At 31.3% G+C, this 124,454-nt stretch overlaps 9 protein-coding genes and 1 long non-coding RNA gene across 14 annotated transcripts in view; 5 read left to right on the top strand and 5 right to left on the bottom strand.

The window, feature by feature from the left end:
- Positions 1-12,947: 12,947 nt before the first annotated feature.
- On the bottom strand, positions 12,948-18,865 carry LOC108462834 (BRASSINOSTEROID INSENSITIVE 1-associated receptor kinase 1-like). The gene is made up of 11 exons (XM_017762739.2): positions 18,296-18,865; positions 17,656-17,788; positions 17,494-17,565; positions 16,883-17,026; positions 15,827-15,898; positions 15,660-15,731; positions 15,444-15,520; positions 14,931-15,059; positions 14,508-14,849; positions 13,978-14,372; positions 12,948-13,598 (listed from the first exon to the last, which is right to left on the bottom strand). Exons 1-11 carry the CDS (start codon positions 18,372-18,374, stop codon positions 13,281-13,283), a joined length of 1,833 nt encoding a protein of 610 aa, XP_017618228.1. The 5' UTR covers positions 18,375-18,865; the 3' UTR covers positions 12,948-13,280.
- Positions 18,866-42,658: 23,793 nt separating this feature from the next.
- Positions 42,659-46,912, top strand: LOC108462832 (uncharacterized). Of its 3 annotated transcripts, none has more exons than XM_017762735.2 (2): positions 42,659-42,900; positions 44,206-46,912. In XM_017762735.2, exon 2 carries the CDS (start codon positions 44,558-44,560, stop codon positions 46,493-46,495), a length of 1,938 nt encoding a protein of 645 aa, XP_017618224.1. In that variant the 5' UTR covers positions 42,659-42,900; positions 44,206-44,557; the 3' UTR covers positions 46,496-46,912. The 3 variants fall into 3 exon arrangements, with proteins under 3 accessions (XP_017618224.1, XP_017618223.1, XP_052880015.1); XM_017762734.2 differs by having other exon boundaries at positions 42,677-42,933; XM_053024055.1 differs by lacking the exon at positions 42,659-42,900 and adding an exon at positions 42,931-43,034.
- Positions 46,913-48,187: 1,275 nt separating this feature from the next.
- Positions 48,188-52,532, top strand: LOC108462380 (uncharacterized). Its single transcript, XM_053023689.1, has 4 exons — positions 48,188-48,362; positions 49,018-49,423; positions 51,825-51,884; positions 51,994-52,532. Exons 2-4 carry the CDS (start codon positions 49,031-49,033, stop codon positions 52,399-52,401), a joined length of 861 nt encoding a protein of 286 aa, XP_052879649.1. The 5' UTR covers positions 48,188-48,362; positions 49,018-49,030; the 3' UTR covers positions 52,402-52,532.
- A 23,216-nt stretch (positions 52,533-75,748) lies between these two features.
- On the top strand, positions 75,749-77,756 carry LOC108462843 (NAC domain-containing protein 104-like). Its single transcript, XM_017762748.2, has 3 exons — positions 75,749-76,030; positions 76,269-76,558; positions 77,136-77,756. Exons 1-3 carry the CDS (start codon positions 75,862-75,864, stop codon positions 77,277-77,279), a joined length of 603 nt encoding a protein of 200 aa, XP_017618237.1. The 5' UTR covers positions 75,749-75,861; the 3' UTR covers positions 77,280-77,756.
- Positions 77,757-80,847: 3,091 nt separating this feature from the next.
- On the top strand, positions 80,848-83,936 carry LOC108462838 (putative clathrin assembly protein At1g03050). The gene is made up of 2 exons (XM_017762744.2): positions 80,848-81,724; positions 82,550-83,936. The coding sequence occupies exons 1-2, from the start codon at positions 81,073-81,075 to the stop codon at positions 83,623-83,625; spliced, it is 1,728 nt and encodes a 575-aa protein (XP_017618233.2). The 5' UTR covers positions 80,848-81,072; the 3' UTR covers positions 83,626-83,936.
- LOC128286425 (uncharacterized) lies at positions 81,777-82,960 on the bottom strand. Its single transcript, XR_008276983.1, has 3 exons — positions 82,889-82,960; positions 82,464-82,792; positions 81,777-81,824 (listed from the first exon to the last, which is right to left on the bottom strand). It is a non-coding gene; the product is annotated as an uncharacterized LOC128286425 (long non-coding RNA).
- Positions 83,937-84,918: 982 nt separating the features above from the next.
- On the bottom strand, positions 84,919-89,025 carry LOC108462831 (probable galacturonosyltransferase 3). Of its 2 annotated transcripts, none has more exons than XM_017762732.2 (9): positions 88,743-89,025; positions 88,037-88,089; positions 87,895-87,937; positions 87,673-87,720; positions 87,458-87,595; positions 87,056-87,199; positions 86,642-86,979; positions 85,617-86,559; positions 84,919-85,293 (listed from the first exon to the last, which is right to left on the bottom strand). In XM_017762732.2, the coding sequence occupies exons 1-9, from the start codon at positions 88,803-88,805 to the stop codon at positions 85,018-85,020; spliced, it is 2,046 nt and encodes a 681-aa protein (XP_017618221.1). In that variant the 5' UTR covers positions 88,806-89,025; the 3' UTR covers positions 84,919-85,017. The 2 variants fall into 2 exon arrangements, with proteins under 2 accessions (XP_017618221.1, XP_017618222.1); XM_017762733.2 differs by having other exon boundaries at positions 87,458-87,569.
- A 2,985-nt stretch (positions 89,026-92,010) lies between these two features.
- On the bottom strand, positions 92,011-95,745 carry LOC108462841 (probable serine/threonine-protein kinase PIX13). 2 transcript variants are annotated; one of them, XM_017762747.2, is made up of 7 exons: positions 95,385-95,745; positions 95,194-95,277; positions 93,961-94,292; positions 93,375-93,510; positions 93,095-93,237; positions 92,835-92,958; positions 92,011-92,693 (listed from the first exon to the last, which is right to left on the bottom strand). In XM_017762747.2, the coding sequence occupies exons 2-7, from the start codon at positions 95,261-95,263 to the stop codon at positions 92,266-92,268; spliced, it is 1,233 nt and encodes a 410-aa protein (XP_017618236.1). In that variant the 5' UTR covers positions 95,264-95,277; positions 95,385-95,745; the 3' UTR covers positions 92,011-92,265. The 2 variants fall into 2 exon arrangements, with proteins under 2 accessions (XP_017618236.1, XP_052880710.1); XM_053024750.1 differs by having other exon boundaries at positions 95,194-95,745.
- Positions 95,746-104,725: 8,980 nt separating this feature from the next.
- On the bottom strand, positions 104,726-107,604 carry LOC108462840 (amino acid transporter AVT3B-like). Its single transcript, XM_017762746.2, has 3 exons — positions 107,034-107,604; positions 105,141-106,104; positions 104,726-105,029 (listed from the first exon to the last, which is right to left on the bottom strand). Exons 1-2 carry the CDS (start codon positions 107,387-107,389, stop codon positions 105,162-105,164), a joined length of 1,299 nt encoding a protein of 432 aa, XP_017618235.1. The 5' UTR covers positions 107,390-107,604; the 3' UTR covers positions 104,726-105,029; positions 105,141-105,161.
- Positions 107,605-121,974: 14,370 nt separating this feature from the next.
- LOC108462835 (protein NUCLEOLAR COMPLEX ASSOCIATED 4) overlaps positions 121,975-124,454 on the top strand; it is a 6,154-nt gene continuing 3,674 nt past the window's right edge. The window contains exons 1-7 of the mRNA XM_017762740.2: positions 121,975-122,468; positions 122,718-122,810; positions 122,921-122,994; positions 123,338-123,399; positions 123,497-123,548; positions 123,898-123,998; positions 124,212-124,306. Of these exons, the coding sequence (XP_017618229.1) occupies positions 122,106-122,468; positions 122,718-122,810; positions 122,921-122,994; positions 123,338-123,399; positions 123,497-123,548; positions 123,898-123,998; positions 124,212-124,306 (840 nt within the window). The 5' untranslated portion in view covers positions 121,975-122,105. The remainder of the gene's footprint in view (positions 122,469-122,717; positions 122,811-122,920; positions 122,995-123,337; positions 123,400-123,496; positions 123,549-123,897; positions 123,999-124,211; positions 124,307-124,454) is intronic.

Genomic DNA, 124,454 nt, shown 5'->3' with positions numbered 1-124,454 from the left:
TCACCCCTTTTCTTTTAATAAAACTTCATATTTCATCCATTTAATTCTTTAATACAAAAGACATGAAATTCTTATCATGAAACATTTACCTAAACCATTATCATGAAACATTTACCTAACCCATTATCATGGAATATTTACCTAATCCATTATCATGGAACATTTACCTAACCCATTATCAATTTGTATCAATTTGTACCATAAATTATGGATATCAAGTACTCATATTGTCTACAACAACATGATGGCTAGCCACTTCATGTAAAATGGGAGGTTTGTCATGCAAATCCTCCTATTTTGCACTCCTATTTATTTGGCCACTTCAATTTAGCCTATAGCATTTTCAAACATTTTCACATAGGTCCTATTTCATAATTTCACTCCCTTTTCTTATGGAACAAAAATTAACTAAAATTATCGGGTCCTATCTTAAGCTTGGGCCTTCTAGAGGCCCACTAACATAATTAAACCTAAGCCAACATTCACAGGATTCCCAAAAATTGGGGCGTTACAAATTTTTGTATGATCTTAACTTAATGTAAATTCTTGAATGAAGTGGTTGTGAATATAAGTGTTGAGCTATTGTAGTTAATCAAATGAAGTAGTTGGATTGAATGTATATTTTTGAATATGTGCATTGTAGTCTTGAAACTATGTTAGTTGTAATGCTTGTGTTGGCAATGATATATGAGTGTTTATGTACAATTATATTTGGTAATTTTAGTTGAAGCTTGTATGTAAATATTTGGTTTAGGATATGTAATATCTTAGTAATTTGTTTAATTTCTTTTTATTGAGGTACCTCTGAATGGCATATTGGTTAGGCTTAAGATGGATGAAATTTTGATATGAAAAAAATGATTTGAATGTGTTATGAACCTAGGATTTGATCTAGATGTGGTATGCATTGATACCCAAGAATTTGTGTATGAATTGCTTGTTTTAGAGGTTATATATGCTGCACATGGCCTGGGACACAGGCTGCCACACTGCCGTATGTCATTTTATATTTAGGTGTAGGATCCATACGGGCAATCACACGGGCTAGGACATGGCCATATTGCCCAAGTCAATGAGTTACATGATTTGAGCACACGAGTGTGTATGCTAGTCACATGACCATGTTTTAGGCTACACGGATTGGCCTATGTCACACGGCCATGTGACCTCTGTATTCAGAAATTTTTATTTTTCTTTAAAACTTTCTATCTTGTTTCAAATTGGTCCCTAAATATTTCCTACATATTTTTATGATCTCGTATACTTGAATTATGGTTTGTAATCTATGTTTTTCGCTATGACTAAATGTTAAATTGATTGTGATGAATTAATCATATAATTGTTTAAAGTTCAATAATAGTTACGTTATGATCAGTAATACTCTGAAACCCTAATTCGATGACGAATACGAATCAAACATAAATCAAGAACTGATATTATTACTTTCAGTAGGAAAGTAATTCTCCTAATAAAATTCAATAATTATCGTAATTCCCAGAAAAATAAATTTATTCTAAATAAATAAATTACCATTATTTTCTGACAGAATAACGATAACTCAATAATCAAGAAGTATGTATTTTAGGCCAACCAGTGTTATCTATTTATTGGGAGAGATAGAAAAATCCTGGTTAAATAAGGCTTAAACAAATAATATTATTTTAATAGAAAATACTTGTCTAGTCCAACTAGGAGATGTCGAAAAAAATATGGTTCAAAAACGATTTTCTTGCACAACAGAAAAATAAAATTTTGAAAATTGACCTTGTTTGTGATATTTATAGCAATAAACCGTAGATAGAATTTGCACCTATGTTTTCGGATAGATGGATCCTTTGTTGTTCCCAGCTTTTAACCAAATGATCTTCTCTGCTATTCTTGAACCACAAATCGCTTCAAGTGAGGGCTCGAACAAATCAAATCAAACACAAAACGAGAAATAATTTTCTTTTCTTTAGTGTGAAAATGAAAATCTCTTCCCAAATAGAAACTGACAAAATCGTTATTTTGGAAAATATATTTAATTCTTAGAGAATAAAAGTCTCTCTATTTTCGGGCAGAATAACGATATCTGAAACTTGTGTTAATAGTCTTACTAGTACCATCTATTTATAGGGAGAGAAGATAGAACCCTTGTTGAATTGTAGAAGTTTATTTCAATTAGAAAAACAAAGTCCTAGTCTAACTAGAAGTATAGGTAGCGGTAACCCTAGCTATTTTTATTAGAGTTTGTCGTCCATCCCTTTTTTAAATAAAGGGCTTTTGGGCCTCTTCCATATCGGATTCAATTACAAGTACTTTTCAAACTTTTAACCTAATACTTTATAATTCGATTCAACCCGATATTTATTTTTCTATTTATCAAAATAAACTTCAATATATTTTCAATTTAATAATTTTCTCAACTCAATTCTAATTCCGTTAAAATCATGATGACTTTACCGTAAAAGAATATATGAGAAAATATATTTAATATTTCCACATTCAACAGTTCACTATAACAAATTAATTTCCATTTTCGAACTTGAAAAACATAAATTTATTTCCGTGTTATTTTTATTTTTCATTTTCATTTAGAAGAAAATCACATTTATTTCCAAATGATTTCAATTCTATATTTTCATTTTCATTTTCATTTTGAATAAAATCATAATTATTTCTAAATTTTCTCATTTCTCCATTCACCATTTATATTTATTTTTGGTTTCAACGAACTAGTAAAGAGACCAATTGGACATATGCGATTAGGGCTCAAATGATTTATAATTAAATTCTAGCTTTTTGCTTATTAATTATAAACTCATTTAGTCACAAAGTCATTTACTAAAGTATTGTGACTGAGCTCTCCCCAATGACATACCATTATGAAAGCAACTCGATCGTACTCGTCTAATGATCTTATCATAAGTGTGTTTCCCTCATAGAATATCCTTAATCTTTTTGGGATAATATATGTTTTCCCAATATGATTCTATTTTGTCTCATTGTAACCATTACATCTTTTTTCATTAAAAGTTAAATAATCAAATAGTAATCAAGTCATTCATCACAAAGACAAACGATCTATGGACACGTTTACTTTTCATCAACCATATAATGCCAATGAGAGGATATCATTTATCCATGTCTCGGGCTATGAATTCCACTGTTGTAAATGACGTTACAGACTGCAGAAATTGTATACACAACGCACTAGCTTTCGGTTCCTTATCTATTCAAACACAGGCTTTTACTTAATCAAATTATACGAGTCACGCATACAAAGTCTGTTATCCACTCAGAATTTAAGTATGTCACACTATGAATGTCACAAGTGAATAAATCCATAAACAAATTCAAGATCTATTCTTCTTAGGTCTAATCTAATTTATTGTCAGTCTAGTCAGTCACGTCTATATCTTTATCTTCTAGGAGTCATCCACTCTGATGCCCAGGGCAAAACATCTCCCCAATAGACAACATATTAGTCTTTCAATTGGTTTGCTCATTTTCGATTAGACTAAGGACATGTTTAGGTTTGTTTACTAATACAAGTTGTGTTTCCATATTACGATCCGATCACATAATATCACTTAGTATTAGTTAAACAATCGACAACCAGTAAGCAACATTTGCTTCTATTTTGTTTTACATGCAAAACCATGTGAGGACAATATACAAAGTATTAATGTAATTCATAAATAATTCTATTTTTTAATTTGTTTGAAAAATTACAAGTGTACATAGACGAAAATACTATACTTAAAGCACCAGATCCAACAAAAGAAAGGTTGGCGACAAACCCTAGTAAATATTACTAGGGTTGTCGCCCCTCACTTATCATATAAGGGGAATTGAGCTTCTCATTTATTGGGTTCAATTATATGTACTTCTTAGACTTTTGGCTCAATACTTTATAATTTATTCCAACCCAATATTTAATTCTATTTCTCAAAATAGATATTAATTAATTAATTAATTTAATAACTAAATAAATTTCTCAATTAAATAATTTTCTCAACCCAATTGTGATTCTATTAAAATCATGAAAACTTTACGTAAAAGAATTTATGAGAAACTATATTAACTTTCTTATTCAATAGATCCATAATTAATTTAATTTCCTTTTGAACTTCAATTATTTAATTATAATTAATTAAATAATAATTTGAAATCTTAAGTCATTTTTATACTTAGTGAGAAAACACATTCATTTGTGAATGTAACATATTTCACTAACTTCATCATTTCCATTATTTATGTTCATTTTGTTCCATATACAATTCATTTCTAGTTTCAATGAGCTAGTATCACGGGGCTAGAACTTTAGCCGAGCAAACTCGCAACCTTAGGCAATTTCTTGGGTTCAAATCTATCTAAGTCAACCTTACTCTTGAAAATTGAGAATTCTCACAGAAATTCTCTGTGGCACTAAAGCAAAGCTAAAGCAAACTCGAAAAAGAAAGAAGTCACAAATGAACAAAAAAAAAAGCCAAATAAAAATAGTACACACTAAGTATTTGAGTAAATTCTCTCAAATATATTATTTAACTCAAGAATGAAGTAAATGGGATGATTACGAATGAGGGGAATGGCTTCTATTTATAGTTGAGCTCCCCCAGATCCAACGGTACAAATTGAATTACATCAACGGTTGAGATTAGTGCCTATCTACAAGATGAAAGTCCTCAGGCTTTTAAACTCTATACATTTTATCCCTTATGATTTACATTAATTATCCTGATAATTCTAGTTTTACTGGAGTGTTTCACTGGGCCACCAATGCTTCAAGTAAATGGGTTTCTCCATGGGTTCCATGAATCAGTCAGTTCAAATGGGTTAAATGAACCCCATTTAATCAGTTAACCTCCATGGGATGTTCTGTGCACAATGGTCATAGGCTTTGATCCGCGACCCATGAAACTAGCAGAAGGACCAATTGGACATATATAATTAGGGATAAAATAATTTATAATTAAGTACCAGATTTTTGTCTATTCATTATTAACTTATTTAGTCATGAAGTCATTTCACTATATTATCATGACTAAGTTCTCCCTAATTACATACGATTAGGAAAGCTACTTAATGAGTGTTTATCCAATGACTTTGGAATCCATTCTCTTAATATGATTCTATTTTATCTCATGGTAACCATTACATATTCCTTTATAAAAAGTCAATTACTATTAAATAGTAATCAAGTCATTTATCACAAAGACAAACAACATATGATTACGTTTACTTTTCATCTATCACGTAATGCCAATGAGAGGTTATCATTTACCCATTAGTTGGGCTATGAGCTTCACCATTGTGAATGATGCTACATACTGTAGAAGTCATATACCTAACGCACCAGTTTTCAATTCCTTATTTAGTTGAACTTAGGCATTTACTTATATTAAAGTATACAAGTCATGCATACATAATTCATTATTCACTAAAGATTAAGGTATATCACATTATGAACGCCACAAATGAATAAATTCATAACTGGATCTAGGATCTATTTTTCTTAGGTCTTTTCCGATGTATTGTCGGTCCATTCAGTCACATTTATGTATCTATCTTCTAAGAGTCGTGCACTCCGATGCTCTAGACAAAACATCTTACCAATTAGACTTGATAAATGTCATATTAGCCTTTCAACTAGCTTTTGTAACACCCCCAACCCGTATCCATCGTCGGAACAAGGTTACGAGGCATTATACTATTCGAATCCTGAAATTCATCATAACATCCCTTAGATGGGTCCTCAAGTCCCAAAATATGTATTAGAAATGATTCGGGATTAAATCAGGATGATAGGGAATTTTTCGCAAAATCCCAAAATTTTTCTCATTATTAAAAGTCTTACGCCCATGTACCAAATCGTGTGTCACACATGGCCTAGGCACACGCCCGTGTCTACTTGTGTGGAAAAAAACAAGGTTATATCCAAGCCTCGTTTTTCACCCGTTTTCATCTAGTACCTGCACCAAACTGTTCCAATCCCAACCAAGCAATTTCAATATTGTTTCAAACCATTTTAAACACTCAACAGTATGTGTTTATGCATAACCATAGTTCGACTTATCAACATTTCAAAACCAAGTTCACACTAGCCATGCCAATAGCTAGGTCTACAACCATACACTTCAACATTAACATTAGTATATTTTTTTTTAGCCTATACATGCATTAACTCAAAATGAAACATTTTTAGATACCAAAATGTGATGGTTGATAGTGTGATATGTCTCCGAGTTATCTCCGACCTCCCGAGATTCCGAACACTATAAAACAGGGAAAAATGAAACAGGGTAAGCACTTAGTACTTAGTAAGTTCATGTAACAAGAATTAAACTTACCATATATTTCCATGAAAATTAAATCAAACATGAACATGTCTATAACAATAGAACACTTGCCTAACACATACAAACTCAACCCATGGATTAGTCAAAAAACATCATATAATTTCAATACATAGATGAATGATGAGCTCATCAATTTCATGATTTCACGTACTTGCCATTTTCTATATTTATCCCGTTGAATTTCTCGGAATTTCAATGGATTTCTAGTAGTACACTTATAGTGTACAAGTTTAAGTCCGTCAATTCATATTTATTCTTTTCAGGGAGCACACTCTCGAGTCTCATTTCATACAGTAGAATTACCTGTCCAGGCTTAATCCCCTGTAACATATGCTCAAAGAGTATTTGTCAGGATTACCAGTCCAGGCTAAATCCTTTCAGTGAAAAATACTCTATTAAGCTCGATTTCCTTTCAGTGACAAATACTCCATTAAGCTAGATTTGGATTACCCGTCCGGGCTAAATCCTTTTATTTTCCCATGTAACATCCTTTTTCAGTGATCCATCGAATTCCTTTTATTCAATCAGGATTATTTTTCCTTTTTATCAAATATGTTCAATCATTTCATCATTTACCATACATTAAACATTCAAATCACATTCATGTCACATAAACATACAATTCAAGCATTAAAGAATTCAATTCAAGTTACATGAACTTACCTCGATATTCATTTGTTAATAAAGTCTACTAATCCGAGACTTTTTCCTTGCCTCGATCTAATCTCGTATTTGAGTCGTCCGGATCAATTTGAGTTTGAACCTTAAAAATCTCAAATTTTCCCTTTCTTTTTCTTTCTCCCTTTTTCTCCCATGTTTCGTCTTACCTATTCTGTTTCTTCTTTCTTTTTTCTTTTTTTTCATTTGTTTCTTTTACTTTATGTTTTATATATATAATATAATAATAATAGAATATATTATAATATTAATACTTAAATATTAAGTTAATATATTAATATATATTTTAACTAAAATCTCAGATTTTTCTTTATTAAAGCGCCTCAACTATAATAATGGCATAATTTCCTATTTAGTCCCTTTAACTTTTCTTTAATCTATAATTAAACTTTTACCTCTATTGCAATTTAATCCTTTTAACTAATTATTTTTAATTCAAACAAATTCACTTAACTAAAACCTAATTAACTACACAACTAAATTCGTAAATATTTATTAAAAATATTTATAAATCTAATTTACCGGAACGGAGTCCCGGGAATGCATTTTTTTTAGTCCTTTCTCTAATTAACTACATAATCAATATAATTTTCTTATCGAAATTTTCATGCAACCTTCCTATCACAACATATATCATGCCATAATATTAAAATAAAATTTTCTTTTTAGCTCGGATTTGTGGTTACGAAACCACCATTCCGATTTTAATAAAGTTAGGCCCCTACAGCTTTGCTCATTTCTAATTAGACTAAGGGCATGTTTAGGTTTATCTACTAATACAAGTTCTCTTTTCGTATCACTATCCAACCACGTAATATCACTCAGTATTAATTAAACATTAGATAACCAGTGAGTCAATATTTAATTCCATTTTGCTTTGTTTGTAAAAACATTGAGGACAATATATAAAAGGTATTAACGTAATTAATAATTTTTTATTAAACCAATTTGTTTGAAAATTACAAGTATACAAAGCAAATATATTATACAAAACAAATATATTACACTTAGGGAATCCAACATCGAAAACATATCACTAGCTCAAATACCTTAGGGATACGATATGCGTACTCTAGTGTGTTGGTGGATTGATATATGTATCCATTTTTTAGTCTGAATAAATTAATGTGGGCCAAAATGTGATAATAAAATGTGAATTAGATATGATATTGAGATGTAAATTAAATAGAGATATCAAATATTGATTGGGATATATGTAACAAGATGCAAATATCCTAAAGGTGTATCGATACTTCATCATGTGGTTAATGAAATGATACATTGATATGGAAATTGATCATGTTGGTAAGAACTTGTAATTGATATATGAATATCCTGAGGGTTAAATTATAAATGTCATGAGATTATGTAATTATTAATGTTGATACAAAACTTGGTTTTAATGTCTATAATGTAATTTTATTATGCTTATTTGTCCTATTGATTTCAAATTATGCTAGCATCATTGAGTTTTCATTGTTCAGTTTATGAATTTATTTATTTTCGTATGCAGGTATTGATAAGTCAAGATTTGATTGTGAGAGTCGAGAGCATCCAAAGATTCATACTTCATCTCAGCAAATGTTCGTTATTCTCATTTTTAACCTAGTTTATAAACGACATGTACATAAGTTAGTAGATTAATTTATGTGTCAAATATATTATTTTGGTTATTTGATTATATTTATATGTCCAATAAGTTAGTAGTTTGGTTCATTTTGTGAATTTGATCATTAGATTTATATAATATATATATATGTTTTAGTGTTTCTTGTTAGTCATTTAATTATGTTAAGGTTTGATGCATTGGTGGTTATGATTTTAGGTGCTTAATATGTGTTTATTTATGTCAAATTGAGGGATGTTGATTTGTTACTATATTAGCCTAGGTTAGGCTTGTATTGGAAATCATTTGATTCACTTATGATGTGCATTTTAAGTAAAATTATCATTTTGTCTCGAGACATCAAGAAAATATTTCGAGACACGAAGAGCAAATATGATCATTTCATACATTTCTGGGTTTAGGTCTCGAGAAGCGTTAAGTAAGTCTTGAGACATACATTGCAATGTCTTAAATGTATGTCTTGAGACAAGTGATCATTGGTCTATAGACAAATAAACATCGAAGCTTAACTAGGATTATCTTATTTCAAGTTCCGAGACAAGAACCTATTTGTCTCAAGATATCTAAACATCGAAGCTAGAAGTCTAAAATAGAGGAGTTGTATCTCAAGACATAAGAGCAAAGCCTCAAATCATGATCCCCATTATCTCAAAACATTTCAACATCAAAGTAAAAATAGAAGCAAGAGAAATGTGTTTTGAGACATAATTTCACTATCTCGAGACACTATTAAATTTTGATATCTTTAGTCCAGATTCGAATCCTGACTCTAAATAAGACCCTGTGTGATCTCGAATTACTCTATTTGAATATTTTTTTAATTAAATTAATGAATAAAATGAGTATTGCATCAAATATCTGTTGGAAAATCAAGTTTCAAAAATGTAGCGAAAAGTAAGCTTAAGAAAATATCAAATTTTTAATTTTTTTTCAAAACTAGAACTTGGTTGTGATATTTAAAATAATAAACACTAAATCAAAATTGTACATTTTTTATTCGTCTAGGACGAATGCTTCGACTGAGTAATCTTATCTGCTATCCTCAAGCTCATGTCTGCCGACTGTGGGCTCACTTCAAATAAAAAAAATTCAAAAAATTACCAGTAGAGTAATTTCGTATTTTCTCTAAACTTTGAGGTCAAGTTGTAAAAAAGAAAAATATTTCTAAAAATTTTCTGAAATTCAAGTGTGTGACAAATAATGACCCATAACTCTCTTTATATAGGGAGAATTTAGGGAGTTCAACTATAATTAAACTTAATCACTTTAATATCAAATTGAATTTAATATTAAGATAATCGCTTTAATATTAAATTAATAAAATATGATTAAGATAAGTATTAAAATTAATTTAATATTAAATCTATTAAAATATTATTTTAGAATAATTAATCTGATATCAAATTATTCGGTAGATACCCAGTAAGAATGTGATTCCTCTACTACTCAACTGCCGAAGGTCCACCCGCCAGCCACCGGAATGTCGTCATCATAACTGCTGATACCGTTGCGTCCAATGGTGCCATCATAGGTATAGCACCCTTACGGCACCCCGAGCCAGTTTGACCGTTGCCAATTCGGTCCAAGCTAGTGACAATTTGACCGATCCGGTCCTGCCACCGATTGGACCGTCGGTCTGGTTTCACATAACAAGTTTGGCTCGATCAACTTTTGGGTCTTAGTTTCAGTGTTGGATTTTTGGGCCCAACTTTCGATCTCAAATCTAATTTTCAAGTCTAAAACACATTGGGTCAATTATCTGACTTGAAAATTAATTTGTAAAAATATAATTTTAATTTTAATTATTTTGATTAATTTAATTTTACTTGATCAAAATTAATTTTCCCAAAAACCACTTAGATTTTTCCAATTAATTTTTCAAGAAAAAATTTTAATCAAATTCTTTAGTTGAACAATTTTCACGACCACCTAATTTAGTTCCACATCGAATAAATTGACTCAATTAAATTAACTTTAAAGTTGTAGAATTTTCTTCTGATTCAAATGCAATCCGGTAGAGTTTTTATTGAGCTAACAAAGGGACCAATCTGACATATATAATTAGGCTCTAATAATTGTAATTATGTCCAAAAGTATCATTCCAATAATTCGCAATTTACTTAATCATGGAGTCAATTAACAAGAAGCACCATAGTTGAAAACTCCTCATTTTATACTCTTTACGAAAGTAATTCATCCAACTACTTTGTCCAATGACCTTGTCATGTGTCTGTTAGGACTAGTTTAACATTACTTTTAAAAATTGCTTTTAAAAAATACTTTAGAAAAGTGCTTTTAAAATTTTGATTTAAGATTTAAGTGTTTAGCAATCTGTCAAAAGGTACTTTTGAAAAATAAAATATCCATTTTAGACATGGTATTATAAAGTAACAAATTTGTATTTAAATAATGCTCAAAGTAGTTAATATTATGATATTTTAGTAAAAATATAAAAATAATTTATTATAGCTTTTTTAATATTTTAATATATGAAATATTAATTTTAAATATTTCTAAGTAATTATATTAATTATTTATAAAATTTAATAAGAATATATAAACTATATTTTAAATATTTAAATATAACTATTAGATAGTTGTAATTAGATATTAACATAGTTGTATTATTTTTAAAAGTATTTTTTTAATTTTTAATTAATAATTTTAACACGTGTTAAAAATTGTTATACCGTGAAAAAATAGGACAAAAAGGTAATTAATTATTCAAAAGCACTTTTAGCTTAGAAAAAATTAAAAATTTCAACTTTTTTCACCGGAGGAGAAATGGCTTTTTAAACGTGCTTTTTAAACTCAACAAGAGTCTGTTCAATAGCCTATTTAAGGCAAAAGCACTTTTTGAATGAAAAGTGCTTCTTGGAAACACAGGTAAACAAGCTATTACTCTCACATGATATCTTTGATTCATTTGAGTTAAGTTCGTTCACTTAAAACAATTCTATTTTATGTTATTATCACAATTGTATATTCTTAATGATTAATATGATCACTGTCAACAAATTACTGTGATAAACTGCTCGTTCAAGAACAAACAACCTGTGGTCACAATCTATGTTTATTAATCTACACAATGCCAATGAGAGGATATCGTTAACTCTTTAATTGAGTTATGAGTTCTATTGTTGCTAGTAAAGTCATATCATATATAAGTCATGTACCCAACTCACCGACTATGAGCTCGATCATCTTTAGAGTATAAACCTTCAATTATATCAAAGCACATAAGTTACATATACATGGTTAGTGACTAACTCAGAATTTATGTAAACCACACCATAAACGTCACAAGTGAATTGGGTTGAGTGTCACACGTTCGGATCTAATGATTGGGTTGAGTGTGGGGTGTCACACACGTGGCATATCATGTATACCTTAAGATGTTCAATGACCAATTTTAAACAATAGATTTGAATAAAAATTTTGACAGAATGATCAATTCGCTATTTGATCTGACGTATATGAATTATTTTATCCATTTTTTTAACATAATAAAAAAATACAATTTTACTACTAATCAAAAGGCCTTTATGATACTTTTATTGATGAAATAATAATAATAATAAATCATGTAAAATTCATGTTATCACTTTCAGGCCACAAGTAATGATGCCATTATTTAAATTTATTGAGAAATTAAATTATCCAATTAAAAGTTAAAACGTGTATATATATTCTATTGTATGCGCGTTGCACTTCATTCTTTTTCCCCGACATTGATTTTATAAGCAGCATGATGAAATTTTGTGAATTATGAAACATTTTTTTAAAAAAAAAATCTCCTTTGTAAATAACTTATAATTAAAATGTAAATAAGGTATTGATACTTGCAAACTATTCAAAATTGACTTAAAAAAAATTTTGAATTTGATTTTGCAATGATCAAGTTAAGCTTAAGCTATCAATCGAGCACCATACAATAGATATGAACAGTTCGTGAGTATATCGAGTTTTTCATTTTAATATACTATAATATTATGAAATTACATTTTTACCCTTATCATATAGAAAGAGCTTAAGAACGAACGAATAAATACAAACGAATTTAATCAAGTTCAACTTGAGCTTAGTTTCAAATCTTGATAAACAAGCTTAATCGAATCGAACTTGAATAGCTCAATTTTATCTCAAGCTTGTGCTTAAAAGTTGATGTTCAATCGAGCTCGAGTAGATTATTAACCCTCAAATTTCAAGTCGATCTTGAGCTTGACACTATTTGGGTTCGACTCGGCCCCATGAATAATAGAAATGAGTTTCAGAAAAGAAATAGAAATGATGGAGAAAACTTTAATATAATAAATGATTTTACTGTATATATTGATGTAACAATCTTCGCTTCGCGTACGTTTCTTTCAGTACATGAAAATAACATAGCTGCTTCTCTGTAACCCTTCTTGCCCAGTTTTTTTCTCTAGTGTTATCTACTGTTTTCTTAACTGAAGTTGACATTACCAACCCTCCTATATAACAATTACAGAAACCGAACAACCAACTCCAAACAACATCCAATATAAATTCCGACGACATCATTAATGGGACTGATATGAGAAACAATAAACGAAAACGAAAAACTATATGCAAACGATGTGCCTAAAGACTTACACTATTTGCAGAAGTGGTCATCTAGGACCGGACAGTTCGTCCGGAGGGATGTGAGATGTGGAGTCCGCGATGATCCAAGTCGAATTCAGGTAGTGGGTATGGTTAAACTCTTGACGGACCATTTCTTCCTTCTGCCACTCTTCCCATCTTTCAGCCAAGCCGTCTCCTTCAAGCATTCTGACCACTTCGGCCATCTTCGGCCTGTGCATTGGGGAGCCTTGAGTGCATAAAAGAGCTATCTGGATTAGCTGTTCCACTTCTTCTTCTATGTAATTACTATCAAGATCGGAATCGACCAGCGTTTCCAGCTTCCTGTCTTTCAAAAGCCCTTTTACCTGAAATGCAAGCATTGTTATCAACTTGAAGCTAAAAAGTGGAAAGAAAATGGCGTGTACCAGTACTGAGCTTGACTCGAATTTAATTGACAAATAGGTCAATCTTAGGGGCATAAAATATCAGGTGGCACAGATCAAGATCAAGCTTATCGAAATTATATAAGAGTTTCATTTTGATTCAAGTGTACTGCTTTTCCATTTTCATCGTGCAAGGAAAATAAAGTTAAGCTTCGCTCTGTTAATACTGCAGTTAATGTATTGCTTTTGGCTAACCAAGTGAATAAGAATCGGATAAATAAAACGCTAGACAAGAATGACAAAACTCGATCTTTGAAATGCATCACCATTTAGATATGCATGATAGGAAGATAGTACATACCCAATCAAGCAACATGACATCATCATCATTTGCAAGCCGAGCAAGATCGAAAGCCCTCTGTCCAGTAATTAGTTCAAGAAGCATAACGCCATACCCGAAAACATCAGTTTTCTCTGATGACTTTCCAGTTGAAAGGTATTCAGGGGCTATATGACCAATTGTGCCACGAACAGCAGTTGTGACATGAGTATCTTTGTAGTCCATCAGTTTGGCCAGCCCAAAGTCTCCAACAACTGCTTCAAATTCCTCGTCCAACAATATATTTGCAGCCTTCACATCGCGATGTATAATCTTTGGGTCACAATGGTCGTGCAAATATGCAAGCCCCCTTGCAGCTCCAAGTGCAATCCGTTTCCTTTTATCCCAATCAAGTGGTGATTGAGATTCCGAACGCTCTAGAGAATGCAAATATCAGATAAACAGATGGCCAATTGTAATAATAAGAACTCACAAAGTAATTGGATGAACAGCATTGAAGAAATAAAAAGTATATGACTAAAACAGATGAGCAAGGAGAGAACAGCCAATACCTCTTAAACAGGATGCAACACTACCATTAACCATAAAGGGATAGACTAGCAGCCGCTCGGTAGGGGTCATGCAAAAGCCACGTAGTCGTAGTAAATTCCGATGCACAGCCATACTTATCATTTCTACCTCAGTTTGGAACTGCAGCTCTCCACCTTGGGTACGCTCCTCTTTCAGCCTTTTTACTGCCACTAGAGAACCATCAGCTAAGCGACCTCTATAAACTTTACCAAAACCACCTCTACCCAGAATGGCTTTGTTGCTAAAATAATCAGTTGCCACTTGGAGTTCACGCAAAGAAAACCTTTTAAGTTGTCCCAAATGAACTTCTGGGTCCTCCTCAGCTATAAAGAAAAAAAAATTGTAAAATACATGTATGAAACAGAATAATATCAATTAAAACTATCCTTTGAAAAATCACTAACCAGGTACATCAAAGAAAGGATCTAATGGTTTCCTTTTACGCCACCAAGCAAGGACAATTGCAGGAGCAGCAAACAGCAGAGCAGCGCTAGCAGCAACACCTCCAGCAATAGCACCAGTGACACTGTTACCTGCCAGTATGAAGTTGGATAAAAATAAATAGTCTAACCATGCCTGTATCATGAATATTTCAATTTTCAACTGAGAGAACATGTGGGTGAGGCATTGAAGGTGCAGACAATGTTCTAGCCCACTAACGAAACTAAACCTGTTGATAGGTATATTAAATCTGAATTCTAGACTCAAAGGTACCTTCTTAAAAAACAGACCTACAGCAATTCTTGGCATGTTTCATGCATGAGGTAACACCAAAACAGTTGCTTAATGCAAAGAAAATTGCAAGGAATATCTCAAGAAAAAAGAATAAATTATAATAACAAAAAGAAGCATGCCCCAAAGTTAGGCACAGTTTGGTATTATTAGCAGTGATAAAAGGAATAAAATCAAGACCGAACCTGATGAAGTTGAAGCTGGAGGTGGGATAGCAACCGGTGGAGAAGGAGGAATAGGTCTGAGTAGATTATTATTAAAACTGCGAAAAAGAGGTGCAGCAACTTAAGAGACTAGACTAAGAGTACATATATAAAAAAATGGGAACAAGTAGTGGTAGCGAGGGTCAGTAGTTAGGAGTAAGAGGGTGATGGCAAAATGAGATAGCATAAAAGAAAAACCTGATGGGAGTGAATAGCGAAAAGGAACCATTAACTGGAATATCTCCTTCTAGCCGATTGTTTGAAAGATCCCTGCATCAGATGATAAAATATCCCATGCCATTATATATTGTTCTTGAAGCTAAGGTAAAACAGTTAACCAGGAAAAAAATTCTGATAGAACTCACAGCACTTGCAGTGAATTGATAGCAGTTAAGACCCGAGGAATTTGACCTGTCAGCGTGTTGTTGTTGAGACGCCTGTCCACAGAAAGAAAGCATCAATTACTTTGCACGTTGATAACATGAAAGTTATGTATTCATATAAAAATATGCTTAGCAAATAACTAGAGCACAGATATAAGAAAAAAACAATAGCCAACTACAACAGAGAAACTACACCAGATTCTTCTAACTGTTGACGCAGATACTTGTATGGATCCTAACAATCACATTCACACCAGATGTGGCATGAGTATCACAATCTGACCCACTCAATTCTGATATCCTTATCAGGACCACACATCAAAATGCTATCAAGGCCCACTTCACAGAACTAAAATTTCAAGAGTGCAGTGTGAAAGTCCACAACAGGCTATCACATGCACTGATACCAGTTGTACCTGCCAGGTATTTTTCAGTTTAACACAGAAGGTCTTACACCTTTGTCCAGAAAAGGCACCTCACAAGTAAATGTTTAAGTCTCCACATGACATCATAGCAGATCCTCACATATTTCCTTGTAAGGGGGTTACAATATTATCTCCCAGAAGTTATTACTAGCAAAGATCATGACTGAAGAAACAAAAAGATATATATAGTACAGAACTTGGGAGTTAACACAAACAACCACAGTGGAAAGGATCTCATGTTTTGGACCTTAGCTAGTCTTTGGTACCATGATTGCCCAATTGTAATCTAGTTATCTAAAACTGATCATTTTAGATAAGCATGACTATATCAATGGATTTTTCAACAATCAAGAAGTCCTCAGTTCAAGGAAAATGTCATTGGTAGTTCTAGGTTCTTATTCCTAATCTAGTGCTTTTAGGGAATCCTCATCCAATTATTATTAGCCAAGTCTACCCACATTCATTTCAACGAGAAAGCCTTTTATCTATCCAGTTCAGGTAGTATATCAATGCATAAAAGCCTTCCAGATACATCAAAACAAACGTGACAAGAAAGCAAAATCACAGTGAAACTAAATAAGTTAGCCACATAAAAATTATAAAATCTTCGTACAGGAAACGCAGTTTTGTAAGCTTGCCCAGGGTAGTTGGAATGCCTCCAGTTAAATTATTCAAGTAAAGATCCAAGCTCACCAAGTTCGTCAAATTCCCAAGCTCCTCTGGAATTGTCCCAGTTATGTTATTACTGTAAAGCTCCCTGTCATGAAAATTTTGACTTAGATTACTAAGTATCTTTGTAGGAATCCGCAACCAAATCCAATGGAATACAACTGTCTTCAGGATTAAGATGGCATAACAAATAAAACACAGTGCATAGGGACAAAAGCACAAAAAATCTGCTATTAAAACTTTTTACTTCTTCCAAGGTGGAGTGCTGAAATTTAACCAAGTTTAACTTGGCATTCTAGAAGCTTATGTTTCTTCAATTTTCCACAGTTCTGAATTTAGAAAAATGATTCCACATGAAACTCATCAAGTGACTACTAAAACCAAATCATGGAAAAGAATGTAAAGGATGTCCGAATCAATAAGAAAACATCATTAACGATTTGGCAAAGCTGCTGTGTTTCTGTTTTTCCTCCATTTATTTATCCTTTACTGCTCAAAATAATTATAGCAGTATGGGGCATAACATAATCACCAGGCCATAAATTGTCAACTTACAAATACTGCAAATTCGGAAGCTGCCCGAGCTGTGCAACCAATTGACCAGATAGATTTGCATTCCCAAGATCACTAAATTGACAAAAGGAAAAGCATATATGGCGTCAACCTACAAACTTGGAAGTAACACAACTGAAATAGCAAAAATATAAGTAAACTTACACTCTTGTCACACTATTTTCATTATTACATGTAACATGAAACCATGTGCAAGGATTAACAAGGGTTGCATCCCAACTTTGCAACACGTTATTGGGGTCAGCCATATTGGTCTTCAGTGCATTCAAAGCATCACCTGTTTAACACCAAAACAAAGCAATCTATTATCGATGCTTCTTAAGCATTTTTCTTTGTAACCTCTTCAGAGGCTTTATCTTTAATACAATTTTACTTTGGCCGAGCAATAGATTTATGTATCAAGGCTCCATAATTAATCTCACTGCTCAGTACTAGCAAATCAGAGAATTAAACGCAATGATGAAGAACAAGCATTAATTTATTCACCGAACAGAATCTAGACAATTAAACGCAAGTGGCATCCAATTTTTTTGCAAAAATTCGTCATTACGGAGCATGCAAGTATCTCAAACAGTCAAGTCCATTACTGAAACGAGGCTAAATTGAATATTAAAAGCAGCAGTCAACCTTATGTCACTACTAAACCAATCCAATAGCTAACCAAGTTCTTCTATAGTTCCATTTTTAAAAAAAAAAAAAAGTTCAACAAAGAATGAATAAATAGTTCACCAAAATAAATAGAATGAGGGAAAAAAAAAGAAGGAAAGAAATGATGATCACGAACCTTCTGCATTCCCAGCAGCTCTGAAAACCAACTCCAACACTAAAATCAACCATAAATAAAGGGGGACAAATCGCTCCATTGTTCTTTTTTTTCTTTACTCAGTTTTTGGTTACTTTTGATTTAAAGAGCTAAATTCCCCCCTCAATCGTCCTCAACCTTCCATTCACATGGTGGTCGTTGACAGAGTCAAGAATTTTTATTAAAAGAAACGAAAATAATAAACTTCAAAAAGCTAATTCCTGAACTAAAGCCAATGGAACCGAAAAAGAAAAGATTTGAATCAACAAATCGAGGAATTTATTGGCTCTTTCTCACTCACTGCTTCCTCCACAACGTAATGCCGCTTTTCTTTCCTCCCTCTCTCTCTCTCTACACATTTTGGCGTAAAATGGAGAGAAAGAGAAAAAGAGGAAGATAAGTGAGAAAATTCGTGTTTGGCAAGAGAGAAAATGAAGAAGAAAATGAAAGAAATAATTCGAAGTGAGGGAGACGCATGTATGAATGTCAGTATGTGTGTGTTTCTAATAATTTCGTTGGCTAAGTCAAAGTCGCGCCATTAAAGTCACCATAATGTGCAAGGAAAAAACGAAAATTAATTACTGTATATACTATTTCAAAATTAAAAAGGTTAAATCACTTTTTGAGGCTTAAATTTAGCAATTGTTTTCATATTCGGACTTAAATGTTTTTTGTTTCAAGTTAGGCCCTCAACTTGACAATTGTTCTCACATTGAGGCTTGAACCTCTTTTTTTTTGTCCAAGTTAGTCTATGATATTTCCTTGAGAGCCTTAACGTTCAGGCCTAATATGGTAACAATTGCTAAGTTTAAGTCCTAATGTGAAAATAATTGTCAAATTCAAAAATTAACTTGGATAAAAAAAAATTTAAGCCTCGACGTGGAAACAATTACCTAATTCAAACTCCAATGTTAGAGCCAAGAACCTGTTGGACCGCTAAAAAACTAATTTCAAACTGTTGGACTGTTGTAGTAATTAATTTTATTAAGTTCAAATATGTTATTTTCAAAATATTATACAACAAACATGTCATCACATATGCAATTGCATATAAACTTGCTATTTCTAGATAATACTCACAAAAAATAATATCATTCTAGTTAATAGATTTAACTACTATTATTTTGAGTCAATATTAATATTTCAAAATTCAAAAATATACAAACTAAAAATGATCATATTAGAGAATATAAACTACATTCACAATTTACTTAATAGTACATGAAAAATAGCAATTTGATTTAATGAAATTAACTACTACTGTTTAGGTAAAACTGAATTTTCAAAATTCAGAAATTATAATTAAAGTAAATAGATTAAATACCCAATTTATATAATAATACAACCATTAATACCATAATTTGACCAGTAATAAAATATAGCCGGTCAAAGACGCACGTACCAAACAACTAACTGGCCCCACGATCCCTTTACAAGTATTAAATTATTATTATTATTATTATTATTATTATTATTATATTTGATCACAAAATTTTTCCGATAATTCCAGAAATTACTCCTGTACTTTACCAAAATTTTCAATATGGTACTTGTACTTTCAATTTGTCCATTTAATACTTTTGGTATTTTTCGGTCTATCACTTTGGTACTGTTAAGTTCTGGCAGTAATGACATGTACTAATAGTTTTAATAAATCTTATTATTCTAATAAAAGATAATAACAGAAGCTACTTTGTACTTTACGGAATTATTTAACTTTTGAAGCATTTTCATTTAGTTACTCAAATAAAAAATTTCAATTTGGTAATTATCGTTACAATAATTTATTATTTTGATCCTTCATTCATTTTCTTAGTAATGGAATTTGATGTGACATTATTTTAATCAATTTTTAATCTATTTTATTTCATGGAAGCACTCAATAAACAGGGTAAAAAAAAAAAAAAAGAGATGTTTTGGGATTTTAACCAAAAACCAAATAAACTAAGGTATATGAAATTTTTATTAAAAGCTTCCCAAAAAAGTAAATTTATGTTTAAAAACCCAAAAACCAAAAGGAACGGTCAGGGTTTGAATCAAAAATTGATTTTAGAGTAATTAAATTGGGGTTAAGAGAGTTAATTCGATAAATTTGTTGTTCTTGATCAGTCAATTGGTGTTTAGGGTCTGTTTGTAACACTCGTTGGATTGCAAGAATGCAATGGACAACAGGAAGAGTCGATCAAGTGCAACATACGGTCGGAGCTTCGGATGAAAGATTGGGAATGGTTGCAAAAGATGTTGGGAGTAAAGAGAAAATCTAATTCAAACCTAAAAATGCACACGGCAGGAAGTAAAAATTGTGGAAAAGGGCAAATATAGATTTTTCCTTGACCTTAATTTTGGTAGTTTGAACTTTGAATTTCCCTCTTAATAATAATTTTCAGGTCGTCCGGTACTCACTAACTCTTTTAGTCCACTACCCCAAAATGTAATTCCTCATACTAGTTTTCTAGAAGTAGACTTGTCAACTTTTATATGTAATTCCCTAGACCTATGAAACACATGGAGTATAATAGTTTTGGAGAATCAAATTGAATTTTGAAAGTTTTGATATTTTGGATTTAATTTTAGTTTTAGATTATTTTTCTTCTAAGTTAATTTTAAATTTAAATTATTTTATGTTTTGATAAATTTTTATTTAAATTAATGGAAGAGTATAAATCAATTATTCGATTAAAATCAATTGAACCAACTAATTTGATTAAGTCAATTTTAATTTAGGTAGTTTTAGCGTTTAAATTGATTATAAAGTTGGTTTATTTGATTATCGATCAATTTATCAATTATTGGATTTCATAACCAAAGATTAACTTGGTCGACTTTTATTTTAATATTTTTTATTATTTTAAATGTATTTATTATATCTTATAATATATAAATCGGTTAAGTTGTCTAAATATTTATATCTTTTATTATTTTAAATATAGTTATACTATTGTCGATTGAGTCTTAATTTTATTAGTAGAGATATTGTTGTCAATATAAGAGGATGTGGGCTTGAGTGTACTGAAGCACATTATCCTCCTACTTATATGTCGAGGAGGGATTATGGGTAGTTCTAGATATTGTATCAAAAAGAGCAAATTTAATCAAAACTTATAATGAGATTGTTCAAAAAAATAGCATGTCGGTTTATATCATACAAGTCATTCAATTTGACTATTATATATGATGATCGATCAAATTAAGAAAAAAAAATAAATTAACCAAATTAACCATTTGCTCTATTTAAGGCTTGGGTTTTTCGAATTAGGTCATTACAGATTAAAATCATTTCTAATTTTAATCACTTCAAATTTTAATCATTTCAAGATTGAAGTGTTATCACTTTATGGTAGAATCGAATTGAATTAATTGAATCGAAATTAAAAAAAAAAATCTAAGCTCCAAAGTCAAGGCTTGCAAGTGTTGGGTGAGAATGGAGGCCTCCTTTCAAATTAGGCTCTTATTGCATATTCATTTTAGTCCTTATATAATGAATGGCCCATTTCAAATTGAGAATGGCTAAACATTAATCCATTAGTGTCTGCAAAGAATGAGACCCAAAATTTGATGTTTCCTGTTTAACTCTTGTTTTACGTAAACCATGTGTGTTGTGTGTCTCTTTATTCGGGTTAAATTCTTATAATATGTTGGTATTATTTGGAGTTATTCTGGTTTGACTTCACAATATTAGTTTGGAAATAAAACCTTTCATTTTATGGAAATTTTTACTCCACAAGCGAACTTAAAATTTTATTATGTATATATATAAATAATGAAAATAATTTATATTAAAATAATTTTAAAATATATAATTTTTAAGTACTAATATTATTCTACACTTAATCAAATATGATATTATTTCTAATTAATTTAAATTTTAGGAGAAAAATATTGAAACTATATGCCGGGAAAAAGCATAACCAAAAATAAATAAAATTTGAAAATGCTTAAATCAATAATTAAAAATTAAAAAACCCATAAAAATCATAAGCACAAATTGAAAAAAACTAAAATCAACTATTAAAAATCTAAAAAATAAAAACACTAGTAAAAATCAAAATTTGGAAAATTATAGCCACCATGATTTTATCAAAATTTGAAATTTGATTAAAATTTTACAAAAATTATCTGCCTAAAAATTAAAAAATTAAAAAATTTATTTGCATAAAAATAAAACCTGATTTGAAAGCAAGGAAATAAAAAGATTAAATTCTAAAAATTAAAATGATTTAAAATTATAAAAGAAGAAAACAAGTTTGTTTATTTATTAAAATTTTAATTTGTTAAGTAATTTAATTGAAGTTAAATTAAATTAAAAAGATATTAAGTATGGATGAATGTATAATAAGATTTTATATTAGTAAAATTGACGATGTGATATTTTATTATTAGTGCCTAAAAACTATATATTTCAAGATCCTGCTAATATAATTTATTCTATTATTTAGTACATTGTTAGTAGAGTTTTTAGATTTCATAAACAATGTCAAAAGTTGATAAGTTTCTGTAATGGTACAATAAAATATTTAAAAAGACATATGTCAATTTTTAAGGTTGTTTATGAAATAAATAAATAAAAAGCACATTGTTATCACTTGTCTTTTTTCTTAAAATAGTTTACTATATTCCAATAGTACACTTGTCAACCTCTTAACCCTACTTATGAAGTTTAAAAACTTTGATAGCAATGTATCAAATATTTTTCCTTTTAAAAAGGTACTTGTTTGATATATCCACAATCGAGGTTAAGATTTTATCACATGTCATACTATTGATTTTAAAAAATTTTAAATACAACTTAAAAATACGTGACAAAATATTAACCCTACTTGTGAAATTAAAAATTTCTACGACCAACTAAACAAAATATTATCCTTTTAAAAATAATAAACAAGACACTGAATGACACATTAATCTATTTATAAAGTTAAAAAACTCTATTACCAATATATTAAATAATAATCCTTAATTTAAATTTATTTATATTTAAGGTGCTATTAACTTACAAATAGATTTTTTCCCAACACAAGCCAAAGTTGAAAGACTGCCACATGATTTTTCTTTTTATATTAAAATTTTTTTACTATACACTTAGGTCACATGTCACCTATTCATGTATACTTTTTTGAGTCTAAACACTCAAATGATAATGACACTTGTAGTGTTTGAGAAGTTATTTTTTCAGTCTATACTTATTACATATATTGTGTGAACAATTTAATGATAAGATTTACGATGTACTTAAAACCCGGATTGAATTTTCAACTATATAAATAAACATAAAAATAAATGTGGTGTCTTACTCAAAGAAAATAAAAATAATGATGAATGTGTGGTTGGCAAAAAGGAAAACAAAAAGATGATTAGTAGTGATTAATCAAAATTGGTTAGTTGTGTGGGGCGGGGAGCAACTCCTTTAAATAATTTATTCAAGAAAGTGCTTGATGACGTCGTCGTATTGGTAACTAAAAGACTAAAAAAAGATAGCAACCAAAAATGTCGCACGTCATTTCCTAGATTTTTTAAAATATTCTTCAACTTGAATTAGAATCAGCCAATGATGTAGACACGAATAATGTAAGGCGGTGACATGTCAGCAGGAACCGCAACCAACACATTGTTTGTTGGTTAAATTTTGACTATGGTGTTCTCATCGTCTATAATTGTATTATATAAAGTGATAATTTTTTTGGTGTACTAAATAATTATAATAAAAAATTCAACTACTTTATCAATTCCAAATCTAGCACTTGTATCTCTGTACTTTTGTCTGAAATTATCTTAATAAGTCTATCACTAATTTTATTCTTAATTATTGGAATATGTTTGAAACACTACTATTCAACAGTTTGTAAGTTTAAATGGATTCTTCTTACTAAGGTTGATAGTGACTTTTTCAAATGGTTAGTCTGCAACATTTTAACGACCTCCAAGCTATTCGTGTGTACTGAAATATTCTTATGCCCCTTTTTTGAATAATTGTCAAACCATCAATGACTCCCTAAAGTTCAGCCTAAAAAACTAAACAATTCTCCAAATAATGATTATATCTAATGATCTATTCTCCATTTTGTCTACAGATAACCTCTCTAATAAAAACAAAGCCACTCTCTTAATAGACCCATTGCACCCAATTCCTTGTCAAAGGACATTTAGGATCCAAATCAAGCCTCTTAGACGGATCCCATGCATAGACTGAGTTATACTGTTTTGCCCATAAAACTCCATGTTATTTCTTGAAAGCTAAAAAGGTTTTTATTCTTCCATATACGCCAAACAATTAAACCAATAAAAGAGTAGACTAGAGGACCCCAACACTTGACATCCACACAAAAGAACACAAATTTGTCCCCACCCAATGTAAGAGACTACTAGAAAATAATTGGACGACTTACAAGAACAATCCGCATCCAAACATCCTTAGCAACAAGGCAATCCCTAAGGACATGAAGTAAATCCTCCGTATCATGATGACACATTTGACAGGACGCACTATAACTAGTTAAACTAGTTAAATTTTTAAGTTTCGATTTAATTGTCGGTGCAATAATAATTAATTAAAAAATTATTTACCGATTTGACCAATTCAAATATAATTTTTTCTATCAATTTTTGATGTTTTATCACTTTTAAGCAATTCGTTTAGAGGTTGGTTCAAATCTTTTGTTTGAATTGTATACTAAGTGATTCTCAATTTATTTTGTCCAATTTCAACAACTCTGGTGTGGATGTTCAATCCCAACACATGCGCATGGCATGAATGAGTTTTGTCCATTATACTTTATATTGGTTAAATTCTACTTTGTAATCGGCTCGTATTATACTTATGTTTGCATTATATTTGTATTAGGTTTCAAAACAAAAAAGTTCTTAATGCCTAAATTGCTCCCTTGTACAATTTTTTATAATGTTTAATTATGCTTCATGTCCATGTAACTTTTAAAATTTAATCTTTTTTTTATTTTAGTTTTAGGAATTAATCTCTTTACTTGTTTGATTTAAAATTAAATACAAATCGATATCACTGGAAAATGACTTTTATTAAACTTGGATTCATGTTATCAATTGAACTTTGATTTTTAAATATGAACATTTAATATCAAAATATCATGTATTTAAATTGAATAGAAGTTAATTAATATTAAAATGTCGAAATTCAAATTTCAGGAAATTTCATTACTAGTGTTATAAATTACATTTTTTGTCTTGATTTTTCTTTTGCATTGTTGTTCAAATACGATTCTCCGATGTTATTATCGTTCAAATATGATTCGATATTTTCTCTTCAAAAACTATTGATTTAATGCTAAAAATATTTATTTTTTACTAATAATTTTAAAATATATATTTTATTGAATATGTATAACTACTAAATACTATTTATAGGCTTAAATTTTAATTTTAATTGATATATAACTCTAATTAATAGATTCTTTTTTATGCTTATGCATTTTTCAAATTATAACTCTATTTTGTATCAATAAAACATAATTATCACAACTTTTTAAATAAAATTAACCTTTAAAAAATATTTATATGATTCTTAAATAATAAATTTAAATAATATTATAATCATCACAATTTGTTTTTAAAAATAAAACTACCATAATCTATTTATTTTTTCAACCTTTCAATTTATTATAATTTAAAATAATTATCGTATACAATTTTTAGCTATTAAGTCTAAATATAAATATATATTATATTATATTATATTATAATTATCACAATTAATTTTTTAATATAACTATCCTAATCTATTTTTCAGTATAATTATCTCCATCTATTCCTAGATTATATTATGATTATACAATACTTTTTAATAAAACTATTGTAACCTAGTTTTTCAACTGTTTTAATTTATGATGATTATTTTTAAATGTAAATTTAATAATATGATAAAAAAATGGATATCTTTATTTATTCAAAAATTTTCTAAACTTATACATATATACATTATAGATATATAAAAATAAGTGTTTCATTAAATAGTAGTTGAAAAGACGCATAAATTTGAAACTCGAACTCGATGTTTAAATTTTCAAAACCTAAAAACCTTAAAAAAATTTCTCTTTTCTTCTCTAAGCCATTTGATTCTTATCTTTTGTTTTGTCCAGTGACGGTGTCAATCTTTGGGCTGGCTATCGTTTGTCTTTTTCTCCCTTCCACCAACCTTTTCTTTCTTTTTCTTATTCGCTCCATATGCTTCTCTCTTTTCAATTTGTAAATCTATTTTGTGAGAATCTTTGTTATTTTCACAAGTTGTGATGGACAGACGATAGCACTTGTCGTTTGTTAAAACTCCACTGGCCACCAGTAATTTTTCTTGGAAAGTGGGTGGTTCTTCGCCAGCTTCTTAATATGTTTCTGATTTGAGAGTATTTCAAAATAATAAATGACTTCACGAGTCGATTAGACCCGTGTTGTTTTAAGTTTTATATGTTTTTTTATTTGTTTTTCCATTGTTTAATAGGTTTTTAGTTTTAGAAGTTTTAATCTGTTTTTGTAGCACGCTTTTTATTCTTACTTATGCATGTAACCTTAGTTTTACAAGTGATTTTAGCGATGGTTTTGTTGTCGTCCTCTCCAGTTTGGTGAATGATCGATTCTTTTGTTGATTTTTGCTCGACGTTTTGGACCATCCAAGGTTGATTTCCTTATCGTATTAAGTGTTTACAATCACTCCAGATATGTCGTACTTAAGTTGTGACAAAGCCAATTGTCAACGTTTCATGATGTTCAATTGATGCTAAGGCTAGAGCCTTTGTTGTGTTGATGGAGCTTGTCCTTTACCATTTACGACAAGTATTTGTTATTTTCCCCCTCTAAATTGTATAGTTCCATTCATTGAATGAATTAATGAATTTACCTTTCAAAGAAAATAGTAGTTGACAAGTGTTCAATTAGATTCTATTTTTAAATCAAACAAATAGATATATTAAAATTTTTAAAATTAAAAACATAAAAATTAAATTTTAAAAGTTCAAAAATTATAAGGACTGGGAGCATAATTAAACCTTTTTTAAAATTTCAAATTTGAGTTTTTGCCTCTCAACATCTTCCAAGAGGCCAATGGAATATTAAATCTGTGGATGCTACTGCAAATTGTAGTATAAATAATTTGGAGTTTAAATTATTTATTCATGCAAATATTTTAAGATGTGTTATTTAGTAAGTTATATTTCAAAATAAATAACAAATGCAATTTTTTAATTTTAAATTGTTTTATTATAAAATTTTAAAAATTATTTTGGTAATAAAATATGCAAATCTTAATTTGTATTTTTGTATATGACTCTTTTATTATTTGGTTAGTTCATATGTTAGTGACGTATGCTAGCACTAGTAGAAATAAACATTGCAAAGAATTTTTTATTTGAAAGAGTTTTTCTTCATTGAAAAAAAAATTAGTATTATTGTCAATATTAGAGTACATGGGTTTGAATGCGCTGAAGCGCCTATTTATTGGTTGAGGGTGGACTATGGGTAGTTCTAAATATTGTATTAAAAAGAGTTTACATGATCAAAATCTATAATAAGATTGTTCAAAATAAAAATAATTAGTTAAGAGTGCAGACGAATGCTAATTTTTAAAAAATATATAAGTTTATTTGAGTTTGAGTTATTAATTAATTAAATTATTTCTTTTCATTTTTTCATTCTCTCCTTTCTTTTTTCTACTTTTCACTCAAACAAGTATATCCACTTGCATCAGTGTAAAATTTAAATAGTTTTAAACTCTTTCGTAATTAATATTTTAACAATCCAACCATTGAATTTATCAAGGTATTTGTACTTATCATGCAAGTAAAATTTTGAATCGATCCGATATCTATACCAATTCGATCTAAAATATTATTTGTCAAATGTGATGGATTATGGATGTTGTCAATGATCATTCCTATTATATCTTTTGTAGATTGTGTGGGTTGTTAAATGTGCCATTTAGGCAAGGCCACGAGATTGAATTCTCTTGACAAAGCTATTGTGACATTGTATGTCACCAGATTTTTATAACGGTTAACTATGCTGACAAAGGAGGTCTATGGTGTAGGTATAACAAGTATTAAAAAAATTTAATTTAAGCATGAAATTTAATATGAAACTTAGACTCAAATTTTACTAGAACAAGTTTAATCAAGAGAGTTTTGAAAATTTTGATTTTTTTTCATCTCAATCAAAATTAGAGTTGTTGTTTCCACTATAGGTTTAAGAGTAAATTAAGCGAGTAATTTAATTATTGCATAAATTGATGAAACTCGACGATAAATGTAACACTTTTAACACTTATCGGACGCCGAAACAGAGTTACGGAGCATTACCGGACTTTATAGACTAATTACGAATATTTCATTGCCTTTATTATACAAATTAAGAATCAATCATATAACACTCATATTGCCCTTTAGATGGGTCCGCAAGGCCCAAAATACACTTTAGAAGTGAATCGGGACTAAACCAGACACTCAGGGAACTTTTTTTTTTAAATCTTAAAATTTTTCTTAAGAGCAGGGGACACACACCTGTGTGCCTCACACGGCCAGGAGACACGTTCGTGTCTCAGGCCATGTGGGAATTCAATGTGAGGCACGCGACCATGTCCTTACCCGTGTAATTCTCTAACTTGAGTCACACGGTCAACCACACACCCGTGAGCTAGGTCGTGTATAAAGTACAGAGGTCACACGGCCAAGCCACAAGCCCATGTGCTAGGTCATGTGCTAAAATCTGAGCATTTTGTTTCAAAATTTTAAGGTGCAGGGGACACACGGCCAGACTACACGCCCATGTGCATGGCCGTGTGTCACATACGGCTGAGACATACGCCCGTATCTCTACCCATGTGGATGAAAATAGGCCATTTTAAGGCCACTTTCTCACCCTTTTTTACATCAACCTACACACAACATTTAAACACACTAATATATCCCAACCAAGCAATTAAAACCAACCAATACATGTTCTAATATAATATAACATTACATATATATCAATTATTTATACTTACCCATTTAACTCATTTCATTGATTTATCAAATTCTACTACTAATTACACACATACAAATATTTAAGATTCACAACCACAATCAAACTATTTCATTGCCAATCCAACCTTATACATGCCATATAAACCAAAATTTACATTTCAAAAACTACCGGATTAAACTGGTTAGTGTGGCTTGATGTGTTGATTTGATCTCCTGATTACACGTTAATCTACAAGAACATAAAACAACACGAGTAAGCTTAATGAAGCTTAGTAAGTTCAATAGATTAAACACTTACCTTTCCGAACTCAATATAATAAATCAAATTGTAAATAAATCATACATTCTCCCTATCAAATACAACATAAGTCAATGAACACACTTCTTTCAAATCAGTATCATTAATAATAAATATATCTTTCAATTCATTCACATAGGTATTTGACCAATTCTTACTAAATCGAGGAACAACTTACGGATATGAGTACATCGTTTTCTTTGTGCCATAGTCCAGTTATGGTCTTACATATACATTACCATGGCTCAGTCAAGGTCTTACATTCGTAGTGCCATAACCCAGTTATGGTCTTATCATCAGAGTGCTATAGCCCAGTTATGGTCTTACATATAAACATTGCCATGGTCCACCATGGTCTTACATTCATAGTGCCATAACCCAATTATGGTTTTATCCGTCAATTCATCCTTTACATTATTGCCATAGCCCAGCTATGGTCTTACATATAAATCATAGCCCAGCTATGGTCTTATATATAAACATTGTCATTGTCCAACCATGGTCTTATCCGTCAATTCATCATTTACTATAAAACAATTGTACTCTATCTTGCGTTCTACTTATTTAAACATTCATTTCAATTTCATATTTTAACAATAAATTTTAATTTCAATAATAAAAATATGAATAAATACATTATATCATTCATAAATTAATAAATAATCAAGAAAGTTTAACTATACGAACTTACCTGGGCTGAATTGTAAGTTTGTAGTAGTTAGGGACTATTTTACTAATTTCTCTTTTTCTCGTTGATCTATAGGCTCTTGATATGATGTAAAAATATGAAAAACTAGCTTTAGAAGTTCTCCTATGGCTGTTTTTGGCTAAAGATTGATGAAGAAATGTCTAGCAAATCTTTTAATTTCCATTTGTAGTTAAACTTTTACAATTTTCCAATTTTGCCCTTATTTCACCCAATTCCATGAATCATCTCTACCTATGCCGCCCAAGCCATCATCTTTGGGTTAATTTGCTTTTTAAGTCCTCCATTATTTAACACTTGAGTTATTTAATCATTTTAGCAAATTTTACACCTTTTTCAATTTAGTCTTTTTAATTAATTAACAATCAAAACATTAAAATTTTCTAACAAAATTTTAATATTAACTCAATGACACTCGTAAATATTTATAAAAATATTTATGACTCGTTTTATGAAATCGAGGTCTCGATACTCAGTTCTCAAACCTAATTTACTTAATAAATTCTTCTAAATCACAAATTATTAATTCAAAAGTTTTTAAAATCATACTTGACTCATAATTAATAATTAAATAATAATATTTTGAAATCACTCATCGGATTTAGTGATCTCGAATCACTATTTTCGACACCACTGAAAATTGGGTTGTTACAATAAAATTGATAAAACAATATAAAGAACAAATCGATGTGCAATAGAATTAGACTTTTAAAGATTTTAGGTTTCAATTTAGATAATATATATTTTAAAATGCTAAAATAATGTGTTAATAGCATGAAAAATGTTAAAATAATATCAAATTATTGAAAGAATGTAAAAAAAAAATACTTTATGATGTTTTAAAGTGGAGTAAGAAACAATGTTGCAAATATATGCAACATCCTTGGGTATCACCACTCAGAGGATTTGGGAACTTATTTGGGTTTGTCTCTATTTCATAAAAGAGTCATAAAGAATACTTTCAATTTTGTTGTTGATAAAGTTAGATGTAAACTTGATAATTGGAATGCATGATCACTCTCCAGGGTAGGAAGAATTACTTTAGCACATTCTGTGTTATAATCAATTCCAAATTATTTCATGCAAATTGTGAAGATTCCACATGTTATTTGTGTAGAAATTGAAAGAATTGCAAGGACTTTTATTTGGGGAATTACAACATCCAATAAAAAGATGTCTTTGGTGAAATGGGAAGATTGTTGTCAACCTTAGTCTAATGGAGGGATTGAAATTTGATGCCTAAAAGAAAAAAATGACTCGTTCATACTTAAGTTGGGTTTTAATCTCCTTACAAGCAAGCATGATTTATGGGTTAAAGTTCTCTGATCCAAATATAACAACCCTGCAAACCTTGAATAACAAGCAACTTAAAATCCAATCTTTCAATCAATCCAAAACATGATTAAATACATCTAAAACATGTCAAAATTGTTAATATAACGATCTAACTCATGTATGTTTATAGATATCTAACATAAATTTTCTAAACAATTTATTTAAATACCATCCAAATCAATTCAAATTAAACCATGTAAATGACCATATTATAAGACATATGTTTGTATATATAAATCAAGCAATATTATCTTATACACCATTAATATTCACATCTCAAAATGACTTCAAAAGACAACCTAGGTACATGATATTTTCAAAAGAGAAAATATATCACCATGTATTTGAGTTCGAAATTGGCTTGGATGCTGAGTCGTTAGTCATTTTCGTACCTAACCTGCGCACAGAAACAAACCATACGCTGAGTATGTACTCAGTGGCATTTCTATAAACCAACACTTAAATTAATTATTAATTCATATGCACTTAGACTATAAAATCTTAAATTTTATAACAATAATTATATTCATAACTTATTCTCAAGAAAATATTCAATTTTATTCATAGTCAATCAATAACAATCAGTTGTTCAGTACATTAATATAATCATTCAATACCTATCAGTTATTCAGTACAGTAGTTTACCCCTATTATGTTCGGACTTAGACGGATACACAGATCCAACCAACATACCAATATGACACTTAGTGCCTCATCAGCTCTGCCGAAGTAAACAGTAACAGTACGGTACTCGGTACCTCATCAGATTAAACAAAAGTAACAGTAACAGGACGACACTTATAGTGCCTCATCGACTCGAGGTCGAAGTATCCCTGAACACTTTCAATCCTATGCCAAGCCAACTATATCCGACTTAGCCCGATACTGTTAATAGGGTATTCAATTCACTTTCAATTTTCAAATAACAATCAATTCACACTTCGATTTAGTATTCATAATTTATTTCGATCCAATACAAAAATATCAGTTCTTACCTCTATCTCACTTACCATACACATTAAATAATAAAAGCAACAATTAATTATTAAGTTCGGTTTATAGAAATACAAACTGTAATTCTTGGATTACTCTTCGTCAACCTTCTCTTTTTCTTTCTTTGTCGATGTCTCCGGTACTACGTTAGCTACCGAAATTAAACAATTTACACTATTAATAAAACATTAATTCACAATATATAATTGAATTTCTATTAAATTCAAACCTAAATTTCAATTTGATCCTAATTAACTCATTTACTTTTATCACTCAATTCATACTTCATTTCTATTCAATTTCCTATCATATTCACCCTAACCATCAAATGTTCATGATAAAACCCTAATCTCAAGTTTCTTTCAATTTAGTCCCTCTAACATAAAACTTATAGCTTTTTTTACAATTTAATCCCTTGATCAATTCTAACTTGATATTCATTCAATTAAATCTCTAATTCAATAATTTTTTCAACATGAACCATGCTTAAAAACCTATAAACCTCCAAAACCTCAACTTTATTTCAACAAAACTTTGTTTTAAAGCTTTTAAAACATCAAAATTACAAGAAAATAGACTAAATTGACTTACCAAATTAAGCTTCAAACCCTAAAACCTCAATTTTCCTTTTTTTTTCTTTCCTTCTTTTTCTTCCCTATTTTTCTTTGTTTCGTCTCTTTACTTTCTCTTTTTCTAGCTTTATTTCATTTATTTTATGTTATGTTTTATTATATTATTATATTATATTTAGCGATAATTATTATTAACTTAAATAATAAGTAAATACATACATGTATTACAAATGTATGTATAATATTTATTACACATGTATTTAAATTTTACAATACATTTGGCACCTATGGCTTAATTGCTAATTTAGTCCCTTAATTTTTTTCTTTTATTTTATAATTCAACTTTCACACTTTATTCAATCTAATCCTTACACTAAATTAACCTTAATTCAAGCTAATTCATCTAGCCAAAATCTAATTAATCACTCAACTAACATTCGTAAATATTTATTAGAAATATTTACGAACTCGATTTATGAGAACAATAACCCAGAAACACAATTTCTGATACCCATAAATTTCGGGTCATTATACATTGTGAAACTTTGGACAGACAACTGGTTAGCGGATTTTGGACCTCTTTTTAATTACTGTTATTTCTCTTCTCTCATTGACAATTCTATCACTTTGAACGAGATTGTTTCCACTAATGGAGAATGGAATTAGGATTATCTGCGATGTTTTATTGATAGCAATTTTATTTCACATATTATGAAAATTCCAGTGTCTAATCCCTTGGTTGGATCGGATATACTTATTTCTAGATGGTCTCTAAGTGGTGTCTATACAGTAAAGTCAGCTTGCAATATGCTCTTAAAGAATTCTCTTAATCCTCAATATGACAAATGAAAGTTAGTATGGAAGCTTGACAGCCCTAAATGGATTCGTCAATTCCTTTGGCTAGTCTTGAAGGATTGTCTTTTGACTAATTTAGAGCGATGTAGATTTCTGAGGATCCTTCTTGCCTGATTTGCGGATTTGTTAAAGAGTCATGTATTCACATCCTAAGAGATTGCCAACACGCTAAGGATGTTTTGGAAACAGATTCTCCCTTCGAACGTCTTTAACCAAATTTTCTCTTACTCTTTGCATGATTGAATCTTGGAAAATTTAAGAAATACATTCAATCTGGATTTCCAAGACGTGGCCTAGTCATCCTTTTTCGGCATTGTTTGTTGGAGACTTTGGAAACAAAGAAACTTTAAAAATTTTGATGATGTTCCTTCGAATTCAGTCAATGTCATCCAATCTTCGTGGTGTTGGGCAAGGTGCATTAAGATGAGAATAGAGAGGATTGGGGTACCTTCCAGCAATAGTAGCCAGGATTGTAGATGGCTACCACTGCCTACTAGCTTTTTTAAATTAAATGCCGACGGCGCATGTAACCCGTCTTCGAGCCTAGCTTCTTTGGTAGCCGTCACAAGAGATGGGCATGGTAAATGGTTATGGGGATTTGGGAGAAATATTAGTAGGTGCAGTGTTGAACAAACTGATCTTTGGGCCATTTATGGTAGGTTACAATATGCATAGAGTGTCAAATGGAAAGAAGTTATAGTATAGACTGATTGTTATACATCTGTCAAAGATATCCTTGGTGGCCTTAAGAGATGCACGAATAGAGACTTGGTCTTGGGAATTCAAGAACTCTGCAAGCGTGATTGGTGTGTGATCATCAAACAAATCATAAGAAATGCAAATTTTGCACCCCACATATTGGCAAGCCTAATGAAGGAATTCTCGCTTGGTCCACGAGTATTTCATGCCCCTTGGCTAAAGTTGCTGATCAGATTCATTTATATATAGACTATTTATTTTCAACTTCAAATGTTATTTTTTGATAGATTGTAACTGATTATGTCATTTTATTACAAAAAAATTTGGAGTGAGAAAGAGAAAAAGGAAAAAAATAAGAAAATGTATTTAATCATTACCTATTTTTCAAATATTGAATTTTGTTTTAAAGAGATGCCACTTTGAAATGCAAACCGACATTTATAAGGTAAATAGGTAAACTACGGAAATAGTCACTTTTGTTTGTCTCAGTTTACATTTTAGTTACTTATGTTTGAAATGTTACATTTAGTCACTTAAGATATTGTGTTGTAATATTTGTCACTAAGCGTTAATTTTCGTTAATGATGTAATAGTAAGCTGACGTGGCATGTTAAATCATCATTTCAAATGAAAATTTTAGGTTAAATTATACAATTGGTCCCTCAATATTTTTCGTTTTTAGCAATTTAAACTTTTTATCTTTTATATTCTTTGAGCTTTCTTTTTTTTTTTCCATTCTTTTGTCCTTCTCCCTCTATTTTTCTCTCTTCTCCATTTCTTTTAACGTAGTTTTTCTATATTTTTCTATGTTTTCCATTTATTAAAACTACTCACTGTACTTATCTTTTTGAACAATTTATTTTTTTTCTCTTTATTTCTTTATTTTCCTTTTCTTCTTCCCCTTTATTTCTTTCTTCTCATATTTTTCACTGTAGAATTGTAATCTTTACCCACCAAATAAACCAAGTCTTTATTTCTTTCACATGATTCCTAAATTGAATTTCACTCAAAACCGAATATCAATAAATTTTAATCAAATCACGATTTGAATATAACCTAATTTTGAAACTAAAATTGGATCTAACTAATGAAAATAAAAAAACCATATCCTTAATCAAATCTAAACATAAATTGAATTCTTTATATTCAAAACAAATTTTTTGTTTCCAAACTTTTACAAAATCGTGTAGAGTATTCATTTTCTTTTATTTTATTTCTTGATGAATAAAATTAAGCAAACGATTAAAATTGATCTAAACTTTCTTAGATATTCCCAAGCAAGCTTGATTGGAAGCAGAGCATGGATGAACAGAAAAGAGAAAGGGAGCATGGAACCAAACTGGTTTAGGTAAAATTGAGAGTAAGTTTCGTATAGTGGTCGATTTAGTTATTAAGAGTGTAAAGTTCATTTGAAGAATTCGTGAAACAAAGTAGTTTCGAGAGGTCGAGAATGTTGTAGGTGAGATAGAAAATGTGGTCATGGGGGTTGGTTAGGAGGTTAAGAGAACGGACTCGAGAAACTTTGTTGAGGGTAGACTACAATAAGCATGATTGGCGAGGTCTTCGAGTAAGGCGAGCTTGTGGACTAAGTCATTAAGAAATTCAAATTGGTTCGTTAAAGCGATGATGGATGATGAGGGTTTATTATTGTCGGGTGATAATATACAAAACAAGTTTTATTTTGGTTCTAGCTTTTGCATTTTCTTTTTTCATAAACATAAAAAAGTTCCAACAAATGGAAAATATAGAAAAAAAATTATGTTAAAAGAGATGGAAAAGGGAGGAAAACAGGGGGAGAAAAAGTAGAGAATGGAAAATAAAGGAAAAAAAGGAATGTTAAAAGAACATAAAAGAAAAAAAAATTAGATTGCTTAAAACAATAAAATATGGGGACCAATTGTATAATTTAACCTAAAATTTTTGTTTGAAATGACGATTTAACGTGCCATGTCAGCTTACCGTTACTATTATCGACAATTAATGGCTCAGTGACTAAAATGTTACAACACGTTAACATAAGTGACAAAAATATAACATTTTAAACATGTGACTAAAATGTAATTTGAGGTAAACAAAAATGACTATTTTAGTAGTTTACCCTAAGGTAAACTACTTAATTGGTCACTCAATTTTTAGAGTGTTTTCATAATGGTCATTCAAAATGAAATCCTTACAAATTGGTCACCCTAATTTTAGGGCACTTTCATTTTAGTCACTTAAGCGTTAAATATCTAACGGGAGTTAACTGTACATACCCCATCATGTTTGCACTTTTATTTTGGTCACTGGAAAAATATATTTTTAAAGTATTGATTAGGGTGAAAAAAATCAAGGATTTAAGTGAAAAACGGTAGAAACTAAAATATAACAAAAAATTGTCAAAATTTAATTGTTTAAATTTCAATTTCAATATTAAAATTCAAAATTATTGTAACAAATAGAAATTTAAGTTTTGGAGACAAATATTACATATGAGTTATTTGAGTTGATTTTGTTAATTTTAAAATTTAAATTTTGGATTTTGAAATACAATTTTTTAAATATTAAAATTCAAAATTATTGTAACAAATAGAAATTTAAGTTTTGTGGACAAATATTAAATATGAATTATTTGAGTTAATTTTAAAAGAGATTACGGTAATTAATTTTAATATTATAGTAACAAATTTTGGACATTATTAATTGATAAAATTTTTCAATTTATTTTAATGGGATAAACAAGTATAAATTGACAATTTTGTATATTATTTTAATTTCTACTACTTTTTCGCTTTAATCATTAATTTTTTTAAACTCAATCAATACTAAAAAGATATTTATTTGGTGATCAAAATGAAAGCGACTTAAAAGTTGGATGACCAAAATAAAAGTGCAAACATGATGTGGTATGTATAGTTAACCGCCGTTAAAGATTTAACGCTTGAGTGACAAAAACGAAAGTGCCCTAAAAATTAAGTGATCAAATTGTAAAGATTTTATTTTAAATGACCAAAATAAAAGTACCATAAAAGTTGGGTGACAACTAGGTAATTTATCTTATTCTATAGCATCCAAGTTTACTTTCGGTTAACTATTTACTTCTTCACTTCTTTAAAAAACAATTACTTCTTCACTTTAAAATTAAGGTCTAATTATGCTTTCAATCCCTGAATGTTTCATATATTTGAAATTTAATGAGGGATTTCTCGGTTGGGATCGAAGAAACAATGCCACTCATTCATTGTCAAACTGAACTTGATTTTTTATTTATTTATATATTTTATTTTACAATTTTTAAAATTTTAAATATATCTTTAGATTTTTATACATATTTTTATGGATTTTGTATTTTTCTTTTTTCTATAATTTCTAAAGATATATAATTGATAAAAGAAAATTTATACGTATTCGAAAAAATTAATTTTTTATACTAAAATTACCCCAATTCAATTTAACTAAATAAATAAATAAACTCCAAAGACACATTACGATTTCTTCAACTCGTTTGTAGAATTGGTCAAATCACGATTTTTTTGTCTTTGCGAAGAAAGGGTAGTTTTGTAATTCGCACATTAGCATTGGTCTTCTGTCTCCTACAACTATTAACAAAGCATGTTTCAATCTAATAAAAACACGTGCCATTCTATCATTGGCTTGACTTATAAAAAGTCAAAACACTTGGCCTGTCAGGTTTCAGCTCATCGTTAAAAACCACGTCTCCTTTGACCACCAGGATCCAATAAAAATCCAACAAACAAAATTCCCTTCTTGATGAGCGTGAGCGCACGGGATAAGGACCGCGTAAAAGTTTTTCCACAGTGACGGTTACGCTGTTAGGGCGTCAGACGTTCATTGGCTAAAATCTTCCAATGAGCGACGGTTACGTGTCACGATATAGTTCAGAAGCTTTTCGCTCCCACTTTCCATTTTCCTCTTGTCTTCTTCTGTAACCTCTAAACTCCATCCAAAGGTCATTACTATAGCATAGAATAGTGGTATGATTCTTTTCGTTGTCAGTGATGAATAATTGGTCTATTTCTAAATCCACTCCCTCCACTTTAATTTAATAAAATTTGGTTCTTCTACTTTACACCAATTGAGAAGTTTGTTGGCTTGTTGGTAAATATCTGAAATAGGACTGTTAGCTTTCGCTAATTTATTGGATATAAATGGTTGAATATTGAATTTTAGGTTGGAGATTTAATGGCAATGTTTAACAAAGTTACTCAACTAGATTCACTTATCATTTCTCATAAAATATGAGGATTAAATTTTAACAAATTAAAGTTGAGGATCTACATCCTAAATTTTCACAGGTGAAATTTATAATTAGACCATCCCAATCTCCACTTAATCACTTATTATAATCCCTACTTCCCCTCTGTCTTTTCTTAAACCTCTAAACTCCATCGAAAGGTCAATTACTGTAGTATAGAATAGTGGTATTGTTCTTTTCGTCGTTAGTTATAAATAAATGGTTTAATCTTGAATTTCGGCCATCCAGTTTATGGAAGTTGAAAAATTAATCCCTTTATTTTATTTTGACAAAATTTGCTAAGTATAGGAACACGATTCTTGATTTTTGCTAATTTATCTGGCAACAAAGATTACAATAAATTTATTTTTTTCGTTTAAAAGTACAACTATAAATACAAATGTTTGAGTAATTAAAATTAGAATAAATTAAATACAAAACATAATTGACTAAAAATTGGATCATATCCAAATCTATACCATAATTAATTTAGACATGGCTCACAAATTAAACCTATAATATTGTGGGAGAAAACCTACAGATGACATTTTTTCGCATGAGGAACTCGAATATAGACACTTAAAGTCTTAAAACCTTAACTTTTATCGAATTTGTGGAGACTTTATTGACAAATGTAACTTTGATTAATAAATTGATTGGATAAGTGCCCTTGGATGTTGTTTAAACTGTACCAAACACGTTATGGTCATGCCCCATTAGTAGGTGATTAGACGCCACGCTTGATTCCTAATTGATGAGGCGTTTTTATTTTGTGAAATTTCGTCTTCGACATTCAAACTCTTGATAAAATTAGAAAATAAAATTCAACTTGACCAAGAAACAATATCAACAGATTGAAGAATTCATCAATTTTAAATAAAATAACACTTCGAATATTTATCCAGAAGGAATCTAATTTCCCTCAATTGTATGTATATAAGTGGAAAAAAAAAGACTTTGAGATCCATCTAATATTTTTTATTATTATTTCAATTATGAAATATTGTATGAGTATCCAAATGTGCGTTCCAAAAGTTGATAATATTTAAACAAAATTATAAATTAAAAGATTCTTGTAGTTTTAAGAAAAAAGAAAAGGGGTTGGATGGTGGCCAACACATATGACATATCCAAAGTTGTCAACACGTGAGAGGGAAACGAAAGCACAAAATATCATACCTTAAAACTTTATAATAATTGTCAAGTGTTTGCTAATAATAAAATAACGTTTGTAGAATATTGTTAAGATTGAAACAAAAGGATTCCAAATACTTATTTAGTTTTTTTTTTAAGAAAAAGGTAAATTATTTTTTGATTGATCGATCAAATAAAAATTAATTTTGATTTAAAGTATTTTTATCTTTATTTTAATTTTTAATTCATTTGAAAATAATTTTTAGATAAATTCGGTTATAATTTATTGTTAAATTAAATAAATCAAAACCAAATTTATTTATTTGATAAAAAACCTCCAAAATCATTTATGTGATGTTGAAAAATCTGGAGCGTAAAGTGTACGCTCGCGCACTCGAGACGCGGCAAAGCTACGGATACGAAGTTGCCAATTTATTACATAAACATAATAATAAACAGCCGACAGACTGGTTTTGGATTCCAGGAATCCCACAATAATTGTCGGCTGGGCCAATGGGAGGATGCCAAGTGTATAGTTTGTTATTATAGTTCAGTTGGATGCGGTGAATTGGCAGGCAGCGGAGGAATAAGCTAAATTAGCCAGCCGAGATCAGCCGGCTATTTGACTTGGCTTGAGTCTGAAATGTGGAGTTGGCAAGGACTGCAATTGCAAGTGTAGATTCAAATATTTACATATATTTAATTTAGATATTCTGGAATATTCAAATTTGGATATTTTAATTAAGTAAGAGTAAATGTGAATATTAATAATCAGATATTCATTATTTTAATTCATTTTATTTTTGTAGATAATTATTTAGATTTAAATTTAAATATTTGCATCCAATACTCATGATATGTTTGAAAATTTACTTATTAATTTAATTTTTAATGTAATTACTTATAATAATACATATTTGTCGTATTCAAATAATCGTTATAATTAGCAAGTTTCACCAAACACAACCTAATTCTTGCAACGATTTGATAATTTGAGGAATTACATTGTCCATCAGCCATAATGGTATATTTTTCAAAACCATAATTACACATCGCGAGACAAATATGATGTATTTAAAAAAATGTCTAAACTAGATGTATTCATAAGGCAGACCGACTCAATTTTAAAAAAGTCCAAGTCTAAACTTGACATTGACTTGCCAAAATAGAAAAATGAACAAGATCATATAACATAAATTAAAAAATGTAAATCTAAACCTAACAAAAATTGAGTCAAACCGCATGAATACTTTTACTCCAAACCCACCTTAAAATTTAAAATATACACTTACTAAATATGGATTAGAATAATGGGTAAATAATTTAATTAATTTAAATTTAAATAATAAACTAATTGAAAATTTAAATCGAAATTTTTAAAAATCTCAAGTGGTATCCCTCCCATGTGGCAAGGGGTCCCATTCAAAATTGTCGTTTAATATGGAAAGTAAGCCGATATAATCGTCGGCCAAGCGGCAAATTGCTCAAGACGAAGAAAGCAATGAGTGAAAACATTTTGGCGGCTGGCAAAAAGCTTCAAAAACGCCACACGCCACGATAATCTTTTCGCCTCGGCCACTCGTTTTTCCCAGCTTCGCCGTCAAGGCCGAGGAGGGAGACTATTGAATTTACATTTTTACCCTCCAAAATTCGACTTTCAAGACAGTCGCTTTCAACGAAAAGTGGGCATTGTCCGAAAAGTGGGCATTGTCCAAATCAGGAAGTGTTCGAGTCCTTCAAGGCTCTGCCAGTCGCTCCTTCACTAACCATCGAGGCTATTTTTGGGATTCCATTTTTTTCAACAAATTTTATTTATTTATTTATATTAATCTTATTCATAAAAGACAAAATATAATAATTAAAAATTAGGTCATCCTTTTTGGCAACGAGAAAAACTAGAGCCTGGCCTTGGCCCGAATCAATTAAAAAGTTGTCCCTTTAATTGCTTTTCAATCCCAAATTATGATTTGGACTTTAAATTGATCCTTAAATTTTAAAATATTTTAATTTAGTCCTCAATGTATTAATATTATCTAAATTGAGTTCTTCTGTGAACGTAACTGCTCAGATATGATGTTGAACATATTTAAAAAAGCGTGAGTAAACTTTTAGACACATTTATGCCTCTTGCATAGATATTTTTAAATATGACGTGTTTAAAAAAATACAATTTTAATAAATTTTAAAAGTTTATTTTAATGCTGATATTAATAATTTTAATAACTTAATTAAAATATTTTAAAATTTGAAAAGAATTTAAAATCTAAACCGAGAGATCAAATGCAATTAACCCATATATTTATATAATTGTATCATATTGTTTTTCTTTTAACTTTTATAAATTCTTCGTATTATTTTTAACAATTATTATTTAATACACTAACCTATAATAAAAACCTACCTTTTAAGTTGTTTTTTAACTCCACTAACTGATTAAATAAATTTACTTATTTTTAATATTTTTGATAAAGCTTAATATTAATTACATTAATTTTATTTTTATTATATTATGCAAAATTACCAGATCCATGTTTCCTTCTCTCTCTCTCCCTCTCTTTATTTTTACAAAATTTTCAATTCATTTTATAATTTTCATTTTCTCCATTTCGTCCCTCTCTTTTCTCATTATTCACGCTCTTGATAGACTTCTCTCCTTCCTTCCTACCAAACTTTTCGTTTTCTTTTTTTTTTCTCTGTTTCGAAGATACTCTCCTGTTTTCTCAACATGTCTTCAGTAGCAGCTTCTCAGATCCTTCAGTTTGCTCCAAATTTTGATTCCTTCACGGTATATCTACAGATTCCTCTTCCTTTCCTTCAGGTTTAATCCTTTTGCTGCTATTTAATTCACTGTTTATTGTTTTATTCCATTGAATTTTTCTCTCAATTTTGATTGTCTAACTTGTTACCTCTTTTTACACGGTAATTTTGCTTTCAGATTCCTTATTGTTTCAATTCTTTAAGGATATAATCATTCAAAGAAAGGAATATGGTTAATTTTCTTTGTTTTGGTCTTTATGCGTAGTTTTAATCTTGATAGGAAGTTAATTATGCAAGCTGAACTGAAAACTAATCTGGGTTTTCTTTTTTCTTGCAATTTATTCAGTTTACTTATCTATTTTTTAGTAGCTTGTTCTTTTGGCAGCTGCTGTTTTGTTCTTACTGCTTTTTTGCAGGATCCCGGAGTTTTTTTTCTTATTTTTTTCTTTGGTTTGAGTGATTCCATTTGTTTTTTGAAGTTCAGTTCTTATGTTATTTGTGTAGTTCCAGATCTACTGTTTAAGATGAAAGTTTGGCTGTTGTTCTTGTGATATAAATGGTTTTGAAAGACTTTTTCAATTAACTTTGTTCTTTGTCATCCTTGGTCTATATTTCTTGGTCTATGTCAGTGTCTTCTTTGTCCAGATACATCATACAAGTTCTTTGAAGGTATTATGGATATTAGATTAACTTTTATAGAGTATATGATGGTATTGTTTTCTAATTTCATGTAATATTGGGTTTTAATTGATAAAACATGTTGCTGGTCACCAAATTTTACCATCTAATGACGAAATCTATGATATTGATTCTCAATTCTCAACCATGGTGTTGATTTCTTATTTACCACTTAGGACACTTGTTAGTTGAGGTGATAGCCGCCTCGCTCCCATAAAGGTGAGGACACAAGTTTGGATCCCACTTGTTGAGAGGGTTTTACTTTAGACACTCCTGGCCTGGCAGGGATTAGCTTCAAGTCCAATGTAACTTGGGCATACCCAAAGTTCACACCAAAAAAAAGAGTTCCTATAATTTATAAGTCCTTACCTGTCCATGATTTCTGAGGGTCATTTTGACAGTATAGATAGGTACATAGATATTGAATTTGTTGTTAGTGCTGCTTAAAACAAACCGCTCGTTACTATGTTCTTTTTTGCTATGTACTAGACGTTGCGTTGTGTTGACATTGCCTTTTATAACTTACTCTGGTTTAAGCTTTGATGTTAAGACTGTCTAATTAACGCTATTGATTTGTTATTACTTGAGTGTGATATACTTAAATAGCTTTCAATTGGGACCTGATTGTGTTACTTCAATTGTTTTTGCTTGTCAGGGTTAATGAAGCTGATCTGTCTGTTGACCAGGAGCACAAGACGCTTCATATATCTGTTTTCATCCACTTTGAATGTTCTTATAAAAGGATTTTATCCTAGAAACGTTGTCAGATACATCAGCTGCTACTAAGCTTTTACATGATTGAAGTCTGAACGGTTACAGTAGATACTTGATAAAATGGACCGAGCAGATACATCGGGGTTTGTAAGCGGAGGAGGAATGCCTTTGGAATTTTTTCTGTTTCTTAATCTGTTTATGATATGTATACCAGTCAGTAGTATGTACTAAAGACTTGTTTTCTGTAAGTTGTGCCTACGTCCTTTACCTTAGTGTTATAGTTCACAACCTCTATGGATTTGAATACAAATGTACGGTTCTCTCGTGTGTCTGAACTCTCGAAAAATGAAAATTTCGGGGATACCACTCTGCGCCTGAACTTTCTTGGTCATGGAGGAAGCAACAAGGCCGGATTCGGAAGTACTCAAAGCGATCTTCATATTGATCTTTCAAGTGCATCTGATGATGGCTGCAGGTTGGTTCTGGGGTTGGGTCCAACTCCTAGTGTATACTGCAATGATTATCACAATGTTGGCCTCAACAAGAACAAATCAACAGCAGCTTTATTCACACCGGGTTTATCACCTGAGGATAACTCTATCCTAAAACTTGGTCTCTCTGGAGGGACTAAGGGAAGTATGAATCTGTTGGAACGTTCTTTGTCAACCGACACTGATCTTAGTGTGCATTTTTCAAATCAGTTTTCTGCAGAAGGTAGTCAACTTTCAATACCTTTTGTTGATGAGGGTTCTACTTCGGCCAAGAAATCTGGTGGCTATATGCCATCACTCCTCTTGGCTCCAAGAATGGATAGTGGGAAAGCTTTGGTGCAGACACATGAACTTTTCCAATTTGGAGCTAAATCTCGTTCTCATCAATTTTATCAGAGTTGTGAGCCCTCTACTCAGACAGATTTCTCCGTAGACACAATCTCTGAGCAGACCACCACTATTACGTCTTCCGATAACCGAACTAGCAATTCGAAGAAATGCAAGTTTGCTGGTTGCTTTAAAGGAGCAAGAGGGGCAACTGGTCTTTGTATTGGTCATGGAGGCGGACAACGATGCCAAAAAGCAGGGTGTAACAAAGGTGCTGAGAGCCGAACTGTCTTCTGTAAGGCTCATGGTGGAGGGAGGAGGTGCCAGCACTTGGGTTGCACTAAAAGTGCTGAGGGGAAGACGGATTTTTGCATTGCACATGGTGGAGGCAGACGATGTGGGTTTTCTGGAGGTTGCACAAAGGCTGCACGAGGTAAATCAGGGCTTTGCATTAGGCATGGCGGGGGAAAAAGGTGTAAGGTGGAAGGTTGCACACGCAGCGCCGAAGGACAGGCTGGTTTGTGCATATCTCATGGTGGTGGTCGTCGTTGCCAGTTCCCTGCATGTACTAAGGGTGCTCAGGGGAGTACCATGTTTTGCAAGGCTCATGGTGGTGGAAAACGATGTATATTTGCTGGGTGTACCAAAGGGGCTGAAGGGAGCACACCATTGTGCAAAGGACATGGTGGGGGAAAGCGTTGCCTCTACAACGGTGGTGGCATTTGTCCCAAGAGTGTGCATGGAGGCACCAACTTTTGTGTTGCTCATGGAGGTGGGAAAAGGTGTGTAGTGCCAGGATGCACAAAGAGTGCACGCGGTCGCACCGACTGCTGTGTCAGGCATGGTGGTGGAAAACGGTGCAAGTTTGAGAATTGCGGTAAGAGTGCCCAAGGAAGCACGGATTTATGCAAGGCCCATGGTGGGGGCAAAAGATGCTCCTGGGGAGAAGGCAAATGCGAGAAATTTGCAAGGGGCAGGAGTGGTCTATGTGCAGCTCACAGTAGCATGTTGCAAGAGAGGCAGGCAAGCAAGGGAGGGCTCATTGCACCTGGAGTTTTCCATGGTCTTGTATCAGCATCATCAACCACGGGAAGCAGCTCCAACAACAATCACTCATCTTCTGGCAATAGTGTCATTTCTGATTGCATCGATTCACCAGACAAGCCAGTGAAAAGGCAACAACTCATACCTCCACAGGTATTGGTTCCACCATCTATGAAGTCATCAGCCTCATACTCAAGCTTCTTGAGTTCCGAGCAGCAAGATGAAGGAATAAACAGGCATGGCAATCACAATGCCGGGGGAGTTGGTAATACAAGCTTCGACTTCTTGATCCCAGAGGGGAGGGTCCACGGTGGAGGTCTCATGTCATTACTTGGTGGAAATCTGAAGAACCCCATTGATGGAATTTGAAGTCCAAATTACTTTGGAATGAAGAAACCTATTGTGGAATTTAAGTTAGTTATTCAACTGTGGAATTGTTTATAAGATCTGGTGGTTGTAGAGAGACTCGGTATATATAGTTGTGTGTTGATTAATAGTGGTATCATTGTCACAGTATTGGTTTACAGCATTGGCCAATGATGCATGGCTGCTGTAATCTTTTTTTTTTTTTTTTAGTTTATAATTGTTGTAAGTAGACCATGGTTATATTTTCTGTCATTCATCTATTGTTTGTGTTGTTGGTGGTGAGGTTATTCTCTTTGTCCCTGTAATTGTTTTTACTTGGCATGACGCCTATCCTATTGAAAGAAGATGAGTGCAATGAGGGTCTGCTAATAATACCATGTATTATTTGATAATCGAATAGGTTCTTTATTTTGGTTTAAATTCTGTGAAGATTCGTTGAATTGTTGGATTTATAATAAAAAATTTGTTATAATATGAATTTAAAATAAAGGTATCCAATTATAGTTTTTTTTCTTTTTTTTTGTCACTTAGTTATGAAAAGTTATAAAATGACCTTATTAACTATTTAATTTTGTCTTTTTGATCACTAGTTGGCATAAAAAGAAAACACCCATAAATTTAAGATACTTGACCAAAAATACAAGATTGAATAGTTAAATGATTATTTTGTAACTTTTCATAGTTGAGTGATTAAAAACAAAATTACTAATAGTTGGACGACTATTTAACAAATTTTAGAATTAAATAAAAAAAACCATAACTGGATCAATACTAAATAGTTTACCCTTAAAATAATTTGAAATGTTGTAATCTTAAATGAAATTTTCAAATGATTTTTAGTGAAGAGAAAATTATCTCATATAGACTAATCAAGTATTGGATTATGGGTATATATAATAAGAATTATCCTTTTATTGTGAGGACAATATTCACTCTCTAAGCGGAAAATATAGACCTAATGATTGAATTAAAATTTTAAATAAGAAAAAATTAAGTTTCAACTTTTTTAAGGGTTTAAATCTTAAATTTTAAAATAAATATAGCGTAATAATAAATTTAGCATAACATTTACTCATTTGATTATTTTGGCTTTAACATCTAAAATTTAGTTAAATTATTTTGTTTTAGAAGAAAAGTTTATTGAATTGTTAAATTTTAATAGTATCAATGTGGTAATCTCGTGTATTTTATTATTAAAATAGATAAATTTTTAAAATTTGTTGAATTCTTTAATAATTTTATTTTTTTAATTTTTAAAGTATACTTGCACAATTAGTAGGTATAAGAAGATTAATGTTAGATCCCCAAAGACAAATGATTTATTTACCCATTCAAAATAGTTTACGCGACTAATTGTTTTTAACAGTATATATCATTTCTTCCAATGAAGCTCGAAAATGGATTGTGGATACTTTTGTACGAATATATGTTGAATATCTTACGTGTAACCTTGTTGAAATAGTTCAACACATTGTCAATTGAATTATCATGTAAGTGGTATTAAAATTTTTACCGATCAATAAAAAGCAATTAGACTAAATTAAAATAAAAAATAAAAAAAAATTCAATCCAATATGGCAATATGAGATGTTTTGTACTTTTTGCTGAGTTGGACAGTGGCACTTTTTTTCACTCTTTCCTTCTCCTAACACACAACAGTATATAAAGGGAAAACACAGCATTCAATTCTCAGGTCACTCACTCTGCGAAACTCTCTTTGTTCTCTTAAATTTCCAAAAATGAATTTCAAAAAATGAGAGTAAAAAAAAAAAAAAAAAAACACTCCATATGATTAGCACTTTGCATTCAGCCATTCAAGATTAATCCTATTTCACTCTTTGCCACGTTCTCTTGCAACATCTCCTTTTAGGTAATTTTCTTTTTACTTCGGTTTTTCTTTCAATTTTCGTTTCTTATAATGCGGATTCTTTTGTTTGATATATACATTCTTCTGCTGATGTTTTAGTTTCGAAATCGAATCGGTCAGAGTTGCTTTCGGTTTTTTTTATTTTTGGAATATTTGACGTTTGATCATTAATTTCACTTTGATTTTCTGAATTATAGAATGTTCTTGATCGTTTGCTCATTTTCTTTTCTCTGTTTTGAGATCGTCGTCGAGTTTTTATCCTTTGTTGTTATTTTCCTTCATTTTTTACAATTTTTTGTGAAGAGTTTAGAATTTCAGCGAGGAGTATTATTCAATTCAACCGATGGATTCCACTTTGTAGCTTAAAAGAGAAAACAGATCATAAACTCTTTTGGCGGGAATTTGAAATTAAAAATCTGTTTCGAAAAAAAAAAGATAACCGAGAAATGAGTATAGGGATAATCTTTATCTCGGTCCGTTTAGTAGTGCCAAGACCTTGGAATGTAAAATGTTTTTAAAAGGTTTTAAATTGAAGAAACCAATTAGAAAATTAGTTAGGAGGATAGCAATTTCTGGTAACAAAGAATTCTAAATTTCCATAATAATCTACATTTTGTTTTTGCTGATAGTTGATGACGGATCAATACAAAAAACGCAGGGATTGAAACTCAATGGACTCATTCTACAAGGAAAGCAACAAACTCAACGTACTAAACAGCAATATTCCTAAGCTGATGCTTCCAGCAAGAAGCCGCACCAACTACTATTCGTCACCAGAGAACCTCATTAAGTACCTGCGTTCTAATTCTCTGTCCAGTAGCGGGAACAACAGCTCCTCGGGAAAAAGCAGCTTCAGATCATCGGTTTCGCCACAGTCGGAGAAGACACCGGTGAAGGTGGTGGAGGAGGATGTGCTCGTCATGGACGGAGTTCTCGTTGCTTCTGATACTAACATTGCAGGATCCGGCTCCTCTTCTTCTCCGCGAAGTGTTGGCTTCTACAAATCAGAGATTTGCAGGACTTGGGAGGAGTTTGGCCATTGCCGATATGGATCCAAGTGTCAGGTATATTTTCTCTCTGCATTGTCTAATTTGCTTGGAATTTGGATTGATCAAATTGTGATTTTAGTCACTCTACTATGATCAAATTTGATATTTAGTCTTATTACACATTAGTAGCTTAAATGGTTAATACTTTTTTCAACTCAACCTGTTGATATAATTTTTTTTTGTGTTGGAAGGGGTATTTTAAAAAAAAAAAATCTCTTCATTTAACTAATGTAGGTTTTAGTGTTAACTATTTGGATTAAGTTATGTAAAAGTAAATTCATTTAAAAAATAGAGATTAAATTTTAAAATTGAATATATTATAGGGATAAAATTATAATTTTACGTGTTTGTAGCAAGGTATTTGTTTAATAGCCGAGTCTTCGTTTTGGAACATAAGGTTGTTAGCCTTGTGATGTTTATAGATTCTAAAAGTGTCTATTTTCTTTTAACTCGTTAATGTGGAACCTTTATGCAAATGAAGAGGTTAAATGTCCCAGACTTTCAGCATAATTTTTAGGATAGAAGGATAAGAATAGGGATCATAAAACTTAAACCATTCAATGAATTTTGAATTAATTTATTTAGAAAGGATAATTATTTTATTTATAGTTAATAGAGTAAAACACAGATAAATCTAGGTTGATGCTATTTATTTTATAGTATAATAAAATAATAATAAAATAATTTAAAAACATCTGGTATTATTTTAGACTTGCTTGTAGAGATTTTTAACTCTAAGTAATGGATAATCCTATTTGAATATGATAAATATTTGGTATACTCATGAGATATATTTTTTTATTTCAGAAATAACCTTAAAAATTGCTATGTGTTTCCTTTTTAATATTTATTTTCTTAATATTTTACTATATCTTTATAAGACACATATCAATCCTTTGGTCTTGCTTATGGAGTCTAAAAACTCCACTAAGAATGTAACAATTATTTTCCTTTCAAATATAGTGATTTTTTGACGAGTGAAATTTTTTACTAGTTGATGTTAAGTGATTATGGTAATCGTTTGTCTTACCCTACTTTATTATATAATATTACTATTTTAACTTCATATATATGTGCAACTATTAAAAGATAAAATTGTTATAAAATAATCTTATATTTATGTTTAAATATTTGTTTTCTTTTGTAAAAATATAAAAAATAATTAGCAAGAAGCAATATTAGGTGAGATCAAATTGAAGGGGATGAATGTACATTCATGAAAGAGAGTGATTTCACTATTAAACCTCTATAGTGGAACGGGAAAGAAGAACGTTGGATTTGGTCCATAGCTCTTAATATTTGTTGTCATTGTCTAAGTAAAAGTAATCGATAATTTAGTGTACTTGAAATGTAAGAATCTATCTGTGGCACTGGTTTCCGGAAGACTGAAGTTCTACAGTTTTTTGTTTCCATTTTTTGAATGGGGATAAATTTGGTCGATTTTCATTTGTTGACTTTGGTTACTGATCTCTGCCTGTAGTGTTCTTTTCGTGAAAAAATAGATTGAGAAAGCTATAAGTCAAAGTTAATGTGCATGTAGTTTGGAACTAGCACAGCTTTAAAGTCATTAGATGGCAACAGAATAAGAGGCGCCATCTTCTAGTACTAGCTGCAGCAAAGGAATCGACTTTAAAAACCTTCTATTTCAGTTACCATGTTCTTGCTGAGAAATTACAATCTAGTGAGCTGTACAATTCTCACTTATATTGTGAGTATTGTCCTCTTCCAGTTGAAGATGTTATCAAAACTGACTTTTCATAAGCTGATCCAACGACCCCAAATTTCTGTAACAGATTTATCCCTTCTTAAAAAGTATTTCATTTTGGTCTAATTATGCTGTCTCTGTCCCTATACTTTTTGCACATTTTCTTTCTACTCTTTTGATTTTTTTTTTTATTGAAGTCCGATGGATACCATTGTCAAAAGATTTCAATTAAATTGGATAATGTGTGTGTTTTTTTTAAAGTTATTCATGCAGCCAATTTAAAGGAAAAAAAAAATCAACTTCCTCTCTTTCATTTTGAATTAATGTTAAAAACCTTTACAGCCCAAAATTCAGACTTAAAAACTTTAGAATTTCATATTTAATATTATTTTATATGATGAAGGTCTCAGTAAATATAATGTGTTTTTCTATTGCACTTAACAATGGTTGATTCTATATTCAACATTTTTATTTACTTATTTGATTTTCTCTGAGTATAATATTTAGCCATGTGATATTTTTAAAAATATCACATGATCCAATTAATAGAAGTCTTTTGATAATATTATCAATGAACTTAACTAAATTCCTAGGATTAAAATAGAGGGACTGAAGTTTAAATATGGAAGATTAGAGGGATTGTGTGCATAGTTAAGCCTTAATTTTTCAATAATTTACGAAGGAATCCTTTTATTTTATTTTATTTTGTAGTTTGCACATGGAAAAGAAGAGGTACGCCCCAGTTGTTTCTCATTCAGAAGCAAACCCGAGGTTAGCATCTATGAAATATCATCTTAAATATTCTTATACCAAATCATTGATAGTGCTCTAAACTAGTACGAGCTCATTGTGTACGTGTGTTTCTCACTGAGTTGTTCAGGCACAAATGTACAAGTCATATGCAAGCGCATACGGCTCGATATCCCGTCCTTTGAATCCGATCCGGGAAACTGCAGCAGCCATAGCCCAAAAGGAATCATCTACCAGGCCTGATTACACAAACCAGAGATCCAGCTCCACCATGAAACCAGGAAACACCCCCTTGACCACCAACATCGCAATGAAACCGAAAACCGAAAGGGACAACGCCTCCACAATCGGACCTTATACAAGTGCCACTAATGGATCCTACTGGTCACCGCAAGATGATGGCATTAATGTTACCTTGCCATCATCCTCCCCTGGCAAAACCCTGTCCAGAGCGGACATCGATGCATACATTGACAGTGTTCTCTATGGTCCTACTACAAGGAGGAGATTGCCAGTGTTTTCTGCCTTTAGCCCATAGTAACGTTTCTCAACTTCGGATCAATAAGGTCGGCCAAACTCAAACATTTTCTTCTTGTTTGTACCAAGCATTAGAGCGATATACAAGCAAGAGGCTTTTCATATATAATGGATACGGTAAAATTTACAAAACCAATTTAGTCCACATATAATTTCACATGACTTGAAAGGTTTATTTAGTTATTGGGTTAATTGTATTAAAAAACATTCAAATTGAATCCTTGAATTAAAGTATAATTCTAATCAGAATATCATTGAATCTTCAAATTAAAATAAAACTCTAATCAAAATATTCTATTATCAGCTTAGTTGTTAGCTTTGACGTTTAATATCAGTTTAAATCTAACGTGTTTAAAAGTATTTATTAATTTATATGTATTTATAAAAGGAATTACCTTAAATCTAAATTAACATTTAATATCAAAATTGATTGTTAAAATGATAGAAAAACTTGATTGAAATGATATATTAATATGAGAACTTTAAGATGTTTTAAAGTTTTTGATTAATATAAATAATGTGTTTAGAATTATTTACTAAAATAATATGAAATTAACTATATATTTCAATAAATTTAATACCAAGTTGTCAAGCAATTTGAGAATCTTAAACCCCAAATCGTCATTGTGAGATGATATCATGTCTGTCACATTGGGATCTCAAATTGCTGCCATTTGAATCTAAAAAATATAAAAATTTAAATTACTATTAAAAATATAATATTTTGGTAAAAAAATTTTAAATTCATATTATTTTGGTAAGTAATAATTACTTACCTAATATTTTAATAAAAAAGCTTCTTTATTCATTTTAGTTGATAGTATATATTTAGTTCAGTGCTCATTGTCACCTAAGGCTCGGAATTCAAAACTCATTAAATCTCTTAAAATAATCCATGCTTGACTAATTATAATAGCAATGGTAAGCACTAATTTATCTATTCAAGCTCGAAAGTTTATTTGAAATATAAGAGGATTTGAATAAAAATGTGAGGATTGAAAATGGGATAGGAAAAAAAAATTGACCCGTTTAAAATTTAAATCAAGTTTCGACTCTAACATTTAAGGTCACGACCTGACCCTGTTTGTTTCATGCCTTTGTAGTAAATTGTTTTATTTTATTTTTATATACCATGAAATTTATATAATATAAAATTAAATATATAATAATAGGTGGAAGTGCTTGACAAGCCCCTACCGACTTACATTAATCCATCTAGTATTAAGTGGATCAATTTAATCTTTGTACCATAAAAAAGAATCAAATAAGACCAAATTTTAATAGAGTTAAATATTGGATGTTTAACCGATTAAGTCTTAACTCGATTGACATGGACATTATTGCTAATATAGGAGGACGTGGGTTTAAGTGCGTTGAAATGCATTATCCACCAGAGTTAATATTTTAAAAGTTTTTATGATTTTGTGAATAAAATCTTTTGCTTGGAGTTAAACTATAAATGAAAAATATAATTTCCATATCATTTTTTAAACTGAAAATGTTAATTTTGTTACAATATGTTCTTATTAAATTCTTTTTAAGAGTTTAGAGATTAAATTGACCCATTTAATAGTAAAAAGATAAATTTGATCTGATCCTTATAATAGGACTTAGCAAATACTTTCACCTATAATAATATATAATAAATACGGGTTGACCAGAACAAAATTTTGAGCGGATAAAACAAATATAAAGTGTGCTAACATCATACATATGACCAATCTGAACCTATCCCGACTCATAAATACCATTAATTCTAATTATCTTATAACTAACTTGATTTGGAGATTTCTTTTGAGTTATAAACAAGAGGTCTTACTCTTTGCAATTTAAATATTTAATATTAGAAAGGAATAAATTATATTAGAACCAAATAAATTATATTAGAACCATCCTAGAAACAAATAAACTAAAGTCATGTAAAACCTTACACCCGACTCGATTGTCGGATTCGAATGTATGATATCATGTCACATTACCGAGACAACTCAGGCTATCTTATTACATAATCACAAAATTTAATTCATAATTATCATTCAATTTAATTAAATTACCAATCATATTCATACATATACATTCACAATGTTTAATTTTTAAATTCATCATTTATTTAGAATTAGGACTCGAATTCAAACTCAATTGTCAAATTTCAGTGTTATATCTAGAGGCAAACCTCTCCTGTATTCTTATTTTAGTTTTGATGTTTGAATGTCTTGAGATAAGGGGTTCAAGGCAAAAATAATTTAGCTTCAATGTGCCAATGTCTTGTGACAAATGCCACTCTATCTTGAGACATAAATCAAGTTGTCTCGAGACTTATAAGGTTGATCTCAAGACCACGACTAATGTAACATCTCTTATGATAAAATTTATTCTTAGAGGATCGAGACATGTTCTTTCTAAAATTAGCTGAGAATTAATGTTTCAAAGTGACTAAATCATAACCAAAACTTCTTCAAACATACATAAACATTAAACAAACTCATTGACATATGCAAAATACAATTAAACATCATCAAACCATAGCAACTCCAAGCATCAAAGCATAACCAATTAATTAGCATATTCAAGCCTACAAGAACAAGCATAATTAACTTTCAAATTTGAGAATGAAATTCAACTAAAAGACCTTATAAACCAAATTACCACATATATTGAAACATTAACTTAACACCAAGCCATAAACAACTTAGGTACATGTCATATAACTAAAATACATATATACATACAAAAGAGGTAACAAGATATTACTCGAGTTGAGTTCTTGAGTTGGATGCTTGACCACTCCTAACCATGTCAACTCTTGTATGAGACTTGTGCACGAAAATAAACATGAGTATTGAATACTCAATGGTACTAATATAATTCAAATACAATGTAATAAGGTTAAACTAAAGCAAATATATAGAACAATATCAAATACGTTATTGTATACTACTTTTAACTCATTAATCATTTTTCAACTTTCTTATTTATTTCTTATTTCAATATCAATTTCATTGCTTACTCATTTTGGCCCTATTAACTAATAATAGACATTAGGACTGTTGTTCCAATAGGGTCGGAAGCGTGTAAATTATTGTACTAAAAAATCACACAAAGTTCAATTCCCAGGGAAGAGAGGTGGATCACAAGAATCTCTTAAATACCAAGTCTTTCCTTAGTCGAATATTCCTTCTATCGTAATTTAATAGGACAATTAAATACTACTATTATACCTCAAATATTGAAAGAAAAATAGGACAAGAAAGAACACAAGAATTTTAACGAGGTTCGGTAAATTATACCTACGTCCCGGGCACTAACACCGATGATAACTTTACTATCTCCAAAATATTACAAACAAATAGAATTAATTAAGAATTCTCAAATGGGAGAAGAGAAAACTAAGAGAGAAAGATTGGTTGGGATGGTTGAAATGAAAAATAAAAGGCCTATTTATAGTTGAAGTTCAGGGACTAACTTGCAAATGGCTTAAAAATTAGGGACCAAAATTGCAATTATCCCATTCACTTTTCAACATTCGATGCAACTTGCTTCACCTTTTAACAAGTTGCTTCCTACCTTTGTTGACTTTTCAACAATCTCCACCTTGAAGATTTGATTAGGATAATCGCATCTTCACACACTTCCTTCAACTCCCCAAATTCGATAAAGTTATCTTTGTAGTGCCTCCAAATCGCTCGCCATACACCGAAGGTGCTCAAATTCTCAGGATGTTAATCAAGTTCAAACAATGATTAAACTTGATTGTTGTTACCACTTTGGTCATCATATCTGCGGGATTATCTGCTGTCGGAATCTTCTGAAGTAGAATTTTTCCTTTTTCAAAGACTTCCCGCACAAAGTGATATCTTACGTCAATATGCTTGGTTCTTGAATGATAGACTTGATTTTTCGCTAAATGAATAGCGCTCTGACTGTCACAATATAGACTAATGTGACTTTGAACAACTCCCAAGTCTTTCAACAATCCATTAAGCCAAATAGCCTCCTTAACAGCTTCTGTAACTGCCATATATTCTGCCTCTGTAGTAGACACAGCTACTGTAGACTGTAAGGTAGACTTCCAACTCACTGGGGCTTTCGCAAGAGTAAACAGATACCCCGTAGTTGAACGACGTTTATCTAAATCACCAGCAAAGTCGGAATCAACATATCCAACTACAAACTGACCAAGTGCTTCATCCTGTTCAAAAATTAAACCAACATCTACGGTTTTTCGAAGATACCGTAGAATCCATTTCACAGCTTGCCAATGTCCTTTTCCAGGATCATGCATATACCTGCTCACAACTCCAACAACTTGTGAAATGTCAGGCCGCGTACACACCATCGCATACATCAAACTCTCAACTGCATTAGCATATGGGACTTTTGCCATATATTCTCTTTCTTCTTCGTTTTGGAGATAATTGAGCACTAAGTTTCAAATGAGAAGCAAGTGGGGTACTTACATGTTTAGTGTTTTCATTTACACCAAAACATTGTAATACCTTTTTCAGATATTGCTTCTGATTCAAACAAAGCTTGCCTCTCTGTCTATCTCTACTTATCTCTATGCCGAGAATCTTCTTAGCCTCACCTAGATCTTTCATCTCGAACTCTTGATTCAACTGAGCCTTCAGCTTATCTATCTCTTTTTGGCTCTTCGAAGCAATTAACATATCATCAACATACAAGAGTAGATAAATGAAAGATCCGTCATGTAGCTTTTGCAAATACACACAATTGTCATATTTGCTTCTTGTATACTTCTGCCTTTTCATAAAACTATCAAATCGCTTGTACCACTGCCTCAGGGATTGCTTCAATCCATATAGCAATTTGTTCAGCTTACAAACCCAATTTCTACCACCAGCATTTTTGTATCCTTCGGGCTGAGTCATATAGATCTCCTCTTCTAACTCACCATGCAAGAAAGCCGTCTTAACATCAAGTTGAGCTAGCTCCAAATTCAACTGTGCTACCAAGGCCAACAAAATTCTAATGGAGGAATGCTTCACAACAGGGGAAAATACATCATTGTAGTCAATTCCTTCCTTCTGAGCGTAGCCTTTAGCTACCAATCTTGCCTTGTAGCGAACATCTTTCTTGCTAGGAGATCCATCTTTCTTTGCGAATACCCACTTGCATCCGATTGCCCTTTTACCTTTCGGTAATTGCGCCAACTCCCAAGTATTGTCCTTCAGGAGAGATTGCATTTCTTCATCCATGGCGCATTTCTATTTGTCACTTTCTAAGCTTTGTATTGCTTCTTGATAAGTGACAGGAATATCATCATCAACAATGGGAAGGGCGTAGGCCACCATATCAGTAAATCGAGCAGGTTTACGAATTTCTCTCCGTGGCCTTGCAACCGCAATCGGTTCAGTGTACTTAATGGTTCTTGGGTCAGAACCTCTTCAACCTCTAATTCCTCCATTATGGCTGGAGAATTAGACTTATTAACTGGGCAAATCCCCATCTGCTCAAACTCCACCTGTTTTGGAGTGCACTCCACCTGCTGTGGAGTATCGCTCGTCTGAATATCTTTATCTGCTACCTTTTCAATGTGGCGATTCATCAAAGGTAACATCTCTCTACAGATCATTTTCTTTGTGTCTAAGCACCAAAGACGAAATCCCTTCACTCGTAAGTGATTCCCATAAAGAGAGCTTTCTTTGCCCTCGGATCTAACTTTGACTCCTTCACATGGTAATATGCGGTGAATCCAAACACATGTAAGGAATCATAATCAGAGCCGATTTTCCGACCATACCTCCATAGGAGTTTTTCTTTCTAACGCAGATGATGGCAAGCGATTAACAAGATGGCGGCAGTATGTCACACCTCATTTCAAAATTGCTTGCCCAACCCAAAGATTGGACAACATACATCGAACTTTCTCCAAGAATGTTCGATTCATATGCTCTGCCACTCCATTCATTGTGGTGTATCCCTAAGCGTGAAGTGTCGAACAATACCATACTCTTGGCACACATCGAAGAACGGATCACTTCTATATTCCCTCCATTGTTCGTCCTAAGCCGCTTGATTTTCTTGCCGGTCGGTTTTCAATCATAGTTTTCCATTTAAGAAAAACTCCAAGCACTTCATCCTTAGTTTTCATGGTATACACCCAAACTCTTCGGAAAAGTCATCAACAAAAGTAACAAAGTAGTGTTTTCCTCCCAACGAAAGTGTTTTGGAAGGCCCCACACATCTCGAGTGAACATATTCCAAAATACCTTTTGTATTATGGATAGCAGATCAATTTCACTCTCTTTGCTTTCCCGAACACAATGCTCGCAAAATTTTAATTTGCAAGCCTTTGCACCTTTCAACAATCCTTGCTTTGCGAATTTGCAAGGATTTTTCATTTGCATGCCCCAACTTCATATGCCACAACCGCATTGAGTCCAAGTCTTTATTCTTTGGAAGCTGCAATGATCGCTCCAATAACTGTACTACCTTGGTAGTAATACAAGTTATTTTTCTGATGCCCTTCAATATCACAAGTCGCCAGATGTCACTTTCAAAACCCCATCTCTCATAGTAACAACTGAACCATTGGATTCCAAGGCTCCCAATGAGATGAGATTTTTCTTCAAACTGGGCACTTACCGAACATCAGTTAGAACTCTGGTTGATCCATCTTGATTCTTTAATTGGATTGAACCTATCCCAACAGCTTCTGAGCATTGTCATTGCCCATATAAACAACTCCTCCATTTAGTTCTACTAAATTAGAGAACCACTCCGGTTAGGGACATATGATAGGTACGGCCAATCCAATATCCACTCATCCGAATGGAACGACGATGATGATGCAACCAGTGATAGTTCAGAGTCACTGGTATCATGCTTTATAACACAAGCATCTACAGCAGCTTTTCCCTTATTCTTCAGCTTTGGACAAATTTTCTTCCAGTGGCCTTTCTCATGACAAAAGGCACATTCATCTTTCCCGAGTCTGGACTTTGACTTTGATCTCCCCTTTTGAGTTTTCTTCCGAGTGTATGAACGACCTCGGACTACTAAAGCTTCTGTATCTCTGATTGATTTTTTCTATTTGTCCTTCTTTCTCTGTTCATAACTGTATAAGGCCGCACAGACTTCGCTCAGAGATATATCACTCCTGCCATAAAGTAGAGTAGTTTCTAGGAACTCAAACTCCTCAGGAAGTGACCCCAACAGCATCAAAGCCAAATCTTCATCTTTGAATGTCTCATCCATATTCAGCAAATCAGTGACTAACTGATTAAATTTGGTGATGTGATCATTCATTGTGGTACTTGGGACGTATGTGAAGCGAAACAGTCTTTTCTTCAAGTGGAGCTTATTTTGACTGTTTTTCTTCAAAAATTTTTCTTCAAGTGCCACCCACAACTTATTTGCAGAAGTCTCCTTTGAAAAAGCATACCTCTGCTCTCGAGAAAGGCATGATCGAATTGTGCCACATGCCAACCGATTGATCGCCTTCCAATCTTTCTCCTGTACATCATCTGGTTTCTCTTCATCAATGGCAATGTCTAGACCTTGCTGAAAAAGGGCATCTAGAACCTCACTTTGCCACATACCAAAATGGCCCGTGCCATCAAAGATCTCCACGGCCAATCTTGCATTTGCAATTGTCGGTCTTGTCCACATGGACGATGTTGAAGCTCCTACACCGACCGCTTTTCTCCATAATCTTTCAATATACCTAAGAAATCTTTTCTGATGTGGAAGATCAGTTTAAACTGCAACCACAGAGCATACTACGATTAACCTTCGGCTCTTGATACCACTTGTTGTTCCAATAGGGTCGGAAGCGTGTAAATTATTGTACTAAAAAATCACACAAAGTTCAATTCCCAGGGAAGAGAGGTGGATCACAAGGATCTCTTAAATACCAAGTCTTTCCTTAGTCAGAATATTCCTTCTATCGTAATTTAATAGGACAATTAAATACTACTATTATACCCTCAAATATTGAAAGAAAAATAGGACAAGAAAGAACACAAGAATTTTAACGAGGTTCGTAAATTATACCTACGTCCTCGAGCACTAACACCGGATGATAACTTTACTATCTCCAAAATATTACAAACAAATAGAATTCATTAAGAATTCTCAAATGGGAGAAGAGAGAAAACTAAGAGAGAAAGATTGGTTGGGATGGTTGAAATGAAAAATGAAAAGGCCTATTTATAGTTGAAGTTCAGGGACTAACTTGCAAATGGCTTAAAAATTAGGGACCAAAATTGCAATTATCCCATTCAACTTTTCAACATTCGGTGCAACTTGCTTCACCTTTTTAACAAGTTGCTTCCTACCTTTGTTGACTTTTCAACAAGAACAGATACTCAAATCTATGTAACGAGTAGTCCATGACCCTATGAGAATTAGGACTATTTTATTCTGTCATCCCGAGTTGCCTGACAACAATAACTTTTAGTATTTATCCCATGATCCTCTAAGAATTGGGACTGCTTATGACCCTTTGAGAATTGGAGCTAGTAAACCACTGTATTGGTAATCCTATAGCATGCCAACTACACTTGAACTATGTCTAACATCATTTAACGGAACAAAAACATCATAATCACCATTGTAATACATGTCATCATAATATCAATGTCTTGCCATTGTAAACTTAAAACGTCCATGAATTAAATCATCTTGGTATCTAAGTTTTTCCTAGGTTTCCAACAATGAAACTTAATTAAAATTTCATCAATTTCAAAATCTAAAATATGGTTTACTAATACCTAACATCCTTTATCAAGAATCTACTAAAATTTCGAAGGAAAGCTTACCCAATTTCTGTATATAGCTCACGGCAAGGTTGAAAACTTCAACAATTTTTCTTTTTTTTGTAGCCGTGTGAAGAAGAAGATGAAAATGGTTTTATCCTTCATCTCTTCTTTTCTAATTATAAAATATTTAGTTCAATAATATAACATCTAATAGCTATAATTTGTTTTGGTAATAATTAGTGTTGATCAATGGTGGAGATCATGTCTATCTACTAACTCCATTTAATTATGGGTTAACTATATTCAAGGACTTGAATAATTTCCTAATTCAATTCTCATTCAATTTGACCACTATGCAATGTAGTCCCTGTACTTTTATAAACAACTTAATGTATTTAGTTACTATTTGGTTCTATTTGTTATATAGCTAAATCCATTAAATTTTTAACTAATTTCATTTCTTAATCCCGTATTCGACTCGTAACTTTCTAAATTCAGCCCAATTTTTTTTTCTACACTAACGGAAATCAGGCCGTTACAAATCATGTCATTAAATTTTAAACACATAAAAGTTTTATTAAACACACATCCATATACAATCTCCTCTTTAATTAAATTATTTATAAAATAAATGATTAAAAGGAACTTTCTCTTAATATGAAATTTGAAAGAATTATCCATATATTTGGATTAGAATATCTATTATCCGAATCTACTTTGATTTTACAAGTAATAAATTCAATTCAAGTATAGAAATATATTGTAAAATTAAATTAAATATTTAACGAATTTTACGGATATTCAATCTACTACCCTACTTTAATCACTTAAGGTAAGCTTTGAAACTTTAGAGCTTTGATTTTCTTTCTTTTTAAAAAATTAAACCAATGTGTAATCGAATTGGATTCAATTTCAGCTCAAAGGTTTCTTCTTTTAGCTCTACGCTTCAACATCACTTCTTTTTAAATGGCTTAAAGAGAAATTGATTAGTAGCTTAACAACGCATGCTATTCAATTTAATCATGCATTCACGTTCACTATATATATAGGAATGATGATTTTAACTTTTTTTTTTTTCATTCAGTTTTAATTCTATTAGGATGAATATTGTTGTAAAATATAAGAGGATGTTGGAAACCTATTATCCTCCTATTTATGGGTTAGGGAGGAGTTAGGGGTAGTTTTAAGTATTATATAAAAAAGAGCAGATATAATCAAAACCTATAATGAGATTGTTAAAAAAAAAAATTATAACATTATTTGCTGTTTTATGGAATTGCATATTTAACAAATAATTGTGACAATATTATTACCCTCACTTTAAAAAAGTGGAACAATATTACTTTGTTTGTGAAGCCAGGAAACAAACGTAGTCGTCTAATTTGAACATCTTTTTCAATCTTTTAAACTCATTATGGCTGCATTAATCTGATGTTTACCTCTATTATACAACAATTAATTTAATTATTAAATATGATAAAATTTCGAATAATATATCATCCTAATTTGAGTGAAAAAACAAAAATTCAAAACTGATATTCGACTTAATTTTATTAAATTCGTTATGATTATTACTTAAATATATTCTCTAGCACAATTATCGAATTTTTATTTAATTTATAAATTTTATAATATAAAAATAAAATTTGACATTTATATTGGTAAATAAATTTCAAAATGCTATATAAAAATATTTTCAAAAGAATTTAAAACCAATAAATCAACAATGTTTTTATAACTAGACTAATGTTAAGATCGATCAGGTCATCGGTTCTCAATTTGGTCAGATTAATTAATCAACTAATTTGATTAAATAAATTATTAAAAGTTCATTAAAAGTAAAACTATTAAAAATTTAATTTAATTAATCTTTTAGTTTAATTCAATCCGTTCATATCGATTCACAGTTTAATCCTATTTTTAAATTAATATATTTACCCATTTTTTATTTGATCTACCAATCTGATCCTAACAAGCTTGTAAATCCAACGGATTTAAACCAATAAGATTCGGTTAGATTATTTTTGATTTTTTATTTCATTTAAAAAAGAAGTCAAAATAAACCATGAATTTAGCTCGAAATCAATTCAAATCACATCGACCAGTGAAAGCAGGAAAAAGTGGCATCTCCACAATCCACAGCCCACAATTAATTTCTTGTGAGTGAGTGAAAGAGAGATGATGCATGACATCAGATATGCAGTCATCAATAAATACTTTTTAATATTATTTGAAAAAATTTAAAATTTATTTTTATAAGTAGTTTTAAAAAGTAATAATATTTTAAGAATTTTAAATTATTTTCACTGATTTAAAAATAAAATATTTATTTTATCATAAAAATTAAAATTATTTATATATTAAATAAAAATAGAATTTTGTTTAGTTTCAGTTAATCGCAATTTTTAAACTTGTATTCCATAAGCTGTTTAATCACCTTGGTTTTGGTCAAACTTTATTTTTTCGATTTTTCTTACTCAACCCAAAGCTACATCCTTGTATTCAAGATAAGATATTATGGTTTAAATTGTGCTATTGGTACTTGTACCATACATAAGTTCTGGACTTAATGTTTATACTTTAATTTAGTCATTTTAGTTCTAACTTTTAGAATTATAAAATTTTTGTCTTGAAAAATGATAGCAATTAAATTTAAGTTATGCTGTTTTCAAAATTGATGCAACAAACATATTATTGTATTTGTAATGTCATGTCGGTTTATTATTTTCACATGTTACTTATAAGAACACTAGTTAATAGATTTAAGGATTATCTTTCGCATTAAGACTGAAATTTTAAAATTTAAAAATATAGTGACTAGAATTATCCAATTGGAGAACATAGACTAAATATACAAGTTTTATCCTTTAATCCTAAATCTTAAACCTGTTAAGAGACACTAAAACTCTAAACCTTGATATTAAATTCGATTATGAAAATACCAAATAAACTATGAATATTAATTAAAAGATAAATTTATCCTTTAATATCTTAAATCTTAAACCCTAACTTCTAATTAAACACTATCTGCTACAACCCTAAACCTTAAATCATAAAATACAAACCCATAATATATTATTCAAAACTGCCCCTATATTCAAAAAGTAATGAAAGATTCAGCGGTGAAGTCAAAAAATTTTTTTGGATCGAATTAAATTGTATATTTTTACGATAGTAAAATACAATTTCACTATTTTAATAGCCTATATCTTTATAATTTTTAAAAGATTAAATCAAAATTTTATCATTTTAGAGGGACAAAATACAATTTTATCATTACTAATTTAGAATTTTATAAATTATAAAAAGACCTAAATAGAAAATTTTTCATTTTAAAAAGGTCGAAGTACCTGCTAACGTCTTGAATTCCCAACTATACGATTATTATATTATTGTATATATATGCTTAAAAAGTAAAAAGATGACTCACTAACCAATTAGGGTTTACAAATAATAATTGCATTTTCTCCAACACTTGAGGCCAAGGAACGTAGTCTATGCTTCTTTATCAAAAATCATTACTTTCACTAAACATGAAGCACTAATTCTTTTACTATGGGTTTGGATTTTCTTTTAGTTACTATTATTTATAATTCTCTTGGTGGGTAAAAGAGCAAGCTTGAGGGACCTAGTAGTGGTATGTAAATGATGTAATGAAAAGAATAATTTATGGATGTAATTTAATTAAGGCTATTCAATCTAGTCAAGATGTGGAAAGCTCATCAAGTAATGGAAGTGGTTTGATATGCATCTAATGGAACAGTGGCTGACTTTAAGGCTCATCGTACAATTTCATGCTATATGTATTGATGTTATCTTTGAAATTAATATAGATTTTGTTATACCCCTAATCCAATTGTAACACATTGTAATATGAGAATTAATCAGAGAGACACTCGTAAGTAATTTTATGTTTTGCACTGTTTGAATAGTCACTTAATAATCGACTATCATTGTGCCTTATACACCCTACGAGAAGAAGCATCCATCCTTATCTATCTAAGAGGATCCTCTGCTAAGCCATCCTCTATTAACGGATACACTTTCCTTAAAGAGGAAATCACCTAGAAATTATTGTACTCTCCATCGAATCCCTACCTTAACTTGGACTCTATTGAACCCTCCAAAGCCTGTTAAGTCGCATAATTAGATAAAAACCTTCACCTCTCCTATAAATACTCCAAGATACTACTCAATTGAAAGATTCCTCTTCACTTAAAACCTTAATACATTAAACCTTCGACCATCTCTACACAAATCTTGTATTAGATCAATCATGAATCACATGTAGGGTTGATTTTATAAATTTTGGACGATGGATTGACTCCTAATCTTTTAATACCGACTTTAAGTATAAATATACTGTCCCATGCAATCTAACACCAACAATATATAGTTAGAAAGCACAGTTTGTCCTTTTCTAGTCTAACTACAAAAAAGAAGCTTGCTAGACAACTACTTAATTAAATATAAATATAAAACTTAGTCTTCGATTTTAAAATGGCCCTCCAAATTACGTGTGTGGAGATCTATCACTCATTAGGGCTATTCAAGTTCCTATATGATTTTGTCTTCTTTTGAGTCTAGACTCTACACCCACCATTTTGATATAAATATATAAACTTTACATGTTCTTATATATCATGAAAATTTAATTATATACCATCATCATCATCATCATCATCCTCGTCAGCTAATCATTAAAAGCAGCTTCTCTCTCCATTACAGTAAATGGGAAACCATAAAACATTTGATTTTCCTTCATTATCAAGTTAACCAGCTACATTTATAGATTGAGCTAGGCTTAACTTCAATAATTTTTTCCCCCGAAGCCCGAGTTGACTCAACTAGAGTCTTAAAACCGAAAATCTATCGTATGAAAAAGTGAATACATATATCATTGCCTAAAGAATCAATTTTACATTGTAGATCCCAAATCTGCTTAAATATTATTTATGGTCGAATCTGAAAAATTATATTAATAAATTAAAATTTTTTATAATATTTATTTTTTAAAAAATGGATCTAGTTTCGAAATCGAAAAAACCAAAGACTTAATAAAAACTTGTCACCACTTTTTAGTTGGAGAAATTTGACATACATGAATGTTTACGTGAAATTTTAAAATTGTTTGCTTATGAAACTTGATTTTTACAAAGCCATCTCGAAATTGACTTTACTTACTTGCTTTGCAAAACGCATAATCTTATTTAAAACCTTGCAATGGATAACTTATAGATTTGTTTAATTTTGCATCTTGCTCGTTTAATTCAAATTATCAGAAAATCATACCAACTTTAAATAACTAATTAAAAATATTTAGCAAAGCCCAAATACCAAAGTTAAAGTCCGAAAATAGTCCAATAGTCTATAAAATCCAGAATAAAAGTTTTTATAAATTTTAATTCTATAAACCGAACCAAGCTCCTGAGTATCACTAAATCTTAAGTCTAAAGATCATCTGAAAAATGTTAAACAAACAAAGTGAGCTAAAAAGCCTATTATGTGACTTGGCCCACAAACAGAAATCACATCAGAACATGCTTTAATGAATATATCAGAATAGACTTATCAAAAATTTCACATGAGTAAATGCATATATCAGAACAGAGCATCAAAAATTTCACATGAGTAAATGCATATATCAGAACAGAGCATATCCTACCCTCATCTGCTACACACCACTCCGACCAACCAATTACACCAATTAGGGCTACAAGAACCCATCCATCCATTACACCGCAATGTGGTCATATGCCACTCAGAAAGTTTACAACTGTACCGCCAAGATATGTATTGCGGGTATACCGCAATGTGGCTTTCCCCTCTTAATATTCTCGGGAATTTTCGGTTGCTGTAAATGGAGATTTTGATTACCATAGGTTTCATGGTTCTACTAATAGGGTTACTCTAATAGGTTTCAATCCAGCTCGGTTCCAACTTCAGGCCTAGTGGCCAATCAGGTCACCTATTTGCCTCATTCAAATGTCTTTGGTTTTAGGTCGTCTCAATCTGCGCATGATGGGTTGTCTAGTCTTCAGCTGCTAGGTTTTCACTTAGGCATGCCCCATTTAGTGTTTCAGTTTGGCCATTGCGTGGGAGTGCTCCGTGTAATAATCTTGCGGTGTCGTTTCAGGCTGGGTATGCGCCGCATCAAATTGATACTTTATCCGTGTTTCAGTCTGCTGGGCCACCGAGTATTTTAGAGCTTGGGACTACTTTTGGGCCACTAAATGGGAACTCCACTAGGCATGGTTTTCCTGTTGCATTTTCTGTTGGGCCAAATGCTTTATTGCCCCATACATCTGCTGAGTCATCTACTTGGTACCCTGACTCGGGTGCGACCAATGACTTGTATCAAGAGGCCTCGGTATTAAAATTTTTAAGTGAATATTCAGGTAATATTCCTTTGCTTATGGGTGATGGTACGAGTTCCAATATTGAGCGTTTGAGTCATAGGACAATTTATGTTTCCCATAAATTGTTGCATTTAATAATTGTGTTACATATACCTAAGATTCGAAAAAATTTGCTTTCGATTTCTCAATTTTCTCAGGATAATAATGTCTTTTTCGAGTTTTACCCATTTAATTGTCTTGTAAAGGATATACAAACTCAGGAAATTTTGCTCCGAGTCCATACACATGAGGAGTTGTATTGGTTCTCTCCAACGATGCCTTTTGTCAACATGGGATATGTTTGGGGTGCTGATCTCTCTTCAAAATACAAAGTTGGGCACCAAGCAAAAAGTGTTTGAGTTGTGGCATCGTCAACTTGGACATCTATCGTCGAATATTACAAGTTCGATTCTAAAGAATTGTAATATTATTGTTGATGCTAATAAATTGCAGTATGTTTGTTCTGCTTGTCAATAAGGGAAGTCACATAAGTTACCATTTTTGGATTCCACTACGATGTACCATCATTCGTTTGATTTGGTTGTTTTGGATTTATGAGGACCCGCTTCTATTAATTGTAGGCCTAGTTGGTGTTATATTTCTTTTGTTGATGTTTTTAGCAGGTTTACTTGGTTGTTTCTTTTTCAAAAGAAGTATCAAGCTATTAACTATTTTGTTTAATTTTAGAAAATAGTTCAAGTTCAGTTTGATAAAGATATCAAGCAATTTCAAAGTGACTGAGGTAGTGAATTTTGCGTGTTCTCATCTTTGTTGGCTTAGCATGAAATCCTTCATCGTGTTACATGCCCACACACATCCAAAAAAAATAAGATTGTCGAAAGGAAACATCGTCATATATCAAAAATTGGGTTCACATTACTTGCTTAAACCCATTTGCTGATGAAATATTAGGGTTATACTTTTTCATGTGTTATTCATTTAATAAACCGGCTGCCCACTCCAGTTTTTCAACATTAGTCTTCGTACTTGGTTCTTTAGGGTACTCATCTGATATATGACCATCTTCGTGTTTTGGGTGTTGTTGCTACTTACATCTCAGGTCGTTTAATCAACACAAACTGGAGTTCTGATCTCAACCGTATATTTTATTTAGTTATAGTTCCCAAAACAAATGTTACCGATGTCTTACTCCGGATGGCCGAGTGTTTTTTTTCAATATGTAGTATTTGACGAGGATTGATTTTTGTTCTCTTTTAGTGCCCCGTCTGTCTATTCGGCATCCGTGAGTTACCACCTCTCTTCTTCTCGCATACTCCACTCTGTCACACACGATGCCCTCGAATGATGCTCTTTTGGATCGTTTGCTCACTTTTTCTACTAAGTCTGCTCTGGATTCCACTTGTTCGGGTGAAAATGATGCTAGCCTAGGTCATGACTATGACACTTCCTCTCCCACACTGGTACTTCTTATTGTTCCAGTTGATCCTCCACCATAACTTGGTAATACTTATTCTATGGTTACTCGGTCGAAGGCTTGAATTTTTAAACCACGGGTGCTAACGGTTAAGCTCGCTAAAAATAAGTCACGTACTATTGAAGAAGCTTTTGCTAGTAAAGAATTGACAATAGCTCTCAGGAGGAATATGATGCCCTGATTTGCAATCACACATGGAGTATTAATTGGGTGTTATAATATGTGGTTTTCACTCGACCCAACATCGAGTATGTTGTTAACGTATTTGTTAGTTTATGCACACCCCAACCGATATCTATTTCATGAAAATCAAGCGAATCTTGTGCTGCCTCGATGCCACCATTGACTATGAGTTGTATATTCGGCTTTTCGAAAGGTTATCTCTAGTCGGATATGCTGATGCAAATTGGGGATTAGACTTTGATGATCGTCGATCCACCACCAGACATTATGTGTATTTTGGTGGGAATCTCGTCTCGTGGTGCTCCAAAAAAACAACAGATTTTTCTTGGTCAATAGCTAAGGCATAGTATCAGGGTTTAGCTGCCGCAACTGCTAGCATTATGATACGTGATATTCGCGATAGGTTTTAAAAATTTATAATTGGCCGTTCTTGAAACTAACTATTATCACAATGAAGGCAAGTATACCTATCGAATAGTAGTATAGCTTTAGCAAGACCGGATTGTTGAACCCAAAAGAACCAAGAGTACTAGTAATTATTTTCTTTTTATTATCTAGCCTAAAAATTAAGGGATTTGTTTATCTAAACTGGTTAACTAAACTAAGGGTGTACATAGAGAAAATTGGGGAAAAGCTTTTGGGAAAACTCGATTGATTAAAACAATACATAAGGAAAAATCCACCTAGACTTCACTTGTTATTTGACTCTGAATCAGACGATTTATTCATTTGACTTGATCCGTAGAAATTCCTAAGTTATATTATTATCTCTCTCGAGACAAATAACGTCTAACCATAGGTTGATTAATTGAAATCTCTTTCTAATTAACACCTTAGTGTTGCATTAACTCGATCTATGGACTCCGTTATTAGGTTTCACCCTAATCCGGCAAAATCTTGTCACCCTATCTCTAGGCGTGCAATCAACTCCGCTTAATTGCGGTAAATTTACTCTTAGACAGTGACTTTTGCTCCTCTGAATAAGCGCATTAACTTGAATCAATATCCTAGAATATTAAAACAAGAATTAAGAACACATAATTAAGAACAAGTCAAATATTTATCATACAATTCAGATAATAATAACAAGATCCGTCTTAGGTTTCATTCCCCTTAGGTATTTAGGGGGTTTAGTTCATAATCATGAAAGAAAATATCTCAAAATAATAAAGATAACAAAACATAAAGAAAACCCAAAACTCTTGAAGGAAATTTAAGGGAGATCTTCAGTCTTGACGATGAATCTGGCTACTGATATGGATCAATCGGCTTTCCTTGAGTAATTCCTTGCCTCCTACTCTGTGTGTCCTTTTTTGGTACCTCCTGGGGTGTTTATATAGGCTTTAGAATGCTTCTAAACCCTCAAGAGTGGCCTTTTCTGAATAGGACTAGACTTGGGCTAGACAGGGACACGCCCGTGTGCGATTGCTTCAAACCGTGTTCGAGCCTGTTAAATAGACACATGCGTGTGGTATGCCCATATACGGAAGTCCAGGCCATGTTGATTTCACATGTTGGTCCATTTTATCCGTTTTTGGCCCATTTCTCGCTCTTTTTACTCTCCTATGCTCACCTAAGTATAAAACATGAAATTAAAGGATTATGAGTATCAAATTCACCAAATCTAAGGATAATTCATCCAAAAATATGCTAAGCATGAGGTAAAAATATGTATAAATTACGGTTTATCACATCACATGGTTAGAGTCATTATTACGGGAATTTCGATTTTCCTCTAACGGTACCTCGACCATTCGGTGCGATAACTCTAGTGCCATGGCGGTTGCAACCAATCCCGTCCTTCATTCAAAATTTAAGCATGTTGAGCTTGACTTATTTTTTGTTCGAGAGAAAGTTGCTGATGGGTCTTTCGTTATTGGTGAGGTACCTGCTTGTGATCAGGTTGCCGATATCCTCAACAAATTGTTGTCTTCTTCTTATTTTTGTCTTTTTCAAGAGCAACTTTGGGTTTCAATAGTTGGGTGAATATTAGATAGTTAGCTTGTTCAACTGAATTTGTTAGTTGTTAGAAGCAGTTTCTTCCTCTTGTATATGTATATATTCTCCTATTATCTACTCTATGAAATCAAGCAACAATTCACAAATTCTTTCACTAAGATAGTATAGTTGAGTTTTTCTATTCTTTACTGTTCTTGTATATAATTTTTCCATATACCATTATGGAAGCTACAAACATTTAGCTTTTATCCAATAACCTTGTCATATGTGCTACCCTCATAGGATATCTTTAATCTTATTAGGTTAAATTTTTTTACCTAATTTAGTCCATTTTATCTCTTGGTTACCATTGTAACTTTTGTGATGAAAATGATCATTACTTACAAAGAGTAATGAGACGAATGACTTGTGGTCACGTTTTATTTCCATAATCCATACAATGTCAGTGAGAGGATACCATTTACTCTTTATTCGACCTATGAATTCTAATATTATAGGTGATTTCATGCCATACATAAGTCATGTACCTAATATAATCAACTTACGACCCACTACCATGATAACTCAATTTTTCAGTACATCAAAGTACATGAGTTATACATGCATGGTCATGCACTTACTAGAGACTTAAATAAGTCACAGCAAGAACATCACAAGTGAATAAATTCATAAATGGATCTATGATAAATTCAACTTAAGTCCTATATGATGCAATGTTAGTCTAGACAATCATATCCATGTCTCTATTTCTAGGTTTCATTCACTTGATAGCCAAGACAAGCTATTTCTCCATTTAAACTTATAGACAACATGATAGTCCTCTATTTATTTGAATTATTTGCTTAATCTAATTTTGCAGAATATGAAAAATTTATATTATCTACTAATAAAAGTTGTCTATTACTTTATAATTCGTTCTTATAATTAAATTTATTATTATTTAAACTTTAAGTTATCAAGGAGCATATATTTGCTTATTCATTTCGCTTGTTATGCAAAAACCGTTGAGGACAAACATATAACGATTTATCAATGAAGCATGGAGTAATTTATTTATTCAATCAATCAAAAAATTACTAGTATGATAAAATCATTGCTTTAAAAGTACAAATATTAACAGTTGTTACCCAAATCAACAACAATTTCCACCTCCACTTGGAGTCATCTTTATCCTACTCTTAAGCAAAAATCCAAAATCCTAACTCATATTCCTTGAAATATAATGAATTGTAAGAATGAGTAAAAACATTACAAGACTAACTATCATAACAACAACGACTATACCAATAGCAGCAGAAGATTTAATAGAATACCCAAATTATTTCGGAATTATGGGCAAACCAAAATCCCCCCCAAAAGAACCCAATAATCACCATAACAAGACAAGGCAGACTCTTCACATCAAGATCAACAATGACATCCTGATAGACATGATGAGTCCAACGCTTAGGTAGTATTGCTATAATAACAAAATACACCTCTAGAAGACTATATGCAAGCCTTAAGGAGAGAGAGGCAATATTTGTGCAAAATTAGGTTTAATGATGTGGAGTGAACTTCTTTCTCTAATAATTCTCTAGCTCTACACATAGTTGTAGAATACATGCCACCAAAGTTTAAACCACTGAAAGAGAAAATTAAACTAGAGATCCTACAATCATATTTTATAGTATAAGAATTATGTGGAGACTCAATGCCACTTATGCACTCAAATGAAGAGTTTCTCCATTATGTTGTGAAAATATGCAAGAACGTGGTATTTATCTTTACCAGAAGGTTCCATTTAGAGTTTTGATAAATTAGCACACCAATCTATAGCCCATTCCTAGTCAATAAAGCAACATATAAAAACCCTACCGACACACTAGGTTCACTAACTCTCAAGAAAGTTACATTCTATCCACTCCCAAACTTATCAACCCTTAAGAAGGTCCTAGCTTTGCCTACACCCTAAACCGGGACTAGAGTTAGACTCTACAAAAAAATCATCATGAGATGAAGGCCCACTCCAAGCCCTTCATTGCCTAAATAAGGACCCCCTCTTCTAGAAATAAGAACAAAAGAAAAAAAAAAGAGATCGAAACTCTACTCCTTTGCTACCTTGACTTTCTCTATCCATTTAATCTAGTGGCTTTTTGCACCACTCCATAGTGTGAACCTCCAAATTCCAACGACTCTCGGCACTCTATACAATGTGAATTGCCCTTGTTGTGGCTTCAATCCTTTTTTATTCCTTTAACAAAATAACAAAAAATAAATGTTAACTTTTACTGTTAGTACTTATACTTACAAAAGTTGTGGATCTAGTCTCTATATTTTAATTTGATCATTTTTAGTCCATTTACTTTTCAATTTTAAAATTTCAATCCTTACCATATGATAATTGTTAAATTCATTAAGTTCTATTATTTCCAAAATCCAATAAAGCAAACATATTATCATATGCCTAATGCAATGTTAGCTTCTTATTTTCAAATTTTATACACTAAAAATCCAATAAATGGAAGAATCACCATCATCCGTGTCAAGATTGAAATTTTGAATTTTGAAAAGTATAGGGACTTAAAATGATTCAATTGGAGAATAATGACTAAATATACAACTGTACGCATAGTATACTACTAGTAATTGAATTTAACCGACAAATTTAACTATTATTATTTGGGTGTAGATTGAAACTTCAAAATTTAAAAAGTGTAAAGACCAAAACTGACCAATTCAAAAAGTCTAGGATTAAAATTGATTAAATTAAAATATAAGACCTAAATTCATAACTTTTACAAAGTAGACGAACTAATAGTGAATTTAACCAGAAATAAACTTCATGCGACCCACGTATATGACAGCAAATGCATGATATAAGCACGAGTTTGATGATGACACACATGAGCATATTTTTTAAACATACACATAATCAATTAACAACAATTTTTATTTATGAAACTAATTATAATGTTTGTTTTTTTACAAGGAAAAAGCCTGAATGTGCCACCTATCACACAATCTCACTTTTTTTTCCTTTCTGTTTTTTCAGTTTATCTTATAATAATTAATTCACTTCAATTACTTTCCTTCTTATTATAATAATTTAAGTAAAGTAATGTTTAGCTTATTATTGCTTTTTAAAAGTGGTTCTCAACAAAAATTATATTTTTTCTTCTGCTTTTAATTAAAAATATTTTTTAAAGCATTTTATACTTTTAAAAATTTAAAAATATCTTGTTTAGCAATACTTTTATCTAAAAAGTATTTTTAGAAGTCATGTTAAACCAGCTAAGTCATATTTAAGTGCATAATATCTTTTAATTTAATACTTAGAAAATTTAAAAATAATTTAAAATTTTTATATAAAAGAAAAAAATGTTAGCTAAAATAAGTATATATAAAAGAAAAAATTATTTGTTCAAAAAAAGTATATGTATAAATTATATATATACTATTATTTAATTCTCTTATTAAATTAGTGTTGAATTGATTTGTGCCACCAATTCAATTAAAAATAAATAAAATTCATTTCTCATACAAAATAACTAATATTATTATAAAATTGTTTTATATTTTATATAAAATCTACCAAACTAAAATAAATTTTAAAAATTACCCTCCTAGAGCAGGATTTAACATTGGGAGCTACCATACCATAATTTTAAAACTTCAACTTTACATATTTTTCAATCAAAATTTTATTTGATGTTTATATAACTTTTTTATAAATACGTATTTTACATAATTTTTCTACTCACATATAGAGAGCATGTCACAGTTTTATATATATAAGGAAAAGTAAATGTTTGTATAAAAACAAAGAAAAAGTACATGTTATAATAATAGCTAAAAGACATAATGATTTTCTTTACATTCCAACTTAAAAAAATAATCATTTTAGTTATATATTTAATTTTTCGTCTCTTTTAATTTTAAATTTATATTTTTTAAAAGACTTTAAAATAGAGGAAAAACGTTACATACTCATGGATGACACATCAACATTTAATTATTTTTATAAATATTAACAAAATATTTTTTAAAATTTTTATAGTTTTTAAATAATTTTAATGATTTCTAATTTTTATTTTAAAAAAATAATTAAATATTGACATGGCATTCACCGATAATCCACATGTATGCGATATCATCAAAGTTAAAATAACGTTAATATGTATTTTGAAATAATTTGACTAAGAAAACAAATTTAATGACTAAAAAATTAAATAAATAACTGAAATAAATGAGTATGCCTAGCTAAAATAAGATACCTTACTTGGGAAGTATGCAATGCAAAAGCATTCCATAATCCGTTACGTGCCATCGTGGGGAAGTTTCGGTGAGCACCCAATACCGTCAACTAATTGATTTTTCTTTATAAATATTATATTTATGTGCGAAGTTGAGTTAATGTAATAAGTTAATTTAATATTAATTTAATTATAAAATAGTTAAAATTTTTATCTTTTATAATATATTTGATTGGGTTAATGGTATGAGTTAATTAAATTAACTAAAATCTTAAATTTATGGAGCAAATTAAACTCTTATTTATTTTATTATAAAATTTTTATAAATATATTTATTGTAAATCAAGGATGCACTATGATCCACTATACAATAAAATTGTTTTAATTCCTCTCCCACACTATAAATATCACCCACTACACAAATCCTTCTCCTTCACTATCCTTCTTCTCCTCCTTATTTTGTTGCATTGCTATTGCTATATATATATTGAGAGAGAGAGAGAGAGAGAGAGTGAGAGAGAGAGAGAGATGGGAGATAATAATAGCATTAATAAAGTGCCTCCAGGATTCAGATTCCATCCCACAGATGAAGAGCTAGTGGTTCATTTCCTTCAACGTAAGGCCGCCCTCTTGCCTTGCCACCCTGACGTTATCCCTGATCTTCACCTCTATCCCTATGATCCCTGGGAACTTGATGGTATTTATATAATAATATATATTCTTATTTTTATTCAAACTTATCATGCTAGTTGGACACTATTAATTAAAGTTTAAAGTCTCAAAGTCTTGTGTATAGAAAAAATAGTGTTATAATAGTTTTACTTTTCATTTAACTCGATTTTGAATTTAGTTGAGATTTGATGTAAATATTATACAGATATGGTAGAAAGTTGAATAATAATAATATTATAATGTGTGTTTATTTTGGTAAATAGGTAAAGCATTGGGGGAGGGGAAGCAGTGGTACTATTACAGCAGGAGGAGTGAAAATAGGAATACAAGGAATGGGTATTGGAAGGCAATGGGAATGGAAGAAAGTGTAGTGAATAGCAGTAGTAGCAGGAGAGTTGGCATTAAAAAATACTTGGTTTTCTTCATTGGTGAAGCTGAAGGAGGAGGAGGTGTCAAGACAGATTGGGTAATGCATGAATATCGTCTCTCGGATTCGGATTCCAGCAGCAGTACATCTAGATCATCCAAACGTAGAGGACATAATTCCAAAATAGTTAGTATCCTTCTATATACAATTCTTCATTTGTAACTCATTCTAAATAAATGTCAATTTTAACCTAAATTTGATTTATTCATCACGAAATTTAAATCCGATCTAATTTGATTGATTTGTAGCAGATCAAATAATCAAATAAGGCGAAACTTTAAAGCGAATCCAAAAGGGGAAGGCAACAACTTTGTGCCCTTTGTTAGAATGAGAAAATTACATTTTGGTCCCTCTAAAAAAATTAATAATTCAATTTAGATTTTTTTAGAACAAAATTGAAAATTTTAGCCAGACCTTTAAAAATTTTCTAATTTAACACAAAACTCTTGACTTCACCTCTTTCATAAAACTTGAACCTTCAAATCAGAATGACTCGAACATGAAATTATCAAAATAAATAATTATAAATAACATTAACTGAAATGAGCCGATCAAAAAAACTCAACTAACAATTTGAAATGATCGAGATCCAAAATGATCAAACTTAAAATCATCATAACTCTAAATGACTTTGAATTTTCAAAACCTGAATCAAAATCAATCCAACCTGTCTATTTATTATCCTGTTTTGGTTATTTTTCAGGACTATAGCAAATGGGTTATCTGTCGAGTTCATGAAAGAAGTTGTAGTACAAGTGATGAGGAGGATGGTGGAATGGAACTATCGTGCTTGGACGAAGTGTTTTTATCCTTGGATGATGATGATGAAATCAGCAATTGCCATTAATGCTAGATGCATGCATTACCAGCAAACTTTTTTGAATGTACTTTCAAAGAGAAATTAAATTTAAATCGTTAGATTATTAATAGTTTTATCCAGGTTAAAGATAGGATATTGCATAGGGAAATGGAATTGTTATTGTAGCAAATATAGTATTATTTTTATTCTAGTAAATGAAAATAGAAACATGGAAAAATCCATGCTTATTACTCACTCTGTGTGTGTAGTGATGTGTGGGAAAGTGGACCAAAGATTCCTCAACCACACCCACCATTTGTGTTGGAAAAGATTAGATAAATCCAAATGCAATGTGCTCATAGTATACATTGTTGAAACGTGAGTATATGAGAGAATCGGAGGGAATTAGAGGAGAGTAAGTGTTTGATTTTCTATTTTAAAGCTGGTCACATGTCTTTTATATATTGATTGTAAATTTCTTAAAATTTAATTAATAAATTGATATCTTATCATTATAGATATAAATTATTATATTAGTAAAACAGATATATACGATGTGTAAATATCGAATACTCTATCAAAGTTAAATGTGTGATCCCAATAATTCTAAACCTATAAGATCTTAGGGCTTACAATGTTTAAGTATGGCATTGGGTGAGAATCTCACGTACAAAGGACAATAAGGATAGGGGGACAGATGAAGCCCTAGGAACACTGTCCGTAAGGCTTTGCTTGAAATATATATAGTTTGCAACTTTGAGGGCATTTTAATTTTGGATGTAATTTTTTATTTATTCGATTAAATTTATATAAAAAAATTTATTTACAAGAGCGATCTATGTTTTTACCCTTCTAAACTCCAACTTCGATGGTATTTGGAGACAAAGGTATGGTATGGGTTGGTGATTGCTTAGAGAAGCATCGTGTCAGTTATGATGTAAGGCATCGCACGCTTTTTTCCATTCTCGCACGTGTTAATACATTACATAATCAACCACCAAAATCACAAATTAATCATTAGTCTTAACCTTTCTATAAAACATAATTTCGTAATTTTGATAAGGGATTACGACCGCTCATATGTTTGTAACTTTTGTTAAATATGATTTCTGTAAGGGTAAAATATCAAAATAGTCAATATTTTTTTGTCTCAAGTTATATTTTAGTCACTTATATTTGAAATATTACATTTTAATCACTTATATTATCGTGTTGTAACATTTTAGTCACTGAGTCATTAATTGCCTTTAATGGTGTAAGGGTAAACTGACATAGGAAGTTAAATTTTTTTTTTACCTTCTTTTAACTTTCCTTTTTTTTCTTCTTATTTTCTATTCTCTTGTGAGGAAGTCTAAATGGAAAGATTAACTTGTCACTAAGAAGAGGATTATTGAGTTAAATACGAGGGTGAATAGTTTTTTTCTTAAAAAAGAAAGAAAGAAAGGAAAGATGATGACAGATTTCATTCAAATCTTTGATTGCCACCAACTTCTTTGTGGCAAATGCCTTTACTCCCCTAAGCACCTCCCTCCCGTGGAAACATCAGTTGGTTTTTATTTTTTGATCTTCGTCTTTTTTTTTTACGTTGGTTTGTATTGTTTTATTGACATTTTTTAAAAAAAATTTGTTTCAGGCGAGTGAAAAAAAAATGAAGCAAGTGAAGACCGTTGAGACACCAACAATATCGAGAGAATTAAAGAAGTAGCCACAAAGCCAAGTAGTAGCGTCACTAGACTATTCGAAACAATCTCCAGTTACATTGGAGCTCTAGTCTCCGACATCGAAACTTTCCACACCTACTAATAATCAGAGCAAGTCACCTCTCCTGCTTCTCGTTTTTTAGTACAAAGAAGGTAGCTCGAGGTCACCATGGAAATTCTTCAAGGAAGCTTCGAGACTCTCTCTGGATAATAGAGTCGTCATTGATGCCAAAGGAAGCCTTAAGCCCCGGAGATTCATACGAATGCCTCCATATTATCTACGAACCAATGCAAAGATGAGGTGGATGATAACGATAAACAACGATGGCCACCAAGCATAATTGCAAGGCTCATGGGACTGGAACCGTTACTGGTTTCGAATCTTGAACCAAACGGAAAAGCTCAAAACAAAAAAATATAGGGAGCAATTGTATAATTTAACCTAAAATTTTCATTTAAAATGATGATTTAATGTGCTACGTCAACTTATTGTTACACCGTTAACGACAATTAACGGCTTAGTGACTAAAATGTTACAACACGATAACATAAATGATTAAAACATAATATTTCAAACATAAGTGACTAAAATGTAACCTGAAACAAAAAAAAAAGCAACTATTTTAGTAGTTTACCCTTTCAGCAAATTTGCTTTGAAAGTTTAATTTTTATAATTAATTCATATTAAATTCAAATATTATTTTTGAATTTAAGTTCAAATTAATTAAATTATTTATCAATTATATAAATGCTTTGAAATACACATTTAATAAGTCCAAAAATATAAAAATTTTGAAAAGCAAAGTAAATAATAGATTTAGATATTTGAATGTGTTATCTGTAAAATTAAAATCGATTCGAATATTAAATATGAGAGAATTAATATTTGCATCCATCCCGAAGCATATGATAAGTAGAAGGGTAAACTACATAGATAGTCACCCAACGACAAAAATTTTTTATTTTAAACACTCGAAAGAAAAAGTTTGCAATTTAAGCATTCACATTACATAGTTCGATCATTTTGGTGACTCCCATCAAAACCACAAATGGCAAGCAAACCGGTATAATAACCCTCACGTTTACGTATTATATCAATTTAGCTATAATTTTAAAAATTAACCCTCAAAATTTACAAATGACCTCAATTTGATCCTAATTCTAAAAATCAAAGAAATATATAAATATTTTCAAAAATATTTTACAATATTTTTATAATTAAATGATTATTTACAATATTCAATTAAAATATTTGAATCCTAATACTATTTAAATTCATACTATTTATTTTCATCCATAATTTGATGGAAAAGAAAATCCAACTAAGAAATCAATTTTAAGAATTTTAAAATCAATTGTAGCTATCATATACTAGTCCCAATATCATCGTATCGTTTTTATTTTAGTATTGGTATGTTTTTGTGTAACATCTTTAATTTATTTATATATATTTTAAATACTTTTCATATATATAAAATAAATTTTAAAATAATTAATCAAATTAATAATATTAATTTAATGATTATTTTAATTTTAATATATTTATAAAAATAAAAATGTTTAAGATAAAAAAAATTTAAAATTTCAAAATCTTGTACTAATTCGGAAAGAGTTTAGGAGCTTTAATCCTACAAAAGATTTCATGAGCTTGAGTAATAAAAGAGCCCAAAAGACATTGGGCTTTAAGAACTCTTTTATGAAGCATTAACTTTACATTGACCCGCCAATGCAAATATGAAAAAGTCAAAGGTGCAACTGCTAAAGCTAAATTTATTGCCAAAAAAAAAAAAGAGAAAAAAATTTGCTGTCTACAAAATTACCGATTCTTTAAGAAAAAAAACCAATTAGATTTTGACACATGTCTAAATATATCCCTTTGAAACTTCTCTCCTCTTCTTCATGCCAAAAATAATGGCATAAAAAATAATAGAGACCAACCCATAGTTTGACTCAAAGCACAAATTTACGTTATAAACAAAAGGTGATATGTGAGAAGGAAACCATAAAAGAAATACTTTTCTTTTCTTTTCTTTTCCTTCCCTTTCTTTTTCTTTCCCATCAACAATCTTCTCCAGAGATTGTTGTTTGGGATATTTCTGTTCTTCCTTGAGTAAATTTTATAATTGGGGTTCTTAAAATCTATGGCTCCAAGCAGGCTAAAAAAAGCCATTGGGCGAGTCAAAGATCAAACCAGGATAGGCCTAGCCAAAGTTGGTGGCACCACCTCATTGTCGGACCTTGATGTCGCCATCGTTAAGGCGACGAGGCATGAAGAACAGCCTGCCGACGAGCGGTACATTCGAGAAATCATATGCATAACGTCGTATTCGCGCGCCTACATCATTGCATGCGTCAACACGATGTCTAGGCGGCTCAACAAGACCAAGAGTTGGACGGTTGCGTTGAAGACTCTATTGTTGATCCATCGGCTACTGAATGAAGGCGATACAGCGTATCAACAAGAGATTTTCTTTTCGACAAGGCGTGGGACTCGGATCCTTAACTTGTCAGATTTCCGCGACACTTCGCGGTACCGTTCGTGGGACTTCTCTGCGTTTGTGCGTACTTATGCACTTTACCTTGACGAAAAATTGGAGTACAATATTCAAGATAGGCGCGGGGAAAAGACTAAGACAGCGACCATAGCGAATGAAAATAAAGAGGAAGAGAACAACGAGAAGGAAAGTGGAGCTAAATCATCGCACTTTCGAGATATGAAGACGGAGCAAATATTTACAACGTTGCAACATTTGCAACAGTTGCTTGAACGATTCTTAGCCTGCCGACCAATAGGTTAATTTCTCTCTATACATCAACTCATTCCGCTTAGAGGCAAATCAACTTTGATTTCAACATAAAAAATAAACCATTCAAATTTTCTCCACTTGAACACCTGAGTAAGAAATAACTTAAATCCGAACTGATTCAAACTTGAGTGTTAAACTCGAATAAATAAATCTCAAATGACCTAAATCTAAAATAAATAGATCCTAAAACTCAACCAACAAACCTGAATAATCTAAATCTAAATCTAAAATTACATAAACTAAAATGATTTCATCTAAGATTCTAGACCAGCCCAAGTTCAATTCAGCCAGAGTAGTAGAGATCAAATTTTATCTAAATCATTCTAAATATATAAATGATTAGCTTAAAACTATGCAAAATTATTCGTACATTTTAATATATATAATATTAATTTTGATCTAATATTTAATATATACATATATTTATTAAATAAATAAACAATGTTTCTTATGACATAAATTACATCATGTAAATAAAAAAACTCATATTATTATTTAAAATTAATATTTTATATTTTAATAATTAAATTTAACTAAAAATATTTAAATTTTATTTAATTTAAGTTGGTCAACCTAATCCATTAACCTGAAGATAAAAATCTTTGCTCAAACCTGAATTATAGCAGGTCAAGTCATCCAACCAATGGATAAGTCTAAACTAAACCAATCCAGATTCAAATTTTAAATATTAAATTCCAATCTCCACTCAAATATTTTGTTCTAACCTTCGAGCTTGTAAGAACAAGCGGAGCATCATTTTGCGAAGATTTCTTGTGATTAGTGGGTTTTTTTTTCCTCTGATGTGAAACAGGAGCGGCAAAGTGCAACAGGGTGGTGACTGTGGCGCTTTACCAAATAGTGAAAGAAAGTTTCCAGTTATATTACGACATAACTGAAATACTGTCTATTTTTATCGACCGCTTAATGGAGCTAGATCTTGCTGAATCCCTTCAAGTTTATGATATATTTTGCCGTCAAGGCAAGCAATTCGATGAGCTCGATAACTTCTATTCCTGGTGTAAAAGTGTCGGCATTGGACGCTCTTCTGATTATCCTGATATTGAGAAAATCACACAAAAGAAACTCGATCTCGTCGATGAACTAATGCGTGATAAGAAATTGGAAGCAAAAAAAGTCGAGGATGATTTACCTAAGGATGACCTGGAGCCGGAAGTTAAAGAATCAGAAGTGGTTGAAGAAGAAGATATGAATGCCATTAAGGAGTTGCCGGCGCTGGAAGAGGAAGTCGAGGAAGCACCTGTTGCGAAAGGATTAGAGAAAGAAGAGAAAGATGAATCCCAAGCCATAGTTTTGCAACAAGTGGTTGATTTGTTGAATCTAGGAGATGATGTGGTGTCCAGCAAGGATCAAGCAGAGAAATTCGCATTGGCTTTATTCGATGGCGGTGTGTCAGTCGGGCCTTCAGCGGGACTTGGCTGGGATGCTTTCAACGACGAAGCTGATTGGGAATCGGCCTTGATTCAATCAACAAGCAATCTCAATCATCAGAAAGCAAGTCTCGGAGGTGGATTCGATATGTTGATGCTCGATGGAATGTATCAACATGGCCGAATGGCTTCGCAAGGTATGGCAGCAACCGGAAGCGCGAGCAGCGTCGCATTTGGATCAGCCGGGAGACCGGCTGCATTGGCATTGCCAGCTCCACCTTCATCCAATGGGAAGAACACAAGCGACAGTGATCCGTTCATGGCATCACTCACCGTGGCACCGCCGCCGTACGTACAAATGTCAGACACGGGGAAGAAGCAAAAGCTTTTGGCAGAGGAACAAGCAATGTGGGAGCAATACAAAAGGAACGGAATGCAAGGACATGTTGGAATGGAGAAATTACAAGCATCTCCTTACAGTCAAGGAGGGCATGGCTAGCCTCAACCCCATAAGAAAGATAATATAAATTCGAATCTCGGAAAAAAGCACTTGAGGGCTTTTTCTTAAACGCTCCCGATTCAACAAATATTAGTCTCAAGTCCAGTATGACTTGAAATACCCTAAGTTTACACACACAAATTTGAACAGGCGTTAATTGTTTAGTCTTTTAAGCCTCTCTTCTTTTTTTTCATCATTGTTTCAATCAACTTGAGGCACCAAATTATTAAACTTGATGTTTCAAAAACTTTTCTTAGGACTAAATTGTATAATTAATGCGGAAATATTACCCAAAATTAAATCTAATCAAACCTTTTTGCTTAATTTTACGGCCCATTTCCTTTTATAGATTTCACAAATTAAATTAAAATTTGAATTATGTGTACGTAGATAAGATTAAGTGAATCTTTTAAAACATTTCTTAAAAATAAATAAGCTTGATTTAATTTTTTTTAAGACACTTTAAAACATTATAATGGGTTAGTTAGAGTCCGACCAAAATATGATATTCATATCATATATAAATTGCACATAGGTTGATTCGAATCAGACCCATATAAAATATTGATATTGTATATAATTGCGGAACCTCAGCTTAGCATAAAGTATTAAGTCTTAATTTTACCATAACTTAATGACTATTCAACCTGTTTAACATGCCAATTTTTTAAAATTTTTTTTAATATTTAGTAATTCTACGTATATTACTACCATAATATATATTTTTATTAAATCTCTGAATATGAACTTAATTTTTTCTGAACAACATAACATTAAAAATAAGGTTTTTTTTTTTTGAAGGAAATCGACTGGACATTTATTGAAAATAACGTTTCCATTATGAGATAGTATATTAAATTTTCAATATGATATAACCTAAGAATGAAAAGATTAAGACTCTTTGTTGGGCACCCTAAGGACCAAAGTTAAAACCTTGCTCTTGTCATCCCTCTCCCAATTTGTAAATTTCAATATGTACACAAAAAACATTTATAAACTTGAAAATCAAACTAGGCTCAAGCTTTCGATATTAAAAACTAAACCCAACCTATATTTAAATGAGCTTATTTATTAGCCAAAACTCTTTTTTCGAGCTATAATATTTTTGTTTAAGCTCTCCCAAAACCCAACCCCCGGAACATGTCTAAAAGGAACTAAATTGCTATGTTTATTTTGAGAGAGACTAAATAACTTCTAACCCAAGGACCTCCCAAGTGTTTATACCTAAATCAGTGCTACATGTCTAAGCTAAAGTAATATAAAAAAGTGATAATCCAATGAAAGCAACAAAGAAGCATAAAAGAATTTCTCTCTTTTCTCTTTTCTTTACCTCAATAAAAGAATTACACGAGTGAATGCAAAAAAAAAAGAACAGTAACATAGGTCAAATAGCTATTCGCTTAAGTTGCAGAGTTTAAGGTAATAGTTATCGAACCTTACATATTTGGACCAGTATGACTTGTACTTGGCTACAGCCAGATCCAACCATGGCTTATAGTTTCCATTGTAATGGACGACAGCTGCATTTTCTATCTCAGTTTGGTTCAGGGCTGGGTCATACCCGAGTCCTAATACGTGCCATTTTCGATCCAATGGATAGGTTAAGTTATAGAAAGTGATCAGTCCTGGTGGCAACGTGCCGAGCTTCCAAAGAGTTCGATCCTCGTTCTGCAAAATTAGTTTCTTCATCAGTGACAAAATGATGTTTAGAAACAAATGATAATCCAAATGGATTTTAGATAATATGCTAATACTATGCTGCTTGGACCCTTCATTCCTTTTAAAGTAACCGTGCCCGACACATAGATATGTGGATACAACCTTCAAGGATCCTCCAAATATAAAGAGGAAACATAGGAAAATCTAACCAAACCCGTGTTGGATACTCACACCCGACTCCAAATAACATGGTGCTAATATGAGAGCCATTGGAGAATCAAAATTTACTATAAGAGGACTGAAACATGTGAAAAGCACAAGTGAAGCATTACCCTATCTTGCCAATAATGATATATTTGTGTAATGTTCCGGTTTCTCCACTCCTTCAGATCGAAAATATTCATCCCAAATGCCCAACCACATGCATTGGAGTCAAAGTTCTCTGAGATTTTCGGATTGCTGAAATTGAGATACTTGTCGAATCTATGAAAGCTCCCTTTACAGGTCTCCACTGCACCATTCACCATTCCATTCAGATCAACATCCCAAAGAGGTGTCAAATCCTTCTGGACTACAATATCATCATCCAAAAATAGGATCTTGTGGAGTTTTGGGTACACCTCAGGAAGATAGAATCGAAGGTGATTCAGCATCGACAAGTATTTTGGATTCCTGTACTTGAGATTGTCGGACCCAACAGAGAGAGAGGATGGATGATTCTTGAAATAATATTCTTTAACTCTGGCAGATTCGAGCTGACGTAGAACAGAACAGTAAGAGGAATTCAACCACTTAAAATCATCAATGTTCTCAACCTGAACTGTAGCCTTTTCAGGAGCATTCAAGATAAACCACATTCTCATTGCAGCAAAATTCAGTTTATCTGTCACTATATGGAAAATGTGTTTCTCAGGCTCATTTGCATGAAGCACTGTAGAATTGACGACCACGGATGTTGCCAGTACGTTATCGGAAAAGATGGCATAATGATACAAAGAAGGATCTTCAAGCTTTTCTATATTAAGATCCTTTTTTCTCTGATATCCATGGAAGTAATAGTCTGCTGCTAGCTGCAGAGGTAGGCAATGCAATGGTTTTGGGACAGTTTTTGCAGCTAGCTGAATCAAGAAGGCACTCCTTTTCTTCAGAGAATTTACATTATCTTCTGCTGACTGAAGCATGGCTCGAAGCTTCCTTGCAACTATATGGCAATCATAGAGCCGATCCTTCGCAAAAGATAGAGCATGGCCCATTGCTTTTGCCTGATCAAGTGAACTGGAAAAAGAACATACCTTTGCATGAAAACCAAGAATATGTGTATCTGATAACCGAAATGGTGAACATAAATTTTTTATACCTAGGATGAAGCTCAGAATCAGAATTAGCATCTCCAATAACACGTAGACTGTCACCAACATGTCTCAAAAGAGAACTGTAAAGATCAATTTGGTTCCTAGACTTGGCAATATTTGCATAGGCTTTTGCCATGATAATCTGGTCACGCATAAGCTTCAAGGTAGAATCAGAGTTAGGATTTTCAAAATCTCTTCTCCATATACTATACTTTCCATTGACAACAGGGTCCATATTTTTCAAGTCCTCAATAGCAGATGTTGCTTCCATCTGCTTGTCACCCTCTTTGTTTTGGAGGATAAGGTCCGCGGTACGAAGATCCCACCTTTTTTGCCGCAACATCTGAAAATGATAATATCACAAATTTCAACCATATAAGATGCAGAAAGTAAATACACAGCAGTGTCAGAAAATTTACCTGGCGCTTGAACTTCACAGGGCTCCATGATGCCTTGCGACGATTTTGAATTTCATCTTCTTGCCAATGATGCTCATCAATAAAATGTTCGACGTTTTCTTCAGATCTTCTGCTAGCTTGGTAGGAATCTTTTAGTTTAAATACCTAGCAAATTATCATTCAAATGGTGATGTCAAGAACTTAAACAAGGAAAAAGGATATAAGTGTTGATAATAAAATTTTCTTTTTCCTTGCCATATAGATTGCATAAGTGCTGAAAAATATACAAGTTTAGTAAGTGCTTAGTTCATACCCTTAATTTCACTACACTTGCTGTTATGAATTTGACAATATAGATATTGCAGTCTGAAGTATAGAACCATGAATTAATAAAACCAGATTTACAAAATCAAATTGAAGTACCTGTGAGCCCTTTTGTTTGCCAGGATCTCCACTGATGGGGTTTTCCAGAACCCAAGAAGCAGAAAGATCCTTCATTTTCACCCTACTTGTTCTAATAGTCCCAGAAGCATCACTGTAAGTTGCAATTATGTCAATATCCTGAATTAAACAAGTTTACATGAGAATCAGTGATATTAGCAGTTAAGAATTAATAAATAAATAACTCTGTTCATTACCTTCTCATTGTCATCGAAAAATAGAGCAGAAGAGGGCGTTGCCAGTTCCTGCTCAGTCAACATTCACACCAACGGTTAGTTTTGTGCAACATATTTAAGAAAACAATGGGTCATGCAACATAAGAAACTCTGAATCCAGGCAAAGACATCATAATTAGTAAACTACCTAATTTTGATAGATCAAACTACAACAAGATTCAAATCTATAAAATATGAAGTAACCTTTCTGTCAGGCAGTTGCCCATATGCTTTGAGTCCTCTTCCACTGAAAGAGGTAGCACAAAACAAATTATCAAGATCAATCAAATTAGGAAAAAAAGAAAAATCTCCAGAAAAGAAAAGCCAAAACTAGAAATAATCTCACATCGTTTTGCTATTTGATATTTCTGCATCAACAATGGTAAAACTGAAAATAACCTGAAAGAATAATAGATTTAAACACTTTAAAAAATATTAATCATCTAATAAATTGAATAGAAAAGATCAGATTAATCAAACAATTATCTAATTAATGTAATCACTTTTATTTTTTTAAGTTCCACGGATAAATTTGATTACCATAAATCAAATCATAACATAAAGATCTAAAACATCTATAGTGGATCCACTAAAACCCTTGAGAGAACAAAAAAAAACGAATAATAAGCTAATTCAAATCTGAACATAAGCAGATTGCAAAAGAAAACAAAAAGGAAAAGGACAAAAAGGAAAAGGAGATTTGAGAAAGAGGGAGAGATATCAGAGTGCAAACGAGCATGAAACATGTAAGTAGCATGCAAATGAAGCTCAAGAACAATCAACTTACATAAAAAATAATAATCATTAACTAATAAATAGCACAGAAAAAGATCAGATTAAACAAAGTAATTATCTAATAAATGCAGCCATTTTTATTTTATATCTTACTGTTATTTCTGATTAACTTAAATCAAATCATTACATAAAGATCCAAAACATCGATAATCGACCCATTAAAACCCTAGAGAGAACAAAAACCGAATAATAAGCTAATTTAAGCAGATTTTTTAAAAAATAAATCGAGAAAGAAGGAGAGATATCAGAGTGCTTACGAGTATGAAACATGTGGGTAGCATGGAAATGAAGCTCAATAAATTCCTCGAAGCAGCTTCCATGGAGGAGGAGAGATTTTTTGGATTTTGGATTTTGCTAAAAGTCCAGCGGGACTGTGATTGTTATATGAATTGCGATCGGTTTTTTTTTTTTTTTGTGGGGGTTTTTTTGGCGTCGAGCCGTCGGTTCTTTTCCCCGAGTACGCGTTGCGTTTGTTTAAAACCGGGAACCTTTGACAGAGCGTGAAACTGGGAGTTAGTGAGAGGAAGATCATAATACCGCGGTGCTAAAAAGTAAAAAGGTCAAATTCTATATAAAGTCCTTATATTATGCATTTTTCATAGATTTAACCTGTTACTATAATTCAATTTTTTTTCCTTTTAAGAGTAAACATAGTGTTCGTTAATAGAATGAAAACAAGTATAGTCAGGCTACCTTTTGCATTAATTACTACAAATAATTTTACATATTAATGTGATGACATCACATATATATTTTAACATCTTTTTATAATTGGAATTTTTTTTGCTTATTATAAAAAGACAAAAAAAAATCGATACTATTTGTCAAACAATACAAAATTATTAAGGTGTATAAATCACATCATTAATGAAAAAGTTACCTTTAGAGTCCGGAGCAATGCTAGAAAATCTTTTGGTGAATTTTAGTTATTTATTTTTACGAGAGTTAAAATATAATTTTATTATTTTAATAATTTATATTTTTATAATTTTTAAATGATTAAATTAAAATTTTATCATTTTAAAGGTAAAATATAATTTTACTATGTACTAATTTAAATTTTATAAATTTTAAAAGGACAAAACTAAAATTCTTTATTTTAAGGGTTAGCCCTTATCGAATTAAGAATATATATTGTGAAACATAAAGGTACTAGAAATTATCAAATTAGAATAAAGGATTAAATTTAGGATGAAATCAATTTGGTTCGGTCAATTTTTGAATTTTGTTAACCGTCCATCATAATTGAATTTGGTTTTCTGTTTTTCACATTAATTTTATTTTGAATATTTGTTTTATTTTGAGAAAATAAGTTTTGTTTTATATTTTTATATTATTTAATAAAATTTTAAATATTTTTATAAATATTTCTAATTTTTTCAAGTAAATAGAAATAACCAATTAACTTCCATATGTTATGTTTAAATATTTATATATATATATATATATATATATAAATTTTAAGTTATTTTACTAAATTAAATATAAAATATTTATCGTTATCTCATAAAAATCAAATTAATTATAAATTAAATAAAAATTGAATTCTATAAATTATCGGGTAATTACGATTTTTAACTTATATTTTATATATCTTCCAAACACCTCGGTTTGGGTTACTTTTCAATTTCTCGATTTTTCTTATCCAACCCTAATTAAAATATACTAAAAATATACAGTATGGAGACCCTCTATGCAATTTGAGCTTGAAAAATTATCGGTGAAAAAGGACGTTTTCTTTTCATTTATAGGAAATGGGCTAATTTTGGTTTCAGTCCATCTATTTCACTAAAATTTTAAATTTTAATTTCTACTTTGGTTTGGCATAATACGGTCCTCTACTTTTATAATGTTATAGATGCCCCAAATTGATAACACCGTTAGTTACTTTCGTCGAAGTGATGACATGTTTTTCTTTAAAAACAACCTTAAGCAGACAATTGACATGTAAATTTAATATTGGTTAAACATGGTTAACTAGATTTTCACATGATATTGTGCAATTGAGTATCTAAAAAAAAACATGTCGTCACTCTAACAACAAATAGCAAATAGTGCTATCAATTTGGACCTAATAATAACATTATAAAAGTAGAGAGAGCAAGGTATGCCAAATTAGAGTAAATGGATTAAATCTAAAATTTTAATAATAGTAGATGGAGTAAAGCTAGAATTAGACCAAATGAAATTAATATGATTTCATAGTATATACTAGTATTAGTCAAAAAATTGAAGTGGTGTGGGTTTGAAAATTGACATTTGGTGTCTCTATCGGAAAAGAACAAATGACTAAGCTGTTGGATTGTACAAAAATTAAAAGAATATGGTATAAGTACAAATTATATAAAGCATTGTTCAAGGATAGGACACTAGTAAAAGTTAGAATTTTTTTTATGTGAAATTATGTTATTAGTCCTTGTACTATGTATAAGTTGCGCTTTGTACTTTAATTTGATCAGTTTTAATTCTTGTACCTTTGGAATATTAAAATTTTAGTCCTTACCCATACTCTAGCCATTAAGCTTGTTAAGTTAAATATGCTATTCCCAAAGTCTTATTCGATAAATATATTATCACATGTGTGATACCATGTTAGCGTATTTTTTCACATAATACTCCCAACAAAGAGTAATGTCATTTTAGGTAATCTATTGGACTAGAATTTCAAAATACGAAAAGTATAAGAATTAGAAATGATCAAATTGGAGAACAAAAATTAAATTCAGAACATACACATGGTACAAGACTGATAGTAGATTTTGACCTAACAGATTTAATTACTATTATTTCAATCATGATTGGATTGTAAAATTTAAAAATTAAAGAGACTATAACTGACCAGATTAGAATATAAAAACCAAATACACAACATACACATAATACACAAACCAATAATAAAATTTACCCTTTTATCGTTTAGGGATTTGGTCACATAGTAGAGCAAATGTTTGGTTGGGGGGAATGGTCCTTCCCACTTTATTACTCTTAATTGGACAGGTTAAGCTGGTTTGCATTGGATTATCTGAATCTATGTTAATTCATATTTTAAAATTTTTAAATCATTTCAGTTTAAGTAAAATTGAGCTTAGATCATTTCAGGTTTAGGTTAATTTTAGATTCGGTATTTTAAGTTTGGGGGTCGATTTTTCGAGTCAAATCGTTTTGGTTCATTTCAAGCTTGAATCATTTCAAGTTTGGATAATTTCGGGTTAGAGTCAATTTTGGGTTCAAAACCATTTGAGTTTTGAGTTATTCTGAATTTAAGTTAGACATATCCGGGTCAATTTCGAGATTGTTTGAGGGTATGGTGATTTGAATCTCTAAATAAGTGATCAAGGATGGAACTCTCAATAACAGCAAGAACTGTTGAAACAAAGCCTACAACCTTTCTTCATCACTAAAAATACATGCAAAGTAACAAGTAGTGGCCGAAAAACACGAAAATATAGGCAGGTTTCCATTGCTAGGATCCGATTACAACGATCGGTTTTTATCTCGACTGTTTGAGATCGATAAACAAAGGGATTTCGGGTATAAGAAACAGCATAACTGAATTAATAAGAACAATTCTAACAAGATATCAAGCACGAAAAGCTGTACTTACTGAAATAAAACATGAGTCACAACGAAAAAATGGAACTCGTAGATTCTAAAATAAATACAAGAATAAAAAAAAAAAAAAAGGAAGGGAAATGTTTTGTGAAACAATTAGCATGTTAATATTGTGACCTGCAACAAATTGGGCAGATATTCCACAACTTAACTCAGCTGTGGAGGATTCTAGTTGGCTCGACCTGTTTCATTCTTTGGAGCTAGTGGAGATCGATGATGCAATGGCTGCTGGCGATGCCTACGAGTTGTTTGACGAGCAGTACGGTTTCGAGGCTCTTTTGGATTATGATTTATTGATTCAATCTGTTCTAAAGTTTCTACAACTTCTTTCATTGATGGACGGTACTTAGGTTCAGGTTCAAGACATTTTAAAGCGAGCTGGGCTATTCGAACTGCAGCTTTGGATGGATATTTGCCCTCCAACCGATTATCCATTATGCTTTTTAGTTTTCTTCTGTCGGATAAATACGGTTTTATCCATTCTGACAGATTATGTTGCCCACTGGGTCGATTTGGATCAAGTGCTCGCAACCCTGTTAAAATTTCGACTAAAACAACACCAAAACCGTACACATCGCTCTTTACGTATAAATGTCCTGTTAAATCAAAAAGTATTCGAGTCATGAGAAGTGCAAAGTTGGTTTTGCTCAATTGTCTCGAAAATGCAATAATATTTAGCAATACAAGGACATCACTTATGCAAACATCCAAAGTTCAGAAATATTTCAGAGGATTACCTGTAGCAACATATTCTGGAGCTGCATAACCATATGTGCCCATAACCCTCGTTGTTACATGCGATTGGCTAGCCGAAGGACCCAATTTGGCCAACCCAAAATCCGATAACTTGGCAGTATATGACTGCAATGTAACCAATAGCTGAACTACATTAAATTTATGTCTCTTTTGTATGCATTCAAGGAGAATGTCGTATAATTCATCAATTGTTTAGGCCTTTAACCCTTAAACGAATTTAACGAGTTGTTCGGAAAGTTACCCCATCAAGTAGGATATTTGAGGCTTTAAAATCTCTGTAAATTACTTTCTTGTCCGACGAGTGCAAGAACGATAGGCCCTTTGCTGCTCCTATCGCAATTTTAATCCGTATGTTCCATTCAAGTGATTGAACACTAGAACCCCCTGGTTAACAAAGACCATGAAGAGTACGATGAACAAAATTAACTTGCCAGAAATACGAGATTGAAAGTGTGCATACATAGAATATATACTCGCATGAGAAAATCAGAGATATAAACAACTAATTTCCAAACTCTTACTTCCAAATAGATGGTTTTCCAAGCTACCCTTCTGCATAAACTCGTAAACAAGAAGAAGCTCTTTATCCTCCCAACAGTACCCGAGTAGCCTTACAAGGTGAGGATGAGACAACCTTCCTAAGAAATTTACCTCCGACTGCACCAACAAAAGATGAAACAAAAGCTTTAACAACCATGAATGTCTATACCTTTTTAAAATATTTTTTTAAAAAAATCAGTAAAACAAGCAGTAAACAATTCCCAAAATGCACATTTCGATATGTGAGCTATTAATTTATATCGTAATTTTCAAGTTCTATAACAAGGCAAAAGCACCAATTCAAAATGACAAGAAACAATCTTATGATGTTATACGAGATATGGCATTTGTAAAACTCTAGTTACAAATTTTGCAGGGCATGAAACTGGTTGTCCCGAGACGCAGATTGTAAGAAATACTTCCAGAATTAGCAATGTAAAGCATAATAATACGGTTTAGCGTTGAAGAATTATTCACTTTTAATGAGCTTTGAACTCTAAAACTTCATTTTAACAGCAATAGTTAAAGAAGAAAAAGCAACAACTTCTCGAGAATTAAAGAAATTACCTGCCATTCCTCAAATCCTTGCAAGCTCTCAGAGTTGAGTTTCTTAACAGCAACGAGGGTTGCACTTCCACTCTTCCCTAGTGCCTTCTCATCGATCCAGCCTTTGAAGACTTTACCGAAACCTCCCTCACCAAGCACCATGTCAGGCCTAAAATTCTTAGCTGCAGTCTTCAGTTCTGCAAAACTGAAGATCCTTAGGTTCGGAGCGGGCAATATCTGCCCATTGGGAAAAGCCTCGTCCCCACTCGAAGCCGAGAACCCGCTGCCCTGGGAGATGTTACTGCCCCTAGAAGTTGAATAAGATGCTGTGTTGCTGGTTGTCTGAGATATTACTATTGAAATCCACACAATGGAGAATATGTACAAATGTTTAGATAGTGAATTTAGCCAACAAATTGAGTAGTAATACTAAAAATACAGGAACAATATACAAGTCAATGATCAAAATACAACAACAAAACACATCAACTGGATTTTTTTGGGTTGACTGAACCACTGGTGTAGTGGCAAAGGATTTGTGTTCAAGTCCTCAGCTGACACCAATTCAGGGTTCAATTCTTGGACAACCCTACCCCTATCCCTAATAAAAAAAAGTACGGAAAAACTGGGTTTTTGGAGCTGAATACAGAAAGAGTATGGATATTGTATCAATGAATTTCAACACAGGGATATAGTGATCAAAACAAAAAATCTACCATATTCCAGAAATACAAAAGTCAATGATCCAAACACAACAACAAAACAGCGTCAAGAACTGGGTTTTGGGTGTTGAGTACAAAAACAAAAAAGATCAAATCAATGAATTCCAACTAAATGAAGAAAAAAAATTGAACCCATTTAAGAAACTGAGGCAAACTAATTGCAAAAGTGAGCAAAACTAAGAAACAATCTATGTATTGCAATCCACACAATGGAAATGTAAATGTTTAGATTGTGAAATTTGTCAAACATATGGAGTTCTAATACTGATAATACAGCAAATGAAAAATACTATAACAGTATATAATGATCAAAACACAAAGTCTACCATATTCAAGAAATACACAAGTCAATGATCCAAATACAACAACAAAACAGCATCAAGAATTGGGTTTTTGGTGCTGAATACAAGAAAAATATGGATTTTATCAATAAATTTCAGCTAAATAAAAACAATAACCTGAGCCCACTTAAGAAAATAAGGCAATCTAATTGCAAAAGTGAGCAAAACCAAGAAACAAAAGAAAAAGGTACCAGAACTAAGACGACCAGTGGTGCTTGGTGTTGTTGGATTATCAGCTGAAGAACACCAGCAATTTCCCATCTTCAAATATCTCTCTTTACCAAACAAAAGGGGAATATAAATATATTTCAACAAGGTGATGATAAAAGGGACCGAAAAAAAAATCAAAATTCTTGTTTTGAACAACAAATCCTTTCTTTACCTCTCAATCCAACCACACAAAAAAAGGGTTACTATTTTCCTTTTCTTTCCCTTCAGTTGACTTCAAATCTTGGTTTTGTTTCCACAAATTGGATTTTTGTTATTCAATAAAATTCAGCAACTAAACTTTGACAATGAAAATAACTAAATAATGATAATAAAAAATATTATTGCCCAAAAGAAAATTTAAAGTGCATGTACTATGATAAATTACTAAATAAAAAAATTTAAAATGAAAAGACTGAGTCTTTGGTTGTATTGTTAACTGAGCTTCTTCAAGGTAACGTTATCTTGGGTCAACTGCCGTGCTCTAGAAGAAGATCAGTCAATAGGGAAAAAAATCTAAGGCTTAGTCCCTGTACTATTCTGAAATTAGATATTAATTCCTTTAATTTGACTTAATTTAGTCACTATATTTTTATGGTGATATTTTGCTAGTAATCCCTATACTATGCATAAGTTACAATTTTAATCTTTATACTTTAATTTAGACAATTTTAGTTCCTATACTTTTTTGGCATAATAACTTATGTGGCCCTTCAACTTTACAAAAAAAGTCATTTTAGCCCTCATTTAAATTTTTCACCTTTTCTAACCCTCAAATTTGATTTTTTTTTATCAAATCACCTCAAAATGAATAGAAAAATTAATATTTTTAAACTTTTCTAACTATGTATACACGTGGATTTAGTTTTTTTTCTCTCCAATTTAATCATTTTTAGCTCACATACTTTTCTAATATTGAAATTCTAGTTCAGTAAAATCAATTAACTAAAATATCGTGTGTGTATGTGTTTTGAGCATTATGTGAAAATAGCAAGTCAATATTGTATTGTATGCGTGATAACATGTTTGTCGCATAAGATTTTTGAAATAACATAGTCTAACTTAATGGATTTAGCAACTATTGTTTGAGGCATGAATAAAATTTCAAAATACAAAAATTATAAAGATTAAAAATAACCAAATTAAAATACAAATATTAAAATCCTCAATTTATGTATAATAAGGGTCAATAACAAAATTTGACCTACTTTTATAATATTATTAATGTGTCCAAATTAATAATACAATTAGATGTTGTCATTTAAGTAATGACATAAAATCCTTTTATTGTTATTTGATCACACAGTTGGGACCATACAAAGTCTCATAAACCATGTTCAACGTATAATAAATTTACAATATCATCCAAATGTGTAAGGTTATTCAAAAGAAAAAATAAATTGTTACTTTAGCGATAACTATTAACAGTGATATCAATTTGAATACATTAATAATATTTTATAATAGTAGGAGGACTAAATTATGTTAAATTAAAGTAGATTGGTGAAATCCTAAGTTTTAGTAAAGTAGATGGACTAAAACCATAATGAAAAAATAGTTAAATTTATTAATACTAATCGATTTTCAAGAACTTCCATGGACTTCACGTTTATTTATTCTATTGGTTGCTGTTTCAATCTGCTTTGAAAAACACATCAACTGCAAAAATTCTTTATTTATTTATACTAAAGAATTATTAAGAGGCATAATCACTTATTTGGCCCTTCAATTTTATAAAAAGTTGTTTTAGTTTTCTTTTTTTTACCTCTTATAGTTCTTGAAGTTGTGATGTTTGTCAGATTAACCAAAATGGACGAAAAATTAAATTTTAGAAAATTCAAAAAATATTAAAATTATAAAAAATTATAAAAATTATTTTGTTAATTTAAAAAATTAATTAACTATTAACAACACATGGACTTTCACATGGATGTCACATCAAGAAAGTTAATAAACATTAAACTTTTATCCATTTTGAAGTGATTTGACAAATATTTCAAGTTTAAAGACTAATAAAGATAAAAATTAAATATAGAACTAAAATGATTTTTTATAAAATTGAAAGGCCAAATAAATCATTATACCTTAATAATATCACACAATAACTATTAAATTATGTTATTTCTAAAATATTATGTAATAAATATGTTATTAGCATGTAATGTCATGTTAGCAAAAGCAACCTGATTTAGCTCATGGATTTAACAATTTAGGGTTTAAATTAAAACTAAATTTGAAAAATGTAAGAGCTAGAAATTAAAGTGTAAGAGCTAGAAATTATTAAATTGGTGAACAAGGATTAAATCTACAAATTATGCATGATACAAGGCTAATAAAATTTGATCTAGCGTATTTAAACACTACAAAATTTAGAAAATACAATGAATAAAATTGATTAATTCTAAAAAAATTGGAAAAAATTAAAATACAGGGATTAGTAGCAAAATTTGACCAAACTTCTTCATTGGATCGTTCTATGAGGCAAAGCAATGTAACTTGAATACAATTTTCAAGTTTAATTGCACCGGGAACCCCTAAAAGGTGGGTTAAATTCTGAAAGATCCTAAACTTCAAAACCTTTTAATTTAATCTTCAAACTAAAGTATCATTTTAATTAAGTCATTCTGTCATTATAACCATCAGCTTTGGCAGCTCTTTTTAACATGCATTAATTATTAATTATTTTAAGTACATCTGGGAAGGTTTGTAGAATTAGATTCATGATTTAGTGGGTCAAATTATCAATTCCGGTTTCATCAGTTGATTCGATTTGATTAAATAAATTATTTAAAATTTATAAAAATTTATTAGAAATAGAAAAAATGAAGTCAAACGCTAATCAATCAATTTTTTAGCCCAATTTATTCGGCTATAAGTGGTTTGTTGATCAACCAATCTAATCTCTCTCTCTCTCTTCAAATTCATATCCCTACTAGTTTTTGGTCCAATCAACCGGTTCAGTTTAAACAACATTAATATCTAGTTCAAGTTGACATTTAACGTCAAAGTTGACATCTAGATTCATGAAATCACTTTGATAAAATGATGATTTAGTTTGAAAAAAATTAATGAAAATGTTTTGAAATTTAAAAATGTTACAACACAAAAGTTGGGGTTGTTTGTTACTTTAAATCACATTATTGGAGTGCGAAAAGCTATTAAAATGAAGGCAATTTTCACCATAAATGAATAAAGAGCTATTGAGAATGGTGGTTTGAAAGGGTTTCAAAAGCTTAAAGAGCTTACCGATAGAGATTTAGTATGCCTTTTGGAGCTTCTCTCTTACTGTGACGAATTGACGTGGGTCCTAATAGAATGATGCCCTATTATATATAGAACGACTATAAAGGTAGGACTCTTTCGCTAATATATAATTGTATCGTATGAGAACGAGTATAACAAAGAATAATTTAAATATGAATTATACTTCAATGATATCTAATGCAATGAATCTCAAAATTTTACGCGACTAAATTATATATCACAAGATACATTTCTTTTAAATTATCTATATTAATACAAAGCTTTTAACTTAGTTCGAGTTAACTTGACACAAATTCAATTAGAAAAAATTTAAAATTAATTTTAATTAAAAATGTAATATTATTATAAAAATATTTATGTTTTTTAAATAATTTATATAAAATCATTAAAAGAAACTACTTAAAAACAAAACATGAAGATATGAACATTAGTTCTTTAAAGTATCAACAAAAATCTTCAATCAATTCTTTATATTTTTTCATAATTTTTTCTTTCGCTGATATTATGGATATATAAAAATAATAATTTTATAGGATTTTTAAATTTATAAGTAATTTGATAAATTAATGTTGAAAAATTGAATCAAATATTAAAATGATTACATATTGGTGAGGTTATAAGGATAATTACAATTGTAATAAATACAATTGAATAATTATAAATAGAATGATTTATTATAATACACAAATTGATTGATAATCAAAATATATATATATATATATATATATATATATATAAATAGAAGTGTCCATGAATTAGGTCGGGCCCTAATAAAATTTTAGATCTGAATGATAGGCTTGAACTTGATCTAAAAAATGGACCTAAATTTTTGCCCAAGTTTAACTCAGATAAAAATGTTAAAATTCAGACCTAGCATGACTCGACCATGTTAATTTAATTTATTTTATTTTTATATAATTTTTTAAAAAATATAATAGATATATTAAAAAATTAAAATAAATGTTTTCAACAAATTGAAAATAAATTCTTTTAAAAAAAGTCTATATATCTACACTAAGATGTATGCAATTTAACAAGCAAATGTATCTAAAAAGTAGTAAAATGAAATGGCAGTAAGACAGTGGAAAAATAGTAGCAAAACAATAGTAAAACAACATGATTTTTTTTTCATATTTAGGCTCGGCCCAAACAAAAAAAAATTATTATTTAAATCTATTTTTCGAACATATATTTTTACTTAATCTCTCTTACTTTTTAAATGAGTCTTTGGACTGAGCCGAATGACTCCACTCATAATCACCACTATATCTAAATCTGAAAAGGATATCCTAAATTTAATATATGTAGAGAAAATTCATTGGAATTTGAGATAATTATAATTATAATTTGAATTAATTATTAAAATATACAAATGTTAATTTTCAACGTAGAGAAAAAAAAAATCCCAAAGCTAGGTAGCATTAGTCACTTTCATTTTGACTTTTTGTATGGTTCAATTGAAATTGCTGACAAATGTGGCCCCTAAGGAAAAATACTGAAGTTTCATTTTATTAATTTATTAATTTTTTCATTGCTTATCCAATGGTCAACACAATACTTCACCTCTCTCGTCCTCGTATAAAGTCGTAGCTGTAAAAAAGTCAACATTCTATCAAATCTTTTGTTTTCTAATTACTAGGTCAATCAATCACCCTTTTTTTTTTTTTTTTTTATAAAATAAAAGTATAAAAAGAAATCCCTAAATCCTAACTTTTGATTTATACTATTATTATTATCGTTACTGGTATAATAAGAACCGACGCGATACATTAAATTATTATTTCAAATAAAAATATACAATTGATATTATATTTTTTCGTTTGGAGTAATTTTTCTTTTATATTCTTTTAAATTTTTTTATATTTTCTATTCTCTTTTGCTTCTCCATTCCTCTATTCTCCATCTCTTTTAACATAATAAAAAATTATGAAATATAGTTATCAAATTATTTATTTTTCATTAAATTGTCATTAAAAATATCTTTTTATACAGCATTTAAAAAAATCTAACTCAACTCATGATTTGTCCTTTTTAATAAAAAATCAACCAAGTAATGAATTTGTTAACATTTATAGTGATTTGGACTAAGGCAAAATACCAACAGCATGCTAAATTAAAGTACAAAAAAACCAAATCCCTACCAAATGCATGTTCAAGTTTTATCGAGTGATAACAAATTTAATGCTTGTTAAGTAAAGTTAAGTAAACTAGATAATAAAAAAGTGTGGGAAAAGTTTTTCTCCTCATTTAAGTGTCCTATCTAGTTTGACTCTAAATTTAATCAAAATTCAATGTGACTACTACACATGAGAGGATCTAAGAAAGAAAAAAAACTAAATCCCTAAATCGAATATACAATAGGAAAGAAAATTAACCATAGTTTGACCAAAACGGGAAGCATCATTCAACTTCTTAAGCAATTCCTCGTGTCATGCAAACTAATATTATTGTTGAGGGGAGATCAAACTTAGTTAGGGAGAAATAAGCGAAGTATCATTCGTTAAGAGCAGACTAACCCTATCAACAGATTTGGTATTGAGCTTAAGGTGCCTATACTACCGCTTGATCTAGCTAGAACAAGTGATACCCTCTTTATCCACAAATGTTATATAAGGACATGAGTTCGAATTACACCAAGAACAAATGTTAATATTTCCTTGGTGGATAAGAGGCTCCCCTCTATGAACCCTTTACAACTCTTGGGGGAAGTAGGAAACAAAACCTAGGGATACAACCAAATATGGACACATCTTAGGCTCAACATCAAACCTGTTGAGGGGCTCCATCCTCTTTCTATGGACGACACTTGTAATAGTCCTAATTTGACCCTAATCGGGAAGTGGTTTCGGGACCACAAAATCGAGTCGTGAAAATAATTAAATGTTAAATTTCATGTCTATTATATGAGATAATGCATGTGTAAAAGTTTCATGCTTTGATTTGATCATTTGTATGTGAATTTATTAAATAGGACTTATGTGAGACACTTTTGAAATGTGATAGGTTAATTTTATAATGGTCTATTAATGCATGTATTGAAAAGAATGGTTTTGCATGTCAAATTACTCATTTTAGATAGTGGCCAGCCATGTTACTAGTTAATATATAATATATGAATTTTCTATTAGCATTATTCTAATTAAATGGCTTTATATTATAGAATAATAATAATTAAAAAAGGGGGAAAATGGGTGAAGAAAACAAAGTGTTCATCTTTGTTTCTTCTAAGCCGAATGTGAAGGAAGAATAGGGGAGAAACACCACTCGGTCATCCTAGGCTTAAACTAAGGTATAAAGTTTATGTTAATTCTTGAAATTTTAGTTAATTTTTGAGTTAGTTACCAACCTCTTTATTTGACCCATGTTAAATTTTTTATTTTGGGAATGAATAGAGCTTTCGGCCATAGTAGTCAATAAAGAATATGGTTGTTGTTTCATGTTAATTTGGACGAATCATGGTGGATGGGCATTTGAGCCAAACAAATGATCATATGTATGCATTAGATGCTAAGTGGAAAGAATCGGCTATCATGTTGGATGCTATTGCCGAATATGAACTTGGTTATATTTGAGTAATGTATGTGTTTTGAGTTGACGGAATGAAAAGAATGCTTAAAATGTGTTATAAACAAATTATATGTTAAACTAAGGTTTGCTAAATTACCATTTTCCTTGCCGAATATGTGCTTAATTAAAGAAGAGTTTGTGTTGAATGTTTAAATAATTTAGATAATTATTAATCTAAGTCTAAGCTAGGTAAATTAAATGATTGTGGCTTAATTGTTTTATGGCAAGTGGCTATTATGGTGAAATGCAAAATAGATTTGTTATGTGATTGCCGAATGTGAATAATAAGTAAACAATATTGGTTAAGATATTAAACAAATCTATTTGCATTTATTAAGCTCAAGAGCAAGAAGGATCAAAGTTGGATAGGGGAAAAGAGAAAGCAATAGAGTAGCCAATCTACAACCGTTCGAATATACCAAGGTAAGTCTTTGAGTAATGAAACTTAGCTTATGATTTGATAAAATCATGGTATATAAGCATAATAAATAAATTGTGACCTATTGGTTCTACTTGAATTACGTAGTGGGATAAATAATTTGTGTATATGACTTGTAGCCGAATGGTTATAGAAATCATGTTGGATAGCGAAACGAAATCGTGTTCTTTGTATGTGGCTATTGAGCCGAAAGTGGAATGGTTGATAAGCACGTTGTGCTTGTGTTCAAGTAATGCAAATAAAATGCTAATGTGTTATGATATATATATATGTGCATGATAATGGAAAATTATATCTGGGCTAAGTCCCGAAGGTATTCGTGCTGGTGTTATATCCGGCTAAGTCCCAAGGCATTCGTGCTGGTGTTATATCCGGCTAAGTCTCAAGGCATTCAGATCGGTGTTATATCCGGCTAAGCCCAAGGTATTTGTGCTGGTGTTATATCCGGGCTAAGCCCCGAAGGCATTCGTGCTGGTGTTATATCTGGACTAAGCCCCGAAGGCATTCGTGCTGGTATTATATTCGGGCTTAAAGTCCCGCATGCTTTGTGGTGGTGATTGGATTTGGGTTTTAAACCTAGCAGACTTAATGCCGATGATTGGAGTAAGATTATGATTTCAAATGTTCGTAGTAAACTACCATTGAATATGTCAAATACATTAAGTTGATCAGGTATGTATTATATACTTTTATATGTTAGATTGATCAGAATTGAATCATGATTGAGAAATGAGAAGTATATGTGAAAATCTCATATGTGTATGTGTGTATTCGGTTATGGTGAAAGGTTATATGAGATTGATTTGGTGATATACATGTTAAATAATATGAATGCAAGAATGGGTAATAAATCTGCTTGGGACAGCAGTAGTAATGTGATTTCGAAAAATCACCATAAATTGTGGGAGTTGAGTTAGAAGCTGAATAAATTATGTCATGAAATCTTAATGAGTCTAGTTTCTATAAAAGAAACCGTGTGAGCAAAAGAATTGCCAATAATGAGATATTTGAAGTGGCGTGGAATAGAGTCAAAATGACTTCGAGGTCCCCTGTTCTGTTTTCAGAAAATCATTATAAATGGTACAAAAATTGTTATAAGATAAACTTTATATCCTTAGACTCCTTAATGAGTCTAGTTTCAAATGAAATAAACAAGAACATATTTCGAATTCTGTATAATGAGAAAATTGATTCACAGTGAAGAATGGTCAGAATAGTTAAACAGTGAAATAGGGGAAACTTCAATAAAAATCTGGTATTGATTGGTCAAACCAAAAATTCTGAAAATTTGATGGATGGAAGATATATGAGTATAATTTCAGGGAAAATTAACGGCACTTGATTTGGAGTTTCTTATCTCCAGTTATAAATAATTTAGTGACTGTTGCTCAGGAAGACAGCTTGTAGTGAATTTGTGATTTTGTTGCAAACATGGTTAAAACTTGTTAATGAGATGCTTTTCAAGTTCTTATGATCTTATTTGTGATTTCAATATTTGGTTTTAATTGAGTTCAGATTCAAGTGAGGTGAATTTGCTAAATATGCATTATATTCATGGATACTTGGCCAAAATGGCAATTATCTAGGAATGATTTCTTGAAAATTTGAAATAATCGATCTATAAGTAAATTAATTGTTTGCATTGCTTAAAACTTACTAAGAATTGAACCTTACTCCTTGTTCTCTTTTCCATTCCTTATAGGTTTATACTTTAGCTCGAGTTGGAAGGGCTAGAGATATCATCACACTATTGAGTCATTATGTGAGTTGAGAAGATTGTATATCATCATGGTTTAAGGCATGTATAGGATAGACTATAGGTAGAATGATATTTCGACTTTGTATACATTATAGCCATGCGAAGATGGCTTGCTCATTTTGTTTAGAGAAGCCTTATAATTGAACTAATGTGGTGAAATGTTTTAGTTATAACTTGACAGTAGTTAATTTGTTATTAGATATTCGGTTATGTTTTGATAGTGAGTATCTTTAACCTTATAGAAGTTTTGTTCAGTCAAGTAATACCTCATAACCTTATTCAGGTAACGGATACGGGTTAGGAGTGTTACAACACTTCGCAGACTTTTCTCTAAGAAGTTAAAATCCCTCAACATTTATAATTATTCAGTGAAGCACTCTCACACCATAGCTAACATATGGGGCTTTCATCATCAGAACACAATCTAAAACTTAAGAATCGCTGCAAAAATCACTATGCAGATTTACAAATATAAAGGACAGGGAAGTGATTCAAAGGCACAGTAATCCTTGGAATGACACATAGAAGAAAGAAAGAAGAAAATTATTGTAATATCATATAAAAATTGCTGAATGGAGAACATATGGGGAAACATTTTACTATCACTAATCTATCAACAATTCAAACATGAGTTGAGGTAAAATATCAAAGGCCTCTTCAACTTTATGATTGATGAAGTAGTTTCTTACCTAATAAATATTATTGGATTTTATGAATACGGTTCGAACGAGGAACAGTTTTGTATGTCTTCGTGGATAAGATCTCCGTTAGAGAAAACCAAGTCCCTGGAACTGCAAGAACAAGGGGAGAGGTCATAATTTCATCATCTAGAGCTTAGAGACCTAAAGAATATGATGGGATTTTTACCAATACGATTAAAACGAGTAGTATGGAGACTTCACCTTCACTACGATATTGTACATCTACTCCTTCGCAGATAATATCTCCATTAGAGAAAACCAAGTCCCTGAAATTGCAAGAACAACTCCAAAGATCATGATTCCAATATCCAAACTGCATCCCTTGCATCCCTGCTCATCCTTGAACGCCAACAAATGAAACAAACCGGGCAATATGAACCCCAAACAGCAGCATACGCTGCTTCCGACCAAGGACAAGAAATCCGCGAAATTCGGGACGAACAAAGCTACCAAGCTTACAATCAAAACAAGTAACCATCTTAGCCACAAGCAGTACCTCCCTCCCGAAAACCGCCTCTCGACGATCTCGTAAACTGGATTCATCATCAAGGGGAAAGTGAAAAATAAGTTGATGCAAAGGCCTAGTTGAACCAAACTGCTAATCCAGCCAGTCCCCAAGTTAGAAGTGATGATATCTTTGGTTTTATCACCAAAAGCAAAATAACCCAAAGCTCCAAATGCTCCATACATCAAAGTGGTCAACCCCATGCTAAGTGCCAATATTTTGTTAAACTTTGCATTGTCTTTCATCTCAGATTCTATAGGCAAAACCATAGCAATCCCTTCATATCCAAAAAGAGCCACACCCATGCCATAAAAGAACACAGAGACACCACCAAAAGCCTTAACTTCACGCCTTCGGAGCATAATGAGTCTCAAATCCTCCAACATAACCACTCCCATTGCCCCAATATCCACAACATCAGCAAAAATGCTTAGTGGAGCTAAATGTGTCAATGTTTTGATTGAGTTCAACCCCAACTGAAATGGGAAACATCCCCATATATACAAACTCTTCACCGTAAAACGGGAGATCCCGGAACTTAGACTCAAATCCGAGAATGGTTCATCGTGAAAAAGATGGAGCAGAGTGTTGGCAATAAATATAAGATATCCAATACAAAATCCAGCTTGAGAGAGAGTAATGAGCACATCGACAACAAACCTGTCAATGGAATTATTAAAATCTTTAGCAATGAGAGGATAAAATAATCAAATTGGGATGTTTATGTTTCCCCATTGGGAAAAAGAATGATTAGCCGTAAAATCATCAAGAAGAGGCAGCTCTTGCAATGGTCAGCAATAAACCTGGTGAAGCAAAGAAAAGGGTTAATTTAGGAAATGTCCTCAGTCTATTGCTCATGTTCCAAATTAGTTCCTAAACTTCCAAATGTTCTATTTGAGCCCTCAAATTATGAGTATTGTATTAATCAGATATTCCATCAGCTTAGATGTCAATTTTGGCATTAAACGACAATTCAATTATGACATGCAATGTATCTAAATGCAATGTATCTAAAACACGTAGACAGAATTGTAAACACGTGTATACAAACAATTTAGATTTAACAGGTTAAGAACAAACAGGGTTTGGAAAATTGATTGGTGTTTGATACACTCCAATGAAAATATTTAACAACGCAAGTAGGGTGTCTTTTTTAAAAAAGAAAAAAAATCATGTGTCTTATCGAATACTTTCCTAATAAAATATAGAAGTTATCTCATTATTTTTAATATGTTTTAAATATGTTCTACTGATCGGTCAAGCTAATCACTGAGTAGACCGATACTTTTAGATTTAATTACAAAGTTTGGAGCTAGGGGTCAATTTATAAAAGTTTAAAAGTTTAAGAACATTTAGTGAAATTAACCCGATAATATGGTGCATACATTTAGTGAAATTAACCCGATAATATGGTGCATTTTTAGTTTCATGGTAGAACTTTAAAACACACAGTAATCCAATGCGAGACTAATTAGGAACACATTTAAGATTAACCAAAATTTCCAAACGGTTAGACCTAGCAAACAAGAGCATAGACAATCCAAATTAAGAAAGAATTCAAGAAAGCATAATTAAAACAACAAGAAAACCTGCCAAGTGTGCCACAAACAGCGAATCCCAGATCGCCAAAAGAAGAAATATTGGTCGTGCCATTTTCGTACGAGTCGAGCTTACGGCGGATTTGAACCAAAAGCGTCATACAGTAGGTGGTGGAGGCGGCAATGAAGGAAAGAATGAGCAACCCCATGATCCACCCGGTCCTCTTAAAAGCGTAAGGCATACCCAAAACCCCGGCGCCGACAATGGCTATAAAAACGTTGGCCAAGGTCTTTGGATGTGACGATAGCGGCTTCGTGTTGTCTATAAGAGGCGTGGTTTCTTCTGCCGGGGGAGAGTTTAGCTTTCTCGAAGACGAGGGCGACAGGTTTTTCTTATCGGAAACCATGGTTGAATCGATTCTCTGACCCGAAATAAAATTTGAGGGTTTCAACGTTTAATCTGCAAATGAAATCTTAAATTTTTGAAGCCCTTTGAAATTCAAAATTGTATTCACAGAGACTGAATGCTTTTGCTATTGATGGAAAGAGAGGGGGACGATGACGGCGGTTTACATGAAGATACTTTGGCAAGTGTTACGTAATTAGGTCTAATTTTGATTTTAGTCCCTCTAATATGCTAAACTTTTAAATTTTAATCTTTTATGAAATAGTCCTATTTTAATTTGACTTGATTGGTCATTTTACTTTTATAAATGCTGTTAGTTTCTTAATATATTTACTAATATTAAAGTGATTACATGAAAATAAAAATTTAATATGAAATCCTTTTAATGTTATTTGATCAAGGTAGACACATCATAAAATTACATGTTAGGCAAATGTTTAAGGTTGATTAAGAAAATTAATGTCATTAGTTTAATGATGAAAACTAATGATGTTATTAATTTGGACATGCTTATAATATTATAAGAGTAAAGAGATTAAATTAAACTAAATTAAAGTAGAAGTATTAGGTTGTAAATATCGACATAGTAGAGGAACAAATCATGTAATTATAATATAAATATTAAAAAATTATTTTATTTAAAAATCGATAAAAGAAAATATTCTAAATCAAACAAAAATTCAAATCCTTATTTATTAATATTTGTTTTCAAGCTTCTTCATTTTTTTTTTATATATGACCCATTTTTTTTTTTCAAATTTTAGAGAATATTTCGATTTTTTATACAGGTGATGAAAGCATGTTTTATTGAACTCGTCTTTGTTGATGTGACAAGCGCATTTTATGAGGCACCCTTTCTCCTTCCCTCCTTGCCACATTAGCATCTACATTCTTAAAAAAGTTTTTGTTTGATTAAAAAAATGGTCATTAGGTTGAAATTTGAAAAAAATTGAGAAAAGTTTAATAGTTTTTTGGAAATCTGATAATTTTAAAATGAAACTTATAGTTCGTCTCATATTTTTTATGGCAGAATTTTTAGGTGACAAGAATACTTAAAAATCTTGTAAAGTAAGGTTTAGTTTGGATGGGCGGTGTGTTTATTTCCGGTGAGGTTAAAAACAGCGATGGCGGTGAAGTTAGTTACTGTAGCGGTGAGATTGGATACTGTAACGGTGAAATTAAAAACAATGGTGGAGTGTGTGTTTGGATTTAAACGCAGCTGTAGCGGTGAGGTGAAAATAAAAAATGACTATTAAGGACATTAGATTAGAATTGATATATAATAGAAGTTTTTAAATTATTTTACTTATATAAAATTATTAAAATATGTGAATTTATAAATTCATTTAATAAAATATTAAAATGCATCTTCTAATATTTTATTATAAATATTTTAATGAATTATATAATCAATTTAAATTATTTATTAGATAAAATGATAATAATTTTAATTTTTATAGTTAAATATTCTTTTATAACAATGATAAATATTATTTTCAAATAGTAACATTATACTTGATCAAATTTTGAAGTATCTAAATGAATGATTTTAATAAATATATATATATATAGAGTAACATAAGACATAACAAGTTTCATTATTACTAGAAATTAGGTTATGATACGAAATTGTTTTTACAAATATTGATTCATTAAACTATTTGCAATGGTTTCCCTTAACATTGCAATTTCAAGGTCACTTTCACTGTTAGAAGAACTCGATTCATCTCTATCAAAATGGCCTGAAGAGATTGGCATGTCGGGTATATTCTCAAATTGTCGAAAATCCTCATCATTTGACCAAGCATGTCTTCGAATGTAATTATGCAAAACCATTGTCGCAATAACTATTAAAACTTGCTTGTCGAATGAATAGCTTGGAATATCTCTTAATATTGGCCATTTTTTTTTCCACACTCCAAATGTTCGTTCAATCACAGAGCGTAACAAAAAATGGGCATGATTAAAAATTTCTTTTTTTCCAGATGCTCGATGATTACCTCGATGAAAGTCAAGTAAATGATATCTTTCCCCCCTATATGGACCTAGAAAACCTGCCATTTGTGGATATCCTGAATCCACAAGATAATATTTTCCTACAAAAAAGTAAAACATAATATCAAGTTTAAAAAATTAAAAATTTTAATATTGTTTTTATGTAAAGATTAATTAAAAGAATTAAAGTTCAACCTGGTGGAGGTGTGGAAACTTTAACTCTTGTTTTCTAAGTGCTTGCAAAAAATTCTATTGTCATGTCTTCTTTCCTTCCCAACCGAAATGCAAAATAAAGCACATGTTGAAGTCACAAACCGCCATAATATTTTGAGTTGGTTCACCTTTCCGTCTGATATAAGGTATTTGACAAGAAGGCGAAATGCATGCTTTTATGTGTGTTCCATCTATGACCCTAATACAATCCTTTAAAATAAATTCAAGTAATGAGATAAAAGTTAGAAATAATTTATATTTTAAAAATATAAAGATTGTTTAAATTTTACCTTAAAGTGAGGCCAATATCTTGTATCATGTAGAATATGGTTCGGTACTTCCTCGAATTGACCTTCAGTGGGTTTAATCGTGTCTATTCCCATTCGAGCAAATATATGTAACATATCAGTAAAAATTCGACTAACAGCTTCCCAGATTGTTGAAATCGCTCTCGCATTTGAATTTGATTCTTTATTTCCAAGAATATACAATGATAATGCTAACTTCTCCATCACAGATATATTCCCATGCTTTAAGCCATAATTGGTTTGCAAATCATGCAACAAGCTGTGAAATATATTTTTTGGCATCCTAAAACTATTCATGCAACGACTATCATGCCCATTTAATACTTCGTCCACCCACATTTGACCTGTATAATTTGAATCCATACACGGTTGCTTAGTGAAATAAGTTTCATGGTGTAGCAATACACTGCTTAACACTTGTTCTTCCTCTTCATGATAATTGTTGTGCTCAACTTGTGTAACAATTGTGGCTATTCTTCGTTGAGCTTCTTCACTTAATTCAGGGGTATCATAATTCATATAAAAACTATTATACATATTGTTAAATTCATCCATAACCTGAAAAAGTAATCAAATGAAAATAAATTAATAACTTGTGACATTCTATACAACATAAAAAATTGAATAAAAGCATAGCTAAAAATACCAAACATAAAAAATATCATACATTAGGTTTACATATAAAAAAGTAGATCATACATTAGTTTTGCATATAAAAAAGTAGATCATACATTAGGTTCACATATAAAAAAGTAGATCATACATTAGTTTTGCATATGAAAAAGTAGATTATACATTAGTTTTGCATATAAAAAAGTAACATAGTTGTATTACAATAATAATTCTAAGGAGCTTATGGTGGAGGTGATGGATGGTATGGTTGGAAGGGAAATGAGGATGTTGCTACCAAGGATGAAAATGATGCAATTGGATTTTGTTCGGCATACTCACGTCGAAGCCACCAAACCCTAACATCTGGATCTAAGTTCAAAAACACTTCTCGTTTCATCGGTATTTGGAACATTTTGATGGCAAAATAGTACAATTCATCTTTTTTTGGAATTTCATCTCCCAAATCACGCAAAGCATCCATTGCATTTGAAATAGTATATTTAGAGTGAGGAAAAACAATTTCATTCACTGACTTCCTTGGACTAGCCATACTCTCACACAGTTTCTCAATATGAGTAGCCAATGAATCTCTTGATGATTTTCTACTTGAACTTGATTTTTTTCCTTTACCGTGTACAACCTCAAGTGTTTCCTTTCTTTGATTAGGAGTTTCACGAGGAGGGTTTGTTGGTACCTCATTAGGAGGGATACTTTCATTCTCATTACTATTTTCATCTGAATCACCAAATCCTCATTAGGTGTATCATCTCCCATAGGAACCCCACTTGGAAAAACACTGCATTTAAGGTGCCCATGCATTCTTTCTAGTGGCTACAATGCCACCAAACATTTGCCACATTAAATCATTCAATCGTGGTTCAATTCCTTTCTTCTTAAATCCTTTAAAATCGATTTTCCTACATAACATGTTAAATGTTATACTCAGATATTTATATTTGTAAATTATTAATTTCACTAAACTTTATGCATTAAAATAATGATAAAGTTAACACTAACCTGTATTTTTTCAGCCCACCATTCTTCGGTAGCATCGACCGTCTTTTTAGATGGACACCATCCAATACCAGAGATTCCTTAAGCAACTCCTCCATAACCTCCATTCCTTTTTAATGTATCCCACTTGTTTTTCAATTGAGGTTTTCCATAATTTTTTGAGTTTTTGCTTGAAAAGAGTAACGACATTTTCCCATCCTTTTGAGTTTAGATGAGTTGTCGGTCTATTACCAAATTGACTTCATTCACGCAAAGTTCACAAAATATCAATGTCAGCTCATCATCCCAAACAGCTTTTGTTGCTAAGGTACTATCTCCCTCCACAAATTTTCATGTCTTTACCATCTATTATCATTATTTTAATTTTAAATGTCAATCGATATAAAACCATAAATATATAATTAGATATAATAATATAGTTTCATAAAAAATTAAGAATAACACATAAGAAAAAGATGAAAGCCATAAATGAACAGTAAAGAAAAAATTCTCAAAGATCCGTGGTAAACAATAACGAGGATATAGAAAGGATAATTGATTATGACTATCTTTTCAAAAGTGTAAGCAAACTTGAGCAGTTTGGTTTTTCTTAGCAACACTATTCATCAAATTTTACATTAATCTAAAAAAAGCATGCATTTAATCACTCAAGATTATGACATCAATCTCATAGTATAACTAATTATTTATGATTATTTGCTTTTAAAATTTTAATAATAAGCTATTATTTATTAAAAATATAAGAAATAGGTACGATTTTGAAACAATTTAAAATAATTAAAAAGAAATTTAATTTAATGATTAAAATAAATTTAAATTTTCAATAATTAAAAATATTTATTATTTAATTTATTTAAAGTTTTAAAATTACATTAATTTTAAATAGATCAGAACCGAGAAAAGAAAAGACAATGAGAAAAGAAAAAAAAAGGGTTGGAGGGGAAAAAGGAGGTGACTTTTTTAAATAGACTTCGGATAGATTTTTTTGAATAGACTCTTAAACATTAAATATTCAATACACGATTAATATCATTGAATTAAACAAATTGATAAATTGATATGGATTTATACTAATTTACCTTTATTTTAAAGAATAATTTTTAAATTTATATATTTATCGTAATACAAAATCATAATTTTAAAAATTAAATATTTAAATTAGTTTGTTATTATTTTCTAAATATTAGTATTGTTGAAATGCTATAAAATGTAATTGAATCATTAAAAATTGCCTTAGTTGCATATAAATTATTTTAGTAAATTATTAGTTTTTAGTAAAAAGATATTAGTTTTAATTTCATTTATTTAAATTAATATGCATAAAACTTAAAATTTAAATTATTTAGCATTCGAAAATCAACTTATTATTAAATAATTGATTTAAAATTGAAAGTATATTAGTTAAATATTTAAGAGGTTAAAATAATGTAAGAATTTAGTAAAAATTGAAAGTATCTCTCGGACTCATCTATTAGAAAGATTGGTAAAAAATTGAAAGTATCTCTCGGACTCATCTATTATTTTAGCAAATTGAAAGTATGCATTCAATATTGCTAATTAACTTTAGAGGCAGTAATTCACCAAAGATGCATTCCTACAACAATTCTGGCGATAACAGAGTAGCTAAGAATTATATCAATGCCATATAGGTGATCAATTACTTACAATTCCAAACACAACACCGTCGAAGGCAGTATGATACTCAAAATTTGGAGTTGGAAACTCAGGAGTGGGATAAGCAAAAGTAAGAGGAAGCTCAGGGCAGCCCAAAATGATGCACCTACAACAGAAAAGTAAGCATAAACAATATAGAAAAGAAGTAAGCCCAAAATGATGTACCTACAAATCCATGCATTTTACTCATAACGTTAGTCATATATATCATCTCGCTCCCTTTATATACAGCCAATGAGATTAGTGTAAATGATTCGACCGTTAAATCTATTGATATAATTATATATATATCATGCATATAAAATTTTTAATCGATACAATATTTTTATTATATCGATCTAAAATATATATTCAATAGTTGAAATTTCTTTCATAAAATAAATAGTTTAAATTTGCTTAGCCCACTTCAAAACAAAGAAGTGATTGATAATTTCAGTGAAGCTAATATATTAGGGAAAGGTGGATTTGGGATTGTTTATAAAGGTGTATTGCATGATGGGACACAAATTGCAGTCAAAAGGATGGAATATGTTAGTGAAGGTACTAAAGGAATGACTGAGTTCCAAGCTGAAATTGCAGTGCTTTCAAAGGTTAGGCATTTGGTTGCTCTTTTAGTTATTGTATCAATGGTAATGAGAGGCTTTTGGTTTATGAGTAAATGCCTTGTGGTACCCTTTGTATTCGGGTTAAGCATCAGGATCTTATACATATTATTCAGGGCTACATTTGTAGTGCAAGAGTTGTCATAAAATCTACATCAGACATCTTAATGATCAAAATAGCAAATATGGTTTCAATAATAAGAATTTACTTTTTAGACAAAAATAATAAGATATCATGCGCCTTATTTGCATCTCATATGGGTAAATTTTGAGCATAACAAAGCTCAAGAAAACTAAAATATTAAACTTAAAATGACTGGTAATAGTAGTAAAAATCTGGCCTATATTCCTATGAGCTAAAATGAGCTACAAACAAAATGTAGAATAAATGAACGTCTAACTTCTAATTCAAGGTTTAATATGGGAGGGAGATTGTATTAAACTGACAAAACATACTATAAAGGCTCTTACTAGACATTGGGACTTTTGAAAGGCATCTGACTATGCAATCTTTAGATACTATAACAATGTTATCAATCTGAGCAAAGAGTTTAGAACGCTCTTACTGTGCATTGGGAATTTGGGACATCGGAAGTACTAAAAGTGACATAAGGAAACCATCTAACTACGCAATTTCTGGATACTTTAACCATGTTAACAATTTCAGAAAAAGAGACCACAAAGCTCTTACTTGGAAATTTGCGACATATGGAAGCACTAATATAAATATCTCTGAAAAACTAAAGTTTTGAAATTCTCCACTCTTACGGAGCCAATTATAAGACTAATGCACCATTAAGGTTTAACAGTACCGGAAGCACCTTTACCAGTTTTCTCACCCCTAACTTGAGTTCCTTAAAAGACTGTAACAAAGGCACATATTGTTTAGTAAACATTTTACCACATTGAGTCATTTGTTTGATAAAATGCATAGACATATCTCATCCTTCAAGCACGGTTCATAAGATCTAAAAATAGAATTTGAGGAACCCCAGCATCATAATATCTTATTTTGGATAACATAAGCCAAATCATCAATTCTGCTCTATTCAGTTCCAAGTTCATGGCTATAACACAAATGTTAAACTATATTTCCCTAAATTTAATGCTGCATTTCCTAAAAATGCTAAAAACATGTTACACAAAGAGAAGGAAGATAAAGAATGAAGTTTTATGACCTTCTCTGCCTGTTTTACTTCTAAAAGGGGCAAATCAACAGCTAAAGAAACAACCATTTAAGAGAGTGTCCATCTAATTTACAAAAACCCAATTTGTAGCTCTAAAGGTTGAACTGCAAACAAGGAAGTTTTTGTTCACAGAAAAGGCCAAAGTCATAGAAATCGGTCTAGTAAACTTCATTTACATACATTTGGGTGCCTACCAAAGGTTGAACCGTAAACATTTGGGTGCCTACCATTTACATACAAAGGATCCATTTACAAACTACGAATATGGTAGCAAGAAGAAACAGAGAATATGGTAGCAAGAAGAAACAGAGAATATGGGAATGAAAAGAAATTACTTACAAGAAGAAACAGAGAGACTTTGCGCTTCACAGGCTTGTCGGTCGTTAGAGGAGTTGAAGAGCTTCACAAAAAATTTGGTTGTTTTCTTCACAAATCTGAAAACAAATAAGGTTCGGGAAGGAATTAGGCCAAAATTTCAAGGATAAAATGGTAAAAAAATAAATAAAAGTATGCTTATTTTCCCAGTTGCCTTTAATTGTCATGAAAGCTTCATCCGCTTTCAAGATTAGCAAGTGAGATTGAAATGAAATTTCATCAGACCGACTCACTGAACTAAGCAAAGATTCAAAGAAGTTGGGTAATCCAACTGAAACTCACTGGTGAAAAAAGCGGTACCAAAGACAGCCTAAATCTTTTAAAAAAAACACTCTTCTTATACCCTCAGGCGCCGTTTAGGTACCCAGTGGTTGGGCTACACAGGTGGTTGGTTGTAATTGTTTTCTTTTTCAAGTATTTATGGCATCAATTGGTTTTTATTCAAAAAAGTTTCTTGTTAAAAACGTTTTTTTTTTCTAATTTGTGAGTCATATCTGATCTTTTCTAACATTTTGAAGAACATTTCATATCTAGTGGTAGAGTTTTCCTATAAAGCTGAAGATTGATATGGACAGATTTTCACAGTTAAATTTCAAGCAGAAGATTTGCATGTTGAAGAGTAGATTGTTGATGTTAAAAATATGAAGTTGGAAAATCAAACCAACAAAGTAAATTAGTTCAAGTAAATTTGGTGTCGTTGTTTTAATTTGGTTAACGAGTATTTATTTTTCTATATAATTTTTTTTAATTAAAACAAATGAAACATGGTTTTTTGGCAAAGATGAGTAAACGAATTAGAGCTGTTATTTATTATGATGATCAAATTTGTGACACTAAAATTAAGGTTGTTTTTCTATCCGCCCAATCTACAGAATTGACTTTCAACTGAAGCATCAAACTGAACGAGTTTTTGTCAATAATTAGAAGGAAATGCTTGACTTTAAGCTGGAGGAGAATTTTGAGCTTGAAATATAGATATCTAACGTCAATGACCCCTCTAAGATTTGATACATTTGAGCTCAAAGGCGACATGTATGACGAGTTAATGCTTGAAAGGCATTGTTCAACTGGAAATGCTATACTATAGTTATATGCATAGTTTGTCAAAGTAGAGGAAGGTGGTCTAAGTTCAACAAAAGTTCTAGTTAATTTGTTTTAGGAATAGGAAGTAGAAAGTCTGACCACATGTTGTGAATGGTCATGTTGTGAATGGTTGCACGGCATTGTTGCAAAACTTGCATTAGGGAATGCCAAAATCATCAATGGGAAGACATTCCTCAGTTTCAACCTTCGATTGCAACTTTGGCATACAGTCGGGGTTAGTTGGTAACCCAAACACGAAGACCTCGACATGATATTTTGTAAGTGCCATTGATTTCAAATTCGAAACGTCGATGTCCTATGTTGGACATTTATTCAGGTATGTCACCAAGTTACATAGGTGGACAATCTGTAATTATTGGTTTTAACATAGGGTTGTCAAGAACAAATGATGTTCTCCTTACCACCTGCACCGATAAAGGGACTTCAATTTGGTACATGATTTAACAACTGAGGTTGAAAACGAATAAGATGTTGAGAATGAAGAGGAAGTTGAAATCGAAGAGTCCAGGCCCGATGGTTCAGAAATTGCAAATATTTTATGAACCACAGGCTATTCCTACTAAACTAGAGGGGAGTGATTCTGACATGAAGGTCCGGGCAATGCTAGAGAAACCCAACTAGATTTTACGGTATATGAGCTTCCACCCCACATACTTAATGTCAACATTAATGCTTAATATGAGTTGGAATTTCTAGAATTTTTTTATAGAAGATCGAATCATGTGAATTCTTCTACAAATTTTGGCGATTTACAAGTTGGAATGGAGTTTTCCTCCAAAGATACTGTCGTTGTTGCAGTGAAACGGTATAACATAAAGCATGGGTACAATTTTCATATGTACAAAATCGTGAGCGAAAAAAATGAGGTGAAGTGTGCAATGCATTACAATAGATGTCTCTGAAAAATTATGACATCAGTGAGAAAGAAAATAAGATTATGGACGATAAAGAAATATGACGCTCCACTTATTTGTGTTGTTGGAGGTATGTCATAGAATCATCTAAAATTGGATTTTGGCCTTATCTTGCCTATGATGAAAGCGAATCCCAGGATTCTCATGCCATTTTTTATTGCTAATATCTACAATGATTATGATGATTACACCATGTCTTATTACAAGTCATAAGTTGCAAGACAGAAGACAAAGTAAAAAATGCATAACGAGTAAGATAAATCATATAATGATATGTGGTAATGGTTGACCGTACTGAACCAATATGTTTTAGGTACCATCACCGATTTGCTAATGGAACTTACGTATCATGGAAATAGAATGGTCCAAGGCAAAAGAATTTTCCATCGTCTTTTTTGGGCATTAAAGCCATGCAATGAAGCATTTTGATACTGTAAACCACTAGTCCAAATTGATGGTACATTCATGTACAAGAAATATGAACATCACTTGTTGTTGACCGTTGCATAGGATACAATAAGTAAATGTTGAGTATTAAATGTGTAATTATACCAATTTTAAAAAGCCATGTCATCATTTCTTTTAATAATTTAACGTAGGGTGACTAAAACAAAAAGAAATGACAACAAAAGTGATGAAAATGAATTTTTTTGTAGTTTGGTCATCAAACAGAAACACGCTAATAGTTAGGTGACTAATTGTATAGTTTACCCTTTTATTTTTCAAACTCAATTCAAAATTTCAACTCATTTAAATTATTTTTCAAAACTCAAACCATAAAGCAATTTATATTCCAATTTTATTTTTATAATGAAAAAACTTTGTTAAGAAGGAAAAGAGACAAAAACTAGATAATCAACAATTTTGCTTAATGTTTCTATAATTTTTATATTTTTAAAGAATATGTATTAAATATTTCTATCCAAATAATCCACAAAGAGAAATTTTGGCATTTTAAACCTCATTTTTAAAATTTATCTATTTTATTTATTTTAAATATTTTCTGTTAGTTTCTTTTATAATTTTCTAAATTTATATCATTTTTAAGTATTTATCATTTTGGACAGTTTCTTTTAAAAACCTAGTTTGAAAATAATTTTCTTACACAACAGAAAATTAAAATTTTGAAAACTGGCGCAATTTGTGATATTTATAGCAATAAACCTTAACTGAATTCGTACCTGTGTTTTCGGATAAGCGAATCATTGATGTTTTCTGACTTTCAACTTCTCTATTCTCGTACCATGAACTGCTTTGAGTGCAAGCTTGAACCAATTGAATTAAAACATAGAACTAGAAAAACTTTTCATTTTTCTCTCTTCTTTAATAAAAACTGGTAAAATTGTTATTCTGAAAAAATATATTTATAAGTTAAGAATAAACTTTCTTTATTTTCCGGCATAATAACAATCTCCCAAAAGTTTTGTAAATAGTTCTACCGGTGCCATTTATTTATAAGGAAAGAAGGTAGACCCATTATAAAGTTGTAGAGGTTTATTTTAAATAGAAAAACAATATTTTATCTAGAGTAGGAGAGGATTGAACGAATCACCCTTGTATTTCTACTAAAGTTGTCACCCTTTGAATGTTATAATTAAGTTTCGACTTTTCGCCTATTAATTATAAACTCATTTAGTCAAGAAGTCATTCCACTATAGTATCGTGATTAAACTCTCTTCAATGACAAACCATTACGAAAGCAATTACCCAGTGCTCGTTTAATGAACCAATCAAGCTTAATTAGATCCGGAAAGACCTAATACTGGGTTGGATCGAGGAAAATAAAAAGTTTCGGATTAGTAGATTCTCATATACGAACAAATATTAAGGTAAGTTCGTGCAACTTAATTGTGTAATTATATATATTTGAATTGATTTAAATGATTTGTATATGAATTGTGTATTGGCCATGTATATGAAATTTGATTACATGTCTAGAAAATACCCGATAAATGTTAAATCCTGTATGAATGAATGAAATTCGATTGGATACAGTGTTCTATTTCCCGAAATGGTAGTGGTCCTGCATATGTTGCGGACATACCGTAGCTCGAAAGAGCGTCCTGTTGTAAGCTTTCTCAAGCTTCCCGTATATGGTTCTTGTGAGCTTCCTGTTAAATGCTTTTTGGAGTATCCTGATTGGTTGTAACCTTACATGTGTTGTGGGCGCACCATAGCTCTTTGTGAGTGTCTCATTATATGGCTCTTAGTGAGCTTTCCGATTAAAAGCTCTTTGTGAGCTTCCGTTAGTGCTCACTTGAACCGGTTATAGGCTCTTTGTGAGCTTCCCGTTAATAAGCCCAGATAAACTTCCCGTTATATGGCTCACATGAGCTTCTCGTTACTGTGCTTGAGAGAGAACTTTCTATTTAAGTGCTCATAAAACCACTTTTGGATATGAATTGATGGATTTATAGTATTGTACACTTCAAGTGTATTACCTAAGTATCCATCGAGATTTCAAATGATTCAACGGGTGAAATTCTGACATGAGAACATATGAAATCAAGATGAATCAATACTCATTTATACATGAATTACATGAGACTAGATATCTATATTTGATGAGCTCATCCTTATTATTGATATTTACATGAAATAAGTGACTAACATGTTTGTTGAAGTTATGTATTAGGCAAATGGCCATATAGTATTGTATGCATGTTTGTATTCTTTCTTTAAATGAATATGATTGGTAAGCAAATTTCTATTAAACGAACTTACTAAAAATTAAATGCTTACTAGATTTTATTTCCTCTGTTTTATAGTACTTGAAAGCTTGTAAAGGTTGGAGATTGGTCGGAGCATCATCACACTATCCACTAGTTCATTTTGGTATAAATGGTAAACTTATTTTGATATAATGACATGTATAGGCTAACTTTGCCAATGTTTGGCATGTGAATGGATGTTTGTAATTTAGCCATTAGAATGGCTAGTGATGGTATGTTTTGGTATATTATTATAAAGTTATATCATGCTTAATATATATATATATATATATATATGGTAAATTGAATTAGGGCAAAATATATGTTTTTACTAAAAGGTAAGTTTGTGTATATGAATGTATGTGATGTTATATTATGCATGTTAATGATGTTTGCTTGGTCTAATGCTTGGAATTGGTTGGTATATATGTACAAGTGTTGTTGTAGGTTAATGGAAAAATTTAGGTGAGAAATAAAGCTAGGAAATTGCTTTATTTCGTCCACATGGGTAGACACACGGGCATGTGTCTTGACCGTGTGTGACACACAGCCTGGCACATGGGCATGTGATTTGGCCGTGTGTCCCTTGTATCTTAAAATTGAGAAATAGAATGCTTAAAATTAGACACACGGGTAAAGACACGGGCATGTGTCTCAGCTGTGTGTGACACATGGGCTAGAACATGGGCGTGTGTCTTGGCCGTGTGAATCCTACACCTAATTTTTGAAAATTAAATTAACCATACGGCCTAGCACATGGGTGTGTGGCAGGCCGTGTCGCACAAATCAGAGAGTTACACGGGTAAGGACATGAGCTAGGACACGGCCGTGTGTCTCACATCGAATGCCCACACGGCCTATTCAGATGGACGTGTGACCCTTGTATATAAGAAATTTTTTGAAAATTTGTAAAAAATTCTCTGAGATCCCGATTTAGTCTCGACTTGTTTCTAATGCTTAAATTGGGCCTCGAGGGTCCATTCAAGGGACAATATGACTATTTTAAGATATGAATATTAAATGACATGAATTATCTGTAATTGTTTTGTAAATTTCAGTAATGCTCTGTAATCCTATTCTGACGATGGATACGGGTTAGGGGTGTTACAATTTTTCTAAGTCATTTGTTCCTTCATAAACCTCAATTGCTCTTGTAAACTGAATAGTTGCTATGGCGATGCACCCTAGTTAGAAGGAAATGACGATCCTTGAATAAATGGAGCATTAAGGTCGAAAGAATTGGAGGCACCTGCTTGGCTTGTATTACCCAAATTTTTTGGTCGATCAGCAAACCAACTAGCAAAAAGGTCCATTTCTTTGGGTTGATTACAGACGTCAGAACCTTTTTCTTGGTTTGACAGAAAGTTACTGGAGAAATGCTTGTTTAGGTGAGTCATTTTGGTTTTTTGGCAATTTGAAAATCTAAATATTAGAAGTCTGTCCACGCTCAACGCACCAAATTGTATAGTATTTTAAAGTGTGTGTCCTCTTCAAAAGGGTTAAATTATGTATTTATATTATATGATTACTGTTCATGGACGTGATATCGTAGGTAGGTCCCCATGCATGTCAACACATACCATACTCTAGGGTTAACGTGTGCTTTCTAGATGTGGGTTCGCCTACATGGTGATGTGAACCCACATCGTGCATGGTGGTGTAAACCCACATCATGCGATCTTATAGAGAGGTGTGAATACCAAGTAGCGGGTTGGTAATAACAAGTACCATAACATTATTATAGTAACTAAAAAAAAGTACCACCATTAGCCTTTACCAGTTTGGTGAAAAAGAAAAATCAAATTCGAAAATATTAATGACTAACTTGTAGCTTCTTTTTAGTTAAAAGCGTTGGTAGTGGAATTTGGCTTAAATTTAAAAAGAGTTTGGACTTTGAATATTGGTCGAGATTGGGCCGACAGAAAAACCTAAAACCCTCTTAACTCTTCTATGTAGTTAGTCTTTCCTTCTTTCGTTCCCTCCAAACCAGAACTCAGTTTCATCAACAATGGCATCGATTCTTGCAAAGAAGCCAAAAAAGATGAAGTTGAAAGAGTTGAAAACACTAGGCCAACAACTCCTCTCTTCACGAGCTCACATAAATAATCTTCCGTTGCTCCTCGGTTTCATATCGCCGTCGTCGCCGCCGCCATACGTTCTGGAATCACTTCTCTCGCTGCAGTCCTTCTTCACCACGGTGCTCGCCGACCTACCTCCCTCTCAGTCTTCGAAGAAACGTCCGCGTATAGACGATTCAGCTAAACAGGATCCCGAGTTTATTTACAGGACCTGGCTGAGATCAAAGTTTGATGAATTCGTTACGTTGTTGATTGAAGTTTTGATTTCGCCCGATACGGAAGACGCTTTAAGAGTAAGTTCTCTTTTTTCTTTGATTCTTTTGCTGAAATTTGAGATTTGGTTCTAAATTTGACAGCAAATTAATAATACTGCCACCATTGTAAAAGTGAGATGTGAACTTCTTAAAAGAAACACTCAAGCATATATATACATAAATATTAAACATTAGTTGAATATTTTCTGTGTTATCGAATAAGTCAACTAAATTTTTTTTCTTTCTAATTTGAACTTGACCGCATCCTTTTGTTTGATTTTCTTTTAGGAAATCTTATTGGATTCATTCATGGAATTCGTGAAGCTCGGAAATGGAGGAAGCTTTTACTCCTCTATTTATCACAAATTGCTGCGCAGCATCGTAAGTTTTATTTACCTGGAATCTATAGTTAAACTTATGCTTCTATGTTGTTTATACTTATTTCCTGTTACCTTTTATTATAGGTTTGTAATTGGTTCTAATATTTTCAGGTTAACTCTCCAACACCTGTTGATTTTTTATCAGAGTTGCTTGCATTGAAGTATTTTAAGTACATTGATGTCCGGTATGATTCAAACTTTCCGTGGCCATTAAATGCCTAAATCTAACGTGTTGTTGCGAAGCTTCACTGTTTTAAGTTAGTTAAATTGTGTCTGTGTTCTAATTCCTTTCCTTTATTGGTTTTGGATTCAATGCTACTATCAGGTTATAGTTATGGATGGAAGAGATGATAGTGCATTCTAGTTGTAAATTCAGTTGTTTCTCTTACTTTATTTTCTGCTTGTTGGATTCCCGTCCACAGCACAAATTTGTAGTGGCCTTGATTTTTATGTTAATTTCAGATTGTCTGGGAGAAGTGTAATTTTTTGCTTCATGTTAAACGATAAATTCGGTTTTCTCTTTCGCAGGTACTTTACCTTCATTAGCTTGGAAAAACTTGCTAAAGCTTTGGACACAAAAGATACCGCTGGTACCTTTTAGTCTCAGTTTTTATTCCAAAATATCTCTTCAAAGATTCTTTTTTAGAACTTCGTCTGATTTATTTTCTGTTATTTTTCCTGGTGAAGACGACGAAACAGTGGGTGGAGATGGTGACAGCGGGAGTCAATCAAGAGAAAGGTTAGATTTGGCCAGCATATTGACAATATCTTTGTAAATACTCTTTTTACTATTTTGATGTGGATTGTTAAAACATATCTACTTAAAAATCTATTTTACTGAACAATGAACTTTGGAATGGTAAATGAAATAGCAATTCCTTTTGCAGCTGATTACCTATTCTCCTCTTTCCTTGGTTGTGGTCTTTGTCAAGTTACTGTCTGCTTGTCACCTCTATGCTTTTACTAAATGACTTAAAAGAATTTACAATAACCTTACTTTCTCCCATGTCACTTTAAAATGCTGGATGGTTGTTGTAATCGCAATAAGAGAATGGAAGGTTGCTGAATTACTGCAATGTTTGTTGCAGCATGGAGCTTTCTATTCACAAGATACATTATATCATATCTCACATCCCCCCTTTGGAAGGCAATGATGGAAAATCCGAGTATGAGATGTGGAGTGGATCAGGTGAGAGATTATGATTCATTCTTTCCATTGGCCTGGATAACACTATTAGCTGCAACTTAATATTATTTTTCAGGGTTTGCTGTGCTTGATTTGCAGTGTTAGTGATCTTAGAAAGTTTTTGACAATTAAACACAAACTTTCCTTCTAAATTGTGTAGCAAATGTGCTTCTTTATTGGAGAAGCAAAATTTATCTATTTTTCTGTATTAAACAGGGCTTCCATCTAATGAAGAACATGATAAAAAAAAGCTCTCTAAGGCTCAAAAGGCGGAAGATAAAGGGTGGAAGGCTGAGAAACAAACCAATAATGTAGGTTATCAGTTATTTATTCCGAGGCAGATGTTTCCATCATTTCCATTTAGATTTAGTTGCATATCTGTAGATAGTCTGCCTTGTGTTGCTTATCTGCATCAACATTTTGAAATATTAAATTGTCCCTTTTCATGTGTTTTCTGTG

Source organism: Gossypium arboreum, chromosome 13 (assembly GCF_025698485.1).
Source record: "Gossypium arboreum isolate Shixiya-1 chromosome 13, ASM2569848v2, whole genome shotgun sequence".
Taxonomy (NCBI): Eukaryota; Viridiplantae; Streptophyta; class Magnoliopsida; order Malvales; family Malvaceae; genus Gossypium; species Gossypium arboreum.
This window is presented reverse-complemented; position numbering and strand designations above follow the sequence as displayed.

Bases quoted from the DNA above. Each gene is read 5' to 3' on its own strand.
- LOC108462838 (XM_017762744.2), top strand. From the start codon at position 81,073: ATGGCTCCAAGCAGGCTAAAAAAAGCCATTGGGCGAGTCAAAGATCAA. The intron at 81,725-82,549 runs GTTAATTTCTCT...GATGTGAAACAG, and splicing joins CTTAGCCTGCCGACCAATAG to GAGCGGCAAAGTGCAACAGG.
- LOC108462380 (XM_053023689.1), top strand. From the start codon at position 49,031: ATGGACTCATTCTACAAGGAAAGCAACAAACTCAACGTACTAAACAGC. The intron at 49,424-51,824 runs GTATATTTTCTC...TTTATTTTGTAG, and splicing joins GATATGGATCCAAGTGTCAG to TTTGCACATGGAAAAGAAGA. The intron at 51,885-51,993 runs GTTAGCATCTAT...TGAGTTGTTCAG, and splicing joins CATTCAGAAGCAAACCCGAG to GCACAAATGTACAAGTCATA.
- LOC108462831 (XM_017762732.2), bottom strand. From the start codon at position 88,805: ATGGAAGCTGCTTCGAGGAATTTATTGAGCTTCATTTCCATGCTACCC. The intron at 87,200-87,457 runs GTACTTCAATTT...ATAATTTGCTAG, and splicing joins GCAAACAAAAGGGCTCACAG to GTATTTAAACTAAAAGATTC. The intron at 86,980-87,055 runs GTAAATTTTCTG...TATCATTTTCAG, and splicing joins CTGTGAAGTTCAAGCGCCAG to ATGTTGCGGCAAAAAAGGTG.
- LOC108462841 (XM_053024750.1), bottom strand. From the start codon at position 95,263: ATGGGAAATTGCTGGTGTTCTTCAGCTGATAATCCAACAACACCAAGC. The intron at 92,959-93,094 runs GTAACTTTCCGA...GTTACATTGCAG, and splicing joins CAAATATCCTACTTGATGGG to TCATATACTGCCAAGTTATC. The intron at 92,694-92,834 runs GTAATCCTCTGA...TTGATTTAACAG, and splicing joins TCCAGAATATGTTGCTACAG to GACATTTATACGTAAAGAGC.
- LOC108462843 (XM_017762748.2), top strand. From the start codon at position 75,862: ATGGGAGATAATAATAGCATTAATAAAGTGCCTCCAGGATTCAGATTC. The intron at 76,031-76,268 runs GTATTTATATAA...TTTGGTAAATAG, and splicing joins TGATCCCTGGGAACTTGATG to GTAAAGCATTGGGGGAGGGG. The intron at 76,559-77,135 runs GTTAGTATCCTT...GTTATTTTTCAG, and splicing joins GAGGACATAATTCCAAAATA to GACTATAGCAAATGGGTTAT.
- LOC108462840 (XM_017762746.2), bottom strand. From the start codon at position 107,389: ATGGTTTCCGATAAGAAAAACCTGTCGCCCTCGTCTTCGAGAAAGCTA. The intron at 106,105-107,033 runs GTTTTCTTGTTG...TTCCATTGACAG, and splicing joins GTTTGTGGCACACTTGGCAG to GTTTGTTGTCGATGTGCTCA.
- LOC108462834 (XM_017762739.2), bottom strand. From the start codon at position 18,374: ATGGAGCGATTTGTCCCCCTTTATTTATGGTTGATTTTAGTGTTGGAG. The intron at 17,789-18,295 runs GTTCGTGATCAT...GGTGTTAAACAG, and splicing joins AGCTGCTGGGAATGCAGAAG to GTGATGCTTTGAATGCACTG. The intron at 15,732-15,826 runs GTGAGTTCTATC...CATCTGATGCAG, and splicing joins ATCAATTCACTGCAAGTGCT to GGATCTTTCAAACAATCGGC.
- LOC108462832 (XM_017762735.2), top strand. From the start codon at position 44,558: ATGGATTTGAATACAAATGTACGGTTCTCTCGTGTGTCTGAACTCTCG.